This window comes from Salmo trutta, chromosome 22, assembly GCF_901001165.1.
Source record: "Salmo trutta chromosome 22, fSalTru1.1, whole genome shotgun sequence".
Classification (NCBI taxonomy): Eukaryota; Metazoa; Chordata; class Actinopteri; order Salmoniformes; family Salmonidae; genus Salmo; species Salmo trutta.
In genome coordinates, this window is record NC_042978.1 from 18,330,846 (window position 1) to 18,475,024 (window position 144,179).

A 144,179-nucleotide genomic window follows, 5' to 3' on the forward strand; every position below is an offset into this window, starting at 1 on the left:
ACAGGACTGGGGACACGCACCACTGACTTGGTGCGGGGAGCAGGGACGGGCCGGACAGGACTGGGGACACGCACCACTAACCTGGTGCGGGGAGCAGGAACGGGCCGGACAGGACTGGGAACACGCACCTCTGACTTGGTGCGGGGAGCAGGAACGGGCCGGACAGGACTGGGGACACGCACCACTAACCTGGTGCGGGGAGCAGGAACGGGCCGGACAGGACTGGGGACACGCACCACTAACCTGGTGCGGGGAGCAGGAACGGGCCGGACAGGACTGGGGACACGCACCACTAACCTGGTGCGGGGAGCAGGGACGGGCCAGACAGGACTGTGAACACGTACTGGTGCCCTGAAGCGTGGAGCCGGTTTAGCCACTCATCCTGGCTGGATGCCCATCCTAGCACGGCATGTGCTGGGCATGTCCACCGGACGTACCGGGCTGTGCGGGCGCACTGGCGACACACCGCGCAACTCCGCTTCCCGTGGCCTGGAGCGGGGAGCAGGGACGGGCCGGACAGGACTGTGGACACGCACCGTGGGCTTGGTGCGGGGAGCAGGGACGGGCCAGACAGGACTGTGAACACGTATAGGTGACCTGTAGCGTGGAGCTGGTTTAGCCACTCGTCCCGGCTGGATTCCCATCTTAGCACGGCATGTGCTGGGTCTGTCCACCGGACGCACTGGGCTGTGCGGGCGCACTGGCGACACAGCGCGCAACTCCGCATACCAGGGCTCCTCCTCCAGATCTTCCCTCTGCAGGTCCTCAATCAACTGCCTCATCCTCGTCTCTTCCTCCGCCGTCATCCCCCACGAGAGCAGTGGTCTGGGCTCTTCCTCTGCCCTACCGGACCACCCCATTAGCCCCCCCCCAAAATTTTCTTGGGGCTGTTTTCCGGGCCTCCTCGACCGCCGCCTGCGACTCCGTCTACCGGCTGGCTTTTCCTCCTCGACCTGGGAGTCCGTCCGCCAGGGTCCTTTCCCCGACATGATCTCCTCCCAGGTCCAGAACTCCTTTCCCTCGCGAGCCCATCTCTCGCGCTCCTTTTCCTCCCGCTGCTTGGTCCTGGTTCGGTGGGGAATTCTGTAACGTTCGTCGTTATAGAGGGACCAAGGCGCAGCGGAGGTTTGGTTCATCATCATTTTTATTAGAACGGTGAACCAGCAAAACAATAAACGATACCACGAACGAACAGCTTCACAGGCTACGAATAGCAATGCAAATACAATTCCCCACGAACAGCGTGGGGGAAAATGAACTTAAATGAGATCCCAATCAGAGACAACTAGCGACAGCTGTCTCTGATTGGGAAGACAGAAACCAACATAGAAATACTCCCCAATAGAGCCAACACAAGGCTCCAACGCAAAACAGAAAACAAACACAGGAAAACCACCCAACATAAACCACCCTGACCCAAAACACCTGAGTTCACCCGGTCAGGGCGTGACACCTCTCCTGCTTGGAAAATGACTGTGTGGTTTTTCTTGTTGACGCTCTGTCCTAACATAATCTAACTTTATGCTTTCGCCGTAAAGCCTTTTTGAAATCGGACAATGTGGTTGGATTAAGGAGAAGTGTATCTTTAAAATGGTGTAAAATAGTTGCATGTTTGAGAAATTTGAATTATGAGATTTTGTTGTTTTGAATTTGCCGCCCTGATATTTCACTGGCTGTTGATAGTGTGTACCGCGGGCCACGTAGCCCATAGAAGTAAGCCAGCACCTTTGTACCCAATAAAAGTAGTAAGCCAACCCTTTGAGCATCTAATTATTGATTGTGTTGGCCCATTGGCTTGTTCCAAAGCCGGTGACGGTGATGTGACCTGTTATCCCGTTGCTGATTCTCTCTGTACCATAACAACCAAGTCCATTGTTAGGGCATTGACTCAGTTTATTTCTGTTTTTGGAATACCCCAAATTATTCAGTGATCAAGGTTCCAACTTCACTTTTCACATGTTTGCACAGGTGTTACGCCAACTTCGCATCAGACACACTCTTGTGCCCACTTATCATGCAGTCAGGGAGCCCTGGAGAGGTTCCATCAGACCTTGAAGTTGCACTGAGTACTGCACTGAGTTGGACTGAGACTGGGAGGAGGGGTTGCCTTGGTTGATGCTTGTAGCTAGAGGTTTTACAACAAAGCACAGGATTTAGCTCCTAAAAAAGGTTACACAGCTGTCATGTGAACTTGCTGAAGCCTTACGCTGCATGTCCTTTCATCCTCTATAGCCTCAGACTTGCCTGTACCTGCAGGAGTCACTAGACCTGTTATTTTAACGAATTCAGCACCTGAATTGTTATTGTTATTCACCCACGGTGGCAGTGTGTTGTGAGGGGGTTGCTTAGCCCAGATAATGGTGTCCTAGAAGGACGGTTAGAGAATTCAGTCTCTGGGTAGATTGTTTACGCTGCTGGGACACTTGTCTGTTCCTTGTTGTGCCGAGCTGGTTTATTTGATCAGGAGTTTTACTAATTTATTTACAGACACGCCTTCTCGTACCCATTTGGTAAATCAGGATATTGACGTTGGTGATGCCCCACCTATCCGGCAATGGCTTACCGTGTGTCGTTTGAGAAACATAAGCATTTTAAACTCTGAGATTCAGTATATGCTTGTTAATGACTTTGCTGAACCTTTATTTTCTAGCTGGGCTTTACCTTGTCTTTTGGTTCATAAGCAGGATGGAACATTTCGGTTTTTCACAGACTACTGAAAAGTTAAGTGTGACAACCTGATTCCTACCCACTTTCCCACATGGGAGACTGTTGATCAGGTTGGTGCTGCTGCATTTGTAAGCAAATTTGATCTACTTAAGGGTTACTGGCAGGTGTCATTAACACCTAGGGCAAGCGAGATCCCTGCTTCTCCCATAAGGTGATGAGTTTTGGCCTGCGAAATGCACCAGCCACTTCAACACCTTATGAACAGGTTGTTTCTGGTTTGGAGGGATGTGCTGTGTATCTCGATGTGGTTGTTCTCAAATGGAAAAGCTGATAAGGCATTCAAGTCACAACCGTAATTTATCTGCCAGATAGAGTAAGTTGTGGACATTGTACAACCACAAAGCTCTGACTTTAGACACCTTCACTGTGCTCAACAAAGTGCTTCAATAGCTCAATAGCATAATCCACATAATGCTGATCTTCTTGCATCATACTCATCTAGCAGAATTGCTACGCCAATGGACAGGGACAAGAAATGTTCATAGGTCACACTTGGAAGCACATCCTTTAAAACAACAGGGCCAGTGTAGAGCAGGAACTGTTTCAGCTGTTGCCTTCCACCTCTCTACTTCAAAAGGAGATCTGGGCTGACAAGAGAACTCCTGGGGCAGATTTCCTGAGAGATGAGCAAGTTGTTCTGACACGTGATAATTGTATGAAAGACAACTTTCACTCCCTTGGTCCCTTTCTCAAAACCCACAGCACCCCCCTAACCACCCCAAGACATACCAAATGCATGTAATCCAGTGGAGATCCCCATACACGCTGAATCCCACAAGCCAAGAGTGAGCAAATACCACGTTGATGATCAGGATGGAGACTCTGCAAAATCCAAGTCTGAGCGAACTGATGATATGTCCTTACAGTTAAAAGTCACTCTATTCTCTCTCCATTCCCCCTTGGTGGTACACTGTTCACACGAGTTGTAGCCTGTATGTCCCACAATGCACTTGATGAATGCTTGTGCAGGGGCATCACAAATGAAACATACACTATATATACATGAGTATGTGGACATCCCTTCAAATTAGTGGATATTTCAGCCACACCTGTTGATGACCGGTGTATAAAATCGAGCGCACAGCTTTTCAATCTCCATAGACAAACATTGTCAGTAGAATGGCATTACTGAAGAGCTCAGTGACTTTCAATGTGGCACCATCATAGGATTCCACCTTTCCAACAAGACAGTTCGTCAAATTTATGCCCTGCTAGAGCTGCCTCCATCAACTGTAAGTGCTGGTATTGAGAAGTGGAAACGTATAGGAGCAACAACAACTTAGCTGCAAAGTGGTAGGCCACACAAGCTCACAGAATGGGACCGCCGAGTGCTGAACCACGTAGCGCATAAAAATCCTCTGTCCTCGGTTGCAACACTCACTACCAAGTTCCAAACTTGCCTCTGGAAGCAATGTCAGCACAAGAACTGTTCATCGGGAGCTTCATGAAATGTGTTTCCATGGCGGAGCAGCCGCACACAACCCTAACAACACCATGCACAATGCCAAGCATTGGCTAGAGTGGTGTAAAACTCACCGTCATTGGACTCTGGAGCAGTGGAAACATGTTCTCTGGAGTGATGAATCACGCTTCACTATCTGGCAGTCTGACGGACGAATCTGGGTTTAGCGGATGCCAGGAGAACGATGCCTCAATGCATGTCGGAGGAGGAATAATGGTCTGGGGCTGTTTTTCATGGTTCGGGCTAGGCCCCTTAGTTCCAGTGAAGGGAAATCTTAATGCTACAGCATACAATGACATTCTAGATGATTCTGTGGTTCCAACTTTGTGGCAACAGTTTGGGGAAGGCCCTTTCCCGTTTTAGCATGACAATGCCCCTGTGCACAAAGCGAGGTCCATACAGAAATGATTTGTCAAGATTGGGGTGGAAGAACTTGACTGGCCTGCACAGAGCCCTGACCTCACCCCCATCGAACACCTTCGGGATTAATTGGAACGCCAACTGCAAGCCGGGCCTAATCGCACAATATCAGTGCCCGACCTCACTAATGCTCGTGGCTGAATGGAAGCCAGTCCCCGCAGCAATGTTCTAACATCTAGTGGAAAGCCTTCCCAAAAGAGTGGAGGCTGTTATAGCATCAAAAAGGGGGACCAACTTAATATTAATGCCCATGACTTTGGAATGAGATGTTGGATGAGCAGGTGTCCACATACTTTTGGTCATGTAGTGTATATCGTTGATGGTTATTGTTTTCCCATTTCTCTCAATTCCGTTATGGATGATGCTATTGAGCTCAAATGTAAGATCCTGTAGATAGTCCTGCATTGAAATGGGTTTTGTGTTCCCACAGAAGAGCACCATAATGAAGGATTCTGATTGATGAAGAATGCAAAGAATAGGTCTAAACTGTTCTAGTTGACTTGAAGAGGGGGAGGCCATCAATGTTAAATGAAAGCCTCTCAATAGCAGTGATGTCTAAATGGTTTGTACTCAGTGCATTCTAAATGCCCTGCTCTATTCCATAATAAATGTACTGTATTTTCCTCCACATTTATCTATGGTTTTCACTGTTTGGGGTGTCTGGAGGAATGTCCTCGCATCTTTTGGCAGGGTATAGCCTCATTTCCTCAAAATGTTCAGGAATTTATTGCACCTCTACTGCATTTAAATTCTGTTGCCTATGCTGCAAATTCCTCCCCTAGTTTATCCACGTCCACTGTTTCCTCCTCAATTGAGAATAAATACACTAGAGATTGTTCATAGCAATCTAGATACTCAGGAAGATTGTCTTCATTATCTCCATTGAATGAATCTCTAGAGTTGGTTGTCTCATCCTCATCAGCACTCAGTCTCTCGCTCTATCCTTCTTGTTAGGGTTGTGTGATGTAACTGCCACAATGTCATCCTCATTACTACTCGATTCAGCAAGCAATGAAACCTCTGTTGCATTTTCTCCAGTCATTTTTGTAGCTTGCCATACCGGTATTCTAACTGACACTGAAATTATTTTTTTTAAACTATACTCAATAAGAATAGGTAATGTCACAGAATGTGCTTGTGCAGTAGTCAGACTACTTGAAGTAGTCAGGCGAAGGGAACAGGAGGGTGACAACAAAGGCAGGCAGCAAAGGCTGTGAGGGGAGGGCAGGCAGCTGGAGAGAGAGAGAGAGTCAGATTAGGAATATAAAGACTAACAGTAAATAGTAAAAGGTGTGCTTGTGCAACTACATACCTCAAGTAGTCAAATCAGGCGAAGGAAACAGGAGCTCGACAATGCTGGGGAGAGGGGGACAAAGAATAGTATCATGGTTGGTCATGTGCCGAAAGCCCAGCAAGCCCTGGAAGCTCGGTGCATGACTGCCAGGGCTGGCTGGGCTTTCCGCACGTGACCAACTGTTAGGGATAGTTGGCTAGCGCTAGGTAGCTTTTTAATGTTAACTTTAGTTAGCTCGCAACTATACATTTTAATTTTGACCTGTTGTAGGCATTGGTTGTAGCTAGTTAGCTGACATTTTGATTTCTGTTTAATTAATGATAGTAAATGTGTCTTTGTATAATAGAGAGAGAGATGATCACAATAACTTTAGAAAACAATGTCATGTCAACTTTGTCATGCTAACTATGTGTGTATCTGTGTGAGAGAGAATGGGAGAGCGAGATGATTGTGATCACAATAACTTATAGTCAACATCATGTCAACATTGTGTCATGCTAGCTGTGTGTGTGTGTGTGTAAGAGTGAGAGCGCGAGATATGGTACATCAATACACAAAACATTGATTGTTTGTGTGTGTAAGACAGTAAGCTAGGCTAATTCTTGAAACTTGTACCCCCAATATGCATGTGAAGATTGCTGAGGGGCAACATAGGCAATGTACTTGCTAGGCTAAGCCTAACTTAGTGAAGACTTTAGGTAATGGTTAATCATGATTCGCCTTTGTCTTTACAGTTCCTGAAACATGTCAATGGCCTGATGCATGGCCTCTGCAGGAGTGCTTGGCCACCCACTCAGTTACCAGTGACCTATTCTGCCACATCCCAGGAAAAGGAGAGAGCAGCACCACCCCTCCTTAAATCCATACTCATTGACAGTAAGTTGTGTGCAAAATGTTGATGTTTGATACTCTGATCTTCAATGTGTATAGATTCCTACTAACCAGCTTTGTAAGAACTACAGTAGGGTACTAGCTATGCTGATGATCATTAACGTTTTTTTCGGCATCAGGTCTCATTGAGACTGGATTCCCAAAGAGACATGCTATCTCCCGAAGAGACATGCTATCTCCCGAAGAGACATGCTATCTCCCCAAGAGACATGCTATCTCCCCAAGAGACATGCTATCTCCCCAAGAGACATGCTATCTCCCCAAGAGACATGCTATTCAGCTGCTCATGATTGCCTGATCTTACACTCTTGTATCTAGAGCCTGAAAGGGATCATTGACTGTCCCCATAGGAGAACCCTTTAACTAGCCCTTTTTGGTTCCACGTAGAACTATGTTGGGTTCCATATAGAACCCTTTCCACAGAGGGTTCTACCTGGAACCAAAAAGGATTTTCTTATGGTGACAGCCGAAGAACCTTTTTGGAACCCTTTTTTTCGAATATTCTAGTGTAAGAAGATCCAGTTGAAATAGCACCGCCTCTAATATAAGATTGTAAAGCAAATCAAATCCAATTTTAACTCAACTTTTTGGGGGGGCGGGGGGGGGGTGCAAAACCCTTGTGTCCTGATTCAACAGACACCTCCCCCTTGGTGAGTCATGTAAAGTTTCTCCCATTTGTCTCTTGCTCATTCGCTCTGTCGCTAACTCGAACAAACGTGCAGTTGCAGAGAAGATGAAGAGATTTGACAATTACACCCATGTCTAAGACTGTTTGTTGCAGGAATGATATGACAGACAACTTTTGAACAATATCATAATTTATTGTCTCTCTTTATTGCCTGTTTACACGTTAACATTTTTGCATTTAACTTCCTTTTTTTAAGACTGCCAAGCTGTCTTCAATTGGGTAACCTCTGTCTGGGGCAATGTTCTCAGGATTATGGAGTGGTGTGTTTATAAAAAGTTGTTTGAATATTACAACATTTATTGGTATTAAGCAAAACATTTAGTCTAATTGTGATATCCTCTTTCTTAAAATGTTTCATATTAATGACCAATTAATTCATGTCTGACTTCACTACGAAGGGACAGAGGAGCAAACATACCTTTGCTACCACTTTTAGTAGATTGACTGTTAGATATTCTACTGTGTGTTACGGTTATGTTGTGTCCTGCATGCCCACATTATGCCAATCGTTATTTATTTTTATTTTTGTTTTATGCTTACAGTAAGTGTCATGAAAAGCCAGAAGATTCACGAGGTTGATGTGTTGTGGGCCCTCTGGAAAGTCCTGAAATATGCCCCTGAGCTGCAAAGTATGTATATAAGCAAGTTGCTCTTTTTTAAAAACATCTCTAAGCTATAACTGCCACAAAATTCTTCAACTAGTACCATGGAAATACTTTTAGCCAGCTGAGTCCACAAAGTCTCCACAAAAACATTGGGCCTTTATATACTCCCAGTATTTCTGTGCATGACATTTATGAAACAATTACTGTATGCCATTGCTTGATCTGTTTTAAAATGTAAAAATATGTTGGTGACTATGGAAACAAATACAAATGTAAATGAAAAATGTTTTCAATATACAACTTTATCCTCTGCAATACTTTTTACAGTACACTCTTAGAAAAAAAGGTGCCATCTAGAACCTAAAAGGTTTATTCGGATGTCCCCATCGGAGAACCGTAGAATCCTTTGATGGACCCCTTTTGGTTCCTGGTAGAACCCTTTTGGTTTCAGGTTGAACCCTTTTGGGTTTTATATAGGACAATTTCTACAGAGGATTCGACATGGAAACCAAAAGGGTTCTACGTGGAACCAAAATGGCTTCTCCCTGTGTATGTTCTAAATATCAGAGTAAGAAATCGACGGACACCATGAAACCAAGTTTATTTATCCCAAAGGATCGAACAGCTGAACCGACAAAAACATATTCACACAAGCACTGACATTTAACCCTTTCTCCTGCTGAGTCTCCTCCTACACATCTGAACAGCCAATGCATCTCTGTTGCTAGACAGAACCTTAGTGATATCTGTTCTTCCTCACTTCACCTGACCTGACCTCTGACCCAAAGTGCTCACTACTCCCCAACTCACAGCTGTCATGGTGGCTAGTACCAGACTGTCTCTTCTCCTCCCAGCGGATCCCTCCCATACAGTAGGATCCCTGATGGCTAATAATAACATATTCTGACATAATGTAAAAGTTTACATTACCCTTTCTCCATCAGTGACATGAATAAGTATATTTCATATTCTCAGAACCCAACACCTGGAACCAAAAAGGGTTAATCTATGGGGGATGCTGAAGAACCCTTTTGGAACCCTTTTTTCTAAGAGTGTTGGTAATAAGCTGTAGTCAGGTGGTCATTACCAGGTTATGATGAGGTCTTAACTATGATAAGTAGGCTACATAATGTACACATAATATAGTGGTCACAATTATGACCAACTTGTCATATGGTGCTGAGAAAAATATGTAATATTCTGGTCAGTAAAAATATATTTCAAAAAACCCTGTCCTTTCTCAACCATACTTCATACTGATGTCTTTTCAACCAGCTTTTGCCCACTAGGTGGGAACCTATGCAAACTGCTTTACTGGCACAAAGACTATCTTTGAATAGCAGAAGGACATTGAGACGGACAGTCAGCTCTTCCATCTTTCCAAATGGCTACACAAAGGCTTGTCAGAGAGGAAAGTACATTCGCCAAGTATAAAATGTATTTATGTTTTTCTTTTGATAGGCTTACGATCCCAGCGTGTCAAACACCTGATGAATTCTCAAGTTGAATTGTTTGTGGTTTGTGAATTTTGACTGAAAATGTATTTTGACTGAACAGAAATTGATGACCTAAATGTACGTGGACCTTCTCTGCCACATTGAAAATGTACTTGTTTATTTATATCAAATAACGAGTATTGATTGGAAATTGTGGTTTTGATTAACCAAAATGATCTGGCTATTTTTGAGTTTTTATGCATCACTGGCTGAGCTAAATACAGTATTTCATGAGACCCTAACTGCCGGCTGTTTGCCAACTGTGCTAGAAAATTGCAAACCCCGCTGAAAAAGAACATTACTCCAATTGTAATAATTGTAATGGTTCCAGTGTCTTATATGCAATAGGTGCATGGCCCATTTAGATAACTGGTCAGTAGTTCAATCAGATTTCAACCAAAAACCACATATCAACCAAAATAAGACATTTTTATGTCAAAAAGACATCATGAAAAATACGTCTTAATCTGGTTGTGATCTGGTTATATTTCAACCAATAAACAACGTCTAACAGTAAAAGCCTAACCTACAAAATCATGACAAGCTACCAAAGCTTATAGTTTTTATTAAATTGGTATTTAGATACCAAACAAGATGTAAAGGTAATTTACAGTCCATTGTTGGTTAAATCATTCCAATACAACTCTCTAGTGGTTAGTGGAGGCGTGAGTGACTTGTATCTATGTTGCTGAGAGGAACCAGAACCAACATTGACATGTTCTTTACTCTGACAGCAAACTTCAAATCATTACAAAATCCATATTTGACTCACTGTACCATTTAAGGCGTAAACACAAAGGATTAGTACACAGTTCATCATACCGGGAAGGCCTAGTCTTCATTGAAAATAAATATACTGTACTGTCCTAGAAAGAGAAAGGCAGGTGAATTGGAAAATATATATATACACTGTATGTGCAATACACAGTGATCCTACTTTCATTTGCAAACTACCCATCCTCTATTGCACACATATAAACAGTTTATTACAATTAATCCACTTTTCCCACACTATAGATAGTTGATAAAGCTATATTATGCTCTATTACATGTCTTGTGGGAACATTTTTCATTGTGTTCCGTAGTTATGAAATATTAAGTAAATTAATGTACAAGGCATGCCCAAAGGTTCAATGTGAGTAATTTGAATGTCTTTGCAAAATAGTGGCTTTAGATGAGCTATGGTAAGAGTAGATCCTTAGCATCCCTTTGCTTTGCAGTCTTATTAATGAAGCATTCGCGCTTGGTTCATAGAACCGGGGTTATGTCAGTAACCTCCAGTAGCCGCTAGATGCGGTTGTAATAAACAGAGTGGTTTCTGTTTTCTTCCTACAAAAGCTGAAAGATAAGACTCTCAGGAACACGAAGGTACGAACTGTACTGTTTCCCTGTACTATACCCATAAGCGTTCTGTTTCCCTGTACTATACCCATAAGCGTTCTGTTTCCCTGTACTATACCCATAAGCGTTCTGTTTCCCTGTACTATTACCCATAAGCAGTTAGAGCCGACTGGACAAGACCCGGCACTATATTAGACTGGGGGAGAAAAGAACATCCTCAACAATGATGTTATTTTCTACACAGATCATACATCATCAACATTATTGCCTGATGATCTTCTGAACTTCCCAATACCTTTCTGATGCATTTCAGTCACTTCAAACCACGGGTCAGGAACCAAAATTATTTTCCAATCATTTAGTTCTGAACCGAAGCATAATTTTTTTCGTTCTGTTCCAATGTTTCAACCAGAAAAATAAAGTTTGGAACAGGTTCAAACCCAAAAAAGTACCGGTTTATATTGTTCCTTTCTGTTCTTTTTTAAACCTCTGAAATATACACTACACAGCCAAAAGTATGTGAACACCTGCTCGTCAAACATCTCATTCCAAAATCATTTGCATTAATATGGAGTTGCTCCCCCCTTTTCTGCTATAACAGCCTCCACTCTTCTGGGAAGGCTTTCCACTAGATGTTGGAACATTGCTACGGGACTTGCTTCCATTCAGCCACAAGGGCATTGTCATACTGAAACAGGAAAGTTGGAAGCACAGAATCATCTAGAATGTCATTGTATGGTGTAGCGTTAAGATTTCCCTTCACTGGATTCAAGGGGCCTAGCCAAAACCATGAAAAACAGCCCCAGACCATTATTCTATTATTACTCCTCCACCAAGCTTTACAGTTGGCACTAGCGTTATCCTTGCAACTGCCAAACCCAGATTTGACAAACTGACTTGTTGGAAAGATGGAATCCTATGACGTTGCCATATTGAAAGTCACTTAGCTCTTCAGTAAGGCCATTCTACTGCCAATGTCCGCCTACAGAGACTGCTTAGCTGTGTGCTCGATTTTCTACACTGGTCAGCAAGGGCGTAACTGAAATAGCCAAATCCACCAATTTGAAGGGATGCCCACATATTTTGTAGTGTATATATTTTTTACATTTAGCTCGACATTAAATTACTTCAACAATCAGTGCGGATATAGCAGCTTGCTGTGGAATGCGTAAGCGATTTTAGCTGTATAGGAAAGTTGTGAGAGCACATTTTAACAGCATGGTTTAATCACAATGAAAGACAAACACACACTGTGCTGTCAGTCACAGTGTAGGACACAAGATGCCACATCAATTTTGAGGGTGAGAGAGAATGGAGGAAGCTTCCTTTGAAGTGCTGGGCATCTTGTTAATGACATGCATTATCTGAATTAGGCCCACAGAATTATAACTACAGAGGAGCGGCTTCTATGGAGGAACTTTAAATGTCTTTCAACTTCCGAGTTGGTTTATTAACGTTGGAGTATTGCAAACGTTAGCTAGCTAGCTTGTGTGTGCAGAGCAGCACCAGAATTAAAAACACGTCTTACCTAATTATAGTTAATAAATCCATTGTGAAATGTGATAACTATAGTATCCTTAACTAACATTTTAAAAAGTCAATCCATTCTTCTCCAATAAACATATCTCTCTAATATCTGAATTACTCTTGTAACATCGTCAGTAGGCTACAGTAACCTATGCTTCAAAGGGGAGGGGCAGACAGCTGACATAAAGATTTACAGCTGGCAGGCAGAAGCTGGAATACATTTCTGAGTGACAGAGTCACTTCAGATTGAAACACTGTCAGACTGATTTGTAATAGACTGTCATAGACCCAATAAAAAAAGTTAAAAAGGGGTCACGGGACAAAAAAATGTGGGAACCCCTGCTTTACAGCAAGTTCATCAGTACAAACCTCATCCGAGTGTCTACCCAAGGTCTCTTCAGTCAATACTTTAACCAATACATACTGAAATAGCCCGTGTCCATGCAGTGTGAATCTAGCCTGATCCCAGATCTACATGTGCTTTAACCAACTATGACAGACATCGCATGATAACGATAGTCAGAGGAGTTGGCTAGACTACTAGAGCACATACAGATCTAGGACCAGTCTACAGTGAATTAGCTGTCAAGTCACAACTTGCTGAGGGACGGCAGTGCACCAGCCTTGACCAGCACCGCTGACACCAGGTCGGCCGGCCCTGGTTATTAGAGTTCAGGGGCGTGGTCACCTTCCCCCGGGTCAGAGACTTGGCAGCCCCCGTTATCCTACTCCCTCCTCCACCCACACTGGACTTGCTGTTCTCGGCCGTGGGGATGACTGTCCCCAGGTGGGGGTTGCCTGCCGTGGAGGCTGGGGCCTCCAGGTGAGGCTGACAGCAGCACAGCAGCCTGAAGAAGGCTGCTCTCATCTCCATGCTGGACAGTGTGTAGATGAGGGGGTTGACGGCTGAATTGAGCACGGCCAAGGCGATGAACCAGTCTACATGGTAGAGCACTGGGCAGCGCTCAGGGCTGCAGCCCACATCCAGCAGCAGCAGCAGGAACAGTGGGGCCCAGCACATCACAAACATCCCCAGAACTATCACCACCGTCCTCAGCAGGGCCAGTGAGTGCTCCGAGGGCCTGCTGCTCACCCTCCGCCCGCTGGACGTCACCAGGCGGTAGATGCGGATGTAGAGGATGATGATGGCCACCAGCAGGGCGCTGAAGACGCTGATGCAAAAGGCCACGTAGCTCTTGTCATAGAGGGGCAGCACGGTGGAGCAGGAGGCCAGGTGTTCCAGGCAGTTCCAGCCAAGGGAGGGCAGGGCGCTGAGCAGCACCGACACGGCCCAGCATGCCCCCAGCAGTCCCAGTAACCTCCCCCGCCCCGCTGCCTCGCACGGACGCAGCCGCACCATGGTCATGTGTCTCTCGATGCCAATGGCCAGCAGGCTGAAGGTGGAGGCACTGAGGGCCACGAACATGCTACCCTCTCTTGCCAGCCACTGGGCCGGTGTCAGAAAGAAGGTCTTGCCGCCAGAGGTGAAAATGTTGACCACATAGGCCACCCCGGCCAGCATGTCAGATAGGGCCAGGTTACCGATGAGGAAGTACATGCGGCTGTGGAAGCGTTTGTTCCTCCATAACGCCAGCAGCACTGTAACATTCTCCAGCACGATGAGGATACAGATGAGGAGGAGGACAGCAGTCTTACAGATCCCACTGCTCCTCGGCCGACCCCACTTCCCAGAGTGGTTGTAGTGGGCCACGATCACAGGGTTCATCCCCTCCTCAAACACATTCTCCATCCTGCCTGGCTCTGGCCTGGCCTTCCCCCTTCACACAGCAGAGGGCGCCACAACACAGCAGACTGCAGACAGAGGATCTACTGACATCTGGCACTGTTGTTATCACACTCTTTATCAGGAGCTGTTGGATAAAATGTGTTAAAATGAGTATTGAAATATTAAATATGTTGATTAAACTCATGGGAAGTTAGTCAAATAATGATAATAATACACTGATACAATAATTTTGTGTCACACCTCAGTTAGTTTGAAAACGTTTAGTAGCCTAAAATGTATTTTACATTTACATTTAAGTCATTTAGCAGACGCTCTTATCCATATTCTATGGTCATGTTTAAATTAATAATGATAAAATCATAAATTTCATTTAAGATGAGATTTTTTTATGTAATAGTATTTATATTTGTATTCAAATAAGTTATTTAAGAACATGTGGAAACATACTATTCTCCATATTTGATAGAATGTGTTACTATACTATTCTCCCAGTCTTCCCATCTTAATAGAATAAGACTGAAGATGTCATGGATGGTAATTTATATGTTCCATAATTACTTCGAGGCACTTTTAAATACTTATTATAACGTTTGAAACATTTACGTTCACTGTGCCACACATATCACTAGAATGAAACAGCATTTTCATCATTGTTATGAAAAGGTGAATTTAGTTCAAATTATAAAGATCAATCAATCTTACCTGTCAGACAGTTTACAACTCCATCGCAGATAATTTGAAGCATATGGATATTTTCTATAGCTTTTTGACAGATAGGGCCATTAAAAAAGTGGTGCTTCAATAACCAAATATTAATTGCGTCGTGGCATCGATTCCATATTTTATTCCGGACATTAAAAGTCGCAATATAAATAAGGCTGTTATTGTAGGCTAATTCCCGCTAGAGTTTCATTCCGATAAAGCCCACAACTCCATACGTGAAACTTTTTGGTGGTCCTTCTGTGACTTCTCTGAAACGTTAACTCATTTCTCCCCAACCTGGAATAGGGCGGGTTCATCACGTATTCCCAAACCCATTCTCAAGCAATTAGTACGAGTCATGAGCAGCCAAATGTCGAATGGGATGCTGAAGTTTGACTAGCTAAATAGAGCAAGGTATCACTTACTGCAGCTGGGGTGGAGAGGTTTGATTTTTAATTACTTCTAGACACCGGTAGTCTCTGTGTGTAGTTTTCTACGTCAGACGTCTTTTCAACGTCTAGTTTTGATTTACATTTGGTTGAGTTGTAAACGAAGGTGAATTCAAAGTGAATTTCCCCATGTAATTGGATTTAGTTAAAAGTTTGGTGAAAAAAAATATTAAATTGCCTTATGTTGATGACTTTTTGCAAATCCAATTCGTTTTCAATGTTGATTCAACTTCATCACAGATTTTTTGGGTTGAAATTAAGTGGTTTGTTTTTGCACTTTTTTGGTTCCATTACACAGTAAATGCCAAGGTAAATTACTAGTTTTAGGCTAGAAACACACTTAACTGTCTCCTTGTGTGTCACGCTGTACTTGTCTTTGGTAGCCTACCATACATACAGTATCGGAAAGTATTCACACCCCTTGGCTTTTTCCATATTATAAAATTGATTAAATAAAACCTTTTCCTCATCAATCTACACACAATATGACAAAGTGACAACAAGTTTTTTAGGAATACCTTATTTACATAAGTATTCAGACCCTTTGCTATGAGACTCGAAATTGAGCTCAGGTGCATCCTGTTTCCATTGATCATCCTTGAGATGTTTCTACAACTTGATTGGATTCCACCTGTGGTAAATTCAATTGATTGGGCATGATTTGGAAAGGAAAACACCTGTCTATATAAGGTCCCACAGTTGACAGAGCATGTCAGAGCAAAAACCAAGCCATGAGGTCGAAGGAATTGTCCGTAGACCTCCAAGACAGGATTGTGTCGAGGCACAGATCTGGGGAAGGGTACCAAAAAATGTCTGTAGCATTGAAGGTCCACAAGAACACAGTGGCCTACATCATTCTTAAATGGAAGAAGTTTGGAACCCCCAAGACTCTTCCTAGAGCTGGCCGCCCGGCCAAACTGAGCAATCTGGAAAGAAGGGCCTTGGTCAGGGAGGTGACCAAGATGCCGATGGTCACTCTAACAGAGCTCCAGAGTTCCTCTGTGGAGAGGGGAGAACCTTCCAGAAGGACAACCATCTCTGCAGCACTCCACCAATCAGGTATTTATGGTAGAGTGGCCAGACGGAAGCCACTCCTCAGTAAGAGGCACATGACAACCAACTTGGAGTTTGCCAAAAGGCACCGGAAGACTCTCAGACCATGAGAAGCAAGATTCTCTAGTCAGATGAAACTAAGATTGAACTCATTGGCCTGAATGCCAAATGTCATGTCAGGAGGAAACATGGCACCATCCCTACGGTGAGCATGGTGGTGGCAGCATCATGCTGTGGGGATGTTTTTCAGCGGCAGGGAATGGGAGACTAGTCAGGATCGAGGGAAAGATGAACGGAGCAAAGTACAGAGCGCTCAGGACTTCAGACTGGGCCGAAGGTTCACCTTCCAACAGGACAACGACCCTAAGCACACAGCCAAGACAATGCAGTGGCTTTGGGACAAGTCTCTGAATGTCCTTGAGTGGCACAGCCAGAGCCTGAACTTGAACCCAATCAAACATCTCTGGAGAGACCTGAAAATAGCTGTGCAGCAACGCTCCCCATCCAACCTGAAAGAGCTTGAGAAGATCTGCAGAGAAGAATGGGAGAAGCTCCCCAAATACAGATGTGCTAAGCTTGTAGCGTCATACCCAAGAAGACTCGAGGCTGTAATCGCTGCCAAAGGTGTTTCAACAAAGAAAAAAAATGTATGAAATGTATGCATTCACTACTGTAAGTCGCTCTGGATAAGAGCATCTGCTAAATGACTAAAATGTACATGTAAAATGTAAGTACTGAGTAAAGGGTCTGAATACTTGTGTAAATGTGGTATTTCCTTTTATTATTTTTTTTATCCAGTTTTTGCTTTGTCATTATGGGGTATTGTGTGTAGAATGATGAGGAAAAAACTATTTAAGCCATTTTAGAATAAGGCTGTAACTTTACAAAATGTGGAAAAGTCAACGTGTCTGAATAATTTCCTAATGCACTGTATTTGTTGCTATTCAAATGATTTCCTCTCTCTGTCTCTACTTTTTGCAACAGGTATTTTGCACCTTGTGAGTTATTCCTCAAATCAAATGTACGCCCATACCACAACCATCGAATCCACTTTGAAATGGCTCACATACACACATTGCCAAACAAAGCGAGAAAAAAGATTAGCTCGGATGACACTAACGCAAGGCAATATAAAACAAACAAAATAATGTTCATGCTCGGATGGCTTGTTTATTTGCCTTCTGAGACATTCTCCCAGCTGACAGGTCAAGAAACAACAGTTTATAAACCTTCATATCCATGCTTTGATCAGACATAGTTTTTCATGTTCAGAATGAAGAATTCCTTTTTCTCTTGGCCCTTCCTGTCTGTGGGATAGGTTACCCCTCTCCCACTGCCCTGCCTGTCCACAGCAGATGAGGTGACACAGTCACACACATTCTCTCACACAGGATCATGCAGTCACTCACACTCTCTAAATTACAGGATGTGAAGTTTCTCCCTGGCCTAACACATTGTGACATGAACTGGCTGACTGGAACAGAATGACCAAAACAGGAGGGACAGGGGACACAGAAAAACTACAGCTGAACATTTTGGAACTTGAGGCAGACATTCTGAGTGCTGTGTCTGACCCTGTCACCTCAGCCCCACCCCCGTCCCCCTCGTCCCCATCCCCCACTCCACTTCGCAGTGGGCTCTCTCCCATATTGTGTTGATAGTCCAGGCAGCACATTCCTAGTATAGTATTCCCCAGGGAAAAGTGGCCCAATCTATTATTACGACCGTTAGATGGTACACTGGCAGGAAAATGCTAAGTGGAGAATTAGGTTGCCATTGCATGCCATTTTCTCGGCTGCTTGCTACATTTCTCAAAATACAATTTTATTGTCACATGCTTCGTAAACAACAGGTGTAGACTAGCAGTGAAATGCTTACTTACAGGCCCTTCCAAACAATGCAGAGAGAAAAAATGAGAAATAATAGAAAAATAATAACACAAGGAATAAAAATATAACGAGTAATGATAACTTGGCTGTATCCACAGAGTACCAGTACCTAGTCGAGGTAATCAGAGGGATAAAGTGACTAGGCGACAGGATAGATAAAACAGTAGCAGCAGCGAATGTAATGAGTCAAAACAGTTCAAAAAGGGTCAATGCAAATAGTTAATCAATAGCTACCAGGACTAACTATTTATCAGTCTTATGGCTTGGGGGTAGAAGCTGTTCAGGATCATGTTGGTTTCAGACTAGCTGCATCGGTACTGCATGCCTGTGCGGTCTATGACTAGGGTGGCTGGAGTCTTTGACAACTTGTAGGGCCTTCCTCTGACACTGCCTGGTATAGATGTCCTGGATGGCAGTGAGCTCGGCCCCAGTGATGTACTGTGCCGTACACACTACCATCTGTAGCGCCTTGCAGTCGGATGCCAAGCAATGGTGCAGCTGTACAGTATTCACCTTTGGAAAACAACACTGCCTCCCAAAAACAAATCCAAGACCCTCGATAGAGAGACTCTCTCAGTAAAGACTCTCTAAACGATCAAAACGGTATCATTTGCCATCTAGTCATCTCATCGTTCATCACACACAGCAATGGCACAACAGATATGTATTGTAACCATCAGGAGACATGATGCATTATCTGTTTGTCAAAGAGGAATTGGTACGAAATGGCAATCAAACATTTTATAGAAGTGAAGTGTATTCTTGTTCTCCGAATTAAAGAAATCTCTGAAAAGCAGTAATCATTTTCTACTATTTATCATTGCAAAAGTGTTCCTAATCGATAGAAGGTTGCATAATTACTGTTATAAAGGTTTACTATAGGCCTAGGGTAAACATTCATCAAATGAAGTCCATCAAAAGTACTCAGGTCCAAGAAGGTAGTTACTACAACACAAACTGTGACATACGCACAGTAGTTAGACCTACAATAGGTTGTGAGGCTATACTTGGCTAACAAACCCCTCCAAAACATTATCGGGCCTCTGCAACAGGTCCAGAGCGGTCTGAGAATGGAGGGAGAGATAGAGACTGAGCGAGGGGAATTGAGGAGGAGAGGACGGATGGGACTGAGCGCAGACAACTGAATAGGAGGAGAGGGGGATGGAGAGATAGAGACTGCGAGAATGTGTTTGAGGCTGTGAGAGCAAAGGATTGGGTAAGAGAGGGTAAAGGGGTGGAGGGGACTGTGAGATTTGGCTGTGTCAGTGAGTGTGAAGTGTTACAGGCGGTCTGGCCCTCTTACACGTCAGCCCCAGGCCCTGCAGATTAATGAATGGCACTGTTGACTTTACCCTGACCGACAAGAGATGTCCAGACACTCTGACAACTAATTTATAACCACATTAAAACACACCAGAGCTCTTGTTGTTGCAAGCACAGTGATTTCCTGGATATACAGTATGGCGCCGTGGGGAGAGGAAATACAGCTATGGGTCAAGAGAGAACATTTAGGGTTTTCAAGAGTCTAGGTTTACAGTCGTGTGTTTGTGTGTGTGTGTACGCTTATGCTTTTGTTGTGTACGTGTGTGGCACTGTGAGTTAAGGCTGTCTGACGCACAGTTTGGCAGTGAGTTAGCTTGTTTGGAATTTAAAGTGTAGTGGGAACCGGGGGGGTGGTTCTATGGTGGAAAGGGAGGCCCTCTTGTGCCTTCACCTTTCTGCCCCAACCCCCCCCCCCCCAATCTACCCTCTCTCCTTTCCTCCTCCGCTCCTCACTGAAACAGTTACACAAGAATGAAACATGCTTCTCAACCAACCCTCACGTTCTCAATGTTTACCCTTTGCGTTTGGATTTCATCAGACTTGTACAGGATATCCTGGAACTCTGACAAACACAACATTAGCACAACAGATAGGATTTTATCAGAGAAGTATTATTTTAGATCACTGTGAGGCCAGCATCTGTTTCTCCATCACATTTCAGTCAGTCTGATATCCCTCTATAGGTGGTCTTGATTAGAGCTCTGAGAGCTGATAGTCTATCTGGGCCTGTATATCTAACTGTTATCTGGACAGTATGTGGCCCCTACTGGGTCCAGGTGGCAGACAGTCTAAGGAGCAGCCCTGCTTCACTCCTGAGATAGCTATTTATATTGGTTGCTTGAAAATAGTGGCATCAAAGGTACATAATGGAGAGGTATGTGTACGTGACTGCAGGTTGAAGTTTCCTGTAGGCACTTAGCAGTAGGCAGTGGCACAGATCTAGGATCAGCTTACCCTCCCTAGATTCTAACTGTAAACCCGTATGTGCTTTTTTTGTATGGGTACAGAATGTCACTGAGATTTTCTTAGAGAAAGTGGGTTGTCGAGGTCACTTCCTGTTCCTGAAAAGAAGTAATCAGTTAACAGGAAGTCTGATGAGAGAAACAGATGACAAGATGGATGAAAGTTTACTCAACTGAGCTGTGTAGATTTCCATACTGAGCAAAACAATCAGACAGCAGATAAAAAGCACAATCAAGGTGAGCAAAGACATTGATTGGTTGATGATCTTACGGTGACAATGCCTTGTTTATGTGCTAGTCAGAACTAGGAAAGCTGACATTTCCGACTGTCTAACTGGTTGTAGTTCTACACATGCTGCGTTCAACCAGTTGGCAAGTCGAAAATCCCAGAGTTTCCTAGTTCCAACTAGCTCATAAACGTGGCACAATAGACGGAGGAATGAAGAAAAATATTTTTGAAAGAAAGCAGAAGATAATGTACTGATGAGAGTTTACTATGTTGAGTTTAATGTGGTAAGAAACCTGTGGAAACTGAGCTTTAACTTTAATGACCCAGCAGGGAGGTTTTAATAGCAAACGAAACATAATAATAAAATGTCCTATTACTCAAAAATTGACATTAAAGTGCTTGTGAACATGGTGCTACAATACATCAAAATACGTTTTTTTATTATCACTGTCCCGTCTTTGACCCATCATTATCTTCTTTCACATGTAATCTGTTGTCGGTTAGAACATACATTTTTTGTGGCCTTGTGATCATGGCCTTAAACACTAAATAAAGTTCTGGCCTTTGCCTTACTAAATAACTTAAAAATAACTTGGACCTCAGTCATGTAAACAAGCCTGCCCTTTGATTCTGCCCGATTCTCTCAGCACTGCTACGCTGATGCCTGGGAATGCTTGTATATCAAATCAAACTTTATTTGTCACATGCGCTGAATACAACAAGTGTAGACCTTACTGAGAACTGCTTACTTACAAGCCCATAACCAACAGTGCATTTCAAGAAAGAGTTAAGAAAATATTTACCAAAAGTGACACAATAAAGTAACAATAACGAGGCTATATACAGGGGGTACCGGTACGGATTCAGTGTGCGGGGGTACAGGTTAGTTGAAGTAATTTGTACATGTAGGTAGGGGGAAGGGACTATGCATAGATAATAGTCTGGTGGCCATTTGATTAATTGTTCAACAGTCTTATGGCTTGGGGTTAGAAGCTGTTTAGGAGCATTTGGGTCCTAGACTTGGCGCTCCGGTACCGCTTGCCGTGCGGTAGCAGAGAAAACAGTCTATGACTTGGGTGACTGGAGTCTCTTACAATTTTTTGGACTTTCCTCTGACACTGCCTAGTATATAGGTCCTGGGTGGCAGAAATCTTTGCCTCAGTGATGTACTGGGCCATACGCACTACCCTCTGTAGCGCCTTACAGTCAGATGCCGAGCAGTTGCCATACCAGGTGGTGATGCAACCGGTCAGGATGCTCTCGATGGTGCAGCTGTAGAACCTTTTGAGGATCTGGGGACCCATAACAAATCTTTTCAGTCTCCTGAGGGGGAAAAGGTGTTGTCATGCCCTCTTCACGAGTGTCTTGTTGTGTTTGGACCATGATAGTTCGTTGGTAATGTGGACACCAAGGAACTTGAAACTCTTGACCCGCTCCACTACAGCCCCATCGATGTTAATGTGGACCTGTTCGGCCCTCCTTTTCCTGTAGTCCACGATCAGCTCCTTTGTCTTAATCACATTGAGGGAGAGGTTTTGTCCTTGCACTGCACTGCCAGGTCTCTGACCTCCTCCCTATAGACTTTCTCATCGTTGTCGGTGATCAGGCCTCTACCACTGTTGTGTCGTCAGCAAACTTAAGGATGGTGTTGGAGTTGTGTTTGGCCATGCAGTCGTGGGTGAATGGGGAGTACAGGAGGGGACTAAGTACACACCCCTGAGGGGCCCCAGTGTTGAGGATCAGTGTGGCAGACATGTTGTTACATACCCTTACCACCTGGGGGCGGCCCGTCGGGAAGTCCAGGATCCAGTTGCAGAGGGAGGTGTTTAGTCCCAGGGTCCTTAGCTTAGTGATGAGCTTTGTGGGCACTGTGGTGTTGAATGCTGAGCTGTATGCGAATTGGAGTAGGTCTAGGGTATCCGGGAGGATGCTGTTGATGTGAGCCATGACCAGCCTTTCAAAGCACTTCATGGCTACCGACGTGAGTGCTACAGGGCGGTAATCATTTAGGCAGGTTACCTTCGCTTCCTTGGGAACAGGGACTGTGGTGGTCTGCTTGAAACATGTAGGTATTACCAGACTCGGTCAGGGAGAGGTTGAACATGTCAGTGAAGACACTTGCCAGTTGGTCCATGCATGCTTTGGGTACATGTCCTGGTAATCCATCTGGCCCCGCGGCTTTGTGAATGTTGACCTGTTTAAAGGTCTTGTGTGAGCAAGGTCTTGTGCGTTATCACACAGTCATCCAGAACAGCTGGTGCTCTCGTGCATGCTTCAGTTGCTTGCCTCGAAGTGAGCATAAAAGGCATTTAGCTCGTCTGGTAGGCTCGCGTTACTGGGCAGCTTGCGTCTGGGTTTCCCTTTCAATAAGCCAGACTCCTGCGTGTGTATGTGTGTTTTAATCTCTGCTGGTATGTGTTCCCGCATCTACAGGTGTGTATGAGTGTACAGTATGTCTAAGGGTACTGTAACTCGGTTGACTCTAGTCTGTGCACAGAACTATAACCTAAATGTGACTTCAATGAGCCAATTATGGACAGAAAAGTAGTTCAACTGCGTCTCTCGGGAGGGAAAAATATTTTGGCTGTCTGTACAATATCTAGTCTGCTGCCGCATAGGCTGAGGTCAGAGCATGATAGTCCCAAGAGGCTATGGAATGCTCAAGTGTTCCAGTGTGTGTCGCTCCAGACTCCTCTTTTCCATAAGGAGGAGAGCGGGATCAGAGGGCCCCCTCACCCTGGGCCTGACCAGCTGGGCCTCCTAGGGATTGCAGCTGGAGCCTGAGAAAGGGCTTACCCACCAACTAGACCCAGGCCAAGCCCAATTGCACTCCTTACTTATTACTGTATAGTGGTTGGTTTCAGGCTAAGCGTCGCAAACGCTTACAACTTCCTCACTGCACATCAATGCAGCTGCTTTGTTTGTTTGGTTTGGTTCAGCAATGCTGGTTGGGTTGGACAAGCAAGCAATGCTTTTGGGGGAGTTGTTTGTTGAATGAGCCTTTGATTTTGTTTGAGTCTGTATTTAAAGAGGGAGTTGTGAGGGAGAGAGAGGTTAGGTGGTGTGGAGGGTGGGTGTCTATGCGTGTATAGGCTTGGCTGTGTATATTTGTACATAGAGTGTGTGTGTTTGTGATTGCGGCAGGGGTCTCCCAGAACGTGACCCTGCTGTGTGTGACTGTGTGAATAGAGCGGACCCCTGACCTCTGGCTGCTGACATTAGCTTCTCTGACTGGGAGTCACAGTGAGTGATTCACCAAACAAAGAGCTGAGATGGAGATCTGCAGAGGTAGCAGGCAGTGGCTCTGCTGATCCAGCAACAAGAATAAGACAGACTGGGTATGGAGCAAGGTTGCCTAAACAGACTCCATGGATTTTCAGTCTTTACAAGTCAGAATGTTGAATAAAATGATGTTTACAATTAATTTACTGGTTGTCCGTGCTGTTGGTACTTTTGGAGGTAGGAGGTGGAGATCCACAGGAAAGTGTTGTTTACCCGACCTTTTTGCGGCGCCAGTAGGTTTTGCGACTTGTATTTTCAATCTCAACACATTGCACAATATGTAAACAATAGCCGAATGTAACCGAACGTAGTTGACCGAAGCACGTTTCCTCGCAATCAGCTGGAAGTGTTTGCCAATCGGTCTGGGGTTCGGTTAGGCTCAGCCATATTGTGCAAGTGTTTGTCACCTGCAAATCGAATCAGCATTGAACATTTCAAAAAAGGAAAAACAAACCGACTGTCACTTGTGCTCCCTCTCCGGTCTCTAGGTCACCAGGCTGCTCGTTATGGAGCACACCTGTCACCATCGTTATGCGCGTCATCAGACTTGGACTGGACCTGGACTCTGTCACTTCCCTATATATGTCACTCCCTTTGGTTCCTTCCCCAGGCGTTATTATGTCTGTTCCTGTGTCATGTCTGCGCGTTGTTCGTGTTTCTTATTTGGTATTATGTTGTGTTTATTTATTAAACTTGCTTCCTGACTCTCAGCGCGCATCGTTAGACCGATATATAGACCAGTGTACTAAAGGTCAGGTGGATAACACTTCCCTGTAGATATTTTGTATTAGATTACCTCTGACATGGGGACAAAACCGGCGGACAACAGGTAAAGTAAGTTGAAATGTTTGTTCAACATTCTGACTTGTAATGGGACTGTTCAGGAATGCTGAGCCTACATGTTAGAGACAAGTGTGTAAGTATTTCACTCTTGGATTCTAAAAGAGGCTAGGAGCAGGGCTCCCCAAAGCTCTCTGGCACCAGAGACAAGCCTCCAGAACACTAGGCTAAAAACACACTTCACATCTAATTACCCTGCACTACTCTGACATCTCATAGCCCCAAACTAAACCACACCACTTACAGCAATGTGACCCAATTTAAGAAGGTGAGCGTAAGACACATTTTCCTACTTCACAGGAGAGACGTTTGAAAGGGGGGGGGGGGAATTGCTTCACATCTTCCCGCTGAGGTTCCCATCAGATAAGAAATGTACACTTTTTCCCAGCAAGATATGTTGTTTTGAATTTTATTGGCTTGGGAATTCCAGAGATTTGTGAGAAAGGAACTGGCTGTGAGAAAAAATCAGCTTTAATAATCCATGTCGTAACCTATCAGTTTGGTTATCTATAAATAGATTTATGATGATTGACACATGATTTAATTGCATTAGAGAGAATGTTTTAAGTGTTTTAATTGAAAACTTAACATATCCCAGACAGCAGTCAAATGTTAGCTTCTGACTCAGCTGCCATTCTTCCAGACCCTAGCGCTCCTTATGATGACAATCACAACATTGCCATCCTTCGTAACATATTAGATTTGATCAGGCAGTGTTGCTTGTGTTAAGAAACCAATAACTAGCCTGCTAATATTGTTGCACTTGCTAAGTCTAGGGGTCTTAGGCCTAGTTAACTGTTCGCTAACCTGATTTGATGTGTGCAAAAATGTGAGAAGTAAGCGTATGCAACCAGGTGTTGAGACAGCCACCTTACCTTAGGTCCAGACCTCTTGGTCGGCCAGTCCAACTGGATTATTATTTGTTCAGATGGTGATGAAACCTAAATATGTACAAAAAGGAAAAAATATCAAAGGCATGCCCGAACTAAAGGCCTCATGGCCACCAAAGAAAACTAGCAGCAAAAAATATCAAAGGCATGCCCGAGCTAAAGGCCTCATGGCCACCAAAGAAAACTAACCCCCCCCCCCATATCATAACACTTGAGCATGAACATGGCTATGAATCCACATCTTATCTGGTAGATATGAGGATGGTTTATCTTTGTTTTTGTGGGTCAGATCTTCAACATATGAGGCTGTATATGGAGCCAATTTCCTAAATGGTTTGAAAATACAACAGCAGCCATTCTACAGTAGCCTACAGCGATTCATAAAACCTTATTGTAAATGTCAAGGCTTGTAACTGTACTGTGTAACTAGGCTGTGTTTTATATGACCCATTTCACTGGTTCCATGCCTTCCTGTGGGCCCATGTAGGAGTTGATGGCATGGATAAAGGCCCCGGGGCATCTGGGTGGCACATGTACCTCCAGGTGTGCCTGTTTGTGGCCCGGTGTTGGCCCAGTGTTGGCCCGGTGTGGCCCATCTGTGTTTATGAGAGTAGGACAGCATGACAGGCAATGGTTATTGTTGAGATTACAGTGCCCAGCACCCTGCAGCCAAACGTCTGTTGGTGTCTATATATGTGGCCTGTGCACATGTGTCAGTACTCTGGGGGTACAGAGGGCGTCATGCCACAGTGCTTGATGAAAAAGAGCTGCAGTGAGCACGGTGCTGCTCTGTTTATTGATGGAGGTGGACGGAGACAGAAGAGAGGAGGACTGCAGGCGAAATTTGGTGTGAAAATAAACGAGTCTGGCCGCAGACAGTGGAGGGAACAATGATGTTTCAGAGCCGGACCGGCCTGCTGGATGCCCTCTGTGTAAACACAGGCATTATCTTCATGAGCTCATCCTTTCCTAGACTGGACTAGAGCAGCTTTCACTGTTCCTACATAACATTACAGACTTAGCACCATACACAGCCACACCCGTGCTGTTGAGAGCTAAGTGAACTGTTCCTTCTGCCTCTTCTCACAGTTAGAATAATACTTACAGTACATCATACTTACACTATGCACAGCGGATGTGCTCATACTAACACAACACAAAATGATGAAGAACTAAGTGATAATGTTTTGATAGTGTTAATATGGATTGTGAGTACTGGCATGGGAGATATACATCATAAATCACTTTGAGGAATGGTGATACAGTATTTCTGAAATCTCAACTTGTCACACTAGGACACTCTCCAGTAGTATTTGCCTACACACATCATAACTTGGGCATTTTCTCATCAACCACACGGGTGATGTGGCCATCAGGAAAGACTTCATCAACACTGAATAGCCTCACATTAAATCAAATTTGTGTTTCTAAATGGGTCATTGAACCTAATAGTTTCCATATTGCATCAGGCCTAAAGAATTGTTTTCCATGGATGAGATCCAAAAGATTAAGAAGTGATGTGAGTGAGCTGCTCTCAGTGGACTGTGTCGGCCACCACAGTACTTACTTTGCATTGTGTTTGCCTTTGAATGTTTCACTTAAAAAATAGGAAAGGCAAGGGTGCACTTTAAGAGTGACGACTACCTAAAATAATAAAGGTCTAATAACATCACTACCTACCGTATGGAATACTTTATTTGGGATTGTAAAAGTAATCAATGCCTTATATCACAAACATCATTTCACATAACAGTACATGATTTGATACCAGCAGTGATCTATCTGACAAAGTATGATTGGTTCAATGAGTTAGTTTGCTTGGATTTTGTGTCTGTTCTTGACCATGTCTGTTCTTGAACTGAGGTATCAACAGTGATTTGAAAAGGATAAGGTGATTAACCTTGCTTTCCCAACATTGTGTTTGATTAGTTTACAGCTTACAAGATCTGACAATCATGTAATGATGCCATGACCTGACTTGACTTACTTGACAAGCAAACCCAGTCCGAGAACATTTACATCTATATATCTTTTGTCAAGTTGACATGTAGTTAATAAACACGTTTAAGAGCCGTTAGAAGAAGCTGCTGAGCAGTGAGAACTCTTAAAGAGAAAACCGTTGAGAAGTCACATTTCTAACTGCTCGTACCAACCTGGACAGACAGCAGGTCATGTTCGATTAGGCTGATCCTAACAGGGGTGTGATTGTGTCCAGTATCTATGCCACATGTGGATACACAAGTCCTCTAAAAGTTTCTGAAAGCCCTGTGTGTGTCTGTGCGTCACTGACTTAATGACACTACTTACTCACTAATTCACACTCGGGTCGGTGTGCTTGCTTGAAAAAACAACATAGACATTGAGCCAACACAGAATCCGTTGTCACTCAGTGTGGGAGTGGATACATTCACTGGTGTGTTTGAGCTTTTTTGATATGATAAAAATTGAATTCAGGTGATCCTTTTATCCCATCAAACTCATTTAGCCTATTTTCAAAGCAGGAATGTGAAAAGTGTTACACATTTCAATTGATTATTTTCAATCCGATTCAACCTACGGCGTGTGGAGGGTTTTTGGGGGAAGAAAAAAACAGAGTGGATGGAAAGTAAATATTGAAGAGGGAGGAGTGGAACTCCCTCACAGAAAGGAGAGGGAAGGAGAGAGGGAAAGACCAAAACAGGGCAGAGCCGTACACGTCTTTCCCCTCCAGTGGTTTTATTTGAGCCGATTGCGTCTCACAGGAAATGCCCTCCAATGTTTCCGCAAGTGGTCCTTCTAATAACAACAGCTTATTAATAGGACACTGATACATTAAGTACTGCCAAATAGCACCACCCTAATATCATCATTGGTCGTCATCATTGGTCGTCATCATTGGTCCTCATCATTGGTCCTCAATGATCCCATAACCACTTCATTTTATCGCCACCATGAATCATTAATGATGCCTCCTTAGGTTGTTGACTATTTGAGTCTACTGCATTTCATGGTGACATTGCTGAGGCACAGTGACTCAAAATCCACAAGCAGCTGATCTGCCATATGACATGTGGTTACCAAAGAATGGGCATGACTAAGTTTTTGTAAGATGTCTAAAGGTTTAACCCCTTTGTCTCTCAACACAATGATGGTGATCTGTCAAATGTCTTTCCCAGTTACACAAAGGATGTCTCAGTCTTAGAAGTGATTGTTACTGGGGATAGCACTAATATTGGTGCGAGTGTTTCTATGTAGGCTATGTGTATCTTATAGTCCCTGACCTGCTGTGACGCTGTTTGTAATAAACATGGGCTGAGGAATAATGATCTGAGCGGGGGGGCTTGATTGTCACGGCAACATTGGCCAGGCCAAAGGAAGTGTGAGCGTGCGGTTGGCTGGGTGACCTGTGCTGTCTCAGGCTGTGTTGCTTTAGTGGCCAGCAGAACGGAACCTTTAAATCCCAGTTAATCTGCACTGGGAATGGGAGAGGAAGGGAACAGCGGGAGCTGAGCTCTCTACTCCTCTATGCTACTATCAGATCATCATAGTTGTGCTCTTCTGACTGCGGCCCACAGAGGCATTAACATCCTGTTTATACTAACACAGTCAGAGCGAGAGAGGCTTGATCTGGAGAGAACAAGTGATGGGGGGACCTAAGAGGGAGGAGAGGGAATGGGGTAGAGGAGGAGAAAAATAGGAAGATGGGGGACCTAAGAGGGGGGAGAGGGAGTGGAGAAGAGGAGAAAAATAGGAAGATGGGGGGACGTGTGATGAAAAATCTCATTACATTTTATTTGTCACGTTTCGTAAACAACAGGTGTAGACTAACAATGAAATGCTTACTTACGGTTAAAGATACAACAAATAGTGACATAAGGAATAAATACATAGTAAGTAACGAATAACAATAATGAGTCCAAATAACATGGCTATATACAGGGAGTACCAGTACCGAGTCGATGTGCAGGGGTATGAGGTCATTGTGGTAGCTATATACATATAGCTAGGGGTAAAGTGACTAGGCAACAGGATAGATAGTAGACAGTAGCAGCAGCGTATGTGGTGAGTGTGAAAGTGTGTGTCTGGTGTCAGTATGCATGTGTGTGAGTGTTATGTGTGTGTGGGCATACAGTGCCTTCGGAAAGTATTCAGACCCCTTTACTTTTTACACATTTTGTTAGGTTATGGTGCCAGGTTTCCTCCAGATGTGACGCTTGGCATTCAGGCCAAAGAGTTCAATCTTGGTTTCATCAGACCAGAGAATCTTGTTCCTCATGGTCTGAGAGTCTTTAGGTGCCTTTTGGCAAACTCCAAGCGGAGTTGTCATGTGCTGTCATGTGCCTTTTACTGAGGAGTGGCTTCCGTCTGGCCACTCTACCTTAAAGGCTCTTATCTTACCCTTATCTTAGCTTACTGGTCACCATAGCAACACCCACCCGAAGCACGCGCTCCAGCAGGTATCCCCAAAGCACGCGCTCCACTGGTCATCCCCAAAGCCAACACCTCCTTTGGCCGCCTTTCCTTCCAGTTCTCTGCTGCCAATGACTGGAACGATTTGCAAAAATCACTGAAGTTGGAGACTCTATGGCCTATTTATTGCCTTACCTCCTTACTTCATTTGCACACACTGTATACAGATTTTTCTATTGCTATTTTTCTATAGCTCTATGGACAATTCCTTCGACCTCATGGCTTTGTTTTTGCTCTGACATACATTCCCAACTGTGGAACCTTATATAGACAGGTGTGCGCCTTATCAAACCATGTCCAATCAGTTGCATTTACCACAGGTGGACTCCAATCAAGTTGTAGAAACATCTCAAGGATGATCAATGGAAACAGGATGAACCTGAGCTCAACTTCGAGTCTCATAGCAAAGGGTCTGAATAGTTATGTATTTGGGTGATTCTGCAACTTTGGGCACTTTGGCCCTGCAATATTTCATTTTTTTTTATTGAAACACCATTTTACCAGTATTATAATTGTCTTTAATTTGTCTAGACATAATATCTGATCATGGCTGCGATCATACTATTCAGGAATATATATTTTTGTCATTTTTCTCAGACAGCCAGAGACAAATGTCATTTTCATCACGTCATAAAACATCAATCTTTGTTGAATATTCAATATCATACAATTAATTTATAACACATTTCTTAAACATTTGTACATTAACTTGCATTGAATATTATTTTAATGCTTTTTAAGGTTTTCCTAATATTAATAATTTAACACAACGCCTGTTTATATAAACTTGCCTTGGTGACAGCTGAAAACATGTATTTATCATGAAAAATAAGATATTTCCACCCAACCTTTTTGTGAGATTTGTCAGGTTGTGCGCTACTGGTAAGAAGTCAGGTGCAGGAGAGCGGAGAGTTGTGATCAGGCGCACACTTTAATTGGCTGAAGTAACAACAGACTGACGCAACTGCATCAAAAACCTCCAGCCAAATGGCAAAAGTGCAAAGCGCGACAACAGTCACAATAATGCATAAGTTAAACAATTAAACACACTCGGGTACAACACGGTACCCGGGGAAAAACCAGCCTGGCGCGTAACACGAAACATGTAACAAAACACTTCCACATAATGCCATGGGGGAAACAGAGGGAATATATATGTAGTGTGATTAGTGAATGTAAACCAGGTGTGCGAGGAAACAAGACAAAACAAATGGAACAATGACAAGTGCAGCGGCGATGGCTAGAAGACCGGCGACGCCGAACGCCGCCCGAACAAGGAGAGGAGGCGACTTCTGCGGAAGTCGTGACAAGATTATGATAACAACCATATGATTTCCCTATCTAAAACAAATCAATCAATGGAAATTATACATAATATACTAATTTACCCCCCAAAAATATGGGTGTGGTGGAAACAAAATCTATGTAAAAAAAGAAAAAATTATATTTTATTGAAAACATTTTGAACAACAACCCCTGTTAAACATTTAGCAATTTAAGACAAAGTAAGATTTCAAAAGTAGCCGATGGGCGGAGCTCAAGAAAGTAGGCCAGGGTTTTTGAGAGATGAGCCCAGATGGGGTAATCCGCATAGAAGCAAAGTTTAACTGTACCATTTGTGGTATACCCAACACAGGTGTGGTGGGTCACCTGCTTGTGAGAATCACCAAAGTGAACTGCCTGGATTTCACTGGTGTATTTACACAGGTAGTTCTCTCAGGGACGCAACTTTGGTTTTAGAAGTGGTGATCTCCTCTTTCAGCAGATTCTCTTTTAATTCTCTGTTTGGAGTATTGGTGTCGAATGTTGTACACGTGTTTCCCCAACTTATCTTTCAATCCTTTGGAGAAGTCCTCCAATAGAATCTGCAGTGTGCCACATACCTTTTCTTTTACTATCAAATGTACAGTGAACTTCTTCATGTTTCTCTCTTTGTTTTTCTTCTCTCTCTCTTCAGCTTTGTTTTTACACTCAAACCACCATGTCTGCTCACCAGCATCAAAGGTAGATGTTTTAAGCTCTTTTGCTTGGCAAAGGGAGAACTCTGTGTACATGCACTCTTTCTTCAGGTTCTCACAGCACAAAGACTCAATAAGGTTCTCATTGTTGCTGCAGCTGATCACTTTGTGATACTGTAGTTTGTCCACCATGAACTGGAGGTTGGCGTGGGTTTTGCAGAGGCATGTGTCCCTATCCTGGACTGCTGGCTTGACAACCCAAAAATGACGTATTTTGCAGAATTCATAGTAGGACATTTTAATCCCTGAATATTCCCTCTTAAAATTCTGATAAAGGTTCTGAATTGTGCCATTCGAGAGGAGCTTCTGCTTTTTCTTCTTGTTCCTCGTTAGTGTGTCCTTTTTCCCTGTTGTTGCTCTACTGTTGACATCACGTTCATAGAATCTAGTGATTTTCTCTTCTGTGGCTGTGCTAATTATGTTACACTGCTTTTTCCTGGAGTATTTAAGACTTGTTGGCCTGTTTTCATTTGCCCTCATTGCTTTTGCTGAAAATCCAAATTCTCTGTTTGCGGCTTTGACCAGGCCATACTTTCTCAGAATGTTGCATCTGAGCATTTTTGAAGCCACTTGTTTGTCCTTTGCACTGCACATTTTTTTTATACTTTTGCTTTAACTCTGCAATGGCATTTTGAAACAATAAAATCCTTCTCAGGTTCTTCGGAGTTCCCTTCATTTGCTGTTTTGCCTTTGTCTTTGGGGAATCTTATCCCTGCATTTTCTTCATCAGTTGATCATACCTTTTTTTGTATTTCTCAGTTTTCCATTAAGATTTATCAGGTTTGACATTTGTCATACTAAGATCTCTGTGTTTTTGAGTGACCTCTTCCAACCTTTTTCCTTCCAGCAAGTATTAGACTTCTAATTCCTGTTGCAGACGATGAGGAAGGGGTATCAGGGTGTGCATCAGGGGCAGGTAAGTTAGGGGCAGGTATGATGGCTTCATGTTCTGGCTGCAGGTCATCTGGTGACTGAGGTGGTGTGTTGCCTGATAGGTAGGTCTCCATCTGGTGACTGAGGTGGTGTGTTGCCTGATAGGTAGGTCTCCATCTGGTGACTGAGGTGGTGTGTTGCCTGATAGGTAGGTCTCCATCTGGTGACTGAGGTGGTGTGTTGCCTGATAGGTAGGTCTCCATCTGGTGACTGAGGTGGTGTGTTGTCTGATAGGTAGGTTTCCATCTGGTGACTGAGGTGGTGTGTTGCCTGATAGGTAGGTCTCCATCTGGTGACTGAGGTGGTGTGTTGCCTGATAGGTAGGTCTCCATCTGGTGACTGAGGTGGTGTGTTGTCTGATAGGTAGGTTTCCATCTGGTGACTGAGGTGGTGTGTTGCCTGATAGGTAGGTCTCCATCTGGTGACTGAGGTGGTGTGTTGCCTGATAGGTAGGTCTCCATCTGGTGACTGAGGTGGTGTGTTGCCTGATAGGTAGGTCTCCATCTGGTGACTGAGGTGGTGTGTTGCCTGATAGGTAGGTCTCCATCTGGTGACTGAGGTGGTGTGTTGCCTGATAGGTAGGTCTCCATCTGGTGACTGAGGTGGTGTGTTGTTTGATAGGTAGGTTTCCATCTGGTGACTGAGGTGGTGTGTTGCCTGATAGGTAGGTCTCCATCTGGTGACTGAGGTGGTGTGTTGCCTGATAGGGAGGTCTCCATCTGGTGACTGAGGTGGTGTGTTGCCTGATAGGTAGGTCTCCATCTGGTGACTGAGGTGGTGTGTTGCCTGATAGGTAGGTCTCCATCTGGTGACTGAGGTGGTGTGTTGTCTGATAGGTAGGTTTCCATCTGGTGACTGAGGTGGTGTGTTGCCTGATAGGTAGGTCTCCATCTGGTGACTGAGGTGGTGTGTTGCCTGATAGGTAGGTCTCCATCTGGTGACTGAGGTGGTGTGTTGCCTGATAGGTAGGTCTCCATCTGGTGACTGAGGTGATGTGTTGCCTGATAGGTAGGTCTCCATCTGGTGACTGAGGTGGTGTGTTGCCTGATAGGTAGGTCTCCATCTGGTGACTGAGGTGGTGTGTTGCCTGATAGGTAGGTCTCCATCTGGTGACTGAGGTGGTGTGTTGCCTGATAGGTAGGCCTCCATCTGGTGACTGAGGTGGTGTGTTGCCTGATAGGTAGGTCTCCATCTGGTGACTGAGGTGTTGTGTTGCCTGATAGGTAGGTCTCCATCTGGTGACTGAGGTGGTGTGTTGCCTGATAGGGTAGGTCTCCATTGCAACTGTTCTCTTTAAAGTCTGTCTTCTATTCCGTTGGTTGCATTTCCATTGCCTTCTCTTGTTTCTTTGTTCTCGCTTTGTGAGCTCAGAGATAGATTTCACTTCTCCCCTTCTCTTTTTTCTTCCAGTATCTCTCCCTGTCTATCAAAAAGAAAGGAGGACCAAGGCACTCTTCATATAATTAATTAAAATGCCTTTGTTTGTATGGCATGTTCAATGGAAACAAAGTTTTTAAAAATCTGACACGTTTCGGCTGCATGGCCTTTATCAGGGAGTACAAAGAAATTATAATACAATGTCCTCTTTGGAACAGCTTTTTCCAATCAGCTCTAATTTGATTGGACAACACCTAGTAAGCAATACTATCCACATTAAAAAGTGAAATACTGTAGATATGTTATCAAAACAATTTAACTCCAAGCTAGAAGTATCAGAATGCCTAGAAAGGTAGTTCTAACCTTAAATATGACTGGGAGAAGTGTCAAGAATAGGAAAGCCATCTATTCCACAGTACACTAGAACACAGCAAACATGGACAACAGCAGTCTTAACATAGCTGAGGGCAGCAATAGAGCAAAATGTCCACTAGATGACAGCAAATGGACCTATCACGGCCCTACAGGAATGGTGAGAAATCCATATTTTCATTTAAACCAGGGTACTTAGTGGCCTGTAGTTTGTAAATCCAAAAACTTTCCCTTTGGTTTAGCTGTTTAAGACGGTCCCCTTTTCTAATTGAGGCCGGAACATGATCAATACCCATAGCTTGTAGGGAGGCAGGGTTGCCATGGTGTAAGAATTTGTAGTGCCTTGCCATGGGGTAGTCTTCATTGCCTACCTGTATGGCGTACTTGTGTTCCGCTAAGCGGTCTTGAGGCGTCTCTTTGTCCGTCCAATGTAGAACACCTTGCACTGTGGACATTCCAATCTGTAGATGACATGAGCGATTTTGCAGTTAATGAAATGCTTGACGTGATACTCCATTTTAGAAGCTGTGTCAGCAAAAATAAAATTCTGTGCAATATTTCTGAAAGGGTTGCACTGGTTGCATTTAAAAGAGCTCTTGGGTTTGTGGTCTAGCCACGTTTTTTGAGAGTCGCCAGGAAGATAGCTGTGGACTAATTTTTCATTTCGGGTAGGACATCTCTTAAAGATTATGACTGGTGGATCTAGGAAGACTTGGCGTGGTAGCGCATCGCTTTGGATGATTCCCCAATTATTTGTAATGATTATTTTAATGTTCTCTGCTTCAGTGCTGTATTTTGTAACAAACTACACTCTCTCTGATGTATCACGAGGCACTCCCCTTCGCAACAAGTTCTCTCTGTCAAGTTTTCCTGCCCTTATACATGCATCTTTCAGGACCTGAGCGCTGTAGCCCCGATTCAAGAAGCGATTCTCCAATTCAGCAGATTTGACACTGTAGTCTGTTTCCTGATCGCAAATTCTGCGGACTCTTTGGAATTGGCCATATGGAATGTTCTCTTTTAGCCTTTTGAGGTAAAAGCTGTATTTTTGCAGATGTTCCTGGTATCATATAGGATAAAAAAATTTTTTTTAATCTATGTCTGTGAACTCTGTGCTGTTTTATGTGGCATCTTCTAAGAACAAAGAAAAATACTACCTAAGTTTTCAAATTGTGCATTTTCTAGATTAAAGGAATTTAAAACATGATTAAATAAGACTAAAGTAATTAAAAGTAATAATATAATGGATTTTTGTGATTTCCAACAAGTTCTGTCATTTCCTCCACAATTAAGTTTGTGATGGAAATGACTGTGATGGAAATGATGCTTCTACTGTTTTTGGAGAAAAATGACAGACTGCTTAGCATGCTTTGGCTAGTATTACAGCTAGCATATAGTTTACACTAAATACATATTATATATATTATTTTTTATAGTTCTACCACAAATTAAAGAATTTATAGCCTGTTTGGAAATGACTGACCATAAAAATATTCTCTACACAAGCAATATTTACCTAGATTTTTCTTCATCTTCTGGACATCACATCTTGAACAACTGTCTGCTGCAGCCATGTGCTTCAGTGTCGCAATAAGTTTCCATGGTAGCTAAATTAACATTCTCTTGACAAAACTTTAGTAATGAGGAATTTGCCCTCAGTGGTAGAAATGACACCACTACCAAATGACAGGCATTTTTTGTGTAAATAACAATATAAAGGGCATACTCACAAAAAATATTGATATAGATTTAATTTAATTGACTCTTTCTCTAGAATATAACATTACATTTTTTCTTATAGAAAAACATAGTAGAAGCTAAAAAGTCTGGGTCAGGGACGAGGGCAAAACAGTGAAATCTAGGTATAAAATGCATCTGAAAAGTAGCTAAAATACTTGATAGAGAGGTGTTAAAAAATCTGGGGTGATTGTAGTGAGAACTTATAAAGAATAAAATCCTATTTTTTAAATACAATCCCCAAAATTGACCCTGAGGACATAGAAGTTCCCGTAGTTGCAGAATAACGGGGTCCAGGGGTCTGACAACTTTCCGAAGGCACTGTATATAGTGTGTGTATGTGTGTGTGTTGGGTTGACAGTGTAAGTGTGTGTGAGTATGTGCATAGAGTCAGTGCAAGAGAGTAATTGCTGTCTTGTTTAGCAGTCTTATGGCTTGGGGGTAGAAGCTGTTCAAGGTCCTACTGGTTCCAGACTTCCTGCATCGGTACCGCTTGCCGTGCAGTAACAGAGGGAACAGTCTATGACTTGGGTGGCTGGAGTCTTTGACAATTCTTTGGGGCTTCCTTTGACACCGCCTGGTATAGAGCTCCTGGATGGCAGGGACCTCGGCCCCAGTGATGTACTAGGCGGTAAACACTACCCTCTGTAGCACCTTGCAATTGCCGTATCAAGCGGCAGTGCTTGACTTGGGCCGGAGCTGTCCGGAACACTGTACCGGCACTTCTAATTTTGGGGCAATTGTGCCCGGCTCCTCTATAAAAAACAAAGTAGCCTATTGCTGACCCAGGTTCACACACCGAGGCAAAAAATCTTCATAAAATAGCAATGTAGAAGGGGCATTCATTTCCTGATATCGCTTAGTTCATGTTTATTTGCCGCTAGTCTGTGAATCTGTGAGAGACAGTAGGCTGTTCGAGATTGCACAGATTGAAAATGTGCCCGCCTGAATGGCATGATATGCTCTTCCAAGTTGTCAAATGAGGGTTTGTAAGGAAATTAAAGTCATGGAAATTAGTTTCATAATTGTTGTTAATGTAATTCATGAAAGCACACTTTTAAATATGATCAATCAACTAAAAAACAACATATCAGCCATTATCAGAATGACCCTTCAGTGAATGTCTGTGGTGCTGCGTGTGTGCCAGTACGAGTGGGCTGTTGCCCGAGGAGAGAGAGTGCAACATTTCAGCAGCAGGTATAGAATAATGACAGACAGACTAAATATATTACCAATTCAAAACATAACTTGTAGCAGTAATCTCACAAGTTAATTATAGCTAGCAAAGCATTCATTTCGTTGTTGCCTTTCCACCAGCACTGTAGAGCCTAAATAAATCTGCACCATTGGAAACCTGGGATTCCCCTCTATTAAACAGTAGCCATGTAATTGTGACAATGTAAAAAATGTAAGAATAGCCTAATTGACAAATAACATGCTGTCAATAGATCTCCACTGAAACATGAATATTTTAGCCATATATACACTTGAAGTCGGAAGTTTACATACACTTAGGTTGGAGTCATTAAAACTTGTTTTTCAACCACTCCTCAAATTTCTTGTTAACAAACTATACTTTTGGCAAATCGGTTAGGACATCTACTTGTGCATGACACAAGTAATTTTTCCAACAATTGTTTACAGACAGATTATTTCACTTATCATTCACTGTATCACAATTCCAGTGGGTCAGAAGTTTACATACACTAAGTTGATTTGTGCCTTTAAACAGCTTGGAAAATTCCAGAAAATGATGTCATGGCTTTAGAAGCTTCTGATAGGCTAATTGACATCATTTGAGTCAATTGGAGGTGTACCTGTGGATGTATTTCAAGGCCTACCTTCAAACTCAGTGCCTCTTTGCTTGACATCATGGGAAAATCTAAAGAAATCAGCCAAGACCTCAGAGAGCAATTTCCAAATGCTTAAAGTTACCACGTTCATCTGTACAAACAATAGTACGCATGTATAAACGTCATGGGACCACGCAGCCGTCATACCGCTCAGGAAGGAGACGCGTTCTGTCTCCTAGAGATGAACGTACTTTGGTGAGAAAAGTGCAAATCAATCCCAGAACAACAGCAAAGGACCTTGTGAAGATGCTGGAGGAAACAAAAGTATCTATATCCACAGTAGAACGACTCCTATATCGACATAACCTGAAAGGCCGCTCAGCGTGGAAGAAGCCACTGCTCCAAAACCGCCATAAAAAAGCCAGACTACGGTTTGCAACTGCACATGGGGACAAAGATCGTACTTTTTGGAGAAATGTCCTCTGGTCTGATGAAACAAAAATAGAACTGTTTGGCCATAATGACCATCGTTATGTTTGGAGGAAAAAGGGGGAGGCTTGCAAGCCGAAGAACACCATCCCAACCGCGAAGCACGGGGGTGGCAGCATCATGTTGTGGGGGTGCTTTGCTGCAGGAGGGACTGGTGCACTTCGCAAAATAGATGGCGTCATGAGGCAGGACAATTACGTGGATATATTGAAGCAACATCTCAAGACATCAGTCAGGAAGTTAAAGCTTGGGCGCAAATGGGTCTTCCAAATGGACAATGACCCCAAGCATACTTCCAAAGTTGTGGCAAAATGGCTTAAGGACAACAAAGTCAAGGTATTGGAGTGGCCATCACAAAGCCCTGACCTCAATCCTAAAGAAAATGTGTAGGTAGAACTGAAAAAGTGTGTGCGAGCAAGGAGGCCTACACACCTGATTCAGTTACACGAGCTCTGTCAGGAGGAATGGGCCAAAATTCACCCAACTTATTGTGGGAAGCTTGTGGAAGGCTACCCAAAATGTTTGACCCAAGTTAAACAATTTAAAGGCAATGCTACCAAATACTAATTGAGTGTATGTAAACTTCTGACCCACTGGGAATGTGATGAAATAAATTATTCTCTCTCCAATTATTCTGACATTTCACATTCTTAAAATAAAGTGGTGATCCTAACTGACCTAAGACAGGGAATTTTTACTAGGATTTAATGTCAGGAATGATAAAAATCTGAGTTTAAATATATTTGGCTATTGTGTATGTAAACTTCCGACATCAACTGTATACATGTCTAGTTAGATTCTTTGCTTTGAAGTAACCTACCTTATCCATTTCATCCCTGATTTATTGAATGAGGGAATCATTTTAAAAAGAAAAGCTATTTGGTTGTAATGTTGAAAAAGCCTGCACACCCAGGAGCTCACATGTTGACATGTGACTAACAGTGCAGTTCTATGTGGAGGGCTAAGTGCCTTGATCAAGGGCACAACGGCAGGAGGTGTTATGTCTACATGGGATCAGACACAGCAGCTTTCCAGTGTCAATATTGCTAACTTTTTCATGTAGGCTATAGTAATCGTCACGAAAATGTGGTTATATGTCATGGAGAGTAACAGTGAATAATCAGAGGTCTCTATAGTTTTATGTGAATTTTGGTGAACATAGTCTAATGGACCGACTTGGAAAAAGACAGCTCAAGTACTTCTTCCATCCCAAGTTGAGCACTGCCAAGCGGTGATGCAGCTAGTCAAGATGCTCTCAATGGTGCAGCTGTAGAATGACTTTTGGGGTAAAGAGACAAAGAGAGATGAGGTAGCACTCTATTCTTCATACAAGAAGTGTATGAAAGAGTTAAAAAGTTATAGATGAAAATGAGTGAACATGTATTTGTTTGTTTTGAGTGGGAAGTGATAAAATGTCTGAAAGACATGGGAGAATGCATGCAGTGGTAGTGACGTTGAGAGGGCATGCAAATGGGCATGCAAAGCAGACAGACAGATTGTACTAACAGAGTCCCTCGAAGATGTCGGTCTGCAGTTTTCACACAGCCTAGATGGATTTTAGGGTTATTGTGTCAACTTGTTGTTCGATCTTGCACCTTTGCCATTGAAGAACTGGAAAAAGTTGCCCCCTTGTGGGGTGATATGGCCATTAACATTATCTGCCTGCAGCAGGATTGCTAAAACCCAAATGCCTTTTTCTTTAAGTCAAACAGGAAGAAAGAACAAGTTGTTCAGATTTGCTTTCTACAATAATAGGTTTCACACTAGAGTTGTTGTAAAGTGGATGAGGAAGTAGACAGAGTGAATAATCATTTCCATGACAATCAATCAGAAAATATCAATCAGTTCAGAATCCGAGTTTCACATTTAGGAGTGAAATATGTTCCAATAGAGATGACATCTGACGGCTTGGTTTTGTGGAGATTTAATTAATTCCCAAACGCAAACTCCCAGACTGTGACTATACAAACAGACTGTGTTTAAATCACATGTTGACAGATCACACCACAGTCTGCCAGAAGATAAAGCTTCATGTGATGACTGGAGGTCTGGATGAATTCTCATGGTCTAAAACCACTGTGTGCTGCATGGGCCATAGTATAGTGGTGCACATTTTGTTTTGTCTCATTGATCCATAACCTTTAATTCATTTACCCATACAGAAAACAAAACATGCAGAACTGGGACCCAAATTATGTAATCTATTTTTTCCAACACAACATTCTCCTGTCTGGGAACTAGTTTAATAATTAGAGCATACATTAAATAACTAATTACATGATTTACAGCTGCTTGAAGCCCCTTCAGATTAGACACAGGGTCTTGATAACTCTGCATAGTTACAGTAACAGTTCTGGTGGGATGGTGGCTGTCTAGATAGTCAGAATGGTGACGGCGTGCTCACCACCCTGCTGCGGTGGAGAACCCAGGTCTTCTGAAAAACACGTTCTCTGAGGGGAAGTGAAAGAGAAATGATGAGTGTTGGCCACCACAGTCAGGGCTGACTAATGAAACTGGATAAAGGAGTAGCTAATACCAATCAGTTATAGTCTCAATCTACAGTATAAGGTGTAGGTCTAAGGTTAGCTTGTTGCAGTCATAATCAGGGTCTGATATGTCACACAAAGGGACATTACACTACCTGATACACACTCTGATTTACCTGGGAAATATGAGTGAGGGTCAGCTCATCATGGTCAGCTGAGAGCTTGATTTGGCCGTCAAGTGGTTGCCATGATGACTCATAGACGTAAATCTGGAGGGCAAAGTCAGGGGCCTCAGGAGAGAGGACCACCATCGGTCTGGCTGCAGTACACAGCAGGGCCTGGAACATAGTTAGTGATGATCAACTTTGTTCACAGACAGACAGACACACAGACAGACACACACACACACACACACACTACTCACTGTGAAGTCCAAGTCTGACACTGGTCTGCCTCCTTTTTTGGCGTGGCTCTTCTTGTCCTTGCAGCGTTTGTTCTGGAACCACACCCTGATGACCCGCTTGTTTAGGCCAGTCAGCTGACTTAGCTGGAGCTTGACTGCTGCGTCGGGCCGGGGGGTCTGGGAGTAGCAGGTGCACAAGGCTTTCAGCTGGGTGTCACTGAGGACGGTACGCACCCGCACCCGCACCCGCACCCCTCTACTCCTACCCCTGTCCAACCACCTTCTCTCCCAAACTCCTCCTCTTCTCCCTAACCCTGACATAGGTGAGAATGATTCAACTTAACTTAAGGAACATTAAACTTACCGATTACAGGGAAAGATGAGTCAGACCTTTGAGACAGTTTCATAATTACCATTAACTCGAAAGGAAAACAATTCTCAATATTTTATTACGCATATAAACTTCACAGACCTTTTCTTTTCTTTAGTGTGTCTGCTTTTTGGATCTGTTGCTCTGGCATCGTGTGCTCTGCCTGGCAGCATGGTCCTCCTGGTCCCAGGGTGAAGCTATCCCCAGGCATGAGTAATGCACCACAGAGCGAGCAGTGCAGACAGTCAGGGTGATAGTTCTGTCTTCCTGCCCTCACAACCAGGTCAGAGGAGAGTACTGCCTCCCTGCAGCCTCCACACTTCTCTGCAAATAGTCTAACACACACACACACACAAATCAATAACAAACACATTCACATGGTTAAAAATGACAAAACTAAAGGTTGGAAGCTGTTCACACACACACCATCAACAAACACATTCAAAGAGTAAAAAAATACAAACATAATATACACACAAAGTTGACCTTACAATGTTCATATTTATCGTTACAACTTCTCTACTGTCCCACCAAAGCTGCTGACTCACCGTGCATAATCTGTCCTACACAAGGTCCTCCCGTCCCTCAGGAAGCAGCTGACACTCTCTCCCAGGGGACAGTGGCACTCGTCACAGTACAGGCACCCTGTGTGCCACTGCTGGTTTGACCCAACCCGTAGCACCACAGGGTCTCTGATGGACTCTCCACAGCCAGCGCAGGGCCATACCGCCCCCTGTGGACATGACTCCTCATTGCACCCTGGCCCCACTGGAATTACAAGGAATACTGTACTGAAATTACCTTTCCATGACATCAACATAAACATTGTGAAGTTTTAGTCTTTCTTACAGCATGTTCATGATAAGACACTTATATCTTTTTTCATAATCAACAGTAATCAAGAAGAAGTCAGTGAGGGAACATTAAACGTTTAATCTTTACATTTCATTGCAAAACATTGCAAAAACGTTTTCATCTCACTGGTGTGTTTAGGTTACAGGTTTTATCTAGTAACATTATGTGTATCATAACGAATGAGGAAAATACTGAATCTGACATATTCAAAACCAATTATAGCAATCAAACTTTAACCTCAACCATAAGACAATGATTATAATAAAATATCATTATGTGTACATGATACAATATAAACCTGAGCACTTTTTATTATTATGTAAATTACAACACGTTTATCAAACTCACATTTGCTGGTATTGCTGTGGTCCTCCAAGGTTTCCCCCGTTAACATCAGGGTGTATTCTGACAGGACATCAACTGTCCCCAGTGAGTGGAATTCTGTCTGAGCTGGACTCAGTAGGCTCTCTCCTGACATTGGTCCGTCACAAAGCATGGCTCTGCACAAGTGTCTTGGAGCAACACTCAACCCTCTCAATTTTATAGAGATGTGCAACGCCCCCACAACCACCACATGTTGGCAAACACACACACACACACACACACACACACACACACACACACACACACACACACACACACACACACACACACACACACACACACACACACTTACTCTTCAAAGCAATCTATTAAATTAACTCTCAACAAACACTCCTCCTCCCTATTAGTAAAACAATGCAACAGTTCCCTTCCCTTGGGTTATTAAAATCAGACCTAATTTGCGCTGGGCTCTGAGTAGAGGAGGCTGGTGGGCACAGATGGGCTGAGATGGGGGAGGGAAGGATGGGGGCATCCATACCACAGATAACATTGACACCAGTGCCAGCCTGTGCACTGATGAAAATTCAAGGTCTTTATTTTTTCCCCTATTAATTAACTTTAGTTTGATCGTTATGATTTTGCCACCTGGATTTGCACCTTAACTAAAATGTATAGTTTCTTTTTCAATATAAGTGTTGATTTTTTTTACTCTAATTTTTTTACTCTCATCAGGGGCAGGAGTTTTCAAGGGGTGTTTTCTGGCCATTTGACCTGTCTGGGTAAATCCCTACAGGAACGTACAGTGGGGGAAAAAAGTATTTGATCCCCTGCTGATTTTGTACGTTTGCCCACTGACAAAGAAAGGATCAGTCTATAATTTTAATGGTAGGTTTATTTGAACAGTGAGAGACAGAATAACAACAAAAATATCCAGAAAAACGCATGTCAAAAATGTTATAAATTGATTTGCATTTTAATGAGGGAAATAAGTATTTGACCCCCTCTCAACCAGAAAGATTTCTGGCTCCCAGGTGTCTTTTATACAGGTAACGAGCTGAGATTAGGAGCACACTCTTAAAGGGAGTGCTCCTAACCGCAGCTTGTTACCTGTAAAAAAGACACCTGTCCACAGAAGCAATCAATCAGATTCCAAAATCTCCACCATGGCCAAGACCAAAGAGCTCTCCAAGGATGTCAGGGACAAGATTGTAGACCTACACAAGGCTGGAATGGGCTACAAGACCATCGCCAAGCAGCTTGGTGAGAAGGTGATAACATTTGGTGTGATTATATGCAAATGGAAGAAACACAAAAGAACTGTCAATATCCCTCGGCCTGGGGCTCCATGCAAGATCTCACCTCGTGGAGTTGCAATGATCATGAGAACGGTGAGGAATCAGCCCTACACGGAAGGATCTTGTCAAAGATCTCAAGGCAGCTGGGACCATAGTCACCAAGAAAACAATTGGTAACACACTACGCCGTGAAGGACTGAAATCCTGCAGCGCCCGCAAGGTCCCCCTGCTCAAGAAAGCACATATACATGCCGTCTGAAGTTTGCCAATGAACATCTGAATGACTCAGAGGACAACTGGTGAAAGTGTTGTGGTCAGATGAGACCAAAATGGAGCTCTTTGGCATCAACTCAACTCGCCGTGTTTGGAGGAGGAGGAATGCTGCCTATGACCCCAAGAACACCATCTCCACCGTCAAACATGGAGGTGGAAACATTATGCTTTGGGGGTGTTTTTCTGCTAAGGGGACAGGACAACTTCACCGCATCAAAGGGACGATGGACGGGGCCATGTACCGTCAAATCTTGGGTGAGAACCTCCTTCCCTCAGCCAGGGCATTGAAAATGGGTCGTGGATGGGAATTCCAGCATGACAATGACCCAAACACACGGCCAAGGCAACAAAGGAGTGGCTCAAGAAGAAGCACATTAAGGTCCTGGAGTGGCCTAGCCAGTCTCCAGACCTTAATCCCATAGAAAATCTGTGGAGGGAGCTGAAGGTTCGAGTTGCCAAACGTCAGCCTCGAAACCTTAATGACTTGGAGAAGATCTGCAAAGAGGACTGGGAAAAAATCCCTCCTGAGATGTGTGCAAACCTGGTGGCCAACTACAAGAAACGTCTGTCCTCTGTGATTGCCAACAAGGGTTTTGCCACCAAGTACTAAGTCATGTTTTGCAGAGGGGTCAAATACTTATTTCCCTCATTAAAATGAAAATCATTTTATACAATTTTTGACATGCGTTTTTCTGGATATTTTTGTTGTTATTCTGTCTCTCACTGTTCAAATAAACCTACCATTAAAATTATAGACTGATCATTTCTTTGTAAGTGGGCAAACGTACAAAATCAGCAGGGGATCAAATACTTTTTCCCCCCACTGTATATACCAAGCAAGCACCATTCAATGCTGCAGTAGTTACACTGTCACAGTCCTTCAGATGGGACTCCGCTCTCAGATTTAATACAATAGGCCTCCTTTGCTGTTGCACCTCTGCTGTGCTACTGCAGGCATGGTCTCTATTGTTAGGGCAGTACTTTGTCCTTGGATCCTCCCTCTCGTAATGAATCTGTCCCCATAGGTCAGCACCACTAAAACTTGTTGCTGGTGTCTGTGGGCAATTTCCCTCCCAATTTGAGTCAACACATACACACGTAACACACCCCCAACAGTTGTGCATCTGCACCAAAAAACGAAATTGATCCCGACAGCTTGTCTCTCTCACACACACACACACACACACAAAGCAAAGGAAGCCTCTCCATGTCCCACTCTGTAACGCCTCTTAAAGTTATTTTACCAGGAGCAATTAAAAGCATCCAGGGCGTGTGTAAGGGAGGAGCTGCCTCTTGATGAATACTCTACAGACTGTACTGATCAAGCCCTGGGACACGCCCACTAATTTACACAGCCAGGCTGCCACCAGCGTCATCCCTAACCTGGTCCTCCCCTTCCCCACACTCTGGCTAATGGAAACACGGAGCAGCGGAATGAAGTGGCCAGCTCTTTTAATTTGCCGGCCGTATAAAATAACAGAATTAGGTATGTATATTAATCAAGTCAGAAGACATTTGGCCGTGTCTCTGTTCCTCCTCCTTCATCTCTTCCTGTGTCCTGCTCATTACTAATGAAAGTCATCTACAGGGGCAATGAGACTGAGTGGAAGGGAGGGAAGAGGGACCACATATACTTGTTGTGATTTACTCACGTTTGTATACATGGCAATCTGGCAGAACTGTGTAATCTTTAGGTGTCCTGTACAGAACAAAGAAATGAATGAGAAACATGCAAATCTCTCACTCTTTCTGATTAATTAACCCTTTCTGTTGTTGGCTGGATTAATTGGACCGTGTGTGCGTGCGTGCGTGCATCCTTCCTTCCTTCCTATGGGCAGTACAGTATCAGCAGCCCTATATTGCCCTAAAAAGGCAAAACACAGTAACTACGAATGTGGTCAAAAATCTTTGATCTGTTGTAATGGCCAGGTATATTATCTGATGAATGTGGTATTTTGTTTCCTGACACAAGAACAAGCCAGTTGATCAGAATATATCATGGAGTATCATGGGTCCGGTACTGTTCGGTTTATATATGTTACCCCTTGGCACCATCATCAGAAAGCACAGCATTATTTTAACTGTTTATGTAGACCATACATACATTTACATTTCTGTGTCACCAGAGGATTTTAGCTCCACGGATAAATTATAAGATTGTATTAGTGATTTAAATACTTGGATGGCTCACAACTTCCTCCAGCTAAATCAAGACAAGACAGAGGTACTTATTGTTGGAGTCAAAGCATAGAGAAAGAATCTAGCCGACATTTTGATTCATGGGCAATAAAGATAAAACACCAGGTAAAAAACCTAGGTGTTATTTTAGATTCTGAACTCAATTTCAAATCACACATTAGGAATGTAACCAAAATATATTTTTACCACCTGAGGAACATTGCGAAGGTGTAGGCGTTTCTCTCTCAGGCTGATACAGAGAAACTCATCCATGCTTTTATTACAAGCAGGCTTGACTACTGTAATACTCTCCTGTCTGGTCTACCCAAGAAAGGCATTGGTCAACTGCAAAGCATACAGAATGCTGCAGCACGGGTACTGACGAGACCAAACATTACACCGGTTTTAAGGTCCTGTACTGGCTGCCTGTGAGTTATAGAATATATTTTAAGATTGGTTTTTAAATCAATCCATGGTTGTGCACCCCAATACATGTCAGACATGCTTTTAAAACCTGTTATGGCTAAGGGTTCCGCTAGCAGAACGTTTCGACAACATCCGGTGAAATTGAAGAGCGCGAAATTCAAAAAAGATTATTAGAAATATTTAACTTTCATACATTCACAAGTGCAATACACCAAATTAAAGCTTAACTTCTTGTTAATCTAGCCACCGTGTCAGATTTCAAAAAGGCTTTACGGCGAAAGCAAACCATGTGATTATCTGAGGACAGCACCCCATCAAACAAACACATGACAATCGTATTTCAACCCGCCAGGCGCGACACAAAACTCAGAAATAACAATATAAACGAAATAACGATGCCTTTGAAGAGCTTCTTCTGTTGGCACTCCAATATGTCCCATAAACATCACAAATGGTCCTTTTGTTCGATTAATTCTGTTGTTATATCTCCAAAATGTCAATTTATTTGGCGCGTTTGATTCAGAAAAACACCGGTTCCAGCTCGCCCAACATCACTACAAAATATCGAATAAGTTACCTGTAAACTTTGTCAAAACATTTCAAACAACTTTCCTAATCCAACTTTAGATATTTTAAAACGTAAATAATTGATCAAATTTAAGACGGGATAAACTGCGTTCAATACCGGACGAAAACAAAGTGAAGCACGTTCCAGGTCACGTGCACCAAAACATTAGAGTGCACTAGGCTGGACCCTTGTTCTGAATAGTCGTACTTCTTCATTTCTCTAAAGAAAAACATCAACCAATTTCTAAAGACTGTTGACATCTAGTGGAAGCAATAGGAACTGCAACCAAGTGCTACAGAAATCTAGGTTCCCATAGAAAGCTAATTGAAAACACAGTGAACTCAACAACAAAAAATCCTGGATGGTTTGTCCTCAGGTTTTGCCTGCCAAATACGTTCTGTTATACTCACAGACATTATTTTAACAGTTTTAGAAACTGTAGAGTGTTTTCTATCCAAATCTACCAATTGTATGCATATCTTAGCTTCTGGACCTGAGTAGCAGGCAGTTTACTTTTGGCATGCTTTTCATCCAGATGTGAAAATACTGCCCCCTATCCCAAGCAGGTTTTAGGTTATGTACCTAGTAGGTCCCTCAGGTCCTCTGGCACTGGCCTTTTAACTATCCCAAAGCCAAGAGGCATGGAGAAGCAGCCTTTAGTTACTATGCCACCAGCCTCTGTAATAGCCTGCCAGAGAACCTGAAGGGGGCCGAAACTGTGGACATTTTTAAAGGAGATCTTAAAGCACTCATTTTTAGCTTTGCTTTTCCTTAGGGTGCTTTTTACTTATTCAGTTTTTATTGTTATTCTTTTGTTTTTTTATCCTCTTATGTTTGATGAGTAGTAAATCTTTCATTTTATAGTTTTTTTCCTGTGAAGCACATTGTGTTGCATTCCATATCTGAAATGTGCTGTATAAATGAAGCTTGATTTGTTCTGATTTGATGAAAAATGTATGTCTGTCTAGACAGAAAAATACTTTGAAGTCCGATTTTGCAATAATAAAAAAAACAGTAGTCACTGCGTTTTGCCTTTGTTAACCATTTGAACCTATCATGTCAGCACTTGTCACAGTGACAAAGGACAGCATGTGGCCCTCCACCATATACGCACACGCACACACACACACACAAATACAGATTCATCATAGCCCCACACAGCACACTTACATAGAGGACATCAGGGTACCTTATACCAGAGGCATTCAAAGAATGACAATCTGTGGCTGTCACAGAGTGCAAGACAATTTACTAAGTTATGATTGAAATGATACAGTTATTACAGTACATGAAGAAAAACCTTGTCTCCTCCTTAGCAACTTAATTCTTATCATACCTGCTGGAATTTTGGCCACTCAAGGTAATTGTAGGAATACAAAGAGGAGACAAATTGAGAATACATGCTCATGGACACCTTTATTTCTCTTTGAAATCCCTTCCTTTCTCCCCATTGCTCTTTGTTTAGTTTTGCCCCTTTACAGAGCATGTACAACACAGTGTCTACCTCAGCATATTTCTCTTCGGGTTGCCTCTCTATTTCTGGCATGTAGCAAAGGTTTTGCCTGGTCATTTTTGACTTGCTGATTCCTGTCTGATCCCGACTGACCATAGTAAGTTGACACTTTGTGATAGGCTTTTCCTCCTTCCATTTATTATTGTTTGAAGTAGTCTACTTTCAGCCTTGTCATTCAGTTACTGTTGGCTCATCTTATTTAGTTGACTATGTCATTCTATATACACCACAATGCAGTTCTCACTTTCTCAGTTTGTGTAGGGTCACCATTTAGGACTTATAAAAGGGTCATATTGCTATGTCATACATTCACATACATGTATTTGTCTTTCTCTATCTCATGGAAGCACTGGGGACTGGGGAAGCCTTCATATTCCCTCTTATACCTTTATCAGTTCTGACCATTTCTGCCCCCTCCCTTCATACAGTATACATCTCCCATCCAATGAGATTGTAACATTGGGTCACACACACTCTAGGAAACATTTATGTGGGAGTCAAACAAAGTTTTATTTTGTCTGTTGTCTTTTTCTGCTATCTAGAGTGACCATGATGTTCCTTATAGCTTGTCTGCCAAAGTAGGGTACAAGCCTACTGGAGCCTACTCACATGGGTAGACCATAATTCTTTACTAAACTAGATGACTGTCAATTCAATTATTGGGAAAATATAGCCCATGATAATCAGATTGGCTACATTGGCTATTCAGGGTCATAGGTGAACAAACATGTGATATCAATTTCAAAGGACTACTTTACAAACATCTGAACTGCAATCATTGTGCTTTGTTCGTTATTTTCAGCAAGAGGGATGTCAAGTTTATGAACGCTTGTAACAATACCAGACGTCTGTCTGAATAGTACACGGGGTACTGTCTCATTTCTTTATTTTTTCATGTAGTTTACTGTCATCGCGGTTGCTGAAACGTTGCAGCAATAAAATAGGTCTGCTGTTGCTGAGGCTCGGCGGCTGGCTGTACATAGGCTAGACTAGAGCCGTAGCTCTACAACATCCGGGCATTCCTCAGCCTGCGCAGAAACGGAATGGCGGAGGTAAGTGAGCAAAAAGGCTTGGGGAGGAACATGAGGACTAATGATTTTGAAACAGCTCCGCATTTGAGAGCCTCTGTCATCCTAGACGGCAGATATCGATGTTGGCAATCGTATCAACGGGTTACGCAGGGATATGAGTTAGCTAGCCATGGGTTGATAACTAACGAAGTAAAATGGGGGTATTTTGTCCGTCTCGCCTCTCCGCGTTCTTCGCGTTAAAAAGCCATTCCCAATTTGCCAGATCGTGCGCTATAGAAAACAATGGGAGACCGGCTGGACGGTGGTGCAGAAGAAGTGGTCCAGGTGTGCTCCGTTATAGCAAGGCATTTTGACTGCAAACTTTGAGAGAAGTCCGACTTATTTCAGATACTCTCTTGGTGTCTTTTCGGGTGAATACGCAACCTCTAGAACTATTTCCTCTCTCGGGTCATTCGTGTGTCAGAGGAAGGAACGTTCAGCACCAAGTTACAGGAAAGCGCCCTGGCCCTGGTCAACGCGTCCTAAAGTGGAGTGGACCAAGCTTTACAAAGTGGCCATAAACGTAGGGCTACCAGGCTGTCACTAATGTATTGTTTGTGAGAGTATCCGACCAAGAGTTTTAAGTAGACCACTGCTCTATTTGCTTAAGGTCAAAAGTAACTCTTGAAAGTTGTTGTAGCCCTGAACTAGCTCACCTGATTGACCAAGTCAAAGCCTTGATTATTAGTTGACAAGTTGAATCAGGTGTGCTAGCTTTGGAATAGATCAAATCCATGGTGGAACGGCTGGGGGTCCCACAGGAGATGTTTGGGAACCACTGTCATAGGTCAACTCGTCCTATCTTCATGGATTATCTTTTTGGCCAAACAGTCACATTTTTGTAATACCATTAGTTTCCACTGTTGGATAAACTTTGACCTTTCTTTAATTCATGAGTGGCTGTAAGGCAAGTAGAAAGACTGGTAACACTTTACTTAATATGACAGTTGGGCCTATGCATTATTGGTTCGAGCCCTGAATGCTGATTGGCTGACAACCATGGTATATCAGACCATATACGACAGGTATGACCAAGCATGTAATTTTACTGCTCTAATTACATTGGTAACCAGTTTATAATAGCATTAAGGCACCTCTGGGGTATTTGGTATATGGCCAATATACTACAGCTAAGGGCTGTGTCCAGGCACTCCGCGATGCTTTGTGCATAAGAACAGCCCTTAGCCGTGGTATATTGGCCATATACCCCCCCCCCCCCCCCGTGCCTTATTGCTTAATTATAAACTGGGTTGTTAGAGCCCTGAATGCTGATTTGGCTGACAGCCGTGGTATACCATGGGTATGACAACATTTCTTTTTACTGCTCTAATTACATTGGTAACCAGTTTATAATAGCAATAAGTCACGTCAGGGGTTTGTGGTATGTGGCCAAACTCTGCGTTGTGTTGTGCATAAGAACAGCTCTTAGCTGTGGTATATAAACAATATACCACACCCCGTTGGGCCTTATTGCTTTATTATAGCTCTATAATGCATTTGAGGGTTTGTCGTAAGCAAGTATGACAGGTCTTATGTCTTATTATCATCTCATAATGATCCTGACTAAATAAAAGTAATTTCGAGTTGACAATTGACAATTTGCTACATTAAGACATACCATTATAATCAGACATGAAAAATACTTATACATGCTTCAACAAGTAAGAAACCATAATATCTGTGGGCATTATACCTGTACTGTTGCTCCTCACACTATACCTGTACTGTTGCTCCTCACACTATACCTGTACTGTTGCTCCTCACACTATACCTGTACTGTTGCTCCTCACACTATACCTGTACTGTTGCTCCTCACACTATACCTGTACTGTTGCTCCTCACACTGTACCTGTACTGTTGCTCCTCACACTATACCTGTACTGTTGCTCCTCACACTATACCTGTACTGTTGCTCCTCACACTATACCTGTACTGTTGCTCCTCACACTATACCTGTACTGTTGCTCCTCACACTATACCTGTACTGTTGCTCCTCACACTATACCTGTACTGTTGCTCCTCACACTATACCTGTACTGTTGCTCCTCACACTATACCTGTACTGTTGCTCCTCACACTATACCTGTACTGTTGCTCCTCAGTTTGTGTGTGTGTCCAGCTGTCCACTGTAGAACCAGTCATCAGCACTCAATTTCAGTTGAAAAAGGGCTGTTCAGAAGAAGCCAATGGTCAGCTGATCTATAATGGGATGAACAGGCACCTCTTGATCCTCCACGATGGTAACTGTGTGTGTGCGTGTGTGTGTTAGCTGGTTCGATGGGCTCTGGAGATCACAGACGCAGCCTAGTGGAGATCCTGAGGCAGGGCTATGAGGGGCCGGAGGAGGAGTCCAGGGCCCTAGTGGAACTGGAGAAGAGCCTAGGGGCCGCCCAATGAAGATGGCAGCACGCCCCCACACTGTGAGTACAGCTCCTCTGGCATAAGGGCTTCATTTGTCAACCGTGTATAAAATTCTTACTACTGTAAATTCTGGTGTACGTGGAGATTCTAGGATTTGCATGCACAACAAACTGATCAAACTGTCGCACGCAACATATATGCATGTTTTCATTGATAAATCAGAGCCATACTGTATTTACAAACCCGCCTGGAAAACAACCTCCATTCACCTTTTATGGTAACAAAAGCACCCTCATTTGCTGTATGATTTGGAGATGTTGGAATTGGGCCATGATAAAAGAAAGCGCAATGGCAAATGTTATTACATTTCTGTAGAGATGTGGGCAAAATGTTTTAATCTTTTGCAGTGATTTTTTTCAAACTAAAAACGCATGCCGCCTATAGTGAGTGCCAAACACTGGCCACGCATTCTGCAAGATTGATTGTCCTTTCAAACAATTAAAAAGTAAATGCTACAGCCCACACTTCTATGCAAAATACGAATTGTTCAATACTTTGTTTGTCAATAGATGATTTTGTTTCCTTGGTGTAGGCTCAGAGATTAAATGGGCTATGTTGTGTTTCTATCGCACAACAATGCTGTAGCCTACACATACTTTCAAGTATTTTAAATAGGCTACCAGTCTATTTACTTTCGAGCATGCTTGGCTATAGTATTGAATGAACGATTGATAAATGGTAGCCTAATATTTGTTGTTTAGCGGGAATAAACCAGTCATGTCAGAAAAGGAGAGACATGTCCTGCAATATGATTATGATTTAGGCCTATATAAATATGTAAAAATAACCTATGTGAACGACCGGCTTGATTCGGTCTTATGTAGCAACATTTGAATTTTTTTTTTTTTACATTGGTTAAAAGTAAAGACTCAGAGCTAGAAAATTGTATATCATAGACTACAGTTGAGGAACAGTGGGAAAGTAATTCTGCTTTGAAAGTTGATAAACTTGTAACCCCACTTTTGAGAAAATGGCCCTTGAATGTTTTGGTACACCTACTGGAGAGCCCTGCTTTGTCTACACCCATTCAGCATTGTTCACACCCTCTTAAGCCTTAGCCCAAACCATCTCTTTAAGGATTGACATGTGAGGCCATATGCTAAACAGAGTGAGTACGACGGTAGTGTACTAAACAACCAAAGATTTCAAGACTAAAGGCTGGTTTATACTACGTCTATCAACATGTCTGTAGACAGTTGTCGCAGGGACATCATGAACATTCTATTGTCGTCCGACATCAAACTTGTCGTTATGAAAAAGTATAAACACAAAAACGACAGGCTGTATGACATCAGCAGCCTGGTTGTCCAAAATAGCATAATTGGTGTATGTTAACACCGATAAAACCCATCCGTTTAAAAATGAATTTAGTATATGTCAATCTAGCAAACCAGGCAACTGAAAGCAACTTTTTAAACAATGTTTTGGTTTGTTTCTAGTTTGTTAGCTAGCTAGTTACTGTAAAGTTAGCTGGCTAGAGCCAGTTCAAATAATGACCATACCATATAGGTGACAACGTCTTAAATTTAGACAATTTTCTATTAATTATTACAGAAAAATAAACTCACAACAATATCAATATTTACAAGTTAATGGCGAGCTAATTACAGAAAATAGGTTATGGTTGTTAGTGTGACAAAATAAAAGTAGGGCATTCTACCGGAGAATTTTAGAACTTGGACACTGTCTCGTTGGCCTAACGTTATATCCTAATTTGACTTTGGTGCAGGTCATGTTGTTCTTCACATTACTGTCTCTGGTAAACACACACTGTCAAATAAAATCAAAGTTTATTTGTCACATGCACAGGATACAGAAGGTGTAAACGGTACAGTGAAATGGTTACTTGCATAGTGGAGTCTTTTGTTAAGACATGTAGCTAGCTAGCTTGACAATTAACCATAATCCCAATTCATAACGTTACTACCCAGCATGAATCTGCAGGTAGCTAAAACTAACCAACTAGGTTCAATGTTAGCTAGCTAGCTAACATTAGGCTATAACTAGCAATGCAAATGGCTCTGACAAATAATAATATGTCTCTGACAAATAAATAATATTACTACACAGATCATACATGTAACGTTAGCTAGCTAGCTAACAGTGCAGTTTACCTAACAATGAAAACAACTTTCTGACAAATTAGAAATACAGAATATCTTAAAATGTAGCTAGCTAGACTCTCTTACCTGTATACATGGTTCAACGATTTTCCCTTTCTGTCACGGATGCCATGGTTGCCCTTAGTTTGAAGATGTAATCCGGAGACAGGTGTTTTATACAACAGTGTGTTCTCTTTTCGACTCCCTCTGCATATTTGCAATGAAACGGCAGAATTTTCTCCATCTCCTTAGCTATCATACTCTGCTTCCACCGGACATTCCACTGATTTCAAAACTCGGTCCCCCTGAAAATTAGCAACACTTTTGCAGTTCTTCGTGATTTATTTTTTTTAAAAGCAGAATTATAAAGGATTACCTACACATGCTGAGCAGCTCATGTTATAGACAGAAGCGTGCTACATGACAGACCAATCCGAGCTCATCTCTCGACATGTCCAGCCCAGCCATTACCTCAGTCAATCATGGCTAGCGGGAAGGTTCCTGTATTTTTCCCGTGGCTAAACCAACTAGGTTCAAAAGCCTGACCACACTGCACCCCTCCAGACCAGTAGGGAATAACATTATTCTATGTAATAGATTATCAATTATTCCATAATTCTAAATTATATCGCCCAATCCCACATTGACCCAGAGCGATCACTCTCTCTCTCTGTCCCCCTTTTTCTCTGTGTAGGGCAGTGAGATGCCCCTGGAGGAGCTGCTGGCGCTGTATGGCTACGAGGTGTCTGACCCCCTCCTACAGCAGGACAGGGAGCCCAATGAGCTGTCAGCCAGTCTGCCTGACATGACACTGGACAAGGTGAGACCTGGGTATACCTAGACATAGCTGAGACAGATAACTGAAAACACAGCCAGAAAAAGCATCAGATCAAGGGTGCCGAGTCCCTCGAATTCCACAGTCCAGACAGTTTTTGTTTCTTCTTAGTACTTCATTGATTAATTTGTTAGTAATTGGTTATTGGTGCACCTACCTGGTTTTCCAGGCAGAAATCAATCAATAGTTAAAAGGCAAGGTGGAAAACCAGCATAGAGTATGCTGTAAATCAAATCAAATTTATTTGTCACATACACATGGTTAGCAGGTGTTAATGCAAGTGTAGCAAAATGCTTGTGCTTCTAGTTCCGACCATGCAGTAATATCTAACAAGTAATCTACCAATTCCACAACAACTACCTTGTACACACAAGTGTAAAGGAATGAATACGAATATGTACATAAAAATATATAAATGAGTGATGGCCGAACGGCATAGGCAAGATGTAATAGATGGTATGGAGTACAGTATGACATGAGTATTGTAGGGTATGAAAACATATAAAGCAGCATTGTTTAAGGTGATACATTACATCAGGATGGTAAGATGCAGTAGATGGTATAGAGTACAGTATATACATATGAGATGAGTAATGTAGGTTATGAAAACATTATATAAAGTGGCATTGTTTAAAGTAGCTAGTGATACATCTAATTACATCAAGATGCAGTAGATGGTATGGCGTACAGTATATACATATGAGATTAATAATGTAGGTATGTAAACATTATCTAATATAAATAATATAAAGTGGCAAGTGATAAATTGATTACATCAATTTTCCCATTTTTAAAGTGGCTTCCCTGTGGCTCAGTTGGTAGAGCATGGTGTTTGCAACGCCAGGGTTGTGGGTTCGATTCCCACGGGGGGCCAGTATGAAAAAAAAAATAATAATAATAATAATATGTATGAAATGTATGCATTCACTACTGTAAGTCGCTCTGGATAAGAGCATCTGCTAAAATGACAAAAAAAAATTACTTTTTTTTTTTTTAAACGAGTCAGTATGTTGGCAGCAGCCACTCAATGTTAGTGATGGCTGTTTAACAGTCTGATGGCCTTGAGATAGAAGCTGTTTTTCAGTCTCTCGGTTCCAGCTTTGATGCACCTGTACTGACCTCGCCTTCTGGATGATAGCGGGGTGAACAGGCAGTGGCTCGGGTGGTTGATGTCCTTGATGATCTTTTTGGCCTTCCTGTGACATCGGGTGGTGTAGGTGTCCTGGAGGGCAGGTAGTTTGCACCCGGTGATGTGTTGTGCAGACCTCACTACCCTCTGGAGAGCCTTCCGGTTATGGGCGGAGCAGCTGCCGTACCAGGCGGTGATACAGCCCGACAGGATGCTCTCGATTGTGCATCTGTAAAAGTTTGTGAGTGTTTTTGGTGACAAGCCAAATTTCTTCAGCCTCCTGAGGTTGAAGAGGCGCTGCTGCGCCTTCTTCACCACGCTGTCTGTGTGGGTGGACCATTTCAGTTTGTCCGTGATGTGTACGCCGAGGAACTTAAAACTCTCCACCCTCTCCACTACTGTCCCATCGATGTGGATAGGGGGCTGTTCCCTCTGCTGTTTCCGGAAGTCCACGATCATCTCTTTTGTTTAGTTGACATTGAGTGCGAGGTTATTTTCCTGACACCACACTCTGAGAGCCCTCACCTCCTCCCTGTAGGCTGTCTCGTCGTTGTTGGTAAACAAGCCTACCACTGTAGTGTCATCTGCAAACTTGATGATTGAGTTGGAGGCGTGCATGGCCACGCAGTCGTGGGTGAACAGGGAGTACAGTAGAGGGCTGAGAACGCACCCTTGTGGGGACCCAGTGTTGAGGATCAGCGGGGTGGAGATGTTGTTACCTACCCTCACCACCTGGGGGCGGCCCGTCAGGAAGTCCAGGACCCAGTTGCACAGGGCGGGGTCGAGACCCAGGGTCTCGAGCTTAATGACGAGTTTGGAGGGTACTATGGTGTTAAATGCTGAGCTGTAATCGATGAACAGCATTCTTACATAGGTATTCCTCTTGCCCAGATGGGATAGGGCAGTGTGCAGTGTGATGGCGATTGCGTCGTCTGTGGACCTATTGTGGCGGTAAGCAAATTGGAGTGGGTCTAGGGTAACAGGTAGGGTGGAGGTGATATGATCCTTGACTAGTCTCTCAAAGCACTTCATGATGACGGAAGTGAGTGCTACAGGGCGGTAGTCATTTAGCTCAGTTACCTTAGCTTTCTTGGGAACAGGAACAATGGTGGCCCTCTTGAAGCACGTGGGGACAGCAGACTGGGATAAGGATTTATTGAATATGTCTGTAAGCACACCAGCCAGCTGTAATTGTCGTGGAGCTGTGTACTCCTGCATTCAAAAGCATTGCATGATACATGTTTTGGCATTGACATGATGTCTATTGATTCTTTCATGGATAATTATGACTTGGTCCATAAATTAATTAATTAAGATTGCCTCTTGATGGCCTGTCTTGTCTATAAACACTCAGAAAACATGACAATTACAGAATCACTTTCATATATCATAAATGCCATTTACTTTACTGTGTGTGATGCTGAGAGAAGGTAGTGGACTGTTCCATTGAGACAGTAATGGACTGTTCCATTCTTCCAGGACCAGATAGCTAAGGATCTGTTCTCAGGAGAGGATGAAGAGGAGTCATCAGCTGACGACCTCACTCCCTCTGTCACCTCCCATGCCTCCGACCTCCTCCGCCGCCACCTAAGAGGTACAACCAATGATGTCATATACAGTATCATACTATATAATGGGTATGACACACTTCCTCCCTTCCCAGCACAGCTACCACTTTCCATTAACAGACCTCCACCCACCCAGCCCACCACTCAGGAGAATCCCCTTCCTGTCATATCACATCAATATATTTTTTTAAATGGTCCGAGTGCTCTTTTATGGCAAGACTGATTTGTTGTACCGGGAAGGTGTTATTGGGTAGTATTATGAGAATGCTACATATTGGCAGTGGTGTAAAGTATTCAAGTAAAAATACTTTAAAGTACTACTTAAGTCTTTTTGGGGTATCTGTACATTACTTTACTATTTATATTTTGGACAAATTTTACTTTTACTTCACTACATTCCTAAAGAAAATAATGTACTTTTCCCCCTGACACCCAAAAGTACTTGTTACATTTTGACTGATTAGCTGGCGAGGAAAATGGTTCAATTCACACATTTATCAAAAGAACATCCCTGATCTTCCCTACTGCCTCTGATCTGGCTGGCTCACAAAACACACATGCTTTGTTTGTAAATTATGTTGGAGTGTGCCCCTGGCTATCAGCAAATTAAAAACACAAGAAAATGATGCTGCCTGGTTTGCTTAATATAAGGAATTTGATGTGATTTATACTTTTACTTTTGGTACTTACGTATGTTTAAAACCAAATACCTTTAGACTTTTACTCAAATAGTATTTCACTGAGTGACTTACTTTTACTTGAATCATTTTCTATTAAGGTGTATTTACTTTTACTCAAGTATGACATTTGGATACTTTTTCCACCACTGCATAGTGTTGTAACAAATGTTCTCATGTTTGTTCTCCAGCCCATTCCCTGGCAAGTGGAGACAAAGGCACTTTAGTCAGCACCTCAGAAGAAGATTCAGACAATGATGACGACGCCTCCATTCCCTCCAATGATGGACGCAAGGTGAGACACTGGGGCCCACTGAACAGCGCTTAAATCCCCTACGATTACTCTTTAGGTAAATATAAAAACCTGTTGTCTGTGACTGAAACTGTGGTTGTTCTTTTACCAGGACATCATGGTGGGCTCAATGTACCAAGCCAAAATCCCTACTCTCAGCCTATACTCAGACCAGGAGAGAGGTAACCCCAAATTTCCCCTTTCAGAATCAGTGCATATTTTGGATTAGTGTGTTGACACTTTTGATTCGCCTCCATCTCACAAACATCCTTATACCTGTGTCTCTCCATCTCCTGCTCCCAGTCTATGAGAATGAGGACCAGCTCCTGTGGACCCCAGACATGCTGTCAGGCCAGGCTGTAGAGGAGTTCTTACTGAGTGCCCAGAGATGGGGAGGCCAGCAGGGCGCTAAAGACACCCTTATCACTGGGGACATAATCAAAGACAATGATCAGGTACTGTAGCGAGTTGGGGGCTAAAGCAGGAACAGAGTGGGACTTAGTGGGGCTAGAGCTATACTGAACAAAAATATGAACGCAACATGCAAGAATTTCAATTATTTTACTGAGTTACAGTTCATAAAGAAGTCAGTCAATTGAAATAAATTCATTAGGCCCTAATCTATGGATTTCACATGACTGGGCAGGGGCGCTGCTGCTATGCCCTCCCAGGCCCAGCCAATCAGAATAATATTTTCCCCGCAAAAGGGCTTTATTACAGACAGAATACTCCTAAGTTTCATCAGCTGTCCGGGTGGCTGGTCTCGGATGATCCCGCAGGTGAAAAAGCTGGATGTGGAGGTCCTGGGCTGTGTGGTTACATGTGGTTTGCGGTTGTGAGGCAGGTTGGACGCACTGACAAATTCTCTAAAACAACATTGAAGGCGGCTTATGGTAGAGAAATTAACATTAAATTCTCTGGCAACAGCTCTGGTGGACGCCAATTGTACGCTCCCTCAAAACTTTAAACATTTGTGGAATTGTATTGTGTGACAAAACTGCTCATTTTAGAGTGGCTTTTTATTGTCCCCAGGACAAGGTGCACCTGTGTAATGATCATGCTGTTTAATCAGCTTCTTGATAATCCATCCACCTGACAGGTGTGGCATATCTTGGCAAAGGAGAAATGCTCACTTAACAGGGATGTAAAAAATTTGTGCACAACATTTTGGAGAAATAAGCTTTTTGTCTGTATGAAACATTTCTGTGATGTTTTATTTTAGCTCATGAAACATGGGACCAACACTTTACATGTTGTGTTTATATTTTTGTCCAGTATACGTTTGTTGGCCAATTACCTTTGTTTGAATGTTGAGTGACTTCTACACAATTCACATTGTGGTCGAGGTCACAGATTTCAGTCACAACTGTTTCCCCTTTTTTGTCTTTCCCTCAGGCTCTGTATGAGCTGGTGAAATGCAGCTTCAATGCAGAGGAGGCACTGAGGCGACTGCGCTTTAATGTGAAAGTATTCAGCGGTAAGACCTTTCACTACACATTTACTACTGCTGTCTAGTGTGTATTGGCATCTTACTGCAATACCTTACTAGTAACAACAACTCTATAAACTAATATCAATAATAACTCACTAGTGGAAGCAATTGATTAATTAATTCAACTCAATACAATTTTGGTTGGGGTGGTGGTGGTTGGTCCACATAAACAAAATTGTATTGAGTTGAATGAAGATCCTTCAACTCAATAACCACCCCTGTAAATCAAAAATGTGTTGTTAATGCTCTCCAGCTGTTTAGTCCCTGGATGCTACTAGTATTTTCAATTTCAGAGCATTTAAAAAGATGTCCCAAATTTCTTGTGGGATCATGGAACTTACATTTACATTACATTTTAGTCATTTAGCAGACGCTCTTATCCAGAGCGACTTACAGTATTGAATGCATACATTTCATACATTATTATTATTTTTCCCCCTACTGTTCCCCCGTGGGAATCGAACCCACAACCGTGGCGTTGCAAACACCATGCTCTACCAACTGAGCCACACGGGACTTCTTTGGTATCTTTGGAACTTCCTCTGCTTTCCCTTGGAAATGCAATTATTTGATAGACCTAACATGAACCCATGTTACCAACAACTTGAAAATACACTCATTCTATATAATGGCCTAGGTCAAATATTTAGGCTAAATCTCGGGGCTATATTCACAAAGAGCCTTATATCTTATTCGTATCAGCAGTCCTACCCTGAAACCCTTTTTGAATATGGGCCATGGTCTGTCATCTTGACTAAGGCTATAAAATGTTTTTGATCTTGCATTTCCGTTGTGCACATCCAAGCTGGGAGTGTAGGTGAAAATGTAGCCAATTGTGCCAGCTCCAGTGTAGGCTGACAAATGATTCATTGTCTTGCGGTATTATAATATAGATAATGGAAATCATTGCATTCAAACTTTGTGGCGCTTATGGGGTGAATGGATTTACAGTTATCATCTTGACATGGTGAGTTACTGTAATATGGCTGCAATATGAGTTACAAATAATTCAAGTCTGCTGTAAGGGTATATTCCCACCTAACTGCTGTTGTCTTCTGTGTAGAGGAGCTGTGTGCCTGGAGCGAGGAGGAGTGTCGAAACTTTGAACATGGCTATCGAGTTCATGGGAAGAACTTCCACCTCATTCAGGCCAATAAGGTGAGCGGAACAGAAACTTCCATCGTCAGGTTTGGGGAGAACCTGATTTGCTACAAATCTGAAATTCTCTGTTTTTCAGTCATGACATTGACTGGTATCATACATTACCCCTTAAATGCAAATGTTGACCGCTGCTTCATCATAACCTGTGGCGTACCTGAACAAACCTGCTTGTCTGCATTGATCAGACAGGAAAGTCACTGATCTCCATACTGCAGCAAACAGTAAACCACACTGTGTTTACATGTCAGGTACGCACACGGTCGGTGGGGGAGTGTGTGGAGTATTACTACATGTGGAAGAAGTCGGACCGCCATGAGTACTTTACCCAGCAGACCACCAAGCTGGGTCGCAAGAAGTACAGTCTCCAGTCAGGGAACATGTAAGTAGCACTGCAGATATGAGACGGTCTATCTCAATTACCCTTTCTCAGGGATGCAAACTAGTCACCTTTCAGCAGAATTCACCGTTTTGAATCCAAAATAGTTGACCTAGGTGATTTGTGTAGATCCGATGAGAAAAGTTTGGGTGAGGGGTGGTTTGGATGACTACTGGCTGTATGTGAACGAGTGATGCGCGTTTGGAGCAGTACTGGCTGTATCCAAGGCTCAGCCAATCATTCACATAACAACAGAATGCAGGACACGACTGAAGAGAGAAGACACGACCAATGTGCTAGTTTCAGCGTGTGCTCTGGAAAGAGCCATGGAAGGTAGTTTGACTGTTCATTTACAGCAGCGGGTCCCCTGAACTATAATGAAGAGTTAGACGGGGGTGAGAAGGTGATGAAGCGTACTTCATGAGCTGTAACCGAAAACTGTCATTTGGAAAGTTTGAGGTGAGGGAGAAAGTGTGGTGGAACAAGTATTGTTAGCATTGTCAAGGATCTTGCTAGCTGGGTCGAATTATCCGTTAGCTAGCCAGAGAAATGTTGAGCAACATTAGCCAACTGCACTGATCAAATAATTTAGTTTATGGTGTGAAAATTAGCTGGCTAAAAAAGTCAGACAGCTAACGTTACAACATCAGATGAGCTAACTTTAGTAACCTAACCAATTCGCTATAGTATTAACTGGTAACGTTAACGTTATACGACTCTTTGCCGTTCCTCAAGTTATAACGCGTTAGTTACTTACTGGACCCTGGCAATCTGTATGAAATGATAACGTTAACTAGCTAACGAACTAACTACTATCTGTGTGAACTAATGTTTTCCCTCTGCAGTAAGTTATGTGGTTAATTTTCAGAATGAGAGAATTAGGTGAAAATGAGGCATTGCTTGTTAAACAGTTAAGTGTAGCTGGAGCTGGGCCTGGTTTAAACTATATGCCACTATAGAGGTGAAAGGAACACCACACACTTTCCCTCTTTCTCACTTTTTCAATACAGTGGATAAAAGGGGTATGCCAGGTGTACTCTGCCTGAAAGAGATCAATTATGCCAACAAAGGGTATCATGCTCTGCTGGCACATTGTAGAACAGATGTCCACAGGCAGAAAGTGTACAATGTACAAGTAATATGCAGTGTAGCCCAAAGATATTTATTTTGTTGTGTTGAACTTGACAGTAACACTTGTGTGTGAGTGAGGGGCGATTATTACATTTTTTTACATGGTGAATGTTATTTTTGCCCACATGTAGCCTTGTGCACTTGATCGATGTCTCCTATAGTGGCCACTATAATAGAGCAAAAAAATAGAATGCCTGTTTGTTTCATTCTATTTCTACTTAAGATAGTTTTTTTCCCAAGTGCAATATTTATGTTTGTGGTCACAAGCGTTCCATTATAGAGGCTGTCATGGCTAACAGCAATATTAGTGTATTGTTTTTTTTCTCAAGACTTGAGTGTCATTTGCAGTAAAGTCTAGGCAACACATATCATTGGAATGCTTCCTTTGCATTTTTAGCTGAGTTAGGTTCACATTAACCACTTTTTATTTCACACACAGAGACTGATCATGTAGATCATATTCTTTGTTTAATTAGTTAAAACCTGCATTTCCCCCTGGCAAGGATTTTTTTGCATGAGTCAGTGCAAAAAAGAAAAAGTGTCACCTTTTTGGGCCCTCACCAGTTTGTATCCCTGCTTTCTAGACTTGACACTCAAGCTGCATTTAAATGGCAGCTAAATTAGCACATGCCCCCATCATGTTGTTGTTGTAATGATCTTCTCCTTGGCATGACATTGTTCTCAGAATATATTATTTAAATATGGTGTAGGAAAAGGAAATGTGGACCAGTGTGGACACAGCAGACATATCTTTACCATGATGGGAATGTGACAGCATCATCTTTATCAGAACAGGAAAGCTGCATGTAAATAACAGGTGTAGAGACAAGTAAACAATATAACCTCCCAATTGTCATTGTTTTCAGACCAGAGATTTGTTTAATGTTTAGTTGATATCATGCTGGGAGTTTGAAACTCAAAACAGAAATGAATGTTCTTCTTGGACAAGCTCATGTGCAGTTGGGACTGTTCACACAAGTTTCCTACTGTGTTGTCTTCCAGGGAGGATGGAGAGCAGGATGGAGAGCAGGATGGAGAGGTTGGGGAGATGGAGGGGTGCTCCCAGATTGAGCCCCACTCACCCCCACCAGTCATGGACCTGGACAAGCAAGGTAACCCCTGGTCCCTAGCCTTAGTCCCAGCCCCAGTCCTACACCTCAGCCCTGGCCCTGATTCCTGCCCCAGATCATTTTACTGAGACTGACAGACCACAAACACTACAGCTTGTTTGAAGGACTGAGGTCATAAGTGTTAGCTAGAACCATAAGTGATAGTTGTATGCCCTCTCCTCTGAAGTCGCAGGCATCCACCCACTTGCTGTACCATTTCAAAGATATGTCATGCCAAATCACCCCATATCCACCTGTCTCTGTCTTATTACTTGAGTCTTATAATTTATTTTCTTGATTATATTATTTGTCTGTTTGATGGGTTGTGTTTATTAACATATGATTTAAAGCATTTTATGTATTGTTTTATGTGTCTGTTTTCCCATTGCTTTGTGTGTGTTTGTCTGTGGTGTTTCTACATGTGTGTTGACATGGCGTTGCAGAGGAGGAGGGCCGACCCCGTCGCAGACGAACGCCCCGCTTTCTCTTAAAGCCCTGAGCTCACTACACACAGGCCACTCTAATCAGGCAGGGCCACCAGGTAAAGACTAACCAGGCAGGGCCACCAGGTAAAGACTAACCAGGCAGGGCCACCAGGTAAAGACTAACCAGGCAGGGCCACCAGGTAAAGACTAACCAGGCAGGGCCACCAGGTAAAGACACTAACCAGGCAGGGCCACCAGGTAAAGACACTAACCAGGCAGGGCCACCAGGTAAAGACACTAACCAGGCAGGGCCACCAGGTAAAGACACTAACCAGGCAGGGCCACCAGGTAAAGACACTAACCAGGCAGGGCCACCAGGTAAAGACACTAACCAGGCAGGGCCACCAGGTAAAGACTCTAACCAGACAGGGCCACCAGGTAAAGACATTAACCAGGCAGGGCCACCAGGTAAAGACACTAACCAGGCAGGGCCACCAGGTAAAGACATTAACCAGGCAGGGCCACCAGGTAAAGACACTAACCAGACAGGGCCACCAGGTAAAGACACTAACCAGGCAGGGCCACCAGGTAAAGACACTAACCAGGCAGGGCCACCAGGTAAAGACACTAACCAGGCAGGGCCACCAGTTAAAGACACTAACCAGGCAGGGCCACCAGGTAAAGACACTAACCAGGCAGGGCCACCAGGTAAAGACACTAACCAGGCAGGGCCACCAGGTAAAGACACTAACCAGGCAGGGCCACCAGGTAAAGACTCTAACCAGACAGGGCCACCAGGTAAAGACACTAACCAGGCAGGGCCACCAGGTAAAGACACTAACCAGGCAGGGCCACCAGGTAAAGACTCTAACCAGGCAGGGCCACCAGGTAAAGACTCTAACCAGGCAGGGCCACCAGGTAAAGACACTAACCAGGCAGGGCCACCAGGTAAAGACTAACCAGACAGGGCCACCAGGTAAAGACTGACCAGACAGGGCCACCAGGTAAAGACACTAACCAGGCAGGGCCACCAGGTAAAGACACTAACCAGGCAGGGCCACCAGGTAAAGACACTAACCAGGCAGGGCCACCAGGTAAAGACTAACCAGACAGGGCCACCAGGTAAAGACACTAACCAGGCAGGGCCACCAGGTAAAGACACTAACCAGGCAGGGCCACCAGGTAAAGACACTAACCAGGCAGGGCCACCAGGTAAAGACTCTAACCAGACAGGGCCACCAGGTAAAGACATTAACCAGGCAGGGCCACCAGGTAAAGACACTAACCAGGCAGGGCCACCAGGTAAAGACACTAACCAGGCAGGGCCACCAGGTAAAGACTCTAACCAGGCAGGGCCACCAGGTAAAGACTAACCAGGCAGGGCCACCAGGTAAAGACTCTAACCAGGCAGGGCCACCAGGTAAAGACATTAACCAGGCAGGGCCACCAGGTAAAGACACTAACCAGGCAGGGCCACCAGGTAAAGACTAACCAGGCAGGGCCACCAGGTAAAGACTCTAACCAGGCAGGGCCACCAGGTAAAGACTTTAACCAGGCAGGGCCACCAGGTAAAGACATTAACCAGGCAGGGCCACCAGGTAAAGACACTAACCAGGCAGGGCCACCAGGTAAAGACACTAACCAGGCAGGGCCACCAGGTAAAGACTAACCAGGCAGGGCCACCAGGTAAAGACTCTAACCAGGCAGGGCCACCAGGTAAAGACATTAACCAGGCAGGGCCACCAGGTAAAGACACTAACCAGGCAGGGCCACCAGGTAAAGACACTAACCAGGCAGGGCCACCAGGTAAAGACTCTAACCAGGCAGGGCCACCAGGTAAAGACACTAACCAGGCAGGGCCACCAGGTAAAGACTAACCAGGCAGGGCCACCAGGTAAAGACTCTAACCAGACAGGGCCACCAGGTAAAGACACTAACCAGACAGGGCCACCAGGTAAAGACTAACCAGGCAGGGCCACCAGGTAAAGACACTAACCAGGCAGGGCCACCAGGTAAAGACACTAACCAGGCAGGGCCACCAGGTAAAGACACTAACCAGGCAGGGCCACCAGGTAAAGACTAACCAGGCAGGGCCACCAGGTAAAGACACTAACCAGACAGGGCCACCAGGTAAAGACATTAACCAGGCAGGGCCACCAGGTAAAGACTCTAACCAGACAGGGCCACCAGGTAAAGACACTAACCAGGCAGGGCCACCAGGTAAAGACATTAACCAGGCAGGGCCACCAGGTAAAGACATTAACCAGGCAGGGCCACCAGGTAAAGACACTAACCAGGCAGGGCCACCAGGTAAAGACTCTAACCAGACAGGGCCACCAGGTAAAGACACTAACCAGGCAGGGCCACCAGGTAAAGACATTAACCAGGCAGGGCCACCAGGTAAAGACACTAACCAGGCAGGGCCACCAGGTAAAGACACTAACCAGGCAGGGCCACCAGGTAAAGACATTAACCAGGCAAGGCCACCAGGTAAAGACATTAACCAGGCAGGGCCACCAGGTAAAGACATTAACCAGGCAGGGCCACCAGGTAAAGACACTAACCAGGCAGGGCCACCAGGTAAAGACACTAACCAGGCAGGGCCACCAGGTAAAGACTCTAACCAGGCAGGGCCACCAGTTAAAGACACTAACCAGGCAGGGCCACCAGGTAAAGACACTAACCAGGCAGGGCCACCAGGTAAAGACACTAACCAGGCAGGGCCACCAGGTAAAGACACTAACCAGGCAGGGCCACCAGGTAAAGACACTAACCAGGCAGGGCCACCAGGTAAAGACATTAACCAGACAGGGCCACCAGGTAAAGACACTAACCAGGCAGGGCCACCAGGTAAAGACATTAACCAGGCAGGGCCACCAGGTAAAGACACTAACCAGGCAGGGCCACCAGGTAAAGACTCTAACCAGACAGGGCCACCAGGTAAAGACTCTAACCAGACAGGGCCACCAGGTAAAGACTCTAACCAGGCAGGGCCACCAGGTAAAGACACTAACCAGGCAGGGCCACCAGGTAAAGACACTAACCAGGCAGGGCCACCAGGTAAAGACACTAACCAGGCAGGGCCACCAGGTAAAGACACTAACCAGGCAGGGCCACCAGGTAAAGACTCTAACCAGACAGGGCCACCAGGTAAAGACACTAACCAGGCAGGGCCACCAGGTAAAGACACTAACCAGGCAGGGCCACCAGGTAAAGACATTAACCAGGCAGGGCCACCAGGTAAAGACACTAACCAGGCAGGGCCACCAGGTAAAGACATTAACCAGGCAGGGCCACCAGGTAAAGACATTAACCAGGCAGGGCCACCAGGTAAAGACTCTAACCAGGCAGGGCCACCAGGTAAAGACTAACCAGGCAGGGCCACCAGGTAAAGACTCTAACCAGGCAGGGCCACCAGGTAAAGACACTAACCAGGCAGGGCCACCAGGTAAAGACTAACCAGGCAGGGCCACCAGGTAAAGACTAACCAGGCAGGGCCACCAGGTAAAGACACTAACCAGACAGGGCCACCAGGTAAAGACACTAACCAGGCAGGGCCACCAGGTAAAGACTCTAACCAGGCAGGGCCACCAGGTAAAGACACTAACCAGGCAGGGCCACCAGGTAAAGACTCTAACCAGACAGGGCCACCAGGTAAAGACACTAACCAGGCAGGGCCACCAGGTAAAGACACTAACCAGGCAGGGCCACCAGGTAAAGACACTAACCAGGCAGGGCCACCAGGTAAAGACATTAACCAGGCAGGGCCACCAGGTAAAGACACTAACCAGGCAGGGCCACCAGGTAAAGACACTAACCAGGCAGGGCCACCAGGTAAAGACTCTAACCAGGCAGGGCCACCAGTTAAAGACACTAACCAGACAGGGCCACCAGGTAAAGACATTAACCAGGCAGGGCCACCAGGTAAAGACACTAACCAGGCAGGGCCACCAGGTAAAGACACTAACCAGGCAGGGCCACCAGGTAAAGACACTAACCAGACAGGGCCACCAGGTAAAGACACTAACCAGACAGGGCCACCAGGTAAAGACACTAACCAGGCAGGGCCACCAGGTAAAGACACTAACCAGACAGGGCCACCAGGTAAAGACTAACCAGGCAGGGCCACCAGGTAAAGACTCTAACCAGACAGGGCCACCAGGTAAAGACACTAACCAGGCAGGGCCACCAGGTAAAGACTCTAACCAGGCAGGGCCACCAGGTAAAGACTCTAACCAGGCAGGGCCACCAGGTAAAGACACTAACCAGACAGGGCCACCAGGTAAAGACTCTAACCAGACAGGGCCACCAGGTAAAGACACTAACCAGGCAGGGCCACCAGGTAAAGACACTAACCAGGCAGGGCCACCAGGTAAAGACTCTAACCAGGCAGGGCCACCAGGTAAAGACACTAACCAGGCAGGGCCACCAGGTAAAGACATTAACCAGACAGGGCCACCAGGTAAAGACTCTAACCAGGCAGGGCCACCAGGTAAAGACACTAACCAGGCAGGGCCACCAGGTAAAGACACTAACCAGACAGGGCCACCAGGTAAAGACACTAACCAGACAGGGCCACCAGGTAAAGACACTAACCAGGCAGGGCCACCAGGTAAAGACACTAACCAGGCAGGGCCACCAGGTAAAGACATTAACCAGGCAGGGCCACCAGGTAAAGACACTAACCAGACAGGGCCACCAGGTAAAGACTCTAACCAGGCAGGGCCACCAGGTAAAGACTAACCAGGCAGGGCCACCAGGTAAAGACACTAACCAGACAGGGCCACCAGGTAAAGACTCTAACCAGACAGGGCCACCAGGTAAAGACTAACCAGGCAGGGCCACCAGGTAAAGACACTAACCAGACAGGGCCACCAGGTAAAGACATTAACCAGGCAGGGCCACCAGGTAAAGACTCTAACCAGGCAGGGCCACCAGGTAAAGACTCTAACCAGACAGGGCCACCAGGTAAAGACTCTAACCAGGCAGGGCCACCAGGTAAAGACTCTAACCAGACAGGTTAGTGTCTTTTTTTGATATGTGGTCAGAACTAGAGGGTCTTTTCCAAAATACTTTTGAGGGCATTATGATTCTCAGGCCAGGAAGTTGAAAGTATGAAATATAAAATACTAAACCATAATCAAATCTCAGGGCTCATGAAAATTATTTTATTGGAGGCTTAGCATTTTAGAAATGTTGTATTGGCTTCCTCTCAATACTTTCTGAATTGTAACCTAAAATGATTGATGAGTAGTTTATTTACATTATTTTTATAATTATATTCTAATTATCTTACCATGTTTACCAGCTTTGTTAAATTGTACTTGGTCTGTAAGTAAGATTTTGTATAGAGCTGATTGTAACGTTAAGGAGAGAAAAAAGGGAACCACTGCCCAATGTCAATGCCAGTGATGACTCTGTCAGTTACCATTGAGGTAGTGCTTGTTCAAGTCCCTCTTTGTAATTCTTCTCTCCTTGTCTAGATGCTGAATTGCAGATGGAGGTGTTGGAGCTGTGTGGTGCTCCTTGTCCCAGCCCAAGCCCACAGAGGGAGCAGCTGTTCAGCCACTTATCTCCACTCCCCTCTCTGAGGGACCTGCAGGAGGAGCCCTCTCTGAACTGTCGTAGCCCAGGCCGCTGTCCCACCTCTCCCCCTGCCCAGCTCCACCCCTCCCCCCGGCCCTGCGGCAGCCCCACATCCTCCTTAGCAGAGCCTCATATCCTGGGTTCTGGCTTCTACCAGCTGCAGCTGGGGCCCTTCCTTCCAGACGGCCTGTCCATGGGGCCAGAGTGTGGGGCCTCTCAGAGGCTGCAGGTGGACTTCTCCCTGCCCTCCGTCCCCCAGCCCCCACCCTTGCCTGCCATTGCCCCATCCTCCTCCGTCACTTCTGACTTTGGGGCTATCAGCAGTTACCTGTGTCCCTCGGCCCTGTGCCCCCCTCCCGTCCAGCACTCCCGCTCTCTCACCCAGTGAGGGGAGGAAGAAGGGTGTCTTTACCCTGGAGAACATTCCAATAATGCCTGGGTTGTTTGTACTTCTAAGTACTGCCAGTTGAAGCTAACTTGGACCAGAGGTCATCCATGTGATGGTGTGAAGCTCCCCAGGAGAGAAACTGTCTTTTTGCGTGGGAGATAGGCCTACCTGTATCAGAGTGTTTACTAGGGGACTCCCACTGCTCACAAGCACAATGGCTTACCTACCTGTCTATTCTGGAAGGGCAGTAGTTCTACCGAGACGTTCCCAGTTCTTAGAGAATTCTTAGATGTAATGTTGGGACTGGAAAAGCTGGTGGGCTCGTTGATGGCTCCAAGGCCAAAACATTTAGCCTGATGTTTGTTGCAGTGGCCTCGTCCAGAGCAGAACTAGAGACTGTGATTTAACCTCCCTCACTGATTTCCCAACGTTTACTGGGAACAGTGAGCAGCAGACAGACAGCATGACCTGGAGTCCTTGATGCTGTATTATAGCAGATGTCCACAAGAGATGTTCTCCCTCTGTATCAGTTCTGATAAGGCTGTTTTTACAAGCAGGGTTCAGTCTGCACTTGTATGACTTATCGCAACTCTGACTGTGGACCTCTTAGGTAGGATCTGCCTCCCTGGTTCACTGTGAGAGCTTCCACCTCTCTTGAACATCTGAAACTGAAGGTTTTGTATACAGTACGTTTAAGAGGAAAGATCTGTATAGGAATACCATGAAACTATGCTTTTGAGATTGTCACAATGTTTTTATTTTATTGTTCTTTGTTCCCAGTTGTTCAGGTATTCATTGGCAGGTTTGCAATAAGGAACCTGCGTTTGTGATGGGAGTCCTTGTGTTCTCTCTTTCCAGTTTATGTTGACGTTTAAAGGTCTTGTACAGTACCAAACTCCCACAATTGCCTGACAACCACGGTAGGCACGTTAGCCTGTGTTTTGCGCATTATTGTACATGCTACTGTAGGTAAGTCACTGAATACACAGGTACTGTAGCCTCTGGCTTCTTCCCTGTCTCTCAACTCCAGTTTTTGTGTGATTTAAGGTTTGAATATTGCCCTTAACCACCCATCCGACCTTGTGGATAACCGTCATTGAAAAAGCCCAAAGGCATTGAAGGACATCGACCCAAAGGGGGTGTGTTCAGAAGGGTGAAACGTTATGAACATTGCAGATGGAGAATGTGATATACAGAGCTAACACGCTTGCTTATTCTGTACCGTTGCACCCTCCTGAACAGACCCCAGGTTTCACTGATGCTGTACTGTATTCTGCCACTAGAGGACCTTGGCTGTCGCCTAGTCTGAAGAGAGCCTAGCCTGCCTGCCTGCTTTGTTCCCCCTGCTCAGGGGGAGAGAATCTGTCCCCTATGCTCTCTGTCCCGACGGCAGGAAAACTCCATTTCTTTATTTATTCCCCATTTTCAATTTTTATAGGTGGGGTTTTCCCTCTACTCCCTGCTCTGACCTGAGCTGTTCTAGATCTGTTTGTTTTTGTTCAACCGTTTACAGGAGATTCTGGACGTTGACTATCGGGACAGGAAGGGGAGTAGAAACACTGCCTTTTGTTTATTCTTTTTTTTAGCATTTATATCGTACTGCTTCTGTTTATATTGGTTTGTAATTATAATATTTTGTAAAAAAAAGTACAAACAAAATATATAAAAAATGTTGACAATTAATGAAAGTCATTGCACACATACACACACCAGCACTTGAATCTTAGTCTTGTGTGCAAATCTGTTTAGTACTTCAATTCAATTTCCAACAACATTATACCCACATGAATCTCTTGTGGACAGACTATGTATCTGACCGAATTATGCAAGATTTTAATTCTGGGCTAACCAAGATTGTACCAAAATGTTTTTACATATCCTGTGATTGGGTGGTGCCAGTATAGTAGCTGAATAACCCACGGCACTGTGGAGATCTGTAGTTATTCAGAAACTTGGTTAACCCAGAATTCACACTGAATAACCCAGTAGCTGAATAACACATACCCAAACAAATCTCCACAGTACTCATGTAATGGCCTTACACTATGCCTACAGTATAACCAGGCTTCAAATTCAACTGCATATTCTGTACATTTCTGCATTACATTATTTTGAATCAGGGTCTGGTTTATTTGAACTGATGCAACAGAGAGCAAGAAATTACAGGCTTACTTCCTCAAAGGTAAACTCATGAATTATTCTTAATTCCTTGGAAAGTGACTAAGTGACTGACAGGTGAACACTAGCAAGGAGTGATAACCATTCATTAGGAAATACGGGAGGGATATGGCATCCACTAATTGCCATACATTGTTTTTCTAATGTGATCTGTGATCTGCAACTTTATAAACAAGATAGTGAGCTTGGCATGTGTATGCTACTGGCCCACTGTCTGAGAGGCTACTACAGGATACTGTCATAACTGTGTGTGTGTGGGGGGGGGGGGGGGGGGCGGACTGTCACACATCTCTACATATTGTCTACACAGAGCTCTGTCGTGTGACTCCGAGGACACCATCCGTGGTAGCGGACCCCTTTCTAATGAGGTGTGTTGAGATTTGTTTACACAGGCAAGACAAGCTTCATATAACCCATATCTCAGGCCAATGAGAGGGTTCAGGTGGGCAGACTCAGGGTGCTGGAGGTTTAGGGATTCACCTTAACTCAGGCCAATGAGAGGGTTCAGATGGGCAGACTCAGGGTGCTGGAGGTACATGGATTCACCTTAACTCAGGCCAATGAGAGGGTTCAGATGGGCAGACTCAGGGTGCTGGAGGTACATGGATTCACCTTAACTCAGGCCAATGAGAGGGTTCAGATGGGCAGACTCAGGGTGCTGGAGGTTTAGGGATTCACCTTAACTCAGGCCAATGAGAGGGTTCAGATGGGCAGACTCAGGGTGCTGGAGGTACATGGATTCACCTTAACTCAGGCCAATGAGAGGGTTCAGATGGGCAGACTCAGGGTGCTGGAGGTACAGGGATTCACCTTAACTCAGGCCAATGAGAGGGTTCAGATGGGCAGACTCAGGGTGCTGGAGGTACATGGATTCACCTTAACTCAGGCCAATGAGAGGGTTCAGATGGGCAGACTCAGGGTGCTGGAGGTTTAGGGATTCACCTTAACTCAGGCCAATGAGAGGGTTCAGATGGGCAGACTCAGGGTGCTGGAGGTACATGGATTCACCTTAACTCAGGCCAATGAGAGGGTTCAGATGGGCAGACTCAGGGTGCTGGAGGTACAGGGATTCACCTTAACTCAGGCCAATGAGAGGGTTCAGATGGGCAGACTCAGGGTGCTGGAGGTACATGGATTCACCTTAACTCAGGCCAATGAGAGGGTTCAGATGGGCAGACTCAGGGTGCTGGAGGTACATGGATTCACCTTAACTCAGGCCAATGAGAGGGTTCAGATGGGCAGACTCAGGGTGCTGGAGGTACAGGGATTCACCTTAACTCAGGCCAATGAGAGGGTTCGGATGGGCAGACTCAGGGTGCTGGAGGTACAGGGATTCACCTTAACTCAGGCCAATGAGAGGGTTCAGATGGGCAGACTCAGGGTGCTGGAGGTACATGGATTCACCTTAACTCAGGCCAATGAGAGGGTTCGGATGGGCAGACTCAGGGTGCTGGAGGTACAGGGATTCACCTTAACTCAGGCCAATGAGAGGGTTCAGGTGGGCAGACTCAGGGTGCTGGAGGTATAGGGATTCACCTTAACTCAGGCCAATGGGAGGGTTCAGATGCGCAGACTCAGGGTGCTGGAGGTACATGGATTCACCTTAACTCAGGCCAATGGGAGGATTCAGATGGGCAGACTCAGGGTGCTGGAGGTACAGGGATTCACCTTAACTCAGGCCAATGGGAGGGTTCAGATGGGCAGACTCAGGGTGCTGGAGGTTTAGGGATTCACCTTAACTCAGGCCAATGAGAGGGTTCAGATGGGCAGACTCAGGGTGCTGGAGGTACATGGATTCACCTTAACTCAGGCCAATGAGAGGATTCAGATGGGCAGACTCAGGGTGCTGGAGGTACAGGGATTGGGTTCAGATGGGCAGACAGGGTGCTGGAGGTACAGGGATTCACCTTAACTCAGGCCAATGAGAGGGTTCAGATGGGCAGACTCAGGGTGCTGGAGGTACATGGATTCACCTTAACTCAGGGTGCTGGAGGTACAGGGATTCACCTTAACTCAGGGTGCTGGAGGTACAGGGATTCACCTTAACTCAGGGTGCTGGAGGTACAGGGATTCACCTTAACTCAGGGTGCTGGAGGTACAGGGATTCACCTTAACTCAGGCTGGACGACAGGAGTCTGGTAATAGTGGCTCTTTTCGTAGGGATTCATATTTGCACTGCTTCAGGTGAGAATTTGTCTAACTTTTTAGAGTGGTGGGTCTACAGGCATTGGAAGTTGGAACAAGTCTTGCTTCTCTTATGAAAGTAAAAATAAAAGACTCACTATTTAAGAGCCCTTGATGGACTAGGTGTTGTGAAATTGGCATGCTGCTACCTCGACATGTCCACTTGACAGGGTTTCTTATCAGAGTGTAGGCTGGACCCTCAGTAACCTAAAGTAGGCTAGGTTACAGCAGTCTGTTTCATGGACTCACGGACAGAGCTATGGATACAAGGATTGACCATACATTAAATACAAATTATAGTTTTAACCATGTTTTGAGGCGATACAAACAAACAAGTTTATATTTTGGGCTCTGATGAAGCATCTGGTATATATATATATATATATATATACACTGCTCAAAAAAATAAAGGGAACACTTAAACAACACAATGTAACTCCAAGTCAATCACACTTCTGTGAAATCAAACTGTCCACTTAGGAAGCAACACTGATTGACAATACATTTCACATGCTGTTGTGCAAATGGAATAGACAACAGGTGGAAATTATAGGCAATTAGCAAGACACCCCCAATAAAGTAGTGGTTCTACAGGTGGTGACCAAAGACCACTTCTCAGTTCCTATGCTTCCTGGCTGATGTTTTGGTCACTTTTGAATGCTGGCGGTGCTTTCACTCTAGCATGAGACGGAGTCTACAACCCACACAAGTGGCTCAGGTAGTGCAGCTCATCCAGGATGGCACATCAATGCGAGCTGTGGCAAGAAGGTTTGCTGTGTCTGTCAGCGGAGTGTCCAGAGCATGGAGGCGCTACCAGGAGGCAGGCCAGTACATCAGGAGACGTGGAGGAGGCCGTAGGAGGGCAACAACCCAGCAGCAGGACCGCTACCTCTGCCTTTTTGCAAGGAGGAGCAGGAGGAGCACTGCCAGAGCCCTGCAAAATGACCTCCTGCAGGCCACAAATGTGCATGTGTCTGCTCAAACAGTCAGAAACAGACTCCATGAGGGTGGTATGAGGGCCCGACGTCCACAGGTGGGGGTTGTGCTTACAGCCCAACACTGTGCAGGACGTTTGGCATTTGCCAGAGAACACCAAGATTGGCAAATTCGCCACTGGCGTCCTGTGCTCTTCACAGATGAAAGCAGGTTCACACTGAGCACATGTGACAGATGTGACAGAGTCTGGAGACGCCATTTCTTTGGGGGGCCGCACAGCCCTCCATGTGCTCGCCAGAAGTAGCCTGACTGCCATTAGGTACCAAGATGAGATCCTCAGACCCCTTGTGAGACCATATGCTGGTGCGGTTGGCCCTGGGTTCCTCCTAATGCAAGACAATGCTAGAGCTCATGTGGCTGGAGTGTGTCAGCAGTTCCTGCAAGAGGAAGGCATTGATGCTATGGACTGGCCCGCCCGTTCCCCAGACCTGAATCCAATTGAGCACATCTGTGACATCATGTCTCGCTCCATCCACCAACGCCATGTTGCACCACAGACTGTCCAGGAGTTGGCGGATGCTTTAGTCCAGGTCTGGGAGGAGATCCCTCAGGAGACCATCCGCCACCTCATCAGGAGCATGCCCAGGCGTTGTAGGGAGGTCATACAGGCACGTGGAGGCCACACACACTACTGAGCCTCATTTTGACTTGTTTTAAGGACATTACATCAAAGTTGGATCAGCCTGTAGTGTGGTTTTCCACTTTAATTTTGAGTGTGACTCCAAATCCAGACCTCCATGGGTTGATAAATTGGATTTCCATTGATTATTTTTGTGTGATTTTGTTGTCAGCACATTCAACTATGTAAAGAAAAAAAGTATTTAAGAAGATTATTTCTTTCATTCAGATCTAGGATGTGTTGTTTAAGTGATCCCTTTATTTTTTTGAGCAGTATATTATTAATGTACTGTAGCAACTGCAGATTTCCCCTTTAAATGAATTCAGGACCTTAATTCAGAGCTTGGTTGTGGAGGAATGCAATTGTTTTGGATTGTTTCTTTTCATTGTGTTTTTTAAAAATCATTTTGTAATGTATTGCTTTTTTATGTTTTATTTTTCACATGTTGTTTCTTGATTTTGTGTTGCCTTTCAGGATACAGGTCTCATTTGATGGCGCTGATAGACATGGCCACTCTGTTTCTGGCTCCTAAGCAACTTTGTTACAAGCATTTCGCTACACCCACAATAACATTGTTAAATATGTGTATGCCGACCAATAAAATTTGATTTGGAAAAGAGATTAGTTAATCTCATCATGACTTCCTGGATATATAAATGATATAGACTAAATAGATAATTACATTAATAAGGAATGCACAGTAACATCCGGGAGTATATCAGAAAGGGCTATAATTTGTTGGTATTTCTTGAGAGCTCTCTAAAAGGAGAGCTGTGGTTTGTTCAGCCAATGACAAGCAATAACACATTATTTCTACACACCTTTAATCATCTATATCTTCTCTTTTCCATCTGGTCCATGCAGAGTTCTCCCTCAGCCCTAGCAAGCCTCAGTGTGTCTTCATGGCCTGGGCCAATGTGACCTGCTACTGGACACCTGGACAGGGCTCTCCCCCAGACACAGGCAACACACTGCAGGTCAACATGTACGATGCCATCACATACTACAACATCTACTGCACAAGTAACTGCTTGTGATTATATTAGGCCCCTCCCGAGTGGTACAGCGGTCTAAAGCGCTGCATCTCAGTGGTGGAGGTGTCACTACAGACCTTGGTTTGATTCCAGGCTGTATCACAACCGGCTGTGATTGGGAGTCCCATAAGGCGGCGCATAATTGTCCCAACATTGTCCGGGTTTAGGGTTTGGCTGGGGTAGGCCGTCATTGTATATAATAATTGGTTCTTAACTGACTTGCCTAGATAAATAAAGGTTAAATAAAAAATAGACAGCATTAGTTAGAAATAAAGGCCAGTAAATCCTGCAACATGTATTTCCCCAACCACGAGGGAAACAAAGGCAGACTGACATGTTCCAGCACTGGTGCCACCACAGAATGATTCAAAGAAACTTCCCTTTTCAGGACCCTGTCTTTCAACAATAATTCGTAAAAATCCAAATTACTTCACAGATCTTCATTGTAAAGGGTTTAAACACTGTTTCCCATGCTTGTTCAATGAACCATAGACAATTAATGAACATGCACCTGTGGAACGGTCGTTAAGACACTAACAGCTTACAGACGGTAGGCAATTAAGGTCATAGTTATGAAAACTTAGGACACTAAAGAGGCCTTTCTACTGACTCTGAAAAACACCAAAAGAAAGATGCCCAGGGTCCCTGCTCATCTGTGTGAACGTGCCTTAGGCATGCTGCAAGGAGGCATGAGGACTGCAGATGTGGCCAGGGCAATAAATTGCAATGTCCATATTGTGAGACGCCTAAGACAGTGCTACAGGGAGACAGGACGGACAGCTGATTGTCCTCGCAGTGGCAGACCACGTGTAACAACACCTGCACAGGATCGGTACATCTGAACATCACACCTGCGGGACAGGTACAGGATGGCAACAACAACTGCCCAAGTTACACCGGGAACGCACAATCCCTCCATCAGTGCTCAATCGGTCCACAATAGGCCGAGAGAGGCTGGACTGAGGGCTTGTAGGCCTGTTGTAAGGCAAGTCCTCACCAGACATCACCGGCAACAACGTCGCCTATGGGCACAAACCCACCGTTGCTGGACCAGACACGACTGGCAAAAAGTGCTCTTCGCTGATGAGTCGAGGTTTTGTCTCACCAGGGATGATGGTCGGATTCGCGTTTATTGTTGAAGGAATGAGCATTACACTGAGGCCTGTACTCTGGATGCCTGATCGATTTGGAGGTGGAGGGTCCGTCATGGTCTGGGGCGGTGTGTCACAGCATCATCGGACTGAGCTTGTTGTCATTGCAAACAATCTCAACACTGTGCATTACAGGGAAGACATCCTCCTCCCTCGTGGTACCCTTCCTGCAGGCTCATCCTGACAGGATGGAAGGAGCTATAGGACGACAGGCTCATTAATGGCTGGAATGGAATAAATGAAACAGAGTCAAATGTGGTTTCCATATGTTTGCTGTGTTTGATACCACTCCATTTATTCCATTCCAGCCGTTACAATAGACGCAGGTAATACACAGTGTCAAATACAATAGACTATACACACGTTTAACACAAATCTTACTTTACATCTTTAGGTCTTTCTCTCTCCCCTCATTGAAGCTTCCCACCCCAGTCCTCCCAAGCTGAAAGGCAGACCCAGATGCCTGAAGCTGCAGTGCACTACAAATTCCAGCTTCCGTGTCCAAGAAACGTATCTCCTCTGGTGCTCTGGTCTACTAGCTGCAGTACAGCACAAAGGAGCAGGTGTGTGGCCCACTGTCATCTCCAATCTGTCAGTTACTGTAGGACTATATGATGTATACAGTGTGATGTGTATAATATGTACAGTGCCTTAAGAAAATATTAATACCCCTTTACTTATTCCACATTTTGTTGTGTTCGACTCATTTCAAAAGGGATTAAAAGTGAAAACCTGTTTTTAGTAATGTTTGCAAATATATTGAAAATTAAATACAGAAATATCTAATTTACGTAAGTATTCACACCCCTGATTCAATACATGTTAGAATCACCTTTGGCCTCGATTACATCTGTGAGTCTTTCTAGGTAAGTCTCTTAGAGCTTTGCACACCTGGATGGTACAATATTTGCACATTATTCTTTTTCAAATTCTTGTAGCTCTGTCAAGTTGGTTGTTGATCATTGCTAGACAGCCATTTTCTAGTCTTGCCATTGATTTTCAAGGCAATTTAGGTCAAAACTGTAACTAGGCCACTCAGGAACATTAACTGTTGTCTTGGTAAGCATCTCCCAGTGTCTGTTGGAAAGCAGACTGAACCAGATTTAACTCTAGGATTTTGTCTGTGCTTAGCTCTATTCTGTTTCTTTTTATCCTAAAATACGCCATAGTCCTTGTCAATGACAAGCATACCAGTAACATGATGAAGCCACCACCATGCTTGAAAATATTAAGAGTGGTACTCTGATGTGTTGAATTTGCCCCAAACATAACGCTTTGTATTCAGGACATAAAGTTCATTTCTTTGCCACATGTTTTGCTGTTTTACTTTAGTGCCTTATTGCAAACAAGATGCATGTTTTGGAATATTTTTATTCTGTACAGGTTTTCTTCTTTTCACTCTGTCATTTAGGTTAGTATTGTGGATAACTACAATGTTGTTGATCCATCCTCAGTTTTCTCCTATCACAGCCATTAAACTCGTAACTGTTATAAAGTCACCATTGGACTCCTGGTGAAATACCTTAGTGGTTTTCTTCCTCTCCAGCAACTGAGTTACAAAGGACACCTGTATCTTTGTAGTGACTGGGTGTATTGATACACCATCCAAAGTGTAATTAATACCTTCACCATGCTCAAAGGGATATTCAATGTCTGAGATTTCATTTTTACCCATCTACCAATACACTGCGTGCACAATTAGGCAAATTGTATTCCTCAGGATTAATTTTATTGTTGAACAAACACAATGCTCTCAGTCAATCCAAAATGTTTTTGAACCTCAAACCTGAATGTTTAACAAAGGAAAAGTGAGTTTTGTCTTTCTCAGGGAAATATATGTATGCACAATTATTAGGCAACTAAATTACAAAAATAATTTCTCTCAACTCACTTGCTTATTCTCAATTTTTAGAGTAAGTGTAACAGATAAGTAACACAAAATGACAATTATACAACATTTTTGGCCTCTCAAAAAATATTCAGTGACCAATATAGCCACCCTTATTTTCAATAACTGCCATGAGCCTTCCATCCATGGAGTCTGTCAGTTTCTTGATCTGTTCACAATCAATTTTCACTGAAGCAGCAACCACAGCCTCCCAAATGCTGTTTAAAAATGTGTATTGTCTTCCATCACTGTAAATCTCACGTTTGAGAAGGGCCCACAAGTTCTCAATAGGATTTAAGTCAGGTGAGGAAGGGGGCCAGGTCGTTATTCAGGCATCTTTGAAGCCCTTGCTGGCTAGCCAAGCAGTGGAGTACTTGGATGCATGTGATGGAGCATTGTCCTGCAGAAAGATCATAGCCTTCTAGAATGCTGAGGACTTCTTCCTGTACCACTGTTTGACAAAATAATCTTCCAGAAACTGGCAGTAGGTTTGGAGTTGAGTTTCAGTCCATCTTCAACCCAAAAAGGTCCAACTACCTCATCCTCAATGATAGCAGCCCATACCAGTACCCCTCCTTCACCTTGCTGGCACCTGACTCAAAGTGGTGCCCTGTGTCCATTACTGATCCAACCACGGGCCCATCTATTTGGTCCATCAAGAGTCACTTTCATTTCATCTGTCCATAAAACCTTTGAAAAATCTGTCTTCAGGTATTTCTTTGCCCAATCTTGACGCTTCAACTTGTGAATCTTATTCAATGGGGGTCTTGTTTGTCTTCTTGACCATGTCGCTGAGCACTTGACACCTTGTACTTCTGAACACTCCAGGTAGGTTGCAGTTCTGGAATACGGTGGCACTGGAGGATAATGGGTTCCTGGTAGTTTGACGTTTAATTCTTGTCAAGTCTTTTGCAGTTAATTTGCGCCTTTTCTTCCACATGCATTTTTTGGACCCCAGTTGACTATTCGCAACAAAACGTTTGAATGTCCGGTGGTCACACCTCAATAGTTTAGCTATTTAAAGAGTGTCGCATCCGTCTGAAAGGCATTTTACATTTTTGTTTTTTTAGTGTCAGTTAAATTTCTTTTTTGGCCCATTTTACCTGAGGTAATGAGGCTGCCTAATAATTATGCACACCTTGATATAAGGTGTTATTCACTTTCTCATTACACAAATACATATCACCTGAAAATGATTAAATCTAATAACCATTCAAGTTTATATGGTTTGGAATTCGAAAATGTGAATAGAAACAATGATAAGATCAGAATACTCACTTGCCTAATAATTGTGCACACAGTGTAGGTGTGGCATTGGAAAACCTCCCTGGTTTTTGTAGCTGAATCTGTTCTAAATTCACTGCTCGACCTGACAGAGAAATGTATGTATGGGGTACAGAGATGAGGTTGTCGTTCAAAAATCATGTTAAACACTTTTATTGCACACAGAGTGAATCCATGTAACTTGTTAAGCAATCTTTACTCCTGTACTTATTTAGGCTTGCCATAACAAAGGGGTTGAATACTTATTGACTGAAGAAGTTTTAGCTTTGAATTTTATATTAATTTGTAAACATTTCTAAATTCATAATTCCACTTTGACATGATGGGGTATTGTGTGTAGGCCAGTGGCACAAAATCTAAATGTAATCCATTTTAAATTCAGGCTGTAAAACAACAAAATGTGGAAAAAGTCAAGGAAGGGGTGTGAATACTTTCTGAAGGCACCATATATCTACAGCAGGTGTTGGCGTTAAGTTTGTCCGTTTTTTCCTCCATACAGTGCATTCGGAAAGTATTCAGACCCCTTGACTTTTTCCACATTTTGTTACGTTAAAGCCTTATTCTAAAACAAATTCAATAGTTTTTTCCCCCTCATCAATCTACACACCATACCCCATAATGAAAAAGCAAAAAGTGTTTTTTTTAGAAATGTTGAAATATTTTTTTTACATAAGTTCTCAGACCCTTTATTCAGTACTTTGTTAAAGCACCTTATGCAGCGATTACAGCCTCGAGTCTTCTTGGGTATGGAGCTACAAGCTTGGCACAACTGTATTTGGGGAGTTTCTCCCATTCTTCTCTGCATATCCTCTCAAGCTCTGCCAGATTGGATGGGGAGCCTCGCTGCACAGCTATTTTCAAGTATCCCCAGAAATGTTCAATCGGGTTCAAGTCCGGGCTCTGGCTGGGCCACACAAGGACATTGAGACTTGTCCCGAAGCCACTCCTACGTTGTCTTGGCTGTATGCTTAGGGTCGTTGTCCTGTTGGAAGGTGAACCTTTGCCCCAGTCTGAGGTCCTGAGCACTCTGGAGCAGGTTTTCATCAAGGATCTCTCTCTGTACTTTGCTCCGTTCATCTTTCCCTCGATCCTGACTAGTCTCCCAGTCTCTAATGCTGAAAAACATCCCCACAGCATGATGCTGCCACCACCATGCTTCACCATAGGGATGGTGGTAGGTTTCCTCCAGATTTGACGCTTGGCATTCAGGCTAAAGTGTTCAATCTTGGTTTCATCAGACCAGAGAATCTTGTTTCTCATGGTCTGAGAGTCTTTTAGGTGCCTTTTGGCAATCGCCAAGCAGGCTGTCATGTGCCTTTTACTGAGGAGTGGCTTCCGTCTGGCCACTCTACCCAAAAGGCCTGGTTGGTGGAGTGCTGCAGAGATGGTTGTCCTTCTGGAAGCTTCTCCCATCTCCACAGAGGAACTCTGGAGCTCTGTCAGAGTGACCATCGGGTTCTTGGTCACCTCCCTGACCAAGGCCCTTCTCCCCAGATTGTTCAGTTTGGCCGGGAGTATCGTTCAGCCTGTAGGTGGGGCAGACATGAGATGAGTGACTTTGCTGTGGAAGGTGAGGTGGCACTATGCTAGAGCTAGTCACTCTGCTCTCTCAGGTCCATTTCATTTTAAAGTGTCTACATGCGTATTCTATAAACATTCAGTTTGAGTTGTTGTCTTTGTGTGTCTTGCAGTCCCCACCCAAGAGTCAGTTGAAATGCTCAGTCCTGTGGTTTAACGTGTCCTGCTGTACTGAGGGTTTCCAGAATGCACTGCACACAGGTGACTGCAATGCCCTGAGTGTGTCCGACACTTCCTGTCACCTGACCCTACCCCCACAGGTACAGACTCTGACTATATTTGACCATTGATGTCAATACCTTTGCAAAATAGTAAGATGATAGCATTGTGCAGGAGTCTATATCTTGATATGAAGTTGAACAAATGCCCAGAAACTTGCATAGTTTTAGTTGTATTGTGTCCAATGTGTATGCAATGTAAAATGATACATATGTCTTACTAATGGTATGATCTCCCAGCACCCAAGGCGTTATTTGGTGATGTGATCAGGAAAAACTCTGGGCCCTACCTTTTACAGTATGTGTTGTATGTCCAAAGACTTGACATACAAGAATGTGCTGTTGCATGGAATGACATTCTAAACATGGGTGGGAGTATTGTTGTTGTCAGAGGGCGTGTGGCCGGAGCTGTGCTACAGCTAGACTGTGAGGCCTGAGTATGGTGCAGAGACTGGGTAGGACAAGCCTACACCAGGCAAGGAGGTAAAATATACACACACACACAACACAGACCTAATGTATGTCCTAGGCTTTAGCTCAGCTCATTCATTGATTTGTCAGTAGCTGTCACCATAATGAATACATTTTTGTGGATGTATTGTATTCCTTTATACTCACCCTCTTACACTGACTCTTCAGCCCGCTCTGCTGGCCCAAAGGCAGTGGTGCAGAACCTGAGCAGAAGTTGTCCTGCAGTGGGAGTCTGTTCATCTGGAGCAGAGACATGGCTTCAGCTGCAACTACAGCCTCTATGTCCAGATTGAAGAGGAAATCCTGAGGTTGTAGTTACACCAGGAGAACGGCTGTGGTACCAGTTGAGTGGTTTGTCTGGACTGTACAGGATCCACATGGAAGGAGTCCTGCTGGTCCAACGGCTGTAGGTGAGGACTAAGACAGGCAGAGATGTTGGAACTATTCTATTGACTTACCTCCATTGGAGTAGACAGTTGTTCATCCATATGTGTGTGTTTATGTGCACTTGTGTTTGTGGATGTTAATCCATATATGTGTCTGTATGTTCCAATCCAGAGGGCATCGATTCAGTGGACACCATCCTGCTGTGCTCACTGTCCTGATACTGCTGACCTGCCTACATTGGAGACAGAGGTGAGAGAGCCATAGAGAGAGCAGCCTAGATGGCCTGCAGTGCAACTCTCCCCATGTCTTATCAGCCTGCTGCATTCTACCAGACCCACATGTTTCCTTGGCTGATTAGCAGCAGACTGCAGACTGGCCTCCACTTAGTCTGAGAGTCTGATAACAGTGTCTGTTCTCTGCAGGATAAAGCAGAATCTCTGACCCCGCACATAGTAGCCTGTCAACCTGGAACTCCGAGACTAAATACACCACAGTCTTTTTCACTGAGGGGGTAGGTACTTTTGAATGCCAGATAGCAAAATGGGACTGTGCACTACAAAATGGAAAAACACAGATCCACTACACATATCTGTAGACAAATGCTCTCATTGAAGATCTCTGGCAGTCAAAAGAAACTACACAGAGTAGGACTCATTTTGTGAAATTATTCTTTTCATTGATTACTCTGTGTTGCACTTTAATGCTATTGTTAGTCTAACCAATATTACATGTTTAAAGTTATTATTATAATTTCAAATACAGCCCCATTGTCCCCACTCACCCAGTAGGGGGCAGAAACCTATTGATTTTGAATGCACAATGAACAAAAATATAAATGCAACATGTAAAAAAAGGGTTGGTCCCGTGTTTCATGATCAGAATTTTTTTAATTATTTCTTTAAATTATTTTGCACATCGGTGTTAGTGAGTGTCTCCTTTGCCAAGATAATTCATTCACCTGACAGGTGTTGCATATCAAGAGGGGGGGGGTGAGGAGTATTTCTGTCTGTGTAATAAATCGGATTTTATTTGTCACATGCGCCGAATACAACAGGTGTAGACCTTACAGCGAAATGCTTACTTACAAGCCCTTAACCAACAATTCAATTTTAAGAAAAATACCCCCCCCCTCCCCAAAAAAGGCATAAAAGTAACAAATAATTAAAGAGCAGCAGTAAAATAAGGCCCTATTGTGGGGAAAACTAATTATCTTTGGCTGGGCCTGGCTCCCCAGTGGGTGGGCCTATGCCCTCCAAGGCCAACCCATGGCTGCACCCCTGCCCAGTCATGTGAAAACCATAGATTAGGTCCTAATGAATTTATTACAATTGACATTTCCTTATATGAACTGTAACTCAGTAAAATCTTTGAAATTGTTGCATGCCAGTATAAGTGATAGTACCATTTCTTAGGATGTCTGATCCCTGGCTGCTATATTTTGAAACTGTATTTACTGTCCTTGATTTTCTATCAGATTTCCTGAGTTTGTTTCTGATATAACACACTGAGGTTTTCATTGCATCTTACTGTGCTTTCTGGCAAAGTCAAAGTGCAAGGCCACATGAAAAGTACTTCAAAATATATGAATCATATATATAAACTTTTACAAATATATGCTGAAATATCATCTTATCTACTGATGCATGTCTAACTCCTGGTATTTAGCTACTCCTGTGTTATAAGAAAGGCGAGAAGGGTGTCATGCCAGGCTAGAACATAAGCCTAGCCCCAGTCTAGTCCTAATGAAGAAACAGAAATCCTTCAATGATCCCAGCTCCTTGGAGTCCTGCTGTTGCTTGGTAATGTTAATTATACAGTCCCAGCAGGATTTGTAAAAGTAATTTTGCTTTTGTAAGATTGTAAGTTTTGTCCTGTTTCGCAGAGTATTAATGTTTCCACATACTGAGCCCATTACTCACCGTGGGTCCACCCCGCTTTGATTAATGCCCACAACTAATGTCACATTTAGACCCAATTTTGTTTTTACTACCCAACGTCAACCGGCCAACTCCAGTCGTGTGAGTCAGCGTCCCTGGGGCTTTTTTTGTTGTTGTTGAGGATAGTTAAATACTGTACAGCCTACTGAATTAAGGGTCAGGCACTGTATAGAAATATATGCACATGTTATTCAAGTAAGCAATATTGACCCAGGACAGTGAAACTAGGCATGGGGTGTAGAGCTGGGACGATTAAACGATCCACCCGACCATACCGATCACTTATCGCAGGCATTTTGCTGATATCGTTCTTTACGTTAAGTAGCCTATACTAGAGAAATGTTTGAAATGAAATAAGTTTGCTAATATGGATGATGGCACAATTGATGGCTAAAACCATCAACCTAGTATGAGTAGTTTAAAGGATAATAAATAAATAAATCCGGGGGGCACATTGTTATAAACGTATCGTCCTATTTAATGTTATTGTATCAATTCAGGCAATTTATCGTAATATCCATATCGCCGAGCTCTAATGGGGTGGCCGCTGAGGTCTGTAGCCTACTGGCTAGAGTCGATAGATTTTGGTTATGTCATGATTGAATATAAGATATTGTTATTGCCATGTTTGGAGTGATACATTATTACTTGCCTTGAATGCCCTCAAGGCAATATCATATAACAACTCTAATTAAGATATAAATCATTATTTATCACACGTGTCAACATGAATGTAGTACCATGGGTTTCCCCCAAATTCCCAGTAAGTTTACACTGATCTATGGAAATGCTATTAAATATCCCCAAAGTTGTATGGCTCATTTATCAATCAATACACAGTACAGTGAAGTACATCCGCCATACACAAATCAGCTGCTGTCCGCTGTAGGCTACTCAAACTAACTACTTTACCACCAGCAAGACAGACTTCTGCTCAGCTTTATTTTATTATTGCTGTCAGTGTCAATTATTACATTCAAATTTGGAGCAGATAATGTAGGCCTACTATTCGACGTCAGATTGTGGGAGTAAAAAACTGCAAGGAAGTGGGAAGGAGGGATCTGTGGCGTGGAGGGTTGTGTTGGTTTGTAGGACGCCTCAACTACTGTAAAAACGAAGGTTTATTTTTCAAGCCTGTCATTACAACCAAAATATGAGGGTAAGAATTTAACACTGTCGCCGATTAAGATGACTAAAGTCTGAGTCTGGAAGACATTTTTCGCAATTAAAAATTGCGCACATAGGTGTCAACATCTGTGGACAGGTAAGAAAATATCTTACAATCCGGAAGAACTCGCAATACAGGTTGGCTGCATACGTTTTACTCTGCGGACTCAATGGCAACACTCGTAAACTAAGTTTCCAAACACGTGTCTGATCAACTGGCAGCCTCTATCAATAGAAGAAAATGATGGATTTGAGAAAAAAGAAGATGTATGTCTTGGTGGACGTGATGTGCGTGGCAGTAGGTAAGTAGCTACAGTGCATCAATTTCACACTGCGCTTGAACATAGAAACGATTCTATAGTCTACACAAGCCAGACCTATGTATGTGCCTCGATAGCATATTGATTTGAGTTTTGGACTGATGAAGTACCAATTGACGTAAAATAGAAAGGTTATCCACCCAGCTAACAACAAACGTAAAGACAACTTTAGAGCGCGTTCTCAAGTTATTACCTAACATTTTCGTAGGAACCTACCAGTTATGTGCAAGAAATGTTTCAAAAAGACCATTCCATTATTGTCAATTATACAACGGGTGGGTCGAATCCTTATAGGCTACTCTTACCCTACTATAACGAAAGCTGGTTCAACAGCATTGTGTCCGGTGTCCTTATCCTGGCCATTCTTTAGCCAAGTAGCCTATCCATAAAAGGTTTATAAATATATCTACTCGTGAGGCTTTTGCGTGACATAGGCCTATCTGCAGTGCATATTTGTATTTATTAAGGATCCACATTAGCCAAGGCTGTAGCTATTCTTCCTTGGGTCTAGCAACATTAAGGCAGGTATATACAATTTAAAATATTACATGACGTTACATTACATTTCATAACACATTAAGTGTGTTCCCTCAGGTCACTCTACTATCACATATCTACAATACAAAATCCATGTGTGTAGAGTGTGCGCTAGTAGTTTAAACAGACACCACGGTGCATTCAGCATGTCAACACTTCTTACAAAAACAAGTAGTGATGAAGTCAATCTCTCCTCCATTTTGAGCCATGAGAGATTTACATGCATATTATTAATGCTAGTACTCCTTGTACATTTAAGGGCCAGCTGTGCTGCCCTGTTCTGAGCCAATTGTAATTTCCCGAGGTCTCTGTTTGTGGCACCTGACCACACAACTGAATAGTAGTTCATGTGCGACAAAACTAGAGCCTGTAGGACCTGCCTTGTTGATAGTGTTGTTAAAAAGGCAGAGTAGTGCTTTATTATGGACAGACTTCTCCCCATTTTAGCTACTGTTGTATCAACGTGTTTTCACCATGACAGTTTAGAATTCAGGGTTACTCCAAGTAGTTTTAGTCACCTCAACTTGCTCAATTTCCACATGATTTCTTACAAGATTTTGTTGAGGTTTAGTGAATGCTTTGTCCCAAATACAGCCTGAAGGAGGAAAGATGACTAGAAACGAACTCGGTTGACTGTTTTATCTGGATTAATTGTTGGAGTAGAGGACCTTGTGCATTTCAGCTAAAATAACAACCCAATGTTTAGATCCCAGGACAAATTAGCTAGCAACAGCAAGCTAGCTAGCTCAATTGCCATAAATGTTTCATGCTTTTTTGAGTTTGTTTTGATATTTAAACTTGCGTGTCCTGATTGCGTCTGGTGTGGGTGGACAAAATCAACATGTGCGTGATGGCGCACGCAGACGCACACGCGTGTGCGGTCTGGTCAGCATGTAAGAAATATTGACTTGTGCGTTGTAATTCCGTTACCAAAAACCCACATATCTTTAAGATATTTTCTAATTTCTCTCCCTCATGAGGAGGGAGGATAATGAAAGTTCACAGAAGTAACAGCTAAAGGTACACTGATCAATTAGTGTCAATTTTGTTGAGTTATTAAATTATTAAAACTCAATACACGGGGCCTCCCGAGTGGCACAATGGTCTAAGGCCCTGCATCGCAGTGCTTTAGGTGTCACTACAGACTCGGGTTCGATCCTGGGCTGTATAACAACTGGCCGTGATCGAGAGTCCAATAGGGCGGCGCACAATTGACCCAGCATCATCCGGGTTAGGGGAGGGTTTGGCCGGGGGGGCTTTACTTGTCTCATCGTGCTGTAGCAGCTCCTTGTGGCGGGCCGGGCACCTGCAGGCTGACTTCGGTCATCAGTTGAACAGTGTTTCCTCAGACACATTGGTGCAGCTGGCTTCCGTTTTAAGCGGGCGGGTGAAGCGCGGTTTGGTGGGTCATGTTTCGGAGGGCGCATGACTCGACCTTCGCCTCCCGAGCCCGTTGGGGAGTTGCAGCAATGAGACAAGATCAAAATTGGAGAGAATACAAAAACTCAATATCCCACCATTGGCAAATCTGGGTTTTTTAGATTTAAGCTATATTAAATCAAATCCAGATAGTTATTTATTTTAGCAGGTGACCAAAATCATAGATTCGATAAGATTGACAGACGTAGTAATACAAATGGCAAATTTAGGGAGCCTCCAAAGATGCTAATGCAGCTGCAATATACTGACAAGTATTCCCTTTTTAGTGGGAGGGAATGGAAAGGAGGAGGTTTATATGAGTTGTGATCTGGGAGGGCTCTTGGGAATTGTTTTTTTTTTCTTTTTATATATTCTATGCTGATTATTGAATACTCATCCAAACTCAACAAAAAAAGAAACGTCTTTTTCAGGACCCTGTCTCAACAATTATTCGTAAAAATCCAAATGACTTTACCGATCTTCATTGTAAAGGGTTTAAACACTGTTTCCCATGCTTGTTCAATGAACCATAAACAATTAATGAACATGCACCTGTGGAATGGTCGTTAAGACACTAACAGCTTACAGACGGTAGGCAATTAAGGTCACAGTTATGAAACCTTAGGACACTAAAGAGGCCTTTCTACTGACTCTGAAAAACACCAAAAGAAAGATGCCCAGGGTCCCTGCTCACCTGTGTGAACAAGCCTTAGTCATGCTGCAAGGAGGCATGAGGACTGCAGATGTGGCCTGGGCAATAAATTGCAATGTCTGTACTGTGAGACAGGGAGACGAGACAGACAGCTGATCGTCCTCGCAGTGGCAGACCATGTGTAAAAACACCTGCACAGGATCGGTACATCCGAACATCACACCTGCGGGACAGGTACAGGATGGCAACAACAACTGCCCAAGTTACACCAGGAACGCACAATCCCTCCATCAGTGCTCAGACTGTCCACAATAGGCTGAGAGAGGCTGGACTGAGGGCTTGTAGGCCTGTTGTAAGGCAGGTCCTCACCAGACATTACCGGCAACAACGTCGCCTATGGGCACAAACCCACTGTCGCTGGACCAGACAGGACTGGCAAAAGTTGCTCTTTGCTGACGAGTCGAGGTTTTGTCTCACCAGGGGTGATGGTCGGATTTGCGTTTATCGTCGAAGGAGTGAGCATTACACCGAGGCCTGTACTCTGGATGCCTGATCGATTTGGAGGTGGAGGGTCCGTCATAGCATCATCGGACTGAGCTTGTTGTCATTGCAAACAATCTCAACGCTGTGCATTACAGGGAAGACATCCTCCTCCCTCATGTGGTACCCTTCCTGCAGGCTCATCCCTCCAGCATGACAATGCCACCAGCCATACTGCTCGTTCTGTGTGTGACATCCTGTAAGACAGGAATTTCAGTGTTCTGCCATGGCCAGTAAAGAGCCCGGATCTCAATCCCATTGAGCACGTCTGGGACCTGTTGGATCGGAGGGTGAAGGCTAGGGCCATTCCCCCCAGAAATGTCCGGGAACTTGCAGGTGCCTTGTTGGAAGAGTGGGGTAACATCTCACAGCAAGAACTGGCAAATCTGGTGCAGTCTATGAGGAGATGCACTGCAGTACTTAATGCAGCTGGTGGCCACAGATGCTGACTGTTACTTTTGATTTTGACCCCCCTTTGTTCAGGGACACATTATTCCATTTCTGTTATTCACACGTCTGTGGAACTTGTTCAGTTTATGTCTCAGTTGTTGAATCTTATGTTCATACAAATATTTCCACATGTTAAGTTTGCTGAAAATAAACGCAGTTGACAGTGAAAGTTTTTTTTCTGAGTTTATTTACTTTTAAAGGGGATTGTACTCACTAATTTTGCAACAACGTATTTTCCAAATTTAATTGTTAAGCTATCAATGCTTTCTTGGAATTTACAGGGCATAAATTAAATAAATAAAAAGCATACATGTTGTTTTGATATTATAAATAGGAAAGGAGTAGATGGTGCCATGCTCCAGGAAACTGATATAAGGAAGGATGATATAAGCAAAATAAAAAACAACTTCCAAGGTGACTGCCTTTTCTTCTGCTAATAATAAAACAAAAGGGGTAATTATTGTGTTTCGCCGTAATCTCAAGTTTCATATATTAGACCAAGGCAATGATCAAGAAGGAAGGATTGCCTATGTGAAATGCATTTTTTTCTGGCAAAGAAAAGCTTTTATTTCTGCATATGCCCCCAATACTCATGATTATTTGTTTTGTTCTTTATCCAAAATACTTACAGGAATATTTGATTTCCATGTGGTCTTGGGTGGTAACTTGAATACTACACTCAATCTGACAATGGATAAAGCTAACAAATCAGGTACTGCACCACCAGCCACCATAGCGTTCTAAAGTATGGTCTTTGATTTTGCACTAGCAGATATATGTAGAGTGCATAATCCACAGCTGAAAGAATATTTAATATACAGTATGAGAATATATTTTTATTCTGCTAGGCACCGATCATTTAAGGATCGATTACATATTACTTTATCACAGTTAGTGCATCTGTGCTGAACAAAAATATAAATGCAACATGCAACAATTTCAACGATTTTACTGCGTTACAGTTCATATAAGGAAATAAATCAGTCAGTTGAAATAAATAAATTAGGCCCTAATCTATTATTTTCACATGACTGGGCAGGGGCACAGCATAGGCCCACCCAGTTGGGAGCCATTCCCACCCACTGGAGAGCAAGGCCCAACCAATCTTAATGAGTTTTTCACCACAAAGTTGTTTTTTTCCCCCATGAGTGAGTTTTACATATCTCTAACGTTCACCCCAGAGTGAGTTTAAAAAAAAATAAAAAATTTATGCACGTGATATCAGAATGCACTCACTGTTCCAAAATGTGATTGTTACGAAACAGGACAGTTAACCTGCGTTGCCCTCAAACCAAGGCCTGCTGCCTGCTAAATATCTATAGGCTGTGTTTCAACTTGTCAGTTTCAAATTATTTTTCTAACAAGTTTTTTTATTTTCTAACAAAAGTTTGAATTGAGGTGTGTTCCTCTTCATTAATTCACATTTCACTGTTGTGGACAATTTATGTTTGAGGCTTTACTGAGCCGAACAAACTTCTCACTTCAACAAGAGCCCTAGCACTTCCCAAGTGTTTCCCAGATCAAATATGAAGACATTTGCGCATCTCTAGTCAGAACAGGCCTTGCACTAACTTTTTCCTCCTAGCACATTTTCTAGCTGGCGCCCACATTACCTTTTGTTTTCCTTACAAATAATAACTTGACGTGTGTGTTCCTGTCAAAATAAGTGCATTATTTTCTGTATATTGTTGTTTATACTGTAACATACCGTATGTATGTATGGAGCATAATGCATTTACTGTTTTATTCACATGTTTTCAAGTACTGGTGACATCATGCATTCCAATTCTTGCATAGATTGTAATGGACACATGATGTCTAAAATACTTTTTTCAAGGTTATACTGATTATGATGAGCTAATGCTTAGCTATTTGCCAGCAATGTGTGGCACCATGTTTGTTGACGTCATACAATGCATTCTGGTTGTCATGTAAGCATCTGTCAGACAAGATGTTATAACAAAAACAAGGTGAAGGGATAGTTCACTCGACATGGTGCAGCCTAACAATGTATTAAGAATCAAACATATAGCCCAATGTTTGTATCACAACTAAAGTTACATTTAATAACACTAAATTAAGCATATAGGAATACCTATTTCTTTAACTTCTCAACACAATAGCTGCATGTGCGCACTCCCTCAAATCGTTTGGAGAAAATATCCTTTTTATTTTAATTTAGCTTTGTTCAATTGTGTTCTTCATACTATAAAATAATGCCACGGAATTCTAAGCAAGTCTGCTAAATGAACTAGTGTAGCCCAGAATATATACAAATATATGGATGAGGGGCATAGGCACGATGAAATAGATGGTATAAAATATAGTATATACATATGAGATGAGTAATGCAAGATATGTAAACACTATTAAAGTGGCATTATTAAAATGACTAGTGATCCATTTATTAAAGTGGCCAATGATTTCAAGTATGTATGTTGGCAACAGCCTCTGTGTTAGTGATGGCTGTTTAACAGTCTGATGGCCTTGAGATAGATGTTTTTCAGTCTCTCTGTCCCAGCTTTGATGCACCTGTACTGACCTCATCTTCTGGATGGTAGCGGGGTGAACAGGCAGTGGCTCAGGTGGTTGTTGTCTTTGATCTTTTTGGCCTTCCTGTAACATCGGGTGCTGTAGGTGTCCTGGAGGGCAGGTAATTTGCCCCGGAGATGCGCTGTGCGGACCGCACCACCCTCTGGAGAGCCTAGTGGTTGTGGGTGGTGCAGTTGCCGTACAAGGCAATGATACAGCCCGACAGGATGCTCTCAATTGTGCATCTGTAAAAGTTGGTTAGGATTTTAAGTGACAAGCCACATTTCTTCAGCCTCCTGAGGTTGAAGAGGCGCTGTTGCGCCTTCTTCATCACACTGTGTGGGTGAACCATTTCAGTTTGTCCGTGATGTTTACGCAGAGGAACTTAACTTTCCACCTTCTCCACTGCTGTCCCATCGATGTAGATAAGGGGGTTTTCCCTCTGCTGTTTCCTGAAGTCCACAATCATCTCCTTTGTTTTGTAGATGTTGAGTGAGGTTGTTTTGCTGACACCACACTCCCAGGGCCCTCACCTCCTCCCTGTAGGCTGTCTCATCGTTGTTGGTAATCAAGCCTACTAGTGTTGTGTCGTCTGCAAACTTGATTGAGTTGGAGGCGTGCATGGCCACGCAGTCATGGGTGAACAGGGAGTACAGGAGGGAGCTGAGCATGCACCCTTGTTACCTTCCTTCACCAACAAGCGGCGACCCAGGGGGGGGGCTATAGTCAATGAACAGCGTTCTTACATAGGTATTCCTCTTGTCCAGATGGGATAGGGCAGTGTGATGGTGATTGCATCATCTGTGGATTTATTGGGATGGTAAGCAAATTGAAGTGGGTCTAGGGTGACGGGTAAGGTTGAGGTGATATGATCCTTGACTAGCCTCTCAAAGCACTTCATGATGACAGAAGTGAGTGCTACGGGGCGATAGTAATTTAGTTCAGTTACTGTTAAGGGATTTATATGTTTGAATGTAATGATTAAATAATTCTTCCCTGAAACTTAACTATTAGGGATATGGTCTATATAGCATGTAGAATGAGTAACTAAAGGGTTAAGCATAAATCTAACGAGGTTGGACTGGGAAAGAGAAGAATGTGTGTCTGTGTGTTTAAGTAAACACCAAGAACTGTTAAACTGTGGTTGACCTGCCCTAGCTTGAACTCTGAGGGTTTATGATATGAGAGGGAGGACCCCTCAAGGTTTCCCATTCAACCAGAATCTTAGCAATTCCGGGTTGCAGACTGAGTATTTTAATTGAAGTTAACATTGAGAACATAATTCTCTTAATAGTTACCTTTGCTTTCTTGGGTACAGGAACAATGGTGGCCATCTTGAAGCATGTGGGGACAGCAGACTGAGATAGGGAGAGATTGCATATGTCTGTAAACACACCAACCAGCTGGTCTGCGCATGCTCTGAGGATGCGGCTAGGGATGCCGTCTGGGCCAGCAGCCTTGCGAGGGTTAACACGTTTAAATGTCATACTCACGTCGGCCACGGAGGAGAGCCCACAGTCCTTGGTAGCAGGCCGCGTTGCTGGCACTGTATTATCCTCGAAGCGGGCAAAGAAGGTGCTAAGTTTGTCTGGAAGCAAGACGTCGGTGTCCCTGACGTGGCTGGTTTTTCTTTTCTAGTCCGCGATTTTCTGTAGTCCCTGCCACATACTTCTTGTGTCTGAGCCATTGAATTGCGATTCCACTTTGTATCTATACTGACATTTTGGTTGCTTGATTGCCTTGTGTAGGGAATAACTACACTGTTTGTATTTGGCCATATTCCCAGTCACCTTTCCATGGTTAAATGCAGTGGTTCGCGCTTTCAGTTTTGCGTGAATGCTGCCATCTATCCACGGTTTCTGGTTAAGGTAGGTTTTATAGTCACAGTGGGTACAACCTCTCCTATGCACTTCCTTATAAACTCACTCACCGAATCAGCATATACGTCAATATTATTCTCTGAGGCTACCCGGAACATGTCCGTCTGCGTGATTAAAAACAATCCTGAAGCGTGGATTCCGATTGGTCAGACCAGCATTGAATGGTCCTTAGCACGGGTACATTCTGTTTGAGTTTTTGCCTATAGGAAGGGAGGAGCAAAATGGAGTTGTGATCAGATTTTCTGAAAGGAGGGCGGGGGAGGGCCTTGTATGCATCGCGGAAGTTAGAGTAGCAGTGATCCAAAGTTTTGCCAGCACAAGTGCTACAGTCAATATGCTGATAGAATTTAGGTCGCCTTGTTCTCAAATTTGCTTTGTTAAAATCCCCAGCTACAATAAATGCAGCCTCAGGATATATGGTTTCCAGTTTGCAAAAGGTCCATTGAAGATCTTTGAGGGCCGTCGTGGTATCGGCTTGAGGGGGGATATACACGGCTATGACTGACCGAGGAGAATTCTGTTGGGAGATAATACGGTAGGCATTTGATTGTGAGGAATTCTAGGTCAAGTGAGCAAAAGGACTTGAGATCCTGTATGTTGTTTCAATTACACCATGAGTCATTAACCTGTTTGGCGCAGGCATGCCGCTAGCGACCCACCTCAACAACATCCGTTGAAATTGCAGAGCGCCAAATTCAAATTACAGAAATAGTAATAAACATTCATGAAAAACAAGTGTTATACATCGGTTAAAATATTAACTTCTTGTTAATCCAGCCACTTTTTGAAATCTGACAAAGGCTTTACGGCGAAAGCATAACATGCGATTATCTGAGGACAGCGCCCCGCACACAAAAGCATACAAACATTTTCCAACCAAGGAGAGGAGTCACGAGAGTCAGAAATAGCAATAATATTAATCACTTACCTTTGAAGATCATCTGGTTGCAATCAGAAGGGTCCCAGGAACACAATAAATTGTCGTTTTGTTCGGTAAAGTCCCTCTTTATATCCCAAAAACTCTGTTTTGTTGGCGCGTTTTGTTCAGTAATCCACTGACTCAAAGGCAGTCAAAACATGCAGACAAATACATCCTAATAGTACCGCTAAAGTTATCTAAATAATCGATAATATTTCAACCGGACAATAGCGTATTCAATAGAATGGAAAAACAACGAAGGGTGCACACGGTCACGGGCGCAAACCAGTACTGCATGATTCTACAGTCCCCTGACAGAAAGGTCTCATTCTTCATTTTTCAGAAAACAAGCCTGAAACCATGTCTAAAGACTGTTGACATCTAGTGGAAGCCATAGGAACTGCAATCTGAGCCCTAACCAATTACATAGTTAATAGGCATTCAATGGAAAACCACTCACATAAAAAAAAATCCCACTTCCTGGATGGATTATCCTTGGGTCTTCGCCTGCCATATCAGTTCTGTTATACTCACAGACATTATTTTAACAGTTTTAGAAACTTCAGAGTGTTTTCCATCCAATTCTACCAAGTATATGCATATCCTGGCTTCTGGGCCTGAGTAACAGGCAGTTTACTTTGGGCACGTCATTCAGCCGAATTTCCGAATACTGCCCCTGTCACTAAAAAGTTAATCATGAAACATACACACACGCCCTTCTTCCCAGAGAGATGTTTATTCCTGTCCACACAACGTACAAAGAATTCAGGTGGCTGTACCGACTCCGACAGCATATGCCGAGAGAGACATTTTTCTGTGAAACAGTATGTTACAATCCCTGATGTCTCTCTGGAAAGCAACCCTTGCCCTAATTGCGTCTACCTTGTTATCTAGAGACTGGACATTAGCGAGTAATATACTCAGAAGCGGTGGGTGGTGTGCATGCCTCCGAAGTCTGACCAAAATATTTATTGTGAAGGTGTTGGCTATATTACATGGATTTATTAGACGTTTAAAAAATGCAGATGTTCCAAAGGTCTGCATCAGTGGCTTGTAGGAAGCCAGGAGATGCTAAATGTGTTTATGTTCATTAACGGTCAAATACCGTTAGACAGACCAGTTATTTGCTTGACAATCATCTGCTGGCAAAATTTTGTGACGGTCACAGCCCTACATGGGACCAACATTTTGTTTATATTTTTGTTCAGTATAGTTCAGAAGGTGGAAATTGTACATGCATGCAAACTTGTGCAAATTGTCTACAACCAATGCTCCAAATCATGCCACAAGGTGGAGATTTAATCTCACACTCTTAAAAAATGTGGATTTCTGTAATAAATTCAGGTATGATTTACATTACTTTATCCTTAACAAAGAGTCTGTGAATGATGATAGATTCCTGTGGGTTGCCAAAATGGGTTCATTGGTTAAATGCAGTGGTTCGTGCTTTCAGTTAAAATAGCATTTGCTTCTGGTTTGAACAAGTAAAAAAATTTAAAAGAACTGGAGTCCACTTTATCCTTACTTACTAACTCGATAGTCAAAATGAATGTCTCGCCTAGACTAAATTTCTTTGTTAGCATGGTTCCTTTGTCCACGCCATTAGGGTACTGGGAAAAGATTCACAGTTCAGTCTTGAATTTTATATGGAGAGGTGAACGTCCTTGAATAGAAATGACTAAGAACCAGCAACCTAAAGGTTTTGGGGGTCTAGATAGAAGATGTACTATTCTCTGCCTTAATTTCCTCTACGTTTTGCTGTTTATTATATATACATAGTCACTTTACCAAATGACCTCGACTAACCTGTACCCCCGCACATTGACTCGGTACTGGTACCCCCTGTATATAACCTCGTTATTGTTATGGAATTTTCTTGTAACTTTTTCGTAAATATTTTCTTAACTCTATTTCTTGAACTGCATTGTTGGTTGAGGGCTGTTGTATTCGGCGCATGTGACAAACGATTTGATAATAGGAAAAACATTTACAATTTTAGATTAACCAATGTATATATTTTCAAATACATTCAACTTGAAAGTTTTATCACAAAATCGAATTGAAATCTTTTTGACATCAGAGCAATCTTGAGGGAATCTTATTTGAGTCAGAAAATGATATTCATATGATAAGGTAGGCTCTCTGCAAATTTTTACTTTATAGCTTATCAAACTCTTAGAAATAAATATCAACTAACTGATATTGGCACAAGAGGGAGGGAATGTTGGAACATAACTAACGAAATTAGTTAATGAAAATGTACGCTTAATCCATTATAAATGAATGTATAGAATTTATTATACAAGACAAAATTCACAAATTATACAGCAGAGTCATGTCTAAAGTGTAAAACTAACAATGACTAAATTATCCATGCCTTCTGGGAATGTTATAAAGTCCGAACGTTGGCTGTCAGAAGTATTACAATGTAAATGTGCTGTTAATCCGTCTGTCTGCATATTTCAAGACATTGCATATGAGTGAGTTTACATGATGGGTTGGACAATATTTTTCTCGTCAATCATCTTAAAAAAGCGTATACTTAACCAATCCTCCATTGTTAACGCAATGGGAAGGTCAAATTCTTTATTATAGTGGGTGATATTATCCAAAAAATGTAAAGTGTGTGGGCGACGGAGAGAAACAAAATATTATTGTTTATAAAATATAAAATAAAATTCTACCACCCCCCCAAAAAAAATGGAATTACAAAAAAAATGGTAACGGAATTACTGCAAAAGAATGGCTACAATTACAAATCATAATAGTCCACAGTTGGGTCACCTTATACTGTCCTCCCTTCCACTGGCATACTGTTATATTCAGCTCATAACTGTTTTTGGTAGTCTGGTGGTGAAACCAAGAGTGTTAAAACAATCTGTCTGGACAACCCCTCACTCTCTTAATGTCACCTCTCCCAGCTCTTACTGACACCTAGCCTGTGTCTTTCCATTTACTGTAACCAGCATCCTCACCCACTGATCACCAACCGACACTGGACGTCCATGGATGTAAACAATTTTTCAACATTTGGCCAGTCCACCCTGGCTTTGATGTTAATGTGCACCGACGGACCGGACTGGACCAAATCTGAACATATCATAGATGTGAAACATACAAGTTTGGATAGCACATTACAGTACAGCTGTATTGTTTCTGCACTGTACTCTGTGCTCTGCTGTGCTGTCCAAACTTGTGAATCCACTTCACTTACTGTAGTCCAATAACCAAAAGAGATTATTTCAAAGTCAAGGTGCCATTTCGTAGCTGACACCACATTCTTTCTGCAGACATCTTTGGATCTTAATTCGTAGCAGATATGAACGTTTTTGGAAAACGTGGTCGCATAAAAACCTCAGGGAGATTTGACTGTAATTCCATTACCAAAGTTTGCATCTGCACAGTTCTTCCACAAAATAATTTTTAAAAAGATGGAAATTGTTCCAAGTAATCCAAACCACTTCAATGGTTTGTTAAACTTTTCAAATCAATAGTTTTTGTTTGGCATATATTTTAAAGTGAAAAAATGGAGTCAAAGCGTAATTCCGTTATCCTGGAATTGCCCCTAGGCTATAGCTTGCTTATTATGAACGTGCCTCACACATACCATACAATTTACAGGAGCCTAGTATTTTTTTAATTTGTGGAGTATGGACAATATTTTCCTACGTTGTCGCTCCCGCTCCTTGATAGGCTGCTGTGCAGTGAGTGCTCTGCCACTGCAAACATTGGCTAGTTCTTGTTTCAGCAACTCTCGCTTCGATATGGCAGCATAACTATGAAGATTATCACAAATAGTAGGCAGTCTAAAGCAATAGTTTCAAACAATTTAAGGAATAATTGAGCCATTTGGCTACTTTTCAGGCAGATCTAGCTTCAGTAGGGGAGAGTAAACAGGCTAAACCCATACAGGCCACACATCTAAAATACATGCAGAAAATATATTAAAAAAAACAAAAACACAAATGAATATTGAACCATTATCAGGCAATAAAACACGCATAAATCTATACAGGACACATCTAAAATACATGCAAGAAATATTCAAAAGCACACCAAATAAATCGTAAACCATTCCAGGAAATAATAGGTTTTTGGAGCAGATTATAAAGAACATGTTCTGAGAATAGGCCTATCCCATCTACATCCCTGCTAGTGATAACGCAGCTAGCAAAAAACAAGCAAGTCATCAGATATTGAATTACCTTGTATTCGGACGCACACTCTTGGATTTCAAAGATAATTATTTGCCCCCGTGTATACAAGGCAGCTCTGTTGTTGAATTCTTCACATCAGGCTTGAACGTCCTTGTAGGATGTAATAATTTTACTTTTTCCACTGTTATTGAATCACAGCGGTAAAACTACAAAATTCTAATCTTGGAATTTTGTGACCGCAGCATTTAGGTCTGTATAATTTGCATATTCAGACCCAACGCAAATAAACTCCATTGCTAGAATGTTAAAGATTTCACACCCCAGGGAGCTGGGTTTATATTGTTGTGATCCCTTAACATGTGACGCGCTTGATGTTTGACAGTAGTCAAACTCGGATTACACCCACACACCATGGCTGCTTCAATACTGAATTACTTCAATATGAACTCTGGCTGGGCATTTAAAGTGCAGGTTGTGACAATTAATCAATTATAGTGAACATGTTCCAGTTATTTGAGGTGAAGCTAAATAAATACATAGATTGTTGGATTTTGACAATGACAACAATCATCCACTCTGACTTCCCCATTATTATTTAGCACATTTCCCATGTCATCCAGGCCTGCTCAGTCCCTTTGCATGAGTGTGGTTGGGGGGCTATGATAACTGTAAACTGATAACTGCACTTACCATTGGCAGACTATGATTTCGTGATGGTCTGGCCTTTGGCGGCATATTCCTGCCTTGTTTTTTGTGCAGTGTGGTCAAAGGTAGAGGCCTATAAAATCAGTTCAATATTTGCTTAAACCACATCAGCAGACTACTTTTAAGGTCTGGGAACATTTTTATAAATTTCTATTTTTGGGTGTAGTTTCCCTTTAATTCCAGTGTGCACCTAGCAAGAGGATGTTGTTTAGTAGTTTTTTTTGTAGTGCATGTGATGGTAGAGTTTGCTAAACAAATACCCACTGGATTGATGCAAATAATCATGATATCATTCTGCCAGTAAGCATAGGCTACTTTGTAGTTAACATTTAATTGAGGTTTTTGGGAAAGCTTTTCCATCTACCAGAATACTTTTCATTAGCATCATCGCTAACAGCTACGCAAAGTAGTAGACGGGCTCACCACACAGACAGGAAATTCTCATTGGCTCTTCAGAAAGTTGCAGGAAATACGAACCGCTGATGCATTCTTACGATAAACTTGGCCAAAATGTATTCATTTTCAATATATTTAGTTGATTCCCTACTAAGTTGAATACATGTTTTTTATATTGTTGAATTCCATTTTAATGTCTGGATTGTGTGATTACGTCCATGTTCTCCGCATCGCAGATTTTATAGGGCCCCAGAGAGGAGAGCGCAGAATGGGTAATGCTGTTGGGACCTGCTCCAGAGCAGCATCCCCAGGCTTTCAGGATATGATCCATCCCACCATGGGATTCTTCCAGGAGTGAGAACATCAGACCGACTGCTACATAGAGAGAGTCTCGCTGGCTCACCAATCCTCCTAAAGCCCACCATGTCACAAGCCTTGGCTTAAAATCTCTAGGTCAAATTTCGATGACCCACCTCACCCCATGCACCCTCCAAAGAAAGGAGAAGTAAGTCAAATCCATGCTCCTGATCCTAACAAAGGAGTTTTTAGGCACGGAACACACCAGTTATGGTGTGGCCTTAGTTCCACCACAAAAATGTCTTAATGCATTCCACTGCCCAATTCCATAGCAATACTATGATGGCAATGTTTTTGCTGGCTTTCCCATGGGACATAAATTCTTATAGTTAAGAATAAAACTGAATCACTACAATGGTGTGGGGAAGTTGATATAAAGGGAGTGTGCAGTGGTGTGGTCTGTAGTTTAATTATTAGAAGGTTACTGTGAAGTGTGAATGAATGGTAACAAGCCAGAACCACAAAGAGCTGCTATCCATTCCCCAGGGTTAGCTCTCCTCATGGTCTCTCTGCAGGTGTGCTCTCAGACCAGGACTCAGGCTGTGTTCTCTTCAGCTGGCCCTGGGGTTAAAAGGACCTTGCTGCTAATGCCTAGGGGTTAGGTTGAGTTACCACGACAACACAGTTCAATTAAAAGTAGAGTGGAATCATTGGAACTCAATTCAAGTCACAAATCATTATCTTTCCAGTTCTCCATGTCAGCACTTGTTAATCAATGTAGTGGGGTAGGGGTACTTACATTTTTGGAATACTCTGGAACCTTCAGTGTTCAATTTCGGACAATGACGAGTGTTTTAAGATTATGAAACAAAAATGCACAAAAAAACCCTGAAGGTTTGCAATGAATCATTTGTTAATAAACGTAGGCTATTATTACATTTCAATTACATTACATTACACTAAGCTAGATGTGATCACAGAGCAATAAAGCGGGTAATTGCTTATCCTGCCCAGTGCCTAGCCCAGGTCAAACTATCAACAGCTGATGTGTTCTTAAAGGCCCAGTGCAGTCAAAAATGTGATTTCCTGTGTTTTATATGTATCCACACTGAGGTTGGAATAATACTGTTAAAAAATGATAATGCCCTGTTAGTTTAAGCGCTGTTTGAAAAGGCTGCTTGAAATTTCAGCCTGTTTAGACCAGAAAGAAAGAGTTCCAAACCTGTCTGCCAATAACAGCTAGTTCAGTTTTCCCCTCCACACTCAGACCACTCCCAGACAGTCCTGTCAAAATTTGTGTTTGAGAAATTGCTCTTTGCTAAGAAGCATTTTTCTTTTTTTGTTGAAAACAATCACAGAAAGGTAATTCATTGTTACCAAAAAATTATTTGATATTGAGATAAAAACGGCTGCATTAGACCTTTAAGGTAGGTGAGGTGTGTGATTAGTAATGACAAAGAGGCAGGTTCAGAGTCACTAGTTGGAGGCCTCACAAGCTCCCTGCTTTACAACCAGGGAACACCCATGCCAGGATTTCACTGTGGGATTAGATGTTCCTAAAACAAGACGCTATGCTTCAGAGAGATTTATTTTTCTGTCTGTCTTAGATGGCCTCAGCGGCTAGTAAGTCATCTATAGTTACCTGTTTTGTGCGATACTCAAATATCTGCCCTAGTTTAAGCTTGAGTTTGACATTTAATATAGGCTCTTCACTCCCACCACTCTCACCTTCTCCCCCTTTCTCTCCCTCTCTTCTGTCTGTGTAAACCTACACTCAGCACAAATAGACAGTGGGTGTTGGCTTATTGCACAGAGGAAGGACTGGCTTTAACTTCTCCCTGTCTGAAGTTGTCATAGGTAGCACTACAAAGAGGCCAGCAGAGCAGAATAGCATGGTCTACATAGCTGTACTCTATGCACTCCGTTTCAGGCCATATGGATCGCTGTGTGCTGTTTCTAATGAATAAGGTGTATTCCGAGCAACTTATGAAGACTAAATTGCCTCCCCAGCAAGGCAGAGGTTACACTCACCACACACACTCTCCAGAGGGTTATGGTTTTTTCCTGCTGGGATTTGCATTCCCCTGTTGTACACTAATCAAACACAGAGACAGCTGAGAGGACAGAGGATATGAGGGAGTGTATGACTCAGAGTTGTGTTAGGTCTCCACATCCATACTACTGGACCCCCAGGGGCTTGGCACGGTCACTGAGGAGAAACGAGGAGGAATCATCTGGTTTACCATGGGACTTGGGGAGATTTGCCATGTTTTTTTTTTCTCTCATATTCAAAGGCACAGCATTGTTAGGCAGAGTATCCTTGGCAGTACCAAGGAAGTGAGTGCAGGACAGCAAAGGAAATGCTGTGCTATCAGTGAATGACTGTGTGCCTTCTCCTTTGATGAATACCACAAGGGGAACTTTATGGCATTTCATCTTAGTGCCATCTGTAAGGAAGCTTTTCTATTCATGTTAAATAAGATTTGACTCAATAAAATGTTCCCATGTTCTTTGACCTGACTGCCCTGGAGTTTCAAGTGGTTGAAAGAGGCTTGTGAATGAAACTATGTAGCTTGTCTCTGGGGATTCAGGATTCTCATCCAGTTGGGTTGTGAAAAGGCATTGTCATGAGTTCTCAAACTGTTTCCACTCAATGAGAAATGCACTGATGACAGCACAGGAAATGGTTATCCCAAGGCAGTTATGTTATGGAAGCTGAAGACATTTCAATAAACAGTAGAAGAGGTGGACAAACACCCTCAGACGGGTTTGTGTGGTGAAGTATTGGACCATAGATTTCACAACATAGGACCATATAAACAGCATCTACATTTGAGGGATTTTAAGGTTTTTTTTATACCATGAGCCTACTGTACTAATATATCTAGCTTCCAGATGTATAATCAAAATATGTGTGGCCTGGCCTATTTGTTTGATCTAACAAAAGTCAGACTATACCCCAGACCAGATTTAACTACCCTCCATCTGCACTACTTGATGCTCAGAATGCGTAAATGATGAGGAGAGCGAGACAGAAACAGTGGGATTAGAATGCAAAGGGTAGCAGGATTTAGTGTGACTGACAGGGGAAGTTGGGCATTCCTCCTGTGAATTAGGTTTTACGCCCAGCACATACCTTCCACATTAGTCAGTCTAGCCAGGGTCGACTCAGGTGCTGGGAGAAGGACCCTGGTCCACACACTACACAGTGGGTGAAAGAGAGAAATAGAGAGAGTATTGGCATGAAGAGGAAAGGGAATAGAGATGCACTGGAGGAAGGAGAAAGAGAGTAGAGGCACTGAATGAGAGACAGAGTAGAGTGGCTGGAGAAAGAGTCACAAGATGACCCTCGCAATGTGGAAAGACGGACCATCCAATCCCAATAAAGCAGAGAGCGTTCTAGCACATGGCCCAGCTGTGACCCTGTACCTGTAGGAAGGCATTCTCTCCAATCTGAACCAGTCAGGTCAAAAATAATCGGCACAAAGGACAGTGAAATCCCAGGCTGGATGTTTTAATATTTTTGGCCGGCTGTCCATAAAGCAGTGCAGGTTCCACAGAGTAAAAGGCAGGGACAGGCCTGGTCTATAGTGCAGCAGTGAAGTATCAGGTGGAGAATGCTTTTCTAATTAAATCAGTGGTCCAGATGAGTTGGGCAGTACAATGATCCAGGTGTTTGAGTCCAGGCTCTGACCCCTCCATTAGTTCACTCAGGGGCATGAATTTACATTTAAATTCCAGTGCAAGATTTGAAAAAGAGCAATGTATTTTCAATGAAGACTCTTCGGTTATTTTGCTGGAAATTGTATTCCCTTCCTGAGTTGAAAGGGCATTGACCCCAATCCTGCCCTCCACTGTGCAGAGAGAAAGAGAGAGAGAGAGAGAGAGAGAGAGAGAGAGAGAGAGAGAGAGAGAGAGAGAGAGGATGTGAAGAATTTCAGTGGCTCTTAGCTTCCAGTAAGATTGTGGCCAAAATCATCCCATGTAATCAGCTGTCTAAAAAAAGCCTGGCTCCATTCAGACCTCTATATTTACAGAGTGTGAGAGTGTGGGAGGACACTTGGATTGAAGGAATGACCGAGAGTGAATGAGATGGAGAGACCTAAATAAGAGAATGAGAGGCACAAAGGAGGAGAGAAATTAGTTGTGTGATGGAATAGAATTCATTTCTGTTGCTCAGCTCAGAGAGGCCAGGTAGCTTAAGCCCTCTCTATCGCTTATGCATATCCAATGGCATTGAGCAGGTGCTGGATAGCTTTAACTTAAGCTTTTGTTCCATGTTTGTGTCTAAACCCTCACTTGTCTTCAAGAGTAATTTCCCTTCCCTCTCTCTTGTATTTCTGTTCCCCAAGACCCCATTTTAAGAAGCATTGAAGATGATTGTGAAGGTAGAGGAGAAAAGGGAGCATTAGCTTCTCAAAGTGTGACTAAAAGCTATTCAAATGGGATTCCTTAATCTGAGGCAGGAAATGTGAACTCCTGCTTCCTGTGACTTCAAAAGGCCTAAGTATGGGCTCAAATAGGAGATCTTTCACAGGCAGCATTCCCAGCAGGGCCTAATTTCCTTCCAACTGTAGAGTCAGGTGTTTTCATGGAGCGAACACACTCACCTTCAAACCTGCTTTCCTCTATTATTCTACCTTTTCCCGTGAGGACTTTCATTTGGTCTCTTAAAAGACATAGTTTCCTTCTTTCCTCCTGTAAAGATGCAGTTCTTGAGCATTGTCAATTTGGGCGGTGAAATGTTCTTGTGGTATCCTGGAGACCTATTTTTGTCTGTTTTTGCCTGTCAGTGTGGCTGTGTTTGTTTGTTTGTGTCTATCTGTGTGCATGTTTTGGGGCTCAGAGGCTTGGAAGTCTCATATCCTATGTAGAGATTTATTAGACATCCCTACTTCACAACACCAGACTAGATATTTATATTGAATTTTAGATTTGTCTCATCTGTTAAAAGTAATGTCTGCAGTATAAATGCAGCGTTATGAGTACAGAATATAAAGACTTACATAGCCTAAGAAGACTAGACGGGGTCGTTTTAAGCCAGCTGCACTGCCAACCCCGTACACCATGGCAAAGCATTCAGGGATTTATACCCAATAAACTCTAATGGCAGTGTGAAGGAAATTATGGTTGCCTCTATATCGAATGAAGCGCTAGATCCAAAATTGAGATATACTATATGCAACTTTCATGCATTGATATTAATGGAAGAGTTTTGCACAAATATTAGAGTTATGTTTGCTTGTCTCAGATTCAACCCTGACTCTCTCCCCTCCTATGTGTTATTGTGCTCTGCCCTGAAACTTGTTACTTTTATCTATTTTAAAATGACATTTCCTCCATCTATCAGCTTATTGGAACCAGTATTTCAACTTCCATTTTCTTTCATAATTTGCATCACATTTTTCTCTTACTTAGCCACTACTAATGGTCCTGACCGACTATGTAAGATTGTCTTAAAAGGATTGCAATTGCAGCACGGATTTTGTTACACAGCATCAAGCACAAACAAACCATTTTAACATGACTTCCACCATGCTGGAGGTCCAGACCAGTGTTCAGGCTCACAGTACTTGCTGTATGTATTCTAAGTTTACTCATATGGGCTATGCAAACCAGACACAGGCATCAATAAGCCTGGAGTTTTCCAGCATTTTGATTCTGTTTTCTATTGCCTGCAAAATGTGAACTTTCCTACCAAATAGTATTTTGTATTTAATGGCTGTGTGTGGAGACAGATTTGATGTCATTCTGTCTAAAACATTTCCCACTGTACAGTAATGACAGCCTTGCACACAGTAGCCCTCAAGTTTGTTTTTATTAGACATTTATGGCCATGTATATTCCTGGTAAATATTGTTTTTCTGAATATATTAGAGAATTTGACAGCTGGTGCCAATCCAAAGCAAGATACATTATGAAAGATCAAGAATATGTTGTAGAAACGTTCAAAGTGACTTTTCTGATGAACTCAGAAGTGAAATGGTGATGATAGTTAGTGTCCTCCAGAGAGCTCATAAGCCTATCCTGATTAAGTTACACTCAGCTCAGATGTTTGGAACAAAGCAATGGCAAAATATTTCTCCAGAAACCAAACACATGTTATCGTGGACACTGAATCTGGGGGAGATGGAGGAATAGTCACAATAGCTAAGAAACAGTAACCTCTTGTCCTCCACTCTTTCTCTGATTCGCTTCCAGCACTGTGTGGACTTGGAGGAGGAAAAGGAAGCTGGAGACATTTGTTCCTTGACATTCCGGTGTGATTCTGTCTGACTTTGCCCATGCCCGCTGGAGGCAGGATTTTGGGCCAATGAATTACCATTCAAAAGCCTCATCACACTTGTCCCACAATGTCCCTGCATCCCCTCAGGATGTTATGGATGGCCACATTGTCTTATGGCACCACTTGACAGGATGGAGGTGCTGAGGGCCTGGGGGCATTGAGACTTATTCTGGGCTTCTATTCCCTTACAAGGCCTTCTTCCACTGTGTAAACACTGCCACAACAGCTCTGTACTGGTGGGAAACATGGAGTGGCTGGCAGGTGGGCTACAGCTGCTGGTGTTGACACACACGCTAATGGTTGGTGCTGGTTGGGAACAAAGGCTTGCCACTTGGTTCTTATATGGAATATCAGCCAGTTAAGTGGCACCTGTTTGGTGGTGACACCGTCTGTGGTGCTCATAATGGTGGGTGCTAGCATTTACATGTAATAAACATACATTTCTCTTGAACTAATATCAGAAGGCTAGCAACGCAACGGACCCTTTTTGTAGATGTACAGTGCCTTCATAAACTATTCTCACCCCTTGACTTTTTCCACATTTTGTTGTTACAAAGTGGAATTAATTATGTTAGTATTGTGGAGTAACTACAATGTTGTTGTTGATCCATCCTCAGTTTTCTCCTATCACAGCCATTTAACTCTGTAACTGTTTTAAAGTCCCCATTGACTTCATGGTGAAGTCCCTGAGTGGTTTCCTTCCTCTGCTGCAACTGAGTTAGGAAGGACACCTGTATCTTTGTAGTGACTGGTTGTATTGATATACCATCCAAAGTGTAATTATTAACTGTACCATGCTCAAAGGGATATTCACTATCTGCTTTTTTTACCCATCTATCAATTGGTGCCCTTCTTTGCGAGGCATTGGAAAACCTCCCTGGTCTTTGTGATCGAATCTGTGCTTGAAATGTACTGCTCGACTGAGGGACCTTACAGATAATTGTGTGTGTCGGGTAGAGAGATGGGTTAGTCATTTAAAAATCATGTTAAACACTATTATTGCACACAGAGGGAGTCCATGCAACTTATTATGTGACTTGATAAGTATATTAGTACTCCTGAACTTTAGGCTTGCCATAACAAAAGGCTTGAATACCTGCACACTGACTCGGTACTGCTGCCCCTGTATATAGCCTCGTTATTCTTATTGTGTTAGTTTTTATTATTACTTTTTATTTTAGCCTACTTGTTAAATATTTTCTTCTTCTTGAACTGTCACTGTTGGTTAAGGGCTTGTAAGTAAGCAGTTCACGGTCTACACTTGTTGTATTCGTCGCATGTGGCAAATAAAGTTTAATTTGAATGCTTATTGACTCAAGACATTTCAGCTTTTCATTTTAATTAATTTGTAAACATTTCTAAAAACAATTCTACCTTGACATTATGGTGTGTAGATCAGTGACACAATCTCAATTTAATCAATTTTCAGCCTGTAACAACAAAATGTGGAAAAAATCTCTGAAGTGACTGTAGCTTTTATGAATCTCATCTTCTATCTCTAGTTGAGGTTTCTCTCTCCAATGTTTGTCTCATTGTGCGTTTTGTCGTGTCTGAAACCTATTAGCAAGGTTAGACGGTATGACACAGTGTACAATGATACGTCTTTATCTTGTAGCCATTTGTTCATTCTCAGAGGAACACAAAGGCTCTAGTATTTACTGTTGTCCTTGGCATCCTCCACACAGCCAATGGCTCTCTTTGTTTAGAGGAGGAGGGTGTCAGTTAGTTAGTAGGCACATTTTCCGCATAGCCATACAAATGTAACCAAACAATGCTGTTCCTCATCTCATGTGAGGTAGGAATCATGTCAACCAGACCACACATTACATAGAGGTAGATAGATATACCCTGTTCTTCTCTAAGCTTATTCCTTGTCCAAGTGAATGTGTCCTCACCACCTTAAATGTAGTTTGTCCAGAACATTCCCTGCTGTGCAAATGTGTTGACTTCTTGGCGGCAAACTAATCTATGATTGCCAGCCTGCCAGGGACAAATGAAAAGGACTGCCATTCTTAGACTGGAGTTGTACACCCATAAGCTAGACAGATGTCTTTAGAGAGCAGAGAAACCCTGCCGATTTAGAGCCTCAGCTTTACTAGCACTGTCTAAGATCCAACATGATTATTTTCATCAGTTAGCGTCTCAGTGTGGCATCGTTCTCCTGGTTCTATCTGTTACTCTGCCTGGAAACTGGCCTGGAACTATGTCATTAACAGATGTGCTTCGGGTGGGAGTGAATGAGAAATGTATACTTTTGAAACTACATTTTTTAGTCTATGTAGTATTTTTCTTTCATTTAGTATGCAGACTCATGGCATTTCTATACGCTCAAGGCTGTCTGCCATGCTGGGTAGGGCAGCTGGCTGGAGGGTTTCAGGGTGGGGAGAGTTCACACATGCCCTAGGTCTTTGTTCCACTCCTGGTTTTACACAAAAGACCTCCAGGCTTGTAGGAGAAGAGAAAAAATACATTCCTAACAGTTGTGCCAATGAGGTCTTTTTCACATATCTGTTTTAATTTGCAGACTAGGAAGAGCATTATTCATTAAGTTTATCAACAGGAACTGCAGTAACGAACGTGTAATGCCTTCCTCATGGTGTGTTTGTGGCTTTGCATCACACATCAGATGTGTCCAGAGTGTGTGTGGTTTTGGAGACGTTTCCGAACGTCTCAAGGCCATTTTCCATCCACTCAGTAACCTTGAGCGGATATATTTGAGCTTGTTTGTGCACACCACCACATCAGTCAGTTTTCTAAGGAGGTGCACTGGGGAGGGGTGTGTGTGTGTGTGTGTGTGTGTGTGTGTGTGTGTGTGTGTGTGTACATCTGAGTCTACTGTTTGTTTTTTAATCCCTTACTGTGCGGATGTACTATGACATTTCACAACCTACATCAATGTGTGCTGAGCTCTGATTTGGTATGCGGTGCCTTTCTGGGCTATGAATGTGGTATATTTTCAGGACAGCATTGTTCCACTGAAAAAGGTCTTAAGGAAAGGAGGAAAAAATCTACTCAGAAAACCTTGAAGAAGCATTTAACCTCCCAGATTGAATAGTGATGTAATGTCTGGGTTTCTGGAAATTGAAAATATCTGTTATTACAAAGATTTTATGGGAGCATTCCATCTCTGAATGTTAGCTTGGATCAACAGCATTATCATCAGTCATTCGCGGTGTACTTTATCACCCTTTATTATAGGAATAATCAATGTTGGTAGTTGAAGTGAATTAATGAAAGAAGAAAATAAAATTCACATCCTGCTGGTTCAGGTGCTGGAAGGAAAAAAGTGTATGAAATGATGTCATCAATGGGAGCATATCAGTGTTGCGAGCAGTTATAAAATTCTCTGTTGAAGTGAATTAACGAGTTGCCTGTCGTCTTTCTCTTCTCATAGCCGCTCTGCCCTTCCTCATCATGACTGTTGTGTTCCGGCCCTACCTGAGGGGTGTGTACTGTGACGATGAGGACATCAAGTACCCCCGCAAACCTGACACCATCACCCACGGCTTGCTGGCTGCAGTCACCATCTCCTGCACTGTCATCATTGTGAGTCCCTCCCTATACTTTCCTCACTGACACCTAGGTGAGCTAAATAACATCTGACTACACTGATTCCCAGACCAGTCTCATAAACAGCCGTTTCTATAAGCAGCCAGTGGACCAGATATTAGCTGTCATATTGGAGTGTTGGATGTCATTTAAGCCTCTTTCTCTCTTCCAATAGATATCATCAGGAGAGGCCTACCTCGTCTACAGTAAGAGGATCCACTCTAACTCTGAGTTCAACGGGTACGTGGCGGCACTCTACAAGGTGCTGGGTACCTTCCTGTTCGGGGCAGCTGTCAGCCAATCACTGACGGACCTGGCCAAGTTCTCCATCGGACGCCCTCGGCCCAACTTCATGGCCGTCTGCAACCCCAAGGTCTGCAAAGGCTACGTGCTGGAGATCAACTGCACTGGCAATCCTCGGGACGTCACTGAGTCCAGGTAGTTACTGAAGTAGAGGGTGTCAGGGAAATCTTGTTGATGTGTACATTGCTCAATGCAAGTGGTTAGTGCTGTACTGGAACCAATGCCTGCATACGCTGCAGGACTAGAACCAGGGTTAGTGACCACTGCTTTACGCTATGGTAGAAACACACAGAATATTTCAACTGTAGCCTCCACAGCCATGACAGAAAAAGGTTTTAACAACATATTTGTTTTCGCTCTATTTTCCAGGCTGTCCTTCTACTCCGGCCACTCCTCCTTTGGGATGTACTGTATGCTGTTTCTAGCAGTGAGTAAACTACACACACACCCTCATATTCAGCAGTCTCAAAGGGAGTCAATTGATGCAATGCCTCTCCATTTGAAACAGGATAAATGGGGAAAATATGAAATGCAGAATAGGACAGGATAGACAGAGAGGGATTGTGCACATATAAGGGCAAGTCAGAAGTTCAGCTGAGGAATTTGGACACAAAGGCTAATGCCCTGCTAGACTGGACTGTTATTGACTGGAGATGAAGGCCCGTGTTCTGTTTCTGGTAATCCAGTTCAAGTGTGCTGGGCCTTGTCTATGGACAGACGGAGCAGGCAGGCGCCTCGAGCAGACGGCCGGTCCTCAATGCCAATCAAAGCAATTAGTCACTCATTCCCTCTGCTTTGTTTGGTCATGTCACAGGCCCTTTGATGTTCCCTAGTATACGTGATTCATATCGCCATGTCCCTACAAGTGTCCTACAGTGTTGAATGCTGAGATAGAGTGTATGTGTGGTAGGGGGGCATGCATGGATGCCAACTAACACACCTACTGCGGCAGGAGCCTGGTAGCAGCCCAGAGAAATGAGCGCGCCAGATAGACATTCTGGCAGCAACTCTCCTCTTCTGTGAAAAGGGTTTTCAGTCCGTAGGCATAAATTAGATCAACATTCAACACCTTTTCATGCTTTATGCGATTCTAAGCATACCATATCTGTTTTTGCTCGGGAGTTGATTTAGTATGAAAAGGCAAACTCTTTAAAGATACATTCTTGCCTTTTTAAATGTTTGTCTACATGTACTGATGCTGTGATGGTTAGCATTTTGAAATAGCTAAACAACATGCTTTCATATTACATAGCCAATTGAAGAATGGACTTGTACACTGTTTACATGAAAGAAACATTTACTAACAAATGCTGTGTTTCAGACATTCATTGAGGCATGATCGTAGGCTTAGTGTAACTGGGGCCAGTTTACAGTCAAATAACATTGCCTTATTTGGTAAGATGGTTCACTACTACACAAAAACCACAAATGACCTTAATCGGCAGTAAAGGCAAATTGTCTACAAAAACAGCTCTACTTATGAGAGAACTAAAACATCTCCTCCCTCTCTTTCTCTCTAGTTGTATGTCCAGGCGAGGCTGAGGGCTAAGTGGGCAAGACTCCTCCGACCCACAATCCAGTTCTTCCTTGTGGCCTTTGCGGTTTACGTGGGCTACACCCGCGTGTCCGATTACAAGCACCACTGGAGCGACGTTCTGGTGGGCCTCCTCCAAGGCGCTCTCATTGCCATCCTCAACGTGAGTGTTGCCTGCTGGCTTTTTATTGTTCCTACTTCCCTGTTTTGATTGAACCTCTTTCAGCAACGCCTTTTGGAAGTCTCGGAGACGTGGGGGATACATATTGGAAAGCGAAGCCTCGATTTGTATTTCAGACTTCTGTATGCAATTAGGGACCCTCCCAGACCCAATGTTTTATGATGTCTCTGGCCTGGTTAGAGAGCTGGAGGGGTTATGCAGCGCACTGTGTGTTCCTGTCAGATGTGGAGCAGCTGCATGGTGCCCTCCACAACCAGACATATACAATCATACTTTCTAGCCCTCCCCTTGGTCCTCTCACTTTGTCTGACCCACACTATGTCCCCCTTCTCCTTACAGGTGCGCCACGTATCAGACTTCTTCAAGCAGCGTCCTCCCCGCTGCTCCAGCCAAGAGACGGCTGAGAGCGAGGAACTGGAGCGCAAACCCAGCCTGCAGATGGCAGATGCAGAGCACAACAACCATTACAGCTACCCAGGGCCTGTGTGAGAGGGGCCAACCCAGGGGCCCCCAGACTATGTCAACCACTCTCACCACAAACTCCCACAAACCACTGGGCTGAGTGAAGGGGCTGCACACAATACCAGAACCCTCTATGGCCTGAGTGCACCAGCCACATTCTGAAGACATGACTCCCTCTCCCCACGAATGGGAGAGGACTTTTTTGTATCATGGTTGATGTTCACTAACATTTTTTTGTTAAACTTTATTTTACACAATAGATTAGGAGAGAGTACCAAACATTCACATTAGATAGATAGAAAGAAAGAAAGAAAGAAAGAAAGAAAGAAAGAAAGAAAGAAAGAAAGAAAGAAAGAAAGAAAGAAAGAAAGAAAGAAAGAAAGAAAGAAAGAGAAAGAAAGAAACTGTTCTCTGAGGAGATTAGTTTTAGTGCACCTTAGTCGGAGGAGTAATCTGAACTTCAGTGGAAGTTTGGGATTGATATGTTGAATGTTTCACCTATGTGAAATGGAGTACAGAGAGAGAGAGAGAGAGATGTTGATGTTGATTGTGTAATCTTTCCTTGGATGTTCCAGAGTGATATACCACTAGATCACAAACAATCACTGCAAAAATTTGGCATAAAGATTTTAGAATTTGGAATTTAGAAATTCAGCTTTTAGCTATGCCATTCTGGCTTCTCAATTTTTTATATATAAATGTTTTAACAGTAACATTGCTCCTTTGGTATGAATTGAAGGTATCTGGAAGGGCCTTCTAATTTATTTTCTATTATAAACTGGGTGGTTCGAGCCATGAATGCTGTTTGGTTGAAAGATGTCATATATCAGACCATATACCACGGGTATGACAAAACATTTATTTGTACTGCTCTAATTATGTTGGTAACCAGATTATAATAGCAATAAGGGGGTTTGTGGTTTATGGCCAATATATCACGGCTAAGGCTGTATCCAGGTACACTGCGTTGCATAGTGCACCAGAATAGCCCTTGGCCGTGGAATATTTGCCATATGCCACATCCCCTCGTGCATTATTGATTAATTATAGATTACTTTATTCTCAAAGTTGGACATCTCTATTATACCAGCGCTGTTCAGCTATTTTGCAATCACGATCACCCTTGTTAGCCACTATGAGCCACAAATACTGTATCTTCTAATATTGTGACATTTTTCATACTGCATGGAGATTGTGTGTAAATATGCATGTAAGTATGTTTTTTTTCTTTCTCACATGTACATGTTCTGTGGCCCATATCAAACCAGTGCCTTCTTGGACTAGTGCCCTTTAAGATTGCCACAAGTGGATCAGATTCCAAGTTCACAACACAAACCAGATGCCTTAACATGAGCCTTTAAGGATTGTAATGATACATCTTACCATTAGAGTCGTTTGTTGCAAGCTGGTAATACTGTTCTGTGCAAAGTTCAAAGATTGGACTGGACTGATTGAGCTAATTTGTGAAGAACTGCTCCTGTACACTGACTGTCCGGCCTGGCCCTGCTTGGCACAGTCAGCTGGTAGTGATTGTGAGGCTCAGAGAGCTGACTCTGAGAAGTGACCTGTGACTGTGGAATGGCAAGGGCCTCCTGCGGAGACCTGGTCCCTACGGACTTCCAGACTTTTAAAGACTGCTTTGAATTCCAGAAATGAGAACCACCTGGAGCAGCTTCAGTGAAGTGTTGTTGTTGTGTAGTGTCTCAGCTGTGTATTACAGAATCCCCAGACCAAATTTACCCATGAAACAATGGTATGAAAATGTTATGGTGTTTGAGTCACCTCCAGGTTTCCATCATAAAAGGCCCTCGGTTAGCCTTGTTCTGGGTGGTGTGTGTTTCATATGTAATCAAACTATTTCCATTAGGATTGGTGCCTTCGAATGGGTCCTGGTTGGCCATTCTCAGTATGTCAAACATTATGCTGTTCTGTACATTCATCTAGTCGTAGCTGTTTATGTATACACAAAAGGATTCTAAATAAATACCAAATATACATAATGTTTCAATGTCATATTTTCATATTAACTAAACAGCTGTGTCCAACTGTGACCTGTCAGGAAGGTCTCTGGGTAGCTTTCATCAAGGTTTAATCTTAGATTTATGCATAATCTTGACACATTATTTGTCATGCATTCCATTCCACATGAAAAAGTTTGCATTCCAATGAACTAATTTGGTCATTATGTAATCAAATAATTAGATGCCACGCTGGTTTCACTCTTGCAACATATTTCACAAGTATGGGATAGGTGGTGGGGCTTGTGAGTTGTCACATTGTTTCTGAGTGATTTAGATCGTGATGAGGATGGTATAATATCAGTGTTCCATCTTGTCTGGGCATGCTCCAGCTAGCTTGTTTAGTAATCATGATTCCATCTTGTCTGGGCATGCTCCAGCTAGCTTGTTTAGTAATCATGATTCCATCTTGTCTGGGCATGCTCCAGCTAGCCTGTTTAGTAATCATGATTCCATCTTGTCTGGGCATGCTCCAGCTAGCTTGTTTAGTAATCATGATTCCATCTTGTCTGGGCATGCTCCAGCTAGCCTGTTTAGTAATCATGATTCCATCTTGTCTGGGCATGCTCCAGCTAGCTTGTTTAGTAATCATGATTCCATCTTGTCTGGGCATGCTCCAGCTAGCTTGTTTAGTAATCATGATTCCATCTTGTCTGGGCATGCTCCAGCTAGCTTGTTTAGTAATCACGATTCCCAGCCGTTCTCTTGATTATTTCAATCTTTCTGCACTGACATACGAGGGGGCAGGTCTCACTCAGAAATTAAGTTTTGGTTTAATTCACAAATGCACATAGTAACTCGTTTTCATCCATTGATAAAGGATTGGTATCTGCTTTAATGAGTATTCTTTGGAGAGAGAAAAGCCTGACCATAGAAATAAAATCCCTGTGAGCCTGACATCCTTCCTTCTTGTTGACAGTGGGATTCCCATGAGTAAGGGATTTCCAGTAGTTCTGCTACTACCACGGTTCTCCTGTCTGATTTCCTATTCTTGTGTGAGGAGGGTCTGTTTAGGGATTCTTCCGTGTCCTTTTCGCTGTTTGTGTGCACTTGGCCATGAGTATTTTCACTAGCCATTGTATCCTGTGTACAGTAATGAGATGAATAGGGACGTAACAATCATGAATGACTGTTGGGTTCCTGTTGTTAGCTTTGTTTGTGATGGAGTACAGCATTGGAGATGCTAACTATTCACAGGACACCTTAGGACGCTTCAACTGACATTTTCGGAGCATTTTGACATAGCAGTAGCAATATGAGGTTATCCATTTGATTTGTGCCTGAGAGCCCAAAGCTTTGCATGGGATGCTATCTATGCATGGCATGAATATAGCTCAACTGGGCATATCCATGATTTACGTGGTTCTAGCTTGGAGACATCCTGTCGCGTGGCTGATGCATAGCCCCAGCTCTGTCCTGCTTTACAAATTCAGTACAAAACCCCCGTGACTTATCCCTGGCTTTTCAGCAAGACTAACTAAAAACAAGTGCCAGGGATTGGGAGAGGTTGAGCAAGACTCCCCTACCCCCTCATAGAGAAGGTCTTTAGAATGGGACGTCTCAACCAAAATGAACACACACATTTATATTGACATGAACATCAGACCCCAGGGACATTTTTGCAAGTCTTATTGGCAGCTCAAATGAACACCACTGTCACCCCTCATTTAAAACAATATTAGTCACTTATTTTGAAAGTCCTACTCATGTATATACAGTAACTTGTTTTGTGTTTCCAAGCACTGAGTGAGAGGCTACCGACCTGTAGCTGAAGTGCCACGACATTTTAACCCCTTATTTCAGTATTGTAATAAGAACATTCACAGATCTGACTGGAGGTAACCGCTTGACAAATATGACTGTGCTAACCTTGCAGGTGTGCATGTATTATAAAAAATATCAATATGAATCCAAAATATAGGCATCATAATCGTCATACATGACTAATAACACAGCAATTCCCACAATTCCTTAAAACCCATCTGAGCTCCAAAGGCATAAATGGTCCAGGAGTTGAGATTCTGTGAATGGCTCAGGGCATGGTGAAAAGTCGCTCCTCAAATGAGCGATTAGGACAGGGGTTCTCAAACTTTTTTGGCCCACGACCCCATTTTGATATCTTATAATAATCGTGACCCCAACAATGTGAAAGAAATTATGTAATTAACAGCCAATGTTAACTTTTTTATTTGGGGCTATGGCAGTGAATTGAAAAACATTCTAACAGTATTTCTGATTGTCTTCTCAACTCACCATCACATACTTTTAATATGGGGATTTGACAGTCAATTGTAAATGAGTCTGACATAATGTATCTTATCTTACCACCACTAATGAGATGGGTGTGCTTGATGCATGTCACGTTGGAGGTTCTCAAAGTCAGGGGGCGTGGTTGACAGTGCACATCTCATCTCTGCTGACATATCCAACCTGGATTGATACTTGGTTTTAATGCAGACGAGAGCACTGAATCCGGCTTTACACAGATATGAGCTGGCGAAGGGTACCATGAGTTTTATGGTGCTTTCAAGACAACTGGGAAATACGAATTCAAATCATGACTTCAGTGATCTTCAGGTTGGAAAGTCGGAGCTCTAAAAAGAGGCCAGAGTTCCGAGTTGGAATTCCGAGTTGGATGACCATTCAAAAACGATTCATTCCAAGTTCCCAGTTGTCTTGAAGTCGCAAGTCGGAGATTTACGAGTTCCCAGTTCCGAGGTCCCAGTCGTTTTGAAAGCGGCATTAATGCTCAGAGGGAGACGTCAGGAACCGAAACTCCTCCGTAGTGACCCATGAATGCATTTTGTCACATGACAGCTCGTAAATAGCATCCCACAACATGTATAGCAAACAAAGTCAATACATGGGCATCTCGGCCCTCACAGCTTACGTCAATTGGGAGAGCATAAAGGCGGCCGCATGCTTCCTAACCGAAACAGTTCAGAACAGTTTGTGCATACATTATGACAACATTTTGTGACGTTTTTGTTAGTTTTGGTGTTCGGCTAGGGCTTTGTTGGCTGTTCGGGCACACACATTTTTTTTCTTTAGGCCAACTGAACTTCAGCTGGCCTTCGTCCGTGATTGGTCAACTGTAGGGGTGACTCAAGTTTTTTCTTCTTGTCGTTTTAGCCCGACATGGTGAACGACAACTTCGAGCATCGATGGACCGATGAGGTGCATAAGTACCTTCACCACTACAATTCTAGCCATGCATTATATAAAAACCAGCATGTAAATGCCAATTCTTGGAGGGAGATATCGGAGACACTGGGGTCCAACCCAACCACTTCTTCAAAAAAGTGGGGTAGGGTTCACAACAAGTTTGTCAAGGCAAAGAAAAGAAACAAGGGCTGCAGTGGAGATGCCGGTGGAAAGGCTACTCCAGAAATATTGCTACTGGTTTGTTTGGCACGTGATGCATGGAAAACATAAGGACTTGGCTTTGTGGTACCTGGCAGGACAGCTGGTGGGGGTAAATCGAGGGTCTTCTGCAGCAGTTTGGACCTAAAAGACTCTCATGAAACACTCCACCATAGCTTTCTCGGCCGTATGCCCCTACATCCACCATTGTGAACCTGTAGCGGGCATCTTCTCTCTCTGTATTTCGCCTATTATATGTGTTGCTAGGTACATCAAATCTAGTAGATCCCGGGCAATTCTCACAACTTCAATTTTCTCGCCAGCCAAGTGTCTCTCTGTGTACACTTTTATTCTCCCTCGCGAGTCTTCCTACTTCTGTGTTTTTTCAAGCAAATGTCTTTTTAGGGAGCATGCGAGCACACTATTTCGGTTCGCCTAGCCGACTTCAGCTAGCAGCCAGCCAAACTGAAGCATGCAGATGCCTTAAGCTGGGGTGTATTTGAGTCGTTTAGTCAGTTTCCTCTTGATTGCTAGCAATAACATAAAATCTTTATTTCACAGTGTTATTTGACAAAGGTATTAATGTGAGTTTCTGTGCCTCTGCCTCCCCACACATTGTTTTCACCATATCAATTGCGGCCGGTAATATCAAAGTCTCTGCATTAGTGTGTGGTTTCATAGCGTAGCGGGCCTAGCCATTCACCGTGGGAATGACACAAGTGCAACGGTCAAGTGTGGCCTTTTCCCATGATCTAAGGGTGCTCTCTGGTTGAATTTTATCTTTTAGATTTGAATAATTTTGATTTAGATTTTTAAGGTTAACCACATTACAATGATTTTGAGATACAAAGACGATATTAAAATAGATATCATTTTTTGTATATACAGTACCACACCTACACATTCCAGGGTTTTTCTTTATTTGTACTTTTTTCTACATTGTAGAATAATAGTGAAGAAATCAAAACTATGAAATAACACATATGGAATCATGTAGTAACCAAAAAAGTGTTAAACAAATCAAAATATATTTTATATTTGAGATTCTTCAAAGTAGCCAGCCTTTGCCTTGATGACAGCTATATACACTCTTGGCATTCTCTCAACCAGCTTCATGAGGTAATCACCTGGAATGCATTTCAATTAACAGGTGTGCCTTGTTAAAAGTTCATTTGTGGAATTGATTTCCTTCTTAATGCGTTTGAGCCAATCAATTGTGTTGTGACATGGTAGGGTTGGCATACAGAAAATATCCCTATTTGGTAAAAGACCAAGTCAATATTATGGCAAGCACAGCTCAAATAAGCAAAGAGAAACAACAGTCCATCATTACTTTAAGACAGGAAAGTCAGTCAATCTGGAAAATTTCAATAACTTTGAAAGTTTCTTCAAGTGCAGTCGCAAAAACCATCAAGCGCTATGATGAAACTGGCTCTCATGAGGATTGCCACAGGAAACGAAGACCCAGAGTTACCTCTGCTGCAGAGGATAAGTTCATTAGAGTTACCAGCCTCAGAAATTGGCAATTAACTGCACCTCAGATTGCAGCCCAAATAAATGCTTCACAGAGTTCAAGTAACAGACACATCTCAACATCGACTGTTCAGAGGAGACTGCGTGAATCAGGCTTTCATGGTCGAATTTCTGCAAAGAAACCACTACTAAAGGACACCAATAATAAGAAGAGACTTGCTTGGGCCAAGAAACACGAGCAGTGGACATTAGACCCATGGAAATCTGTCCTTTGGTCTGATGAGTCCAAATTTGAGATTTTTGGTTTCAACCGCCGTGTATTTTTATGAAACGACACAGAGTAGGTGAACGGATGACATCCGCGTGTGTGGTTCCTACCATGAAGCATGGAGGAGGAGGTGTGATGGTGTGGGGGTGGTGTGGCTAGTGACACTGTCTGTGATTTATTTAGAATTCAAGGCACACTTAACCAGCATGGCTACCACAGTATTCTGTAGTGATACGCCATCCCATCTGGTTTGCGCTTAGTGGGACTATCATTCGTTTTTCAACAGGACTATGACCCAAAACACACCTCCAGGCTGTGTAAGGGCTATATAATCAAGAAGGAGAGTGATGGAGTGCTGCATCAAATCAAATTCAAATAAAATGTATTTATATAGCCCTTCTTACATCAGCTGAGATCTCAAAGTGCTGTACAGAAACCCAGCCTAAAACCCCAAACAGCAAGCAATGCAGGTGTAGAAGCACGGTGGCTAGGAAAGACTCCCTAGAAAGGCCAAAACCTAGGATGAAACCTAGAGAGGATCCAGGCTATGAGGGGTGGCCAGTCCTCTTCTGGCTGTGCCGGGTGGAGATTATAACAGCACATGGCCTAGATGTTCAAATGTTCATAAATGACCAGCATGGTCAAATAATAATAATCATAGTAGTTGTCGAGGGTGCAACAAGTCAGTAACACAAGAGTAAGTGTCAGTTGGCTTTTTCATAGCCGATCTTTGAGAGTATCTCTACCGCTCCTGCCGGTCTCTAGAGAGTTGAAAACAGCAGGTCTGGGACAGGTGGCACGTCCGGTGAACAGGTCAGGGTTCCATAGCTGCAGGCAGAACAGTTGGAACTGGAGCAGCAGCACGGCCAGGTGAACTGGGGACAGCAAGGAGTCATCAAGCCAGGTAGTCCTGAGGCATGGTCCTAGGGCTCAGGTCAGATGACCTGGCCTGAGCATCAGATGACCTGGCCTCCACAATCTCCTGACCTCAACCCAATTGAGATGGTTTGGGCTGAGTTGGACCGTGGAGTAAAGGAAAAGCAGCCAACAAGTGCTCAGCATATGTGGGAACTCCTTCAAGACTGTTGGAAAAGCATTCCAGGTGAGTACCTCAAGCTGGTTGAGAGAATAGTAAAACATAAAGACAAACCCTTGAATAAGTGGGTGTGTCCAAACTTTTGACTGGTACTGTATATACTGTATATCATTTTTTTCAGGATTTTGTCAATTCTCCCGCAACCTCATTTTCATATGAACCCTAGTTTGGGAACCACTGGGTTAGAGAAACCCTAGCTGTGGAAGCAGTGAAGAAATCTGAGAGAGAGAATCGGCTCTAGCTGCAGTGTTTGGGACTGTGGCTGCACCCTGCAAAACACCTAATTCTGGTCAGACTCACACACACTGTGACGATCATGTGGTCCCAAGCTGGAATGCATGGGCAAACACTGGAGCATGTTAGAGTGCAGCCTCATATTGTCTCTTTTCGCCTTGGCCTACGTTGTTATTTTGCGGCTTCATTGGGCTGTGTCTCTGTTTATGTCCATCCGTGCAGTTCATGGTTCCCGTGCTTAAGACGAGGAAAACTGCTTTTTGAGAAAGTCATTGAGTGCTTCTCACACTGTCAACACACACTCAGTAACTACTAGCTGCTGTCAGTCTGAAACAGGACTGTATTGATCAAATGGCCCAAGTCAAAGGGTATCTTGGTAGGACCATTAGGCCAGTGCCCTTTCAAACAGTTCACAGATAGTAGTCTGACTTACTGATAGCAGTTATAGTACTCGGACTACTTACTGGTTTTGCTTTCTTCCCTCACTTCTGATACACATGAAATAATAGAAAGTCATTACAGTAGGTTTGCTATTATTTTACTGAAAGAGATCATTTAACTATGCAAAGAGTGGAATTAACACTCAGTGGTGTCGTTAATTACCAGAGTTAAGTGTGATTGTGTCATTTTCACTTTGTGTAGAGTAAAACACTCAGAACTACGCACATCACTGGTTGTTCCTGTCACGACTTCTGCCGAAGTCGATGCCTCTCCTTGTTCGGGCGGTGTTCGGCGGTCGACGGTCTTCTAGCCATCGCCGGTCCATTTTTTATTTTCCATTTGTTTTGTCTCTTTTTGCCACACAACTGGTTCTCATTTCCCTCATTATGTGGTGTGTATTTAACCCTCTGTTTCCCCCATGTCTTTGTGTGGTATTGTTTTTCTGTTTTCATGTATGTGCACGTTAGGCTGGTTGCGCTGGGTTATGTTCAACCCGTATTTCAACCCGTTCCACAGCGGCCATGGTCACACCTGTCGATCGATTTCCTGACTGATCTTCCCCCATCACACAAGGAAACACCACGATCCTGGTCGTTGTGGATCGTTTCTCTAAGTCCTGTCATCTCCTCCCTCTGCCCGGTCTCCCTACGGCCCTACAGACTGTGGAGGCCTTGTTTACGCACGTCTCCGGCACTACGGGGTACCTGAGGATATAGTGTCTGATCGAGGTCCCCAGTTCACTTCGAGGGTCTGGAGAGTGTTCATGGAACGTCTGGGGGTCTCGATCAGCCTTACCTCGGGGTTTCATCCCGAGAATAACGGGCAGGTGGAGAGAGTTAACCAGGATGTGGGTAGGTTTCTGAGGTCCTATTGCCAGGACCGGCCGGAGGAGTGGGCAACGTTCGTGCCCTGGGCAGAGATGGCCCAGAACTCGCTCCGCCACTCCTCCACAAACTTCACCCCCTTCCAGTGTGTATTGGGGTATCAGACGGTTCTGGCTCCTTGGCACCAGAGTCAGACCGAGGCTCCTGCGGTGGACGACTGGTTCCGGCGCGCGGAGGAAACATGGGACGCCGCCCATGTTCACCTTCAGCTCGCCGTGCTGCGCCACAAAGTTGGCGCAGACCGTCACCGTAGTGAGACCCGGTGTTCGCACCGGGTCTCGCTCTCGACCCGAAACCTGCCCCTCCGTCTGCCCTGCTGGAAGCTGGGTCCGTGGTTTGTGGGGCCATTTAAAGTCCTGAGGAGAGTGAACGAGGTTTGTTACAGGTTACAGCTTCCCCCCGATTACCGCATTAACCACTCGTTCCATGTGTCTCTCCTCAGGCCAGTGGTGGGTTCCGATGGAGATGCTGGGTTCCGGTGGAGGACGTGTTGGATCCTTCTCTGCTGCGAGAGTTCCATCGTCTCCATCTGGATTGCCCTGCGCCTTGCCCCCCGGGTCGTCCCTGAGGCCGGTGTCGACGCACTGCTGGAGCTGCGCATCGGGGGGGGGGGGAGGTACTGTCGATGCCTCTCCTTGTTCAGGCGGTCTTGTTTTCACATTTACATTTTACATTTGAGTAATTTAGCAGACGCTCTTATCCAGAGCGACTTACAGTAGTGAATGCATACATTTCATACAATTTCATACATTTTTTAAAAAATTTTTTTTTTGTGCTGGCCCCCCGTGGGAATCGAACCCACACACCTGGTTCTCATTTCCCTCATTATGTGTTGTGTATTGTTGTGTATTTAACCCCCTGTTTCCCCCATGTCTTTGTGTGGTATTGTTTATCTGTTTTCATGTATGCACACGTTAGGCTGGTTGCACTGGGTTATGTTCAACCCGTATTTGTATTTTGTGTTCGTTTGTGCCGTGTGCTTATGGTTCGCCAAATAAAAGGCTCCGTTTTGCTACCAAATATCTGCTCTCCTGCGCCTGACTTCCTACAGCCCTTCACGCATACCTTAACAGTTCCAGTTTAGATGGTTTAGGTAGTCTCTTTTATTAATCTTACTACCCCTGGCAGTCATTCTGAATGAAGGTTGCGGGTGAATAAAAATCACAATTGTTGGATATCCCCACTCTGGCTGGATTCCGATAGGAATTAAACATCACTTTACAAGCCAGCGTGATGTGACTTTCAGGCCTGATGTGGCCTGCAAAACAGGCGTTTCAGGCCACTGTATTAGGGTAACAATAAAACATTTCAGTGTTTACCCTGATCGTAGTCAATTTAACCCTGATCAGAGTAAATGTATTTACTATTAGGCTATGAGTCAGAATACATTTGTAATGACATTGGTATGAGTAAACATTATTCTAAACCAGGGGTCTTCAACCTTTTTTTGCACAGGGACCCTCTCCCAGGCAAACCCGCGACCCAGGGACTGTCACGTCCTGACCGTAGTAAGTTGTTATTTTCTATGGTAGAATAGGTCAGGGCATGACAGGGGGGTTTTCTATGTTGTTATGTTCTAGTTTTGTATTTCTATGTTGGGTTGTTCTAGTTTTTGTATTTCTATGTTGGGCTTTGTTTGAGATGATCTCCAATTAGAGGCAGCTGGTCATCGTTGTCTCTAATTGGAGGTCATATTTAAGTTGGTGTTTGTCCCACCTGGGTTAGTGGGAGATTCATTTTGAGTAGTGTATGTTTCACCTCTGTGTCACGGTTTGTTGTTTTTGTCATTCAGTTTATTTATGTATTGCATAGTTTCACAGTATAAATAAAATGTGGAACAACGCTGCACTTTGGTCCGCTCATTCCTACGACAGCCGTGACAGGGACTCCATCCTACATTAACAAATGATCTTATCAGGTGAATGATAATGGCAAGGAGACGTAATCAATATTTTGAAATGAATAGATTTGGGAGATAGTTTTTCATCATTTTGACTTTCCCACATAATTGTAAGAGGTGTAAACTCTAACATGGCCTATTAGCTAGAAAGGTAACTCCAAACACATTTTCACTGAGAACAAATGTTATCTGTGGCAGAGTTACATTTTCTTCAATTAAAGGTTAATTTACTTTGTAGTTTTGATGCTATTGTCAGTTTGCCTGAACACTGTCACTTTTCAATGTCGCCCTTCCGAATGGCACAGCGGGATCATCGAGTCCAGCTGTGACCGGGAGTCCCATAGGGCAACGCACATTGGCCGGCAAGGTTTACTTATCTTAGCCGGCAAGGTTTACTTATCTTATCGTGCTCTAGTGACTCCTTGTGGCGGGTCGGGCACCTGCAAGCTGGCTGAGGTCGACAGTCGAGCGAGCGTTTCCTCCGGCCCAATGGCACGGGAAACACTCTTTTCACATCGCCACTTTGATACAAGGTGATTTTCATAGCAGGTTCCCACATGAGAAAATACTATTTTATACTATGGTATAAATACTATAGTATTCACTTTAGTGTTTTGTGTACATTACTGTAGTATTCACTGTAGTGTTTTTGCAGAAAGACTACAGTGAATACTGTAGTATGTACTGTAGTATTTACAGTTAACAATAAAATAAATAATGTGGTTAAAGAAAACTGCAATATATACTATTGTAGATAACTAATGTAAAATGAGATGAATAATATAAAATATACTGTGTCTGTCAAATGTATGTAGGTTCAGAACTTTTGTGAAAAAAATAAAATATGACAAATAGAAATCAAACTGGATGGTCTTCAGAGATAGATGGGATGGGTTGAGGGTAGTTGAAGGTTGGGACTAAAAACAACAAAAGATAACTATTGTAAAATATATTGTGTCTGTAAAAATGTATATATTTCCAAGTGTTGTTGTCCATTAGTTTACTCCAATTTGGGAAGGGGTGGTAGGGTAAGGGAAAATAATAAAGGAAAATATATCTATATATATATTTTATAGGTCCAGTCACACACATTTCCTAGGTGGCAAAGGTACGGATTGATATTGTCTTTATTGGCCCCTCCCACCACCTCGCGACCCATGCGACCCCAAACTGTTTACATTCCTCTTGTTGGTGGAAAGAACATTTAGCAATTTTTAAGCAAAATTCCTACAATTTTACACATTTTGCCATGCGGTGACGAGAACATTTTGCAGTTTTAAAGCTAATTTCCTCAAATTCTACACATTTTGACATGTCTTATGTGTGTTTATATGATACCTGACAGAGTCAACAAAATCAATGTGGGCCCCTGGGGGTCAAGGCCCCCATGGGCACATAATCCGGCCATGATAGCTTCAAGATTTAGATAGCTGGTTAGCCTAACTTACATACCTGTAAAATACTATAGTATTTACCTTAGCGTTTTTGCAGACATTACTGTAGTATTTACTATAGTGTTTTTGTTTTATTATCTTTGACATAGAAGTGGAGGCTTGTCCTTCAGGAAACCGTCTGGTGAAAAACTAAAGAGCACATTTTCCGTAACCTATAGGTAAGACTGGGTCTGAACATATAGTTCAGCACTTCTGCTCTTTCCTATAACCTGTAGGGAACACAATATATAGTCTATACTTGGCATGTAGGGTTTCTCACATATGGGTGGCACAAATTGCGATATGGGGAGGGGAATGGGCAGATTAAATACAGTAGTATTTACTATGGTTAAAAAATGTTTTTGCGGACTGTAGTGTTTGTGCGGACATTACTGTAGTATTTACTACAGTGGTTTTTGTGTGGATAATACTGTAGTATTTACGATAGCACTCTACAGTATACTACAACATTCTATAGTAAGTACTACACATTATCGAGGGATACAACAGTGTGTGGTATAGTATTCTACAGTATGCTACAGTTTACTATAGAATTATATAGCAAGAACTGTAGTAATTTTTCATGTGTGTAAGGAGAGCATTTTAGCTAACCTTTAGCCTTAACCTTTTTCTAACCTTAACCTCAGTCTCCTAACCTGCTATGTTAATTCTCCTAACCTGCTGCATAAGTTCTCCTAACTTGCTACGAAAAAGTAACTTTGGTTTTGAAGTGGTGTGAGAAGAGTTAAGCGAAGTGTGATAAGAAGCAGCACAGCCTGACGGGGCATGTTCTGGAGGACGCGTCCCGATCTTCCACTCTCCCATTAACACGACTCAGGATACGACCCAGATGCAGACACAGGAGACGGGAGGTTCAACATACAGGGTAGTTAATTAAAACCACAGGAGGCAGGCAAAGGACAGGTCGAGGACAGGCAGAGGTTCGTAACCAGGTCTGAGTCTGATAGGTACAGGGGGGCAGGCAGGCTCAGGGTCAGGACAGGCAGAAGTTCCTAAATGAGGTCAGAGTCTGATAGGTACAGGATGGCAGGCAGGCTCGGGGTCAGGACAGGCAGAAGTTCGTAAACGAGGTCAGAGTCTGATAGGTACAGGATGGCAGGCAGGCTCGGGGTCAGGACAGGCAGAAGTTCCTAAACGAGGTCAGAGTCTGATAGGTACAGGATGGCAGGCAGGCTCGGGGTCAGGACAGGCAGAAGTTCCTAAACGAGGTCAGAGTCTGATAGGTACAGGATGGCAGGCAGGCTCGGGGTTAGGGCAGGCAGAATAGGTTGGAAGAACTAGTAAGGGACTAGAGAGAACAGGAGTATGGGGAAAAAACATGCTGGTAGGCTTGACGAGATAAGACGAACTGGCAACAGACAAACAGAAAACAGGTATAAACGCACAGGAGATAATGGGGAAAATGGGCGACACCTGGAGGGGGGTGGAGACAAGCACAAGACAGGTAAAACAGATCAGGGTGTGACACCCATGCCCATTGGGAGTTGCTGTGATGAGACAAGGTCATAACTACGGATTGGATACCACGGAATTGGGAGGAAATAAATACAAACAAATAATTAATGTACCACCAACTGTAGAAGTGGTTAAATCCTTTCTTCTCTCAAGCTGGATCCAATACAGGCATTTTTAGCTTGTCTCCACATTCTACCAATTAAAATGTCTCCACAAAATGAGCTGCCACTGCTTGAGTCACTGTTGTTTTCCACCTACTATTATAGGCAACTCTCTGTCTCACTGCTGGCTCTCAATAAGACATCACCCTCATGTGGCCTTGTCCCCATAGCAGCCTTTCACTGTTATGTTATGTTCTGTGTTCATTGGTAATGGATGGCAATACTTAAAATCCTCTGGAAATTGTATTCTAATCCAATAAAATTGTATTACCCTTTCAAAAAAAGATTGCAGTCAGAGAGCAGTATAATTGCAGTACACTGTAGTAAAAACTGTAGTTAGTGTTTAGTATAGGTCCAGTATGCTGCAAATACTGCATCAAAAATAACCCTGGTCTTTACTGCAGTAATTTTGCAGTGTAAGTCCAGTTACAGTGCAGTATAACTACAGTTCAACTGCAGTATACTGCAGTTATTCTGCAAATTACTGTGTCCAGAATATCACAATCGCCTGCAGTTACTGCACTTTTACTGCAGTTTCAAAACCGCAATCTTTTTTTAAGGGTGTTCTCTCCAACCATTTGACCAAGTTTAGGTCCATCATCCAATTATTACAGGCCCAGAGCAGTCAAAAATGTGATTTCCTATGTTTTATATATATTTCCACATTATGAGGTTGGAATAATACTGCTAAATTATGAAAAGTATAATAATGCCCTTTTAGTGTACGAGCTGTTTGAAAAGACATTACCAGGCAGTGTATTAGTTACTAGACCAATAAGAAAGAGAGTTCCAAACCTCTCTGCCGATAACAGATCATTTACAGTTTTCCCCTCCCCACTCAGGCCACTCCAAGACAGTCCTAGCAAAATTATTGCTTGAGAAATTGCTCTATGCTAAGAAGCTATTTTTGTTTCTTTTTGACCATTTTAGTTGAAATAATTTTAGATTAAAAAAAAAGACTCATTGGACCTTTAAACTATTTGTCATAGAACTCCATTCTGCAACTCACTAAACCAGCCATACTCAACAGGCGGAACACAGTCTGGATCCGGACCCAGCATGAGGTCAATAAGGACCACGGGACCAGACTTAATAAAAAAAAATATTATAATAATAATTCAGGCTTTCTGTCACACCCTGATCTGTTTCACCTGTCTTTGTGCTTGTCTCCACCCCTCTCCAGTTGTCGACCATCTTCCCCATTATCCCCAGTGTATTTATACCTGTGTTCTCTGTTTGTAGGTTGTCAGTTCGTTTTGTTTCGTCAAGTCTACCAGCATTTTTCCTGTGGGCCTGTCTTGCTCTAGTTCCTGTTTTTCCCGGTTTTGACCATTCTGCCTGCCCTGACCCTGAGCCTGCCTGCCATTTTGTACTTTGTCACACCACCCTGGATTACTGACCTCTGCCTGCCTGCCGTTCTGTACCTTTCGGACTCTGCTCTGGATTACTGACCTCTGCCTGCCCTTGACTTGTCGTTTGCCTATTGCATCTTAGCATAGGCTAAGATGCAATAGATAGTATAGAATACAGTATATACATATGAGATGAGTAATGCAAGATAATGTAAACATTATTAAAGTGACTAGTGTTCCATTTATTAAAGTGGCCAATGATTTCAAGTCTGTATATAGACAACAGCCTCTCTGTGTTAGTGATGGCTGTTTAACAGTCTGATGGCCTTGAGATAGAAGCTGTTTTTCAGTCTCTCGGTCCGAGCATTGATGCACCTGTACTGACCTCATCCTTCTAGATGGTAGCGGGGTGAACAGGCAGTGGCTCGGGTGGTTGTTGTCCTTGATTATCATTTTGGCCTTCCTGTGACATCGGGTGCTGTAGGGCAGGTAGTTTGCCCCCAGTGATGCGTTGTGCGGAACTCACCACCCTCTGGAGAGCCCTGTGGTTGTGGGCAGTGCAGTTTCCGTACCAGGCGGTGATACAGCCCGACAGGATGCTCTTAATTGTGCATCTGTAAAAGTTTGGGAGGGTTTTAGGTGACAAGCCAAATTTCTTCAGCCTCCTGAGGTTGAAGAGGCGCTGTTGCGCCTTCTTCACCACACTGTCTGTGTGGGTGGACCATTTCAGTTTGTCAGAGATATGTACGCTGAGGAACTTAAAACTTTCCACCTTCTCCATTGCTGTTCCGTCGATGTGGATAGGGGGGTGCTCCCTCTATTGTTTCCTGAAGTCCATGATCAGCTCCTTTGTTTTGTTGACGTTGAGTGTGAGGTTTTTTTCCTGACACCACACTCTGGGGGCCCTCACCTTCTCCCTGTAGGCCGTCTCGTCGTTGTTGGTAATCAAGCTACCACTGTAGTGTCATCTGCAACTTGATGATTGAGTTGGAGGCGTGCATGGCCACACAGATATGGGTGAACAGGGAGTACAGGAGGGGGCTGGGAACAACCATCTCAGACACACAGAGGTAAGCAGACGTTCAGCACCTGAGCCCTGCGGCCGTGAGAGCCAAGTGTGACAGACATCCAGGAGCTCTGCAGGGATACAGCAGCGAGCCCTGTTTCGATATGGGATGATGTAATTTCACAGGGAAGGATACACAGGTTACAGCATGGGATAACACCTAATTTGTGTGTTGATCCCACATGATGATGAGCAGATGTGTTTATATATAGAATAATGAACACAAACATCACGTGAATGATATACTGATGATATACATTATGGGAATGATACATATTTCAGCAATCTCATCCTGTGGGGACGTGATGTATGTCTCTGCCAAATGGGTGAAAAGGAGCACGTACCCAACTAGATTTTATCATGTAGATGTGTTTATCTTTAAGTCACACTATATTTAGATTGGCTTTATGAATAATTGTCTTTTGGGGCAGGAGAGGTGAGATGAATGACATGTAGGTAAGCGTTCATTGAACGCCATCATTCAAATACACAAACTCAGCACTTACTCAATATTCAGTTAGGTAGTGATCTGACTAAAAATATCTGAACCTTAACAACTTGCGTAACATCAAAAGTCCACAGTATGACTTGTTTCTAAATCATATTGCTTAACACATCATAGTCAATCCCAGTGGGTTGTGGTGCAGTATATCAGATTGCCCTGAATTTAATAGGAAATGCCCCTGCACAGAATCACAAACCCCACAACTCAGTAGCCAAAAGCATGGTTGATTTTACTAGCTACTTCCATTCATATTTGGCTAATTCCATGTAGCAAAGGCCTGGATCACATCTACTGGGTTTCTATTGGGCTGGTGCAGTGGGCCTGTTCCAGTTCCAGTCAGAGTGAGTGAGGGACCACAGGAAGAACCAGGAGGCCTGGGTCTACTGCACTCTGCACAGCCACCTGGGCTCCCCTGGAAAATACAAGGTCCCTTCCTGTGACAGAAATCTGGAGGGGAGAGAGGAAAACAAGCAACAACAGAAAAAGGAAAATCTGAGTGTGTTGGCTGCAGAGTGGAGGGCAGTTCAGTTCCCATGCTCTGGCACCCCAGGGGAAAAGAAGAACGGCTTGGAGAGAGGATGAGAGGCACATAGAGGGAGACAATACATTTGGGAAACAAAACACAAAGGAAAATGGAAGTTAAAGTGGTAGAAATGGAAGAATAGAAAAAGGTAGAGGATGGATAAGTGGAAGAGTAACGTAATACAGTTATTGTTTTTCCTCATTAAAGTGATGATGAATGGAGCCAGAGAGGATAGTTATCATAGGTTTCCATGTGGCTGTCCTGAGGCAGACATTGTGGCTAGTGTTACAGAGAGACCAGGAAGACAATAACAGTAGTATATATCAATAACAGTAGTATATATTCAACATGAGACACTACAAACTCACCAAGTAGAGATATCTGAGAGAGCAAAGTAGTTTTCAGTTTAAATTAAGCATGACCAGTTCCCAGGATAGAGAAGATGTGTTTCCTAAAATATTGTACACATCTAGGCCCGCTGAGTGTGGACAAAAGGCTTGATACACGATACTCTCTCAATAGAGAGACAAATACTGTACTTCTTAGATAAAGATGAATTAGAAAACGATGGCATTTAGGTAAAAATGACCATCATTCAGAGAAAGATACTGTACTTACGAGTTTAGTTCAACATCATAACACTGACTTTCTCATCACCTGATCTGACCTCATCCATTCCCCAGCCGAGCAGATTATCTCTGGTTACCACTGATTATTTTCCTTCCTCTGTTTTTCTTATCATTCATTCTGCGTATTAAGGATGCGAAATATTGCTGACTAACGAGATTCACTAGGACTAATATTTGGGCCCCTTTGGGTCCACAGAACTGGGTTTGTCCAGTCAGAAGAGACACCCCTGACCTACAAGATCTTCATGGGTCCAGAGAGGGGTTAGATATCAAGATGAGGGACAGGAAGACTCAGCTCATTTATGCATGTCTGTGTGGATTTATTGGTTTTGTAGACAACAGAAAACAGTGCGTGAAAGGACATTCCCATATTTCTACATAGTTGTTCTTTATTGTCCAGCTCTTGTGCCAGGTTGGATTCACACTGAATGGATACGCTGTGGAAGAGACAATTGGGTGAGAACTACTAGGTAGCAGCCAGCAGTGTAATAAAGTTTGTGTGAGCTGGTGTGGAGGAGTCAGGCGCAGGACAGCAGATATGAGTAAAAAAACGTATTTACTCAAAATACAAACAAATAAAACGCAATAATGCGAGCCCACAATAACGGACCATATTACATACAAACAATTACTCACAAACAAACATGGGGAACAGAGGTTTAAATAATGAACAAGTAATTGGGGAATTGAAACCAGGTGTGTAAGACAAAGACAAAACAAATGGAAAATGAAAAGTGGATCGGCAATGGCTAGAAGGCCGGTGACGTCGACCGCCGAACGCCGCCGGAACAAGGAGGGACCGACTTCAGCGGAAGTCGTGACAAGCAGAACCCCCTAATTTGGCTCAGGATGCCAGTATCAAGATTTCATAGTTTAGTTAATGATTTTTCTGGATGGCACAACTGCAAGGAAAATGTAACAAAAAAAACTAATATATGTGAATACATTAGATCACTCTCTAATTAATAATGTTTATATGCAAGAATGAATATAATGAAATGATATTTAGGACATTGTTTTCTTCCAACAAACCATCATAGTTCTCTTCCAACAAACCTCCCTGTGTGGCGATGACTGTACATGGAAAATATCAAATAAAATGTTATTTGTCACATGCTTTGTAAACAACAGGTGTAGACTAACAGTGAAATGCTTACTTACGGCCCTTCCCAACAAAGCGGAGAGAAAGAAAATAGAGAAATAATAGAAAAGTAAAACACGTAATAATAAATAACAATGAGTAAAGATAACTTGGCTATATTCACAGGGAACCAGTACTGAGTCCATGTGCATGGGTAAGAGGTAATTGAGGTCTTACTCACATTTGCTACAGAGAGCGCGATCATACAGTCGTCCATCACAGCTGGTACTCTTACGCATGGTTCAGTGTTGTTTGCCTCTAAGCGAGCATAGAAGGCATTTAGCTCATCTGGTAGGCTCGCATCACTGGGAAGCGCGCAGCTGGGTTTCCTTTAGAAAAAATGGCACCGATAGATAGGGCAGCCGTGCTTCTAGCCGCTAGGTAACTTTGCAGTATTTCGTTTTTTTTGTGTGTTATTTCTTACATTATTAGCCCAGAAAAATGTTTGTGTTGTTACATACAGCCGGGAAGAACCTTTGGATATAATGCTGGTAACTCACCAGCATTATGACCAGGAATATAACTTTCCCAAATCAGATCCTTTGTTCGTACCCCCCAGGGCAATTGAACTGATTCCAGAGGCTGATCCAAAACATATTCGAGTGGACTTCTAGTCTGACTCAGGAGGCGTGCACACCACCCACCATTTCCGAGTATATTACTCGCTAATGTTCAGTCTCTGAATAATAAAGTTGATGAGCTCAAGGCGAGGATTTCCTTCCCGAGAGACATCAGGGATTGTAACATACTCTGTTTCAGGGAAACATAGCTCTCTCGGGATATACTGTCTGAGTCCATACAGCCAGTTGGGTTCTCAGTTCATCGCGCAGACAGGAATAAATATCTCTCCGGATGAGGAAGGATGGGGGTGTATGTTTCACGATTAACTACTCATGGTGTGATTGTGATAACATACAGGAACTCAAGTCCTTTTGTCACCCGACCTAGAATAACTCACAATCAAATGCCGACCGTATTACCTTTCTTTGGTTATAGTCACAGCCGTGTATATTCCCTCTCAAGCCGATACCACGATGGCCCTCAAAGAACTTCACTGGACTTTATGGAAACTGGAAACCACATATCCTGAGGCCGCATTTATTGTAGCTGGGGATTTTAACAAAGACAATTTGAGGAAAACGCTACCGAAGTTCTATCAACACATTGACTGTAGCACTCGCGCTGCTAAAACACTCAACCACTGCTACTCCAACTTCCGGGATGCCTACAAGGCCCTCCTTTGGCAAATCTGATCACGACTCCATTTTGCTCCTCCCTTCCTATAGACAGAAACTCAAACAGGAAGTACCCGTGCTAAGGACTATTCAAGGCTGGTCTGACCAATCGGAATCCACATTTCAAGACTGTTTTGATCACGCGGACTGGGATATGATCCGGGCAGCCTCAGAGAATAATATCGACGTATACGCTGATTTGGAGAGCGTTGGACTAGTAACCAAAAGGTTGCAAGTTCGAATCCCTGAGCTGACTAGGTACAAATCTGTCGTTCTGCCCCTGAACAAGGCAGTTAACCCACTGTTCCTAGGCCATCATTGAAAATAAAAATGTGTTCTTAACTGACTTGCCTAGTGAAATAAAGGTCAAATAAAATTACATTTTAAAAAGTGTATAGGAGATGTTGTACCCACTGTGACTATTAAAACGTACCCTAACCGGAAACCGTGGATAGATGGCAGCATTCCCGTAAAACTGAAAGTGCGAACCACCACAATTAACCATGGAAAGGTGACTACCAAATACAAACAGTGTAGTTATTCCCTCCGTAAGGCAATCAAACAGGCAATACGTCAGTATAGAGACAAAGTGGATTCGCAATTCAATGGCTCAGACACAAGACGTATGTGCCAGGGTCTACAGACAATCACGGACTACAATGGGAAAACCAGCCACGTTGCAGACACCAAAGTCTTGCTTCCGGACAAGCTAAACACCTTCTTCGCCCGCTTTGAGGATAACACAGTGTCACCGACACGGCCTGCTACCAAGGACTGTGGGCTCTCCATCTCCATGGCCGACGTGAGTAAGACATTTAAGAGTTTTAACCCTCGCAGGGCTAACGGCCCAGATGGCATCCCTAGCTGCATGCGCAGACCAGCTGGCTGGAGTGTTTACGGACATGTTCAATCTCTCCCTATTTCAGTCTGCTGTCCCCACATGCTTCAAGATGTCCACCATTGTTCCTGTACCCAAGAAATCAAAGGTAACTGAACTAAATTACTATCGCCCCGTAGCACTCACTTCTGTCATCATGAAGTGCTTTGACAGACTAGTCAAGGATCATATGAGGGGCCCCAGTGTTGACACCCTAGACCCACTTCAATTTGCTTACTACCCCAATTAATCCACAGACGATGCAATCGCCATCACTGTCACGCCCTGACCATAAAGAGCCCTTGGTTCTCTATGGTGTTGTAGGTCAGGGCGTGACTAAGGGGTGTTCTACTCATGTTATTTCTATGTTGGTGAGTTGTATGGTTCCCAAATAGAGGCAGCTGTTAATCGTTGCCTCTAATTGGGGATCATATTTAGGAAGCCCTTTCTCCCACCTGCTTTGTGGGATATTGTTTTGTTGAGTGCTGATGTGCGCTCTGTTACTTCATGGTCATTGTTTGTTTATTGTTTTGTTTAAGTTTCACTAATAAAAGATGTGGAACTCGAATCACGCTGCGCCTTGGTCTGACCATTTCTACGAGCGTGACAATCACACTGCACACTGCCCTATCCCATCTGGACAAGAGGAATACCTATGTAAGAATGCTGTTCATTGACTATAGCTCAGCATTCAACGCCATAGTATCCTCCAAGCTCATCATTAAGCTCGAGGCCCTGGGTCTCAACCCCGCCTTGTGCAACTGGGTCCTGGACTTCCTGACGGGCCGCCCCCAGGTGATGAAGGTAGGAAACAACAACTCCACTTCGCAGATCCTCAACACTGGGGCCCCACAAGGGTGCGTGCTCAGCTCCCTCCTGTACTCCCTGTTCACCCATGACTGCGTGGCCAAGCACGCCTCCAACTCAATCCTCCTATAGCTCCTCCCACCAGCCTCCACTGCAGCATATGCGTGTTTTCATGATTTTTTTCAAAAGGAATAAAACATTCAGCTGAATGTTTACGCGTAATTGTTGAATCATTTGCTGTTCACAACGGAAATCTGCCTCTTCAATGCTCGACTTGCATTTAAAATGGCTGAGACCTGCTGAGACCTGCTGAACTGTATCAGACAACTTTTTTGCTATTGTACCTAACATTTTACCTAACATTTTAAACATTTTAACAGTTTACAACAAAGGAGTTTTTTTTTACCGGGAACGTGTCTCTCCGGTAAAACATGTACTTTGCCATGATTGTCAGTTATGTAGCTGCTCTACTGATAATCTCAGTGCGTCCTTGCTGGGACGACACAAATCTACTGCCGGAGAATATCTACACCAAACACATTGGTTCACCGATCCACCGGAGCGGACTATACACAGCATACCATAATGTTCTGAATAATGGCCAAGTCTACCTCGCTCCCTATTCCACTGAACCGCTTAGGCGTGACAAACACAAGTCCCACATTTATCGGAAACTGTTAAACTACCTGTTCACTACCCTGCTGCTCTCCGGGGATGTGCAACTTAATCCTGGGCCTAACATCACCGAGCCAGCAATACTCACCGGAGTGGAAAGCAGGGGGTGGCCTCGTCCACAGATCATCGCCGCTGTGGAAGTGGGTGAGTGCTATCGTCCCATGGTTTCTCTCGATTCACCCGGCTCCAGGATAGATTTTGACTCTTCAAACATACCCAAGCCGTTATATGCGATCCCTGACTTTGCTTCTGGTACGCAAGTCATTTTAATTAGTTCCCCACATCCAGTGCAAGCGGGAGGGATTGTTGGTTCCGCTACCGAACTGCCCCTAATCAAAACGAAACAAAACGGCCTAAACCCAGCTGTCAGAAAACACAGAAAATGTAACTTTTTTCAATGTGTCAATCACTCTCGAGTCATCTGGGACCCACGGGCTAAGCCCAAGGGACTACTAGGAGGGCACTTGAACATTCGTAGTGTCATTCCAAAAAGTGATCAAATTCAACATCTACTCACAGACTCCAACCTTGACTTCCTCTGCCTCTCAGAGACATGGCTCCATAAAAACTCTCCATGTGCTGCTTTGATTGTGCCTGGCTACAATGTTTTCAGGAGAGACAGGATTGAAGGAAGAGGAGGGGGTCTGATGATTTACATTAAAGAACATATCCGATGTAAACAAATTGAGTGGTCATGTGATAATGAACTAGAATGTATTGGCCTGAACGTTACACTGTCTCCCCAAATGTATTTTACCCTTATTGGAATGTATAGACCACCTACCACCAAAAGTGTGTTTTTTGATCAGTTTAATAACATGCTTAGGGAATGTGATTTTGGGAAGGAGGTCATCTTAATGGGAGATTTTAATATTAATTATGAAGACAAGGCTTGTAGGAAAACCCTCAAACGGATCACTAATACCTTTGACCTTACACAGCTGGTTAAAGGGCCAACCAGGGTGACTTGTTGCTCTAAAACACAGATTGATTTGGTGTTCAGTAATAAACCAGAGAGTGACTAAATCATTCAATATGGTTACTGGGCTGTCTGATCATAATTTGACACTTATAGCCAGAAAGTTGTCTAAGAGCAGGTTTAAGCTCTCTACTGTTAGAAAGCCGGATCAACTAAGAATACCTAAGAGTGAATTAAACTATTTTGAAAACGCAATTAATGGAATTAACTGGAATGATCTTTTGTCCTATACAGATGTGGAAGCTGATAGTGAGGTTTTTCTATCCACAATCCAGGCTACAATAAATGGTTTCCTAAAGAAAATCAAATCCAAACCTGGCCAAAAGAGCACTCTTCCTTGGCTAAATGGAGAAATTTGGAAATTGATGAAAGAACGAGATTATGCTCTAAAAACAGCCCTAAAATCCAAATTAGAGCATGACAGACGTAGGTTTACCATGTTGAGAAATAAGGTGATGAAAGAAATCAGACAGGCCAAGGCAAACTTTTTTATTAACATAATTGGTGAGGCAAAGGGAAATTCAAAATTGATCTGGGAGAATCTAAAAAAGTTAACAGGGAAAGACCATAGTAACACTGCAAAAAGACTAGAGATCATGGTGAATAACAATCTAACACAGGATGCAGTCGAAATAGCAATAGCCTTCAATTCCTACTTTATTGACTCTGTCAAGGTACTGACACAGAACCCCTCCACTGGTTTATTGGGCTCAGTGCTAGTGAATGACGCTCAACCTGTCTTCATCATAAGGGAGGTTTCTGAGTCAAAGGTGAACAAGGTGATTAGCTCACTAAAGAACTCTAAATCCAAAGATGTGTTTGTGCTGGACTCTACCTTTCTTAAAAACTACAAAGAGTCACTCATTGGCCCCATTACTAAGGTCACCAACACATCTATTGGTCTGGGGGTGTTTCCAAGGGTATGGAAGTCAGCCATAATAACGGCCATCTTTAAATTGGGCGACCCTGCTGACGTGAGTAACTACAGGCCCATTAGTATACTACCTGTAGTGTCGAAGGTTGTTGAAAAGTGTGTAGCAGAACAACTGATTTCCCACCTCAACAACAGCCCCTTCACATTACACTCCATGCAGTTTGGCTTCAGAGTGAAACACTCCACAGAAACGGCCAACTGCTTTCTTCTGGAAAATGTGAAGTCCAAGATGGACAAAGGGGGCGTTGTTGGGGCTGTGTTTCTGGACCTAAGGAAGGCTTTCGATACTGTTAACCATGAGATTCTCATCACAAAATTGTCCAAGTTCAACTTTTCCCCCGATGCCTTGAGATGGATGAAATCATACCTTGAAGGCAGAACTCAGTGTGTCAGAGTGAGCAATGAGCTGTCGCCCACTCTTAGCTATGATGTGGGCGTGCCCCAAGGGTCAATACTGGGGCCCCTCTTGTTCAGCCTGTACATTAATGATCTGCCTTCCGTCTGCACTGGGTCTGAAGTTCAAATGTATGCAGATGATACAGTGATATATGTGCATGCAAAGAGCAAACAACAAGCTGCACAAGAACTCACTACTGTAATGGTCCAGGTTACAAAGTGGCTCAGTGACTCGTGTTTGCATCTCAATGTGAAAAAAACTGTTTGCATGTTCTTCACAAAGAGGGCAACAGATGCTACTGAGCCAGATGTCTATGTGTCAGGGGAGAAGCTCCAGGTGGTATCTGATTTTAAGTACCTTTGAATCATACTTGATTCCAACCTCTCTTTTAAAAAGCATGTGAAAAAGGTAATTCAAATAACCAAATTCAACCTAGCTAATTTCCGATTTATACGAAATTGTTTGACCACAGAGGTAGCAAGACAGTACTTCAAATCGATGATACTCCCCCACTTAACATACTGCTTGACTAGTTGGACCCAAGCTTGCTATACAACATTAAAACCTCTTCAGTCTGTCTACAAACAGGCTCTGAAAGTGCTTGATAGGAAGCCCAATAGCCATCATCACTGTTACATCCTCAGAAAGCATGAGCTCCTGAGTTGGGAAAATCTGGTGCAATACACCGACACATGTCTTGTATTCAAGATCCTAAATGGCCTGGCTCCCCCTCCACTCAGTATTTTTGTTAAACAGAAAATCCAAACATATGGCAGCAGATCCACAAGGTCTGCCATGAGAGGTGACTGTATAGTTCCCTTAAGGAAAAGCACCTTTAGTAAATCCGCTTTCTCTGTGAGAGCGTCCCATGTCTGGAATACACTGCCATCAGACACACATAACTGCACCACATATCACACTTTCACAAAATGCATGAAGACATGGCTAAAGGTCAATCAGATTTGTGAACATAATCCCTAGCTGTGTATTGCCGCTTTCCATGTTGTCTGTTGTCTGTAGCTTGTGAGGTGTGGAAACACTTTGTTTTTATGGATTTTGTCTTGTTGCTTTTTGTTCTATGTTGCTCTGTCTGTATGCTACATCTTGCTTGTCCTATGTTGCTCTGTCTGTATGCTATGTCTTGCTTCTCCTGTTACTCTGCGTGTGCTCACTGTTCTATGATTGTCTATATTGTAATTGTTTTTAATAACCTGCCCAGGGACTGCGGTTGAAAATTAGCCGCCTGGCTAAAACCGGCACTTTTACTGAAACGTTGATTAATGTGCACTGTCCCTGTAAAAATAAAATAAACTCAAACTCAAGTTTGCAGATGACACAACAGTAGTAGGCCTGTTTACCAACAATGACGAGACAGCCTACAGGGAGGAGGTGAGGGCCCTGGGAGTGTGGTGTCAGCAAAACAACCTCTCACTCAATGTCAACAAAACAAAGGAGATGATCGTGGACTTCAGGAAACAGCAGAGGAAGCACCCCCCTATCCAGTTATCCACATTGACAGGACTGCAGTGGAGAAGGTGGAAAGCTTCAAGTTCCTCTGCATACACATCATTGACAAATTGAAATGGTCCACCCACACAGTGTGGTGAAGAAGGCGCAACAGTGCCTCTTCAACCTCAGGAGGCTGAAGAAATTTGGCTTGGCACCTAAAACCAAAACTTTTACAGATGCACAATTAAGAGCAAGCATCCTGTTGGGCTGTATCACTGCTTGGTACGGCAACTGCACCGCCCGCAATCACAGGGCTCTCCAGAGGGTGGTGCGGTCACATCACCGGGGGCAAACTACCTGCCCTCCAGGACACCTACAGCCCCTGGTGTCACAGGAAGGCCAAAAATATCATCAAGGACAACAACCACCCGAGCCAGTGCCTGTTCACCCCGCTATCATCCAGAAGGTGAGGTCAGTACAGGTGCATCAAAGCTGCGACCGAAAGAATGAAAACAGCTTCTATCTCAAGGCCATCAGACTGTTAAATAGCCATCTCTAGCACAATAAAGCCTGCTGCCCTATATACACAGACTTCAAATCACTGGCCACATTAACAATAGAACACTAGTCACTTTAATAATGTTCAAATATTTTGCATTACTCATTTCATATGTATATACTGTATTCTATTCTATTCAGCTGTTTCTTAGTATATGCCGCTTTGACTTTGCTTGTCCAAATATTTATATATTCTTAATTCCATTCCTTTACTTTCAATTTGTGTGTATTGTTGTGAAATTGGTAGATATTACTTGTTAGATATTACTGCACTACTGAAGCTAGAAATACAAGCCTTTCGCTACACCCGCAATAACATCTGCTTAACACATGTATGTGACCAATAAAATTTGATTTGATTTAATCTATGATCGTTTGCAAGCCCTGACACATCCGATGAGCGTCAAAGCTGGTGTAGTAGGATTCGATCTTAGTTCTGTATTGATGCTTTGCCTGTTTCATGGTTCATCTTAGGGCGTATTGTGATTTTTACAAGTGTCCAGGTTAGTGTCCCGCTCCTTGAAAGTGGCAACTCTAGCCTTTAGCTCAATGTGAATGTTGCCTGTAAATCCATGGCTTCTGGTTGGGATATGGGCATACGATCACTGTCTGGATGAGGTCATCGATGCAGTTATTGATGAAGCTGGTGACTGATG

General features: G+C 43.3%; 3 protein-coding genes, 2 long non-coding RNA genes and 1 pseudogene across 9 annotated transcripts; 3 read left to right on the plus strand and 3 right to left on the minus strand.

The window, feature by feature from the left end:
- Positions 1-12,129: 12,129 nt before the first annotated feature.
- On the minus strand, positions 12,130-15,242 carry LOC115158275 (sphingosine 1-phosphate receptor 3-like; annotated as a pseudogene).
- A 25,651-nt stretch (positions 15,243-40,893) lies between these two features.
- Positions 40,894-42,108, minus strand: LOC115158959 (insulin gene enhancer protein ISL-1-like; the record flags this gene model as incomplete). Its single annotated transcript, XM_029708393.1, has 3 exons — positions 40,894-41,435; positions 41,648-41,809; positions 41,896-42,108. Coding segments are annotated over 3 exons (453 nt in total), but the record flags the coding sequence as incomplete, so codon positions are not given.
- Position 42,109: 1 nt separating this feature from the next.
- On the minus strand, positions 42,110-42,924 carry LOC115159001 (uncharacterized). The gene is made up of 3 exons (XR_003868808.1): positions 42,793-42,924; positions 42,347-42,579; positions 42,110-42,188 (listed from the first exon to the last, which is right to left on the minus strand). It is a non-coding gene; the product is annotated as an uncharacterized LOC115159001 (long non-coding RNA).
- A 7,713-nt stretch (positions 42,925-50,637) lies between these two features.
- On the plus strand, positions 50,638-73,143 carry LOC115158276 (mesoderm induction early response protein 2). 4 transcript variants are annotated; one of them, XM_029707032.1, is made up of 13 exons: positions 50,639-50,728; positions 53,016-53,166; positions 55,964-56,089; positions 58,713-58,827; positions 59,670-59,773; positions 59,883-59,952; positions 60,074-60,225; positions 61,166-61,247; positions 62,326-62,420; positions 62,672-62,802; positions 64,933-65,042; positions 65,483-65,580; positions 70,948-71,072. In XM_029707032.1, the coding sequence occupies exons 2-12, from the start codon at positions 53,140-53,142 to the stop codon at positions 65,536-65,538; spliced, it is 1,068 nt and encodes a 355-aa protein (XP_029562892.1). In that variant the 5' UTR covers positions 50,639-50,728; positions 53,016-53,139; the 3' UTR covers positions 65,539-65,580; positions 70,948-71,072. The 4 variants fall into 4 exon arrangements, with proteins under 4 accessions (XP_029562889.1, XP_029562892.1, XP_029562891.1 ...); XM_029707029.1 differs by lacking the exon at positions 65,483-65,580 and having other exon boundaries at positions 50,638-50,728; positions 70,948-73,143; XM_029707031.1 differs by lacking the exons at positions 50,639-50,728; positions 65,483-65,580 and adding an exon at positions 50,806-51,269 and having other exon boundaries at positions 70,948-73,143.
- A 12,138-nt stretch (positions 73,144-85,281) lies between these two features.
- Positions 85,282-85,904, plus strand: LOC115159002 (uncharacterized). The gene is made up of 3 exons (XR_003868809.1): positions 85,282-85,449; positions 85,598-85,675; positions 85,849-85,904. It is a non-coding gene; the product is annotated as an uncharacterized LOC115159002 (long non-coding RNA).
- A 2,486-nt stretch (positions 85,905-88,390) lies between these two features.
- On the plus strand, positions 88,391-117,649 carry LOC115158277 (phospholipid phosphatase 2). 2 transcript variants are annotated; one of them, XM_029707033.1, is made up of 6 exons: positions 88,391-88,832; positions 113,015-113,166; positions 113,345-113,607; positions 113,842-113,899; positions 114,993-115,169; positions 115,527-117,649. In XM_029707033.1, exons 1-6 carry the CDS (start codon positions 88,772-88,774, stop codon positions 115,674-115,676), a joined length of 861 nt encoding a protein of 286 aa, XP_029562893.1. In that variant the 5' UTR covers positions 88,391-88,771; the 3' UTR covers positions 115,677-117,649. The 2 variants fall into 2 exon arrangements, with proteins under 2 accessions (XP_029562893.1, XP_029562894.1); XM_029707034.1 differs by lacking the exon at positions 88,391-88,832 and adding an exon at positions 93,124-93,160.
- Positions 117,650-144,179: the final 26,530 nt, after the last annotated feature.

Coding starts and splice junctions, on each gene's coding strand:
- LOC115158276 (XM_029707029.1), top strand. CDS start 53,140: ATGAAGATGGCAGCACGCCCCCACACT. Junction 56,090..58,712: donor CTGACATGACACTGGACAAG/GTGAGACCTGGG, acceptor CCATTCTTCCAG/GACCAGATAGCTAAGGATCT. Junction 59,774..59,882: donor CCTCCAATGATGGACGCAAG/GTGAGACACTGG, acceptor TTCTTTTACCAG/GACATCATGGTGGGCTCAAT.
- LOC115158277 (XM_029707033.1), top strand. CDS start 88,772: ATGATGGATTTGAGAAAAAAGAAGATGTATGTCTTGGTGGACGTGATG. Junction 113,167..113,344: donor TCTCCTGCACTGTCATCATT/GTGAGTCCCTCC, acceptor CTCTTCCAATAG/ATATCATCAGGAGAGGCCTA. Junction 113,608..113,841: donor CGGGACGTCACTGAGTCCAG/GTAGTTACTGAA, acceptor TCTATTTTCCAG/GCTGTCCTTCTACTCCGGCC.